A 144,179-nucleotide genomic window follows, 5' to 3' on the forward strand; every position below is an offset into this window, starting at 1 on the left:
AAAAAATCTTTTTAACCAAATAACTAAAACCGTTGATTTTCTTTTAAACATTGAATTTTGTCCAAATTTAAACTTCGAGTTTAGAAATAATATATGTAAAATACAAGTCACTGATTACACAAAATATAATCAATATAAATCTTTACATTTATTTTTTATTTTTTACTAAACTTTGATATTTTTAAAACACTGCAGCAGCTTTTGGCCGACGATCACTTCATTTGGCAAACCTTTGGGTAGAAACTCTGGTGTGAGATCAGGGGATGTCCATTTCCACCTTACGGACATACTGCACGACAACAAGAGGATTTGCGGACCAGGCGCCGAGCCTGCAGTGGGTTCTAGTTGGGCTGCGAGTACACTACAATGTACGACCGACTGCGGTTCAACCGGCACTGCTCTCGCGACTGAACAAGAGGATTTGAGTGTGCTCGACGGCGATGACTATGGTATGCAGTATCAGCAGTCACTGCAGGAGCAGGATCAGGAGCAGCTATAGAGGACTAGTCTGAAAATCAGACTATGCCGAAGGACCACAATCGCCCGCATGGCGGCCCTCGTTCATGAGTTCGTTCTGTGGATATGTGCGCCAGGTAATATTGTATCAAATAGATTTTTATCTAAAACTAAAAACGTCTAAAATTTGCTGTGGGGTTCTGGTATCAGAGCTTCTTCTCCCTCTCCATCCCCTCTCAGTGTGCCGCCGATTTACCCGGTGGTATTTCTCATATATAACTATGACCTATTGAAAAGTGATAACGTCACAACCATTGGCGCACGTACGGGAATGCCGTCGTATAATAGTATATAGTTTACTTTATGAAAAGCCCCTTTTAAAGTAGTGAAATTGCTGACAATTTTTTTTTTATACTTGTTGTAATTCAATTAAAAAATAATCCTCGGCCGGGCGGTTCGCGGGCTAGAAAGCTTGGTTGCAGACCGAGGTGTGCCCTGGACGAGATGGTGACTGTAGGAGGAACTTTAGACTTGACGGTCAGACTGGCAGAAAGGTTATTAGATGAGATTGCCGAGCTTGGTGGTGGCTGTTCTAAGAAGATCGACGTGGATTCAGAAATCTGGTGAAGTGCATATTATATATTAGGTAGGGGAAACTTCCGGTTATAATAGTAATTAACAATTTTGATTTTTTCTCGATTCTTCGACATTGTTAAATATTATGGTCTATAATAAGTTGTAACACTCTAGCTTAGTTCATAATAATGTATAGTGACTTATAACTTACTTATTTTGGTATTCAATATTGGTATACAAACTATCTATTTAAATTTGACAACATTGCTTGTCGCATTTCTTAGTAAACTGCCACGTTCTTTGCTGTTTACCCCCTTTAGTTTCATCGTCACTATAGGTAGTATTTAGAAATTACTTATTTACTATGATTTGGTTGAACTTTATAACCAAACTATGCACCAACTTATTACCTAATTTATTAAAATATATGTATTGAAAAGTATAAAATGAAAGAAATATGCACTAAAAGCAAAAGAACATGCATTTATATGCAGCATACAATTATAAAACTAGCTTTGTCTTAGCATAAAATAAAACGTATGTGTTTCTTATTCTACTATTTTCGTGATCGTGTAAAACAAATACCTATGCAAATGCTGCAAGTCCTCTGTCCTATTTATGAGGTAACCTTGTTTTACATTTTTAAAGATTTGACCGAGCTAAATATGTGTATAGGTACATATTATGTGATCGACACATATTTTAGAATACCTACCTAAGTATTAAAAAATTTAAAAAATCACAAATGTCAAATTTCTTTAGGTATACCAGGTGATCACATTCGGAATGCTATACACAGGTATTTATTACGTTATCATAATTACTAAAAATTATGTATTCAATTAATTAATATAATAAATACATTTAAATTATTTTCATATTGCGAATCGCAACTTGCGATCTGCACCCCTGTCCTCCCTCCCAAGTCCACTGTCCTATTTAGATTTTTGATCAGTAAAGATCAAATTTCGGACAGTTAGATAGTTTTAAGCACATCAGTGGGGTTGTAGAAGATTTCTTCGATTTTTAAAAAAAAGATCCGAAAAATTCTTTCCTGCGAAGATCCATTCGTTCATCTATACCGTAGACATAATATAGATTATTATTATCTATATTATGTCTATGTTCGAGCACAGAATAGATTACAACGGTTCGAGACTGTGACCCACGAACTACTACATGTAATAGGCAAATGTAACCTACATGTAGTAGTTCGTGCTGTGACCAGAGAAGAGTTGAATTTCACCGATTCAGTGCCGTGACTGTGGCCGACCGGCTAACGGCTGTAGATAATAATTATCTACGGCCATGGCCAGTGAGTATGATGTTGTTATCAAAAAATGATTTCAATTTTAAATAGATTTTGATAACGCTTAACATTATAAATATTAAATATTTTGTCTGTTGAGTGTTGAGCTTTTTGCCAATTAATAATTATTATAAATATTTCAACTTCCAGTTACAGCAATGCCATTTTATTCATCCTAACTATTTACGTCTTTATAGTTAGTTTTATACCGCGTTTGTCGTTTATTTCTTGTTGTCTTTATCAAATATGAAGTTCTTCAATAGCAGATATATATTTGGGTTGTATAATAGAACCCTGTGGCCGATTAAAAGCGTTCGACCATCACTTTCAAATCATCAGTTCTTAGTATGTCATTCATATTCTTCTTTGGCTACGACAACCAATGGAATTTCTAGTGAGCTGTTAAGAAATTCAGGAGTACGGTCGTATTTGAATAAACTTATATCCGAAGATTACTCGGAAAGCATGTCTAAACCTAACGTGTCTGCTTTAATATCTGCTATACGTTCTTTAAAAGTTGATTTACAATCACTTAATGAATTTGATACAGGTCAGCATAATATTATATATTTTTCATACAAAATATATCATGTATTCAAATTTTAAATATTTATGACTTATAGTATTGTGTTTGTTAATCAAGAAAAAGAAAAAGACAAAGAATTTGGCGAACAATTACAAAAAGAAAAAAAGTCTCACGAAGAGCAATTGACAAAACTAGAACTAGAAGTATGTGTTATAATACTTATTCAATTTGATACTTAAATCATTGATAGTATACCTACAATATTTATAATCGTAAAAAATGTATCAGCTTCTAAGTTCATTAGTACCCAATGAAGAATTTAATTGTGAAGATGTCATGTTGGAAATAACGGCTGGAGTAGGAGGTCAAGAAGCAATGATATTCACACAAGAACTTTTTGAAATGTACAATTCTTTTGCACAGTATAGAGGATGGAAAAGTGAAGTAGCTGACTATTGCCATACTGAAATGGGTAAATATTTAGATATACTCAGAAACAGGAATTGTATATTATTTTAATATATTATCTAATGTTTTTCATGTATGTGGTTCAATAGGAGGTATACGCCATGCATGTCTAATGCTGTCGGGCAATGATTGTTATAGTTTGCTGCAACATGAAGGTGGTGTACATCGAGTTCAACGTGTTCCAAAAACAGAAAAGTCTGGAAGAATTCATACTAGTACCGTGACAGTAGCCATATTACCTCAGCCAACCGAAGTAATTAATTATCAATAATTTAAAAATACCAAGACAGAATATTATGATTGACTTAAACATCACATTGACAATAACAGATTAACAGCATTCATATTACCTATATTAATGATTAATTTATTAAAAGCATTAATATGTACCTAAGTATACCAATGCTGAGTTGTATGATAAATGTATTGATTTAATGAACCTACCGTGGTACATTAAATCATGTTTTAGGGACCTCACTACTGATTCATTAAATTTTTGGTTATCGTCCATGCAACCCGACATAAGAATTATAACAACTATATTAAAAAATATTCTATTTGATAAATTAGTATACAGGTTTATGTATTTTAATATCAATATTAAATTTCTCATAATTATTTATTAAAAAATGATTTTTTATTTCAGTTAGATGTGGTGATTAATGACCGAGATTTAGTTATAGAAACTAAGCGAGCATCTGGTGCAGGAGGCCAACATGTTAACAAAACGGACAGTGCTATAAGAATGCACCATAAGCCAACAGGTAAAAATAAAATTCCAAGTAAAATGTTCAGTTCTCGTTATTTGACAATATTATCTCTTACAATATTTCTATATCATTATCAGGTGTTGTAGTCGAGTGTCAGACAGACAGATCACAAATTAAAAATAGAAAAATAGCATTACAAAAATTAAGAGCAATCATTTATAAAAGACAACTCGAACAACAACAATCATTGACTAGATCTGCTAGAAAACAACAAGTAAATTCTTCAAAACTTTATAGCTTAATTAACCAGTGATTATTATTTTTAATTTTAATTTCTATTCAATAATATATTAATTAATATTATGTTAAAATGTTATAAACAGGTTGGTTCTAGTGCAAGATCAGAAAAAATTAGAACATACAATTTTAATCAAGATCGAATCACCGATCATCGTCTGTCTAAAAGTTTTCATAACTTAGTTGGTTTTTTAGAAGGCAGAGAATATTTGGATAAGGTTGTCAATGAGTTACAAGAAAGGGCAAATAAAATACTCTTTGATGAATTTATTGAAAGTATTTCAAAACAAAATTAAAACTGTTCTTCAATTAATATAGAGTTGCAAGTTATTTGGTTAAGTTTGAAGTTAATTGTATATAATATGTTTGGTATAATATAAATATTAAAACAATTACAATATAGTTATTGATTTTTTCTGTTTGTAGTTTATATTATAATTTCAATCAATTATTTATTTATTTATTAAGATTCATAGATATTATGTCAACTAAAAATCAAATTAGCTAATACTTATTTCTTCATTGATATTTAATATATTTAATATTCTGAACAGAGCAAGGAATTTTTTGGTTTTACAATGATGTGTTTTTTAACATCAAAAATACAATTGTAATTTTAGCAAGACAACAATTACAATTTAAAATATTGTTATAGCTAATATTATAAACTTTGGTCAGTGAATTATAACTAAACTCTATCCCAAGTAAGAACAGTAAGCGGCAGCTACCATTTTTTGTAAGGAAGCAGTCAGCCATCACTCGTATATCACCAACCGAGTCTAATATCTGTGTATTAATCCATGCCCCTGTTTGTGTAATGTGCAGAAGTTGACCGCCGACCACCATTTTTATTTGGGATAGAGTATGTATGATTATTTGCTGTGTTATTTACAATCTTATAATTTCTACTTTTCTTCTTACTTATGTTTGTTTAAATTAAAATAGTAAACAGTCATTTATTTTAAGTATCTATTAGCTATACCCAAGGCTGGGTTTATAGTTTTATACTTTATACTCTGTTCAGCTAAAGAACGCTCCAATTCTCCACATCCCCACATAACACCCTGCCATTGAGATCGATTCCATTATGCAAGGTGTGGAATAGAAGAACATATTTTCGCTTAGAAACACGGTGTGTTCTCTCATTGAATAGAGTATAAGTTTTTTTTCTCCCATATGTCAAGAACTTTTCATAGGTAGTAGGTACTAAATAGTATCATTGTTATAGAATAAACCAAAATCGAACTACAGTCAGTATAGTAGTAATCATAATTGTTTTCATCCAATATTGTTTTAAGTGAATTACTTCATGCTAGGTAACCAACATAATTGGTTATTTTTTAAAACTGAGTTCATAATATTATTATGCTACACAAAGACTCAAAATATTATGCGCAATATATATATGTATATTTTTTTTTATTAAAGATTTAACCCTCAGCGACTAGGCCATTGGGTAAGATACATTTTTTTTTTTACAATTACATAATAATATAAAAGGTTTAATAATAGCAATATATATTAAGTTAACTGATAATGTATGGAGTATCGAGTAGATAATAATATTATGTATTCTAATTGGTAGAAAATATTAAACATTCTATATTTACCATCATCAAAATGTAATAATATCATAAAATTATAATAGCAAGATTTAACGTATATTAAATTGTAATAGACGCAATAGACAAAATATTGAACATCGAGGATAACTTCATGAACAATATTTGTCAATACAATATAAGTAGGTAAGAGAATTTAAATTTTTGATTTAGAATTAAAAAATTATAAAAACCTTATAAAATTAATCATAGAAAAAAAAATGATTGATATAGTTATTGGCGTAACTGCAGTTATTGTACCCTTGCCACACATTTTGTCGTAAATTTCATGTTCCTAAAAAGAAAAACATTAAAATTATATCAATCATTTCATTACAGTGCCCATCATTGACCATGGTTAGAACAAATTATTACATAAACTTATACCTAGTGTAATATAATATGACATTATTAGAGTGGTCCATTAAATGTAAGAGAGCCTTTATTTCAGTAAATGCCAAGGATTTTTGAAAATATTTCATTCCCAGAATTTTTTTATAAAAAATTATACTGATACTTATTTATTTTTTTAAAAGTTTTTTACTATTTCGAATGACAAAATGTATTTTTTTAAATTCCATATTCAAAAAAAGAATATTATTTGGAGTATTTCTATCAATAAGAATCAAATTTTGGACAAATAATTTATTCGTTTTAAGTATTTAAAGTTATGATAAGCGGATAGCTGTAGTGGCCTAACATTGATCGCGGTACCCCTGTAATGTGTACCACTACTACCACTCCCCTCCGCTCATCTAAACTTTAAGTACTCATAAGTTATAAGTTATAACGAATAAACGACTTGTTGAAAATTCGATTTTTATAAATCGAAATTCTCCAAAAAATATTCTGCTTTGGAAGAATGAATTAAAAACGAATGTTTACATTACAAATGATAAAAAATATGCATATTTTTTTAAATGTTAGTCTTAACAATTTTAAAGAGCATAAAACAAATATTTTCAAAAACATAAATCGTTTTTAACGTTGTCTTACGTTAAACGGATCACTAGAAAGCATTTTAAATTTTTATGAGTCCAAAAAGTTGTTTTTAATAAAATGGTTTTAAACAGTTTTAAACCGGTTTGATTCAAAAAGTATCTACATGGATTTTTTCAGTTGTTTGTGTACTGTAGTAGCGCAGTCTACCTATATGGCTATATTAACTACATACGTATGTATAAAATATGTATTATCACATACACATGGTACCTATAGGCTATAGGTACATGAAACGGTGAATTTTTAGTACATAAATTAATATTTATATTATTGGTGACAGTTATAATAATATTGGAATGTACAAAACTTACGTCTGGATGTGTCCTAATGCAAGCGGTTTTAGGTCTACGCCGTGGTAAACTATAAAACGCTTTGTGACAATTCAACGAATTATTGAACTCTTCATATTTAACTTCATCCGGTATTGTATCAAAATTTTCGGATTTCGTTGTTTCTGGACAACGACCATTGACGACTAGCAAGACAAGGTTGGTGTTCATTATTTTTCGCAATTCATAAGGCCTGTTAAGAACAAATATTATACAACATAAGCAGATGGGCATCTATAAAGGTATAGATATATAGATATATATTTAGATATAATATTATAATATGTAGGATTAGATATTTAAGAGTTAAGACGTGGGTTAAACATTTTAAATAATTTGTAATTAAAATTAAACGTAACTGTCTCCCTCTCTCCTGTAATATTTAATTTAATTTGTACCTATAATGTTTTCGTTACTAATCATCCATTGGGGTAAACACCTATAGTTATTTTTATTACCAGAGAATATTATATTTATTTACTAATTAAACAACAACTATAAATGATAGTTGTCTTGTTCTTATCATTGAAGTCAACTGATTTTTGCCAATCAGGCAACATTTGCTACAATAGATAGGTTCGAAGAGAGAGGGGGATCTAAATCTTCTATTATTTTAAGTATTAGGTCAATTTAACTTTTTTTAACAAAACTGAAGCTACCACACATTTGCTGAAGTATCTTTGAAACTTTATAAATTTTTATCGTGATTTTGTTTTAATTTTAAAGTTATTTTAGTGTGCTATCAACTAAGATGCACAATCAAATCAAAAATGTATAAATTATTTTTTAATTGAATTACAACAAGTATAAAAAAAATTGTCAACAATTAACATTTTTGATAGTTGTATGAGTTATAAAGTGATAAAATAAATAAAAGAGTTCCCTCCTTTAAAAGGGGCTTTTCATAAAGTAAACTATACTATTATGCGACAGCATTACCGTACGTGCGCCAATGGTTGTGACTTTATCACTTTTCAATAGGTTATAGTTATACGAGAAATACCACCAGGTAAATCGGCGGCACACTGAGAGGGGATGGGGAGGGAGAAGAAGCTCTAATATCAGAACCCCACAGCAAATTTTAAACATTTTCAGTTTTAGATAAAAATGTATTTGATATTATAATATTACCTGGCACACATAGATTTATGTTCAGCCTTATCTAGAATCTTCGAAGTTAGCGTGTACAAATTGACGGAACGATCACAAGATTTCGGTCGAGTTCGATTAATTCTGACGTATTTTAATGCTTTTTCACCTTCAATCTTAAAACTGGCTAATGTATCTGCAGTGTATATAGTCTCTTCGTCTTCTTGGTAGTCAGGAACTAAATACCACAATCAAAATTCCTTTAAGTGAACATAACAGCCATAATGTTTAAAGTGTAAAAATAACTATACTAACCGTCTTCGAATATGGCTTGAGCCTGAGACACCATCCATTGAAAATTGGAATGAGCAGCCAACCATAACACACGCCCTATTAGCCATCCAATTAGTTTTTTTAAATGATGTATTGGCTATAAAAAAAAAATGCATTAATTAAACTTTTTAAAAATCGAATATTATATTATACAAAAATACGTATTCTTTGTTTGTTTACTGACAGCTTTTACTGTATTACTGTATTAATGGAACCAGGGAGGTGCTAATGGAATTATTAATTAGTGTATACTAGAAGAAGTGTCCAACAATTCAAAATTAACATCTAGCATCCCGAAAAATCTAAGCTACAATAAGATTTTTCTAAAGTGTACATGGGCCACAATATACTTTGAGACACCGGAAAAATGGACACATGACAGTGGTGTAGCTAAATAGCCTATCTATAACGCCGCGTAATTGATAACATTATTTTTTATGACTATTCAATTAATGATTTGCTTTAAATCATCTTTATTGTTAAAAATTGCAGCTCATTAATTACAGAAAATGTAAATTAGTAAAGTTAGAGAAACATTACGGTAGAAAATTTACATTGAGAAGTTACCCTTAACTTTAAAATGCATGATATCTAAGGGATCCTTTATAATTGCAAAGAAAAGCGAACGGAAACTAAGAATTTTAGTATCGAGAAATTTTGGGAAAGTGGATTTTCAAAATTATAATAGTTAATTGACCACTTACAGTATACAAAAACGACGAACTATTTGAATCATCCTCATTTTCTCGCTTAAAACATACTCCTTGATAGTCGAATATTGTTATTTTTTTGTAAATGTTTTCTTCTACCATCATATTCATAATTGGTCCTTTGACGTTACCGAAGAACTTTCCAGTATCTAATGCATTTTCCGATGCAATAATATAACCATTATTATCAAGTATGTAACAATCTCGTTCTAAGGATTGACAGGTGTCCTTTGCCGGTGTACAGCCAGTTTCTGAGTAACACTATGATCATTGTTATAAAAAATTTGTTTTATTTAACCAGTCTACAATGGTTTAAAAATATCATCATACAATTTACCTGTTTTGTAATGTTCGAAAACAATTCTTGAAGAGCTGAGTGTCTGAATTGATAACCTACAACTGCAGCAGCCGCTTTTTTTTTATTTTCTTTACTTGTGACGAAAACCGCTTGACTTGCTGTTACCAATGTTGATTTAATGTTTTCTAAATTTTTAAAAAATATATATAATTGTTTGAAATATTTAATTATTAAAAAAAAAATGTATATATATATATTTGTCTATTAAAATTTCAAACTTTTAAATTAAATTTATTTCGGGTACCTGGTTAATAAATAAACGGAATTGTAATTATGTATGTTATTTGAATTCCATAAAATTAAAATATTTGAAAATAAGTCAACAATTTTTTGACAAAATACACACATGGGTTCCTACTTTTTTAATAACGGTTTTTATAATTGTACCCAATAAGTTTATTAAATATAATTCTTAAAGTGTAGCGATTACTTACCATTATCAAATGGTACAGAATATACATAGCTTTCATCGTTTACCATGTTGTATTCAACCGCCCTTCTATACCATACTTCTTCAATAGAGTAAACGTTTTCGTTAATGAAATGTCTATAAATTGAAGAAAATGTATGTAATATGCGATAACGTATAGCACGAATGCTAGATTATTGAATATTAAATTTTACGGTTTTTGTGTTTTAGGTTTGTCTTCATAATCCATCCATCGGGTGAGACCACTATGGGTAGCAACAAAAGCCAATGTCACACCAAATCTCTTTTCAAATTCAGTCCTAAAAACACATAAATAGCAATCGACTTTCATTAAATTTGTTCAACTGACCTATACAATTACTTTACCTTGGCAATAAACTCATCAAGACCGCTGCTGGACTTCATTAAGACAAAATAGTGCGATGTGTTAACGTGAAAAATATCAAAGTGAGTATATATAAAAAGCGCGTGAGTTGTGCAAATGTATTGTGATTTTTAATTTTGCTCAAAACTAACAAATAAGCCAATAATATAATAACATTTTTTCGGATACTATTTAGTAAAATTGCAAGTAAAATTGCTTTCATATATTTTGATAAAATCAAGACAATGAAGAATTCAGGAATATTTATTTTATGCGTATTGGGTATATATAATTTAACATTAAGACATAAATATTAAAACAAGCATATAGAAAGTTAGAAAATTACAAGATAGAGTAGCTTATGCTGAATTAAGAAACTCCAAAAAAACGTTATTGCACAAATATTTTTTTATAACTTTTAATTTTATTAACTATATATTGTGCAGTTTAATTCGTGAATTTAAAAATCAAGCTAAAATTACAAGTCTACAAAATAACTTACTTTTTTTTCTTTTCTGTATCATTTTTAGCTTCTGTAAAAATACCTTTAGTCATATTCGCGTCGTATATCAAACTAAGCATTAGATCTTTGTCACCTGAAAACAATAAACTTTAAGTACTTGTTACTGCAAGTCCATGCGTCATAATTCATGTTATTTATTGTAAGCCATGCTGTTTGGATAGTTTTATTTTGAAATTCTTTAGTTTACGAGTTATACATTGTTATATTTGCTTTATGTTTGTTGTATATTGCAAGCGAATAATATCAAAGCCAAAGTATAATGGAACACAAATACCAACACAATAAAAAAATGTGTACATTTTTTAAACCAAGGTGCAATGTATTATAATTTATAACTAACATGAATAATTTATATGAATTTCAAAAAAAAATTCTTATTTATAAACATTTGAAGAAGGTTGTCGGGGTATAATTTTATTGTATATAGATATATACAAATAGATAACTAATGGGTCCCAAAAAAAAGTACTTTATATTGTTCATGGACGATGGTCGATGAACAAAATTGAATCAAGAAATAATATAATTTATGCATGGTAAATATTACTTTACAAACACGATATTAATAGAATTTATAAATGTCATAGTAGTTATTATCTGTTTGTTATTTATTGTGAGAAATGAGGATTAAATATTTTTGGAAATTTAGTAATACCTAAACACGAGTAGGTATTATAATAAAACACACACTCTACGCCTACTTTTAAAATCATCAACCCCCATAACTTCATATTTGAATAAAAGTAAGGTATGTAAATAATGAATACATAATAATATACTATAGCCATAAAAAATACCTACATGTTAACATTAAAAAATATCCAATACTAAGAAAAAAAAATTAATTAAACAGATATTAAAATAAAATATAATAAGAAATTGGATTGTACAGTTTATTTAAAATTATTAAAAACCATATTATGTAAAACAAGCCAATGGTTACGTCATCTAGGCTTTTTCTTTAATAAAAAAAAATATGATAATTTATTACGATCCAATGATTTGTTTTTTTTATTAATGATCTAATGATAGTAACAAAAACAAATAGTTTATCTATTTTGCTATGAGAGAACCATTTTTTTTTGAAAATGTAAGTAAGTAAAATTTGTTTTCTTGTTATTAGTATATTTTTTGATTTATAATATTATAATGATTATTAATATTTTTTAAGTACAACTATTATACATTAAATAATACTTATATTATCAGATTAGACTATTAAACATTATTTATTAGTTATTATTCATTTAATATTTCTATGCATGAATATATTTTTTTCCATGTTAATTTAATGTACTTAGTATTTAATCTAAGCCCCCAAACTCCCCCCACCCCCCAAAAAAACCATCTAGATCCAACTTGTTATAAGAAATCACTCTCAAAATTGAAAGTTAAGCAGTTGCTTAGCAAAACTTGATGACAGACACAAACGAAAAAAAATTGGTTTAAAAAAACACAAATCATTGTAAAACCAATACTAAAAAATAATTTGATCGATTTGCTCAAAATCTAAAAATGTAACGTCGTTTTTAATATTTTCATGAGAACATTTCAATATTTTATAATATCACACAAAAATAAAGCGGTAAAACATGTTTGAGTTTGAGTGTCCAGAATTATAAAAATCAAACACACCGATTAATAAAATAAAATAAATGTTAAACTTCACAATTTTAAACTTGCACAAAACACTGCGATCAAGCTTGATCATGCAAAAATATTAACACTAAACTCACAATAACATTTGCAATCGAATTTTTCTTCGGGCAACGTTGCCCCTTTTGCTGCGAAAACAAATAATTACTAATCCTAGAGCTCGTTAAGAATATATTACATCATTATTTATAAATCTAATACATATAATATTTTAAGGTATTGTTATTAGTGTGTATACATGTTTAATGTTATATTTTAAGAAATAAGATAGGTATATATAGCTATAGGTAGCAGGTTATTTGAAGGTAGGTATACTTACAGTCGTATGATTCGCTGTAAAATCTTGGAGGTGGCCATTTATTCCAAGTATTATCGGTTTTGGTGATTCGCTTTAAAAAATGCCTAAGTTCATCTTCGGGGGTTTTAAATGACGTATCATCTCCATCATCATACGCATATCGACAATAAAGCCTGAAAATAAATAACAAATGCACCCCAATTTGAATGAATATAGTATTAAAATCCATACGATCTGCAATGCAAAAATATTTGTAGCCGAATAATTTGTGATTTCCCAGTAAAAAACTATAAACTAATAGTATGTACAATATGTACGGTGAAAAAATTCAATAACAAAACAATGACAACTTTAATTGAAATTTCTTAATAAAAAAAATTAGTTTAAATACACTGGTTAATGCAAACGAAATCGACCAGTGCTTATTTATACAAATATATTGAATGTATTTATATTTGTGTGTCAATTTTGTAGAGTGAAAATGAAATATTCAAATATATAATTTACCAATCTGGATGAATTCTCCACTCATCGTCTTTGAAATAGTCCAAAAGGGATGATCCTATATATTGTATACATCACATAATTAAATTAAATTTAATCGATTAGTTTATTTTTATCAAGAATTACTTGTTGTATTGATGTTCTGATATCTGTCTGGTATTTTGACTCTGTAACCGAAGTGCTTTTCTTGTAAAGCGACCACAACTGTAAAAGGCGTTCCTTCAACAATTGAATAATAATAATGTCTTTCTGCTGTTGTCGCTCGTCTCTTTTAAACATAAACAATACAATATATTATTAATTTTAATCAGTAATTTATGAATTCTACAAATTCAATCAAATTTGCTTATTTTTCTATGTATAGATGTATTAACTTTTTCGTAATTCATACTATAGTTGTTGTGATAACAATTTATTGTCATATTATTAATAAAAACAAATTGTATTCATTATTATTTATTAGTCAATAGTCTGAATAGTAATCAAGTATTATTATCAGTATTACATATATTATATTTAACTATATTTTGAATTTAGTCTAGATACAATTTTTTATAAATCACATAGTAACAAATTTAATATGTATAGATATGAGAGAACCAGATTAAATTGTGAACATATAAAATATATTTTCTTAGAAAAAAATTGTGATGTAAAATTTGATTAATTATTTTATTTATTAATAAATGATTTACCATGTTGTCGTAATGATACTTCACAGTAATTTCTCGATCACCAGTTGTTTGATTGATGATGTAATCACGAAGCTGTAAAATGCGCAAAAGACAAAACATTTAGTTTTGGATGCGTGAACACAATGCGATTTATATGGTTTTAAATAAAACATTCATTTTAGCGGAAAACATCGAATTGATTAGTTAAGCTAGTTCAACTGACATTCGTTTATACCCAGTGACCATGGTTTTGATGAACTGGAAAAATTACCAACATCATAATATTATATAAGACGGTACAATAATTTCAGAAGACGCCATTTATGTTTGTTTCGTCGACTATAGTTTAAGTACCTTTTCGAAATAACCATTTATAATATTGAACAATGATTCGAATCCTTGTAAGTAAATTTTATTCATCAATATATATTTTTTTTTAATAAAATAATAGATGGTGTATAAACTTAAGGTAACTATAAAATAAAATATATTATATAAACAATAATATGCTGAAAAACTTTGGGGGAGTTCTAAGTATAAGTTAAATTTTAACAACCTATGATATTATATTTTTGTATTAGTGTACTTAATTATTTATAATATATGCACCCACTATTGTTATTTTGGTGAAAAGATTCAATGTCAACAATTATATGTAGTGAATAGTGATTTATGATGTTATTTTATTATGAGTACACTAAAAGTATTTATTATGAATAATACTCATTAAGGCAATATTAGAATATAATAGAAGCTATTATTAGACATTATTAATTTTCAATTTTTGTTATTTTTCTATAAATGTCAATTAAAAAAAAATTGTTGGGTCAAAAAGTTAAAAAATTTAATGAAAGTTTTCTCATGAGATATTATACATCAATGATTTAAAATTTAACACAACCATGACAGTAACCCATTTGACACTTACTGTACAAAATCGTATTGCTATTTTTATCTTCATCGTGTTATTTATTAAATAGTGAAATTTAGTTATTATGATTTTAATTTTAAAGGGCATTTTAAGTTTTTATTTGAACCATTTTATGTAGGTACTTACACTATAGAAAAATTACAAATTTGGCTAAAATCGTTATTTCCAACAACTGATTTGGGTTAAAATATAATCAAATATAAATAAATAATTTATTGACAATAACTTTAATATAATAGGTATGCTAATCATATTTTTTTCGTAAATTAATAGGTGGTTTGTTTAGCTGTAGCTACTTTTTCTAGTATCGATTGCAAAACCGTTATTCAGAAGTCCGAGGGTCCAAGTAGTGTCATCGAAAACATTCTTTTGGCACAGAACGAAACAACAGCTCTTCTCGAGACTGACAATCCAGCAATTACCAATGATGAAAAGGTTGTTACACCACATAATAAGACTGCGGAATTTAAAAAAAACATCACGGCCTCCATCGTCAAGCAAAATGAATCAGCTGTTGTCGAACATAATCGTTTAAGAACTGATCGGAAACCCAAGATCCGTCAAGTCCCGGAAGACGTTCTAGTGACGTCTAGTTCCAACATGGTGGACGACATGAATGCCGATCAATCGTACTACCAAAGTCCTTTAATGATGTATCCGTTTCCTATGATGAACACATATTATCCCAGATACTTTCCGTATACGTACCCAGGATACCAGGGATATCCATTCTTTGGATAGCGATCATACACACAGCGGTAGATATACATTTGAATAACAAAATTAATATTTATAAACACCTATCATGTAAAGTTTATTCTTGTACTAACCGTAAGTATACTTCGGTCAAACACCCTTGCGATGTTGTCGGATTCGACAAGTTCCACTTCCGTCACATCAATGCTGTTGTAGTTTGGCTTCAGAATATCTCCAAACTAAAAATATTCATTTTTGTGAATTGAAATTTCGCTAACCTATATCTTATCTAATAAATATGTTTTATTTTGAAATGTATAAACGTATTTATCAGGTTATTCATATTTTATAAGCATTAAACAAAAAACTATAGATGTATACATAAAAATCAATAGGTAATTCGTATTATATCAGATATAAAGTGAACAAAAATTGTGTTATAAATATGATCAAGATTTCATAAGAATATAAGACTTGTGTGATTAACTGATACATATATTTTTTTAGAATTTATATACAATTTATACTCCGTATCCATTTTAGATAGTAAGTTTAACATGGATTTATTTTTATTTATCGATATAGACATTTGTTGAAAAGTAGAGAAAAATCGATCGCAGAGGTTTAAAAAATAAAATATACGATGGTGGAAAGGTGTTGCACGGTTAAAGTAATGTACCTGATAAGTGACACGGTCAAATGTTTGATAAACGTTTTTCTCCAAACTAAGTACAAGTTGGTACCAACTACAGGTGCTTTTAAAGCTTATAATTTTTAATATTTATCACATACTTATTCAATATAAGACTCGGAAAAATCGATAGGTGAAGAGGATCGGACAAATAAAAATCCAACGAAATCGATATAAGCCTGCTAAACAACTTCGACCGTGACAATCACTGCCAGCGGTAGTCATGACATTCATTTATGGGAACGAATTTATACAATTAATAGATCTTCAACTTCATGTATCTTTATTCTTTACGCATGGGCAATTGGATTGATAATATTTTTCTACATAATTTAAAGGTAGATGTATTAATTATATTGCGATGTCGAGAAGTGCTTGAAAAATGTTAGAGAAGTAGTGTCAGAAATGCCTGATTTTTTGTTGTCATGTTATATGGCCAGCGTCCATTGTCTTTTTTATTAAAAAAATAAATGAGGAACAGCGGAATAGAATTGTTAAATATTTTTATTTTTATTTTATTCTATCCTTTTTATTCTTTAACACAAATGTATACTTGTAATAACTACATATGCGTTCTATAAAATATTCAATAATACATCTAAATTATAATTTACTTACAACTGGTCTGAGATCTGGATGTGTGACAATGAAACCGTTGTTAGTAACGATAAATGCATAGTTATTGACACCCAACTGAAAAAACAAATAAATAGGTATAGTATAACTATTATTAATGTTATAAAGACACATTTCACTAACTATGTGAGGTGACATGGCTTCTCGTAAGTCTGCTTCGGGAACATCAGTTCCAACAACACCAAGTAAATGGGCCACTTTTGTCTGCAAACATGAAACTTGTTTACTTATAATATGTTGAAAAAATAATTTATTAATAATAAATGTGCGAAATTTAAAGTAAGTAACCTTTTTAAAAACCGCACACTAGCTATAGTTATATTTTTCAACAAAAAAATGAAATAATACTAACAACATAAAATTAAATTGGTCTACTCTATAATGCTTAAATTAAATCAATTTAAGGTTCTTGTTTATAATATTATCTACTACGTACTTAAAAATCAAATAACTATTGATTCTCTACGCGCTAGTCTTTGACTAAAATATAAAAAACGCCTTTTAAAAATTGAATTGGGTTTCAATCAGGCCAAGTATCTATTTGAAACCAAATATTAGTTCTAACTATTATTTCTAACTAGGTACCCAAATAAATATAATTAAAACGTATTAGGTCCCTATACCATCACCATTATTTAGATATTCTATCTAACAAAATATTAATGCTAAGCTTAGAACTCTAGGCGTTCTAAATTGTTACATTTAATCTATCCAATGCGATAGGTAGGTACCAATATTTGACGACAGTTAATTTTAATTACTAATAATACAATACCTATATAATATAGTTGATAATAGATACAGAATTGTCACATAGAAGAATAAGTTTCACAATATAAAGAAATAGTACTATTATAATAAAATATGATTACTATAAAAATATTAAGATTTTTCTAAGGATGACCAAAAAAATATCGCAGACTACCTGCTGAATTTTTAAATACCTCTCTTGTTTCCCAAACCCAGTAGTTATCATTTATTAGCCTTCTTACTGTGATATTCTGTTGGGAAATAATTATTAAACATGTTTAGTATGAGCTTTTTTTTAAAAGTTATATTAAATATTTTTTTTAACAATTTGCAAGTAAAAAATCTGTAAAAAATGCTTTAAAAAATACGCATACTGTATATAATAATATATATGTTTTTACTTTTTGGAGAGTAGATGTAACAAAACAGATAACCACTATAACCTATACACGTAAGAATATAATTTACTGCCTAATATAAAGTTTAAAATGTATACATTTTACTGGTTTTAATTCAATTCAAGGTCATTTTAATGAAACTAATATTGTATAAAAGATGTTATACATATTTCAACAAAAATAATAAATACCTATAATAGAAAAATTGAGATTAATTAACTTAATAATAGATAAATAGTTTATAATATTAAAAACCTAATATTCTTATTTTATTAGTTACTTATATATTTATTTATAAATAATATTATTATTAAATCAAAAGCCTAACACGCACTTATTTTTGAATCAACAATAATTAAAACTCGAGACTAGACCAATGTATGATCTACCAAAAAACGGTAATCTTCGATAAATCATGGCTTTTTTAACGGTTGCAAAAAATCGTTTGATTTACAGGTAACTAACAATAATTGTGTTAGATGTTCCAAATTTTATAATATTTAAATGATTTAATAACAACGTCGATTTTTTGTAGTCGAAAAGAGATGTCGACAAACACTATAATAACTTATAGATAGGGAGATACAAATATCCACATTCATCAGTGGTGAGGAATATAATACTCTCGTCACTCAAAAACCATGGATTATACACCGATCTGTAAATCATAGTGATAGGATATACAATAGAATAGTGCAAAATAGTTAAGATCACACATTGGACTCATCCCTGAAATTATTAGAAAACATAAAATATACATATTACACCCTTGTCAAGTATTTTAGGTGTTGATATTTTATCTATGTGTTCTGTAGACAAGTTATTTTTCTCAGTGCTTACTGCTTATAGTGCTTAAAATATCTAAAAATATTGTGTTTTACAGTATCCAGCTGCAGTATCATAAAAACTATGTTATTTAATCTAGTTAATTACTTAAGTAATGTAGTTCACTATAACAATATGACACTTTATGATGTGCCGTAGCCAGAACTTTTTCTTAAGGGTAACTGCATTTCATAAAAATCAATATTTTTTTTACTGTAGGCATCTACTTACTTTTTAAGTTATTAACAAAGAACAAGTTGTACAACTGATTTTTAAAAATTTCACGTTTAGACTTAAACCTTAAAGATTCCATCGTCAAAATCGTTCCAGTTTCAGTCCAAATTGAAAATAAAAGTTCGAAATTAGCAAACTTGTTCCTATGTAACAATTCAACGAAACGATACCAAAATCATTATCTCCCCATAGTATGCATAGCATTTGAAAATAAACATAAATTTTGATAAGTTTATTTAGATCATTTAATTCTTTTTTTGTAATAAATCGGTAGTTAGGTAGGTAATAATGATGAATTATTTTTATTGATAATTTGTCTTAACAATAAATAATAATTTAAGATAGTTCAGTATTTTATAGGAACACTTTGACTATTTACAATTACCCATAAAAAAAAGTTGAGGAAGAGAAGGAAAACATACGCTCCCAGTCTCCGTCTTACTACGGCACTGTGACTATGCATATATTTATGTATATATATAAATTATATATATTGTATAATATTTTAATGTGGTATGTGTTAAAATAATTTAAATTATGTGAGATAAATAATAATTCAATATTGCTTTGGAATACAAAATATTAATATTTTGAAAGTGTTCCAAAATAATGTACAGCTTTTATCCTTCTAAAATGCATTTGTAAACGAAATTAAATGAATCAATGGTTGCAATAGATGATTGTTGAATGTTGATGTGACTTCAAAAATTATTTTTCATAAACTTACCATTTCAGTTTTTTTGTCGAATGCCGGCATCGCCAGAGACGTTATTAAATTGTGTTTTTTTTGTCTATTCACGTTTAAATTTTGATTCAACTCCTAAAAACATTATACAATATAGTTTAGTTAAAAAAATATATAAGTATGTGCCTACTTTTTTTCTTCGATCTCGTTCTCGTTTCGCTCTATTCTTTGGATAGAAAAATTTGTCTTTTGTTCGTTTATAACTGATCGTATCATCATACTGTTGTTGACATTCTTCTTTTTCCCATAAATAATCAGTCATTTTTGGATCCTAGAAAAAAAATACCAATTTTTTATTTTTGAACTAGTAATTAAATGTAGAGTATGATTACAGTAACATCAGCGTATAACGGCGTCCAAATAACCGGATGATGGGATTGGTGCAACACCAAGGGTCTAGCCATTACCGGTAAATAGTGTACCACTTGTTCTCGAACTTCTTCCACCGTACTTAAATGAACAAAATACCCTAAATTAAAAAAGTTTGTCGTTCTTATTATCTATTTTCAATTGAATTATTAAAGTTTAATACCGCCCAATATAATTTTTCATCAATTCAACTCAGTTCAACTCAAAATGTCAGATAATCGATTTATAAAATATTTACCATGATTTGCACAAGCCATCCATTTCATATCTCTTATTTCTGGAACTTCTCGACCAATTAGATACGTAAATACTCTTACTGGCATACCCATTGTACCATTCTTCCAGTTATGTGATTTAAACAGTTCATAGAAGTTTTCTGGTACACCATCAGTGACCAACATGATCGCCTGGTTGCACATGGCACCCATATTTCGTTCACGGTACTAAAAATAAAATTGTATTTTTCATTTTACCAAATGTATGTTTCCTAAAATAATGATAAAATAAAATAATTGATTTATTGCAAATATTAAGTACCGTTTCAAGTGTCTCGAACGCCTTGGTTAACGCTTCACTAAAATCTGAGATATTATTTGGATCGGCAATATTTTCCACACCTAATTTTAGTTCTCTGATATTTGCAAGTGTAGCCTGAATACAAAATAAAATATCCTTATTATTAAGGTTTCATAACTAAAATAGCATGAAAGATTTTTTATCCGATATTAATAAATTATCATATAATAAGTTAATTAATATATAATTAAATAAGCTTAATTATCTTTATACTACTATAATATCCCAAGGGTGGTGACTTTGCGTGATGCATTGGCTGCTACCAGTCGCGGAAGCGACTGGGAGTAAGTAACCGCCACAGCTACTAGCTCCCGGATGGGTGACCACCCGGATTCATAGTAGTTAAACACCTTGCCACACATACTCGTGTTTGCTACCTATCGTAACAATCTTAAAAACAATCTACCATACCCCTACCACAGTTCATAACCCCTACAACAGCTAATGACCTTAGTCGCCGGGCTTAAGTTCAATAAAAAAAAAAAAAATATCCCAAGGTAAATTGTTTGATTTTTTTAATGTGTAAGTACTATACCTGCAGCATAATATGTGTAAATCAAATAATGAGAATAATATAATTAATGAATTATTATATAAGTTCAATATTTAATAGGTAATAATTTTGATTTAAAATTACAGTTGAAAATAAATTCTACTTAACTATTTTTTTTTTTTTTTTTTGATATTAAATAGTTAATGCATACTTGTACGAGTAAATTTTTGAAGCACGGCACGACTTCATTCGTTACATTACTAAATACAAGTACATTCACGTAGTCGTTCACTGATAATGTATCCAATAATGTATTTATCACGTGTCTGGCAATAATTTTACTTTGTCCCATCATTGACCCAGAATTATCGACTAATATAAGAATATCTTTAGGACTGGCAGCTGCTTCTACGTACCAAGGACGCATTCGACAGTCGTACAAATCTTCTGTATTATCTGGTTTATCTGGCCATTCCATTGCTACAAAAAATATTAGACGAGTTAAAATAATTATCAGTAATCATTGGGTTAAATTTGTGACTTGTGAGTATCTTTCAGCACCATAATTTAAATAATTTGTAAATTGAATATTTCAGATGGGTTTGTTAATTTTAAATTTGTTAGAAACTCTGTAGGTACTATTATTTTATATTCTTATTCGATAATGTTAAAATAAATTCAATAAATAAATGTAATCTAATATTTTATACCGTACTTGAGCCTACGGGCGTTTATTTAATAATAATAAATGTCCTAGTATCTGGATTCTGGGTGAGGTATTTTATTTCATACCTATACTATATTCGTATATACCTTCATGGTGTAATCGAAATTTTTCAAAGAGAGAATGCCATTCTGTTTATTTTTATACATTTATTTATTGAAAGAAATCGCGGGATTGTATTTATTTTAACATAATCGATGGAACAACCAATTTATAACATAACCTTAAGATATACCTAGAGTTAAGAACGAATGTTGCACTTACTAAACTCATCTGAATCAAATAAATGAATACCAGTGTAGGTACCTACATTTTTTTCATGAATCAAAATTCCCTAACACCCCTATTCCTAAATGGAATATTTCACTAACAGTGTTTTTCCAGAATAAAATAATTCTTGAATAATAACATTTTAATTCTGAACTGAAAGCTGAAAGTACCTAATGATTTGACAATGATGTGTGTGTTTTTTTCTCGATTTTTTTGTATTTTAATGTATACGATTTAAAGTTAAAAACAATTCTTTGATCAAAAACCAGATACGTTGTATAATAGTTAGTACTTTTAAAAAAAATAAAATTTTAAATTCTTAGAATTATTAAAAAAATTAGGAAAACAAAATTAAAGAAATGGAAATATTTACGCAAAACCTGTTTTTGATAAAATCAGTTATATTTTTTGTTTCAATTCTTTGATTAAAAAAATCTGTAGAAACTTGACATTTTTATCAAATATTCGTATTAACCTTTACTAGATATGACATCATTTTCAAAATATTTGGGGTTTTTTAGTGCTAATATAGGATTTTCGGTTTTTCTTATTAATGCTTATTTACCTGATCAAGTCGGTATATATTGTTAGCCATTTTAATGACCGATATGAACATTCATAAATGATATAACTATAGCGAAAATATATTGATAGAATGTAGGTACCTGGAAATTGCCTCATGAAACCAGTTGTACTTCCAAAATATTGCCATGACAATCTAGGATCTATTTCGTAGTTTTTTTTAAATGCTACATCCAGGTTTTCTGACCATTTGAGAGCCTTAATTACATCAGTTGCTAAATTGTAATGTAATAAATATTTAAAAATTATTAACTATGATTACATAAATAAAAATATTTTATTAACAGTTTTTAAATCAAGAACATTACTATATGTATAGGTACTTTGTTTAGACATTGACTTACCCCGGTCATAAACATAAGTTGGTATATGCACAGAACTATATGTAGCGTTTACAGGCGTATGGTAAAAGTGAGAATTTTCTTTCAAATCATTTAATAATATGTTCGTATGTGGAGTAGCTTTATTTGGTTTTGCATTTCGAACTTTATATTCATCACCCGGTGGTTCATCGTCATGGGCTGAAACTGCAACTTGTTCAACGCTTTCTAAAATTCTCTACGAAATAATATAATATAAATTATGCAAGAAATAGTTTATATTGTTTATTAATTATTGTGTATACATTGGCATATTGTATACTATAAGAATAATATTGTAAAATTAATTTACAAGACTTGGTTAGGTATCAAAAATATATACTGTTACTAACTTTTAAAGATTGTTGTTTTTTATCCATCATTGATTTAATAACACTCGAAATATTTGCTACCAAAATTTGTCCATTCCTTCCTTCTAATTTGGCTTCTTTGTTATATTTCTAAAAATAATAATAATTGCAAATTGATCAACTAGATATTTAAATAATATATATATTTTAAATAGTATAGGCACTATTTAAATGAATAAATAATTATTTTTGAAAATACAAACATTTATTGAGAAATTAAATTGTTAATACACATTTATTAAGTTGAATAAATGTAATAAAATATTTTTATTAATTTTAGGAAAAAACATCATTTGTTTAAAACTTGTTAGTGTGCTTGTTTATATCTAACTTAGCTTAACGAGTATCTTCAATTTAGATAATAGTTTATTTAGTTATAAATATGAATTACCTATATTAGTTGATTATAATCTATATATTATTATATGATTTAATCTATATTTATGAAACATTATTTAAATAAAATTTGTTATTTAAGTTGCACAACTAGTGTAATTAAGTATGTACCAATTTATTATTAAGCAATATGTGTATAATTTATCTATTTTGACCAATCGTACCGATAGTTTCCTAATGGATCAGGAGCGAAAAAACTCTGCGGCACTTGGCCACCTGTGGACCACTTCGTAACGAGTCTATTGATTAGATTTAAGTAAAATATTATACTGCATATGCTTTTAATAAGTATTCCATATACTGAATGTATAAGAATTAGCTTTTAAAGTATATCAAATAAGAATACGAATTTTACAAATGAATAGTTTAAGACGTTATAATTAGTAATAGTAATAATTTGAATAAAAAAAACTACTGCCTTATGTCTCATGTCTCGAGTATCTGTCCTCGTTAAATCAGGGCTTTACGACTGAATCAACTAGTACCGTATACTAGTAAGATACTAAAAACCCTTGAAAACCTTAACATCCAAATCGATCGAAACACATGTAATCCAAATGGTTTTTATTTACAACATACACAATATATAATATATATGTCTTAAACACTTGAATAAAACAAATTATAAAAATGTCATGTAATATGTCTTTTTTGTGGTGAATTCAATTTTGTAGTTAAAATTGTAATAATTATTATTAACAGACTTAGAATACCTCAATACCTATGTTTTAATTGTACATTAAAAAAAACTATTTTTGGTCTAGTCAACTATCAAAATGACCAGCCAAATACGTATACGTATTAATTATAATAATAGGTACAGTTAAGTCATAATATTTTATGATTTGAAATAATATTTAAGAGATACTCTATAAATTAAATACCTATGATGTTTTTCTTTTGGATTATTTGACAAAATTATTACTATATTCTTGACACACATAGTATTTAACTCATATTAACCCAATTAATAATGTTTCTTTAAATTTGTATCCCAGTGTTAGAACGACAAGATACATCAAACACTCAAAACTTGTAAAATTAATGAAAAATTCTAGTGCCAAGTGTTCCATTTCATCAGTTTCTTAAAATCCCTTTTGTATACGTTTTACATGTACTTACTATAGTAAAAGTATTTGACGAAGAACTTATTCATTACCGGAATGCTAAAATGTTTACCTAATTTAAATTTGTCATTACTTTATTTGAGAGATATTTGTTAGTTTATTTAAAGGGATGTTTTGAGTGACTTGTGTGCGTGACATAGTTTGATATTGGTGGGACAAATTCGGGGGCTTAAGTCCTTCGGGATGTTTTCAAGTCCGCTTCAGAATGTTTATTACGTCTACAACACTTTTAGTAATAATAATAGATTTACTGTCTATATTTAACATATTATACCACATTTATATGCCAATACAATATGCATGTTTAAAGTCAACAATTAGGGCAGTGAGTTGAAGGTTGAGTCTGCTTAATTTTGGTAATGGGTAAAAAATGTCATGTCCCCTACACTTTCAACCAAATATCCACCAATGGTGCGTGGTGATTAATTTAATCACAGCTACACATTGAAATAGATAGTTTACTGAGTTTCTAGTCTGAATGATATACGTAATATGAGTGGTGTACACTGTACAGTTATTTTTTTTTAATAATAATAATAATCCTTGTATGTGCGGTTGAGTGACTTTTGATACATTCTGTACATTAGTACATTAAAATATTTTATATTTTAAGGTTTTGAGTTACGTTTAATTATTCAAATGGCTGTTTTTAATATTAAAATGTCATAAATACGATATGCGTGATGTGTGACACTAATTAAATAAGTACAATATTTGTTTGTACCCTATATTATGACATCATATTTTTAATTAGGTACCTATTTGTTAATTTAACCTACTACAAAATTATGATATATTTATACTATATCAAAATTGTTTGATGTATGGCAATTAAGTCAATTATAAAACTGAAATTTTAAATTTATACAGTGGAACCTTGATAACTCGAACGTGTTTAAATTGAATTTTTGATAACTTGAAGGAATTATTGGCCCATTCTAAATTTCAATATCAGACAATTTTTCTGTCTCCAACTGATTCGAGTTATGGAGATTTCATTGCTGTAAGTATATCGTAACATCGTATTATTGGTAATTTTATAACATAAGAAACTATTTACAATCTTATAAACAATATCAACTCGGATTTTTATTTTAATAGAATGAAACATTTCCAAGCATAAAATATAAATATAAAAAAAAATTGTTTGTAGATACCTATGATAACTATACTTATCATAATCCTTATCACTTTTTAATTCACTTAATTTCAAACTATTTGAATATACAACATACAAGTAATATGGGTTACAAGTCATATTACCACAGACAATAATCACATATATAGTCTGTGATATTACTTAATATATACCTACAACTATATCTATATTTTTAATAAAAACAGTAAAAAAAATTTAATTGAGAAAAAACAATAAAAACAAAACACTCATTATTTACCATTTAACATGATTACACATATTTTGTATTAAATTAAAAACTTGTAAAAAGTTTACCAGTTGTATACCTAGCAAAATAATGATTTATGTAGCTACTATCAAGTATAAATATAATTAAATCATATACGTTATTATAATTGTTATATTACGATTGTGTCCTGAATTATAAATATATATATATATATACCTATCTAGCATGTATAATATGTATTATGCGTATCATATAGATATACGAGTACCTACATACATATACTTATTACTTACGCTTTGCAGTGATTTTCGGTTAGTTATGTATTCTCCACAGTTCCACAACTCAAAATATAATTTTTCAGCCCATGTTTGCAGTCTGCGGATAAATCATTTTTAAACGCAATCATGAGTTATAAGTACAATAAAAGTAAAAACAAATTATACAATAGGGAGGTACCTAAACAGACATACAGTATACATAAAATATACAATATGTAGGTATTGTCATAATAATTTTGATTTTTGATGGTGGCTAAAAAACACGACAGTTGTTAAAAACAAATTATTGTTTTCTAAGTCCATCGGGCAAATTAGGGTAAATTTAATTATTTAAGAAAATATTATAGTTGTATTTTAATTTATGACTATAATTAACTGTATACACTCTATACTGTATAACTCTATTTTTACAATTTCTTTCAAATTGAGATTTTGACTAATTGGATCAAAACACGTAACAAATAATAAAACATATCTATACATAATTAAATACTTTAAAAAAAAAACTTTCTTCGCCGGAAACTTATTGAGCAGTAATGGTTCTGAGAGGGGAGTTTGCCCTTCCCATATTTGGGCTTTTTTTACGTAAATATTATAAAAGTTTTAATATATAACAAGAATAAAACGTTATAATAACACTTGGACAAAGTTATAGGCAATATGATGAAAATATTTTTTGTGCTGAAGTATTAAGTTCACCCCCACCCCTCTATTGAAAGTTTTATCAACACTGCTACTGGACTTAGAGTGCACATAATATATAACATGGACTCGTTATTATTGTCAAAAAGGAAACCCATTTTGGATTTGTTATGCTTGAGGTTGATGAATATAAAATATTTTACGATGGAATAAAAATACATAAAATACATTATATGCGCCCGAATCCCCACGAACATATCTATAATAATTATATTATATTGATTTTATACGCCTGGGTTTGTATATTTGATGATGTATATTACGAGACATTGTAAATTGTTTTTAAAATGGTATACACCTATATTAAGCCAACAAAAAATTATCTTGGAGGTACCTAATAATAACTATTAACTAAGTAAGTATATTGCTGCATATGTAAGTAAAGTTACTATATAGTTTATATATTATCAACACGTGACCCCCCCCCCTATTTTTCAGATAGGTGGTCTTGCGATGTATGATTAAACTAACCCTTTCAATTAAAATATCATCACATATTCAATAACTATTCAACCACCATCCAAATTGCTCCTATGCACGACTGACATGTAATTAGTTAGATAATAGGTACCTATATATATATTTTGACCGGCTACAATATGTTATAAGTACGTGGGTGGTGGGTTTATCATATTATATAATATTCATTTTCCTATACCACATTGTGTCATATATTATTATTTATTACCTAAGTATAGGTACTTACAGAGCCGTTTTGACGGGTTCAGTATTGTCGTGTTGAAGGCATTCCCTGACCATACAACACCCGTATAGGAACAGGGCGATCAAGACTTTGGCGGATTTCATGTTATTGTCGCTCTACACTAACGATATAGGTACTATACTCTTCAAACGGACCGGTGCGACAATTTGAACAATAGGTATGATACAATATACAATAATTATATAATATAATAAACTTTTATAAATTACTGGTATAATGATAATAACGACGATAAAAATATTATTATATTGTTTCTACAATCGTAGAGAGGCCCAAAGATGTCGAGTAAACAATAACCTATATGTGTATCGTTAAACCGGACGAACACGAACGTACATAAATATTATTTAAGCGACAATAAAATAATGATATTGTATAATATATACTATATTATACTGTTATCGGGTTTGTTTTCAATAGCCGCAGTCTAATAAACCGCGATATCCGTCTCTCTCGGCCGCCGATGGAACACTAATGACACTATGCATCGCACCGTTGGCCGACCAGCCGCGGACCGATCGATACGGAGACCCCGAGGTGACTGAAATGCTCGGGGCGCATGGGTACAACGCAGGGACGGCCGCCGTGTAGCATTCGACTCGATCTCGGACGGCGTCGTGACGTCTGTCCGTGCACGATGATGAATGACGACCGATTGAGTTTTGTTATTTTTTCGAGGTTTTATTTGTTTTTATGATCGCAGACCGCAGTGGCGAAATTCAAATACCTACGTTATAATAATATAATCGATAAAAATATTAACAATAATATACCTAATTAGGTAGGTAGTGGACGACTAGTGCTGTTTATTTGTCAACGCTTCATCTCAAAGCTATCGGTGTCTCGTTGTGTGCATATAGGTACTTTTTTAATATTTTTATCCAGAGACAAAAAGTTGCCTAAACAAAATGAATTGGTCACGATAAAAAACGGTTGAAAAAGTATCAAATTTATGCACACCTATAAACATGTTACAGGCAATGCAGACTACAGTATAGGTTGGTTACATGTTTATACTATAAATATAGCCTATAGGTATAGGTGCTAACCTACACATGATTTATTTTATTTACTATAATAATAATTGTACACAACTTGTGTAGAGGCTCAAAAATAAAATACCCACGAGATTAAATTTATTAATAATATAATACGTTAATTACCTATTTTAAAATGTATAATTAATTTTTTTATCAAACATAAATATTAAATAATAAGTTAATGTTGTGTGTATGATTGTCACATCCTAACATAGACTACTTCAAAAAGGTGTGGTTAAAAATGTGTTGTGTTTTTTTAAATTTATATGCAAAGTAAACTTTAAAGAATTTTTATTGTTGAATACCAGAGCCGTTTAATAATTTTTTCATTCACTTTTACAAACGTTTTAAAATAGTTCTACAATAGTGGTTTAGAGAGTGAAAACTTTAACATTGAAATATTATAGATGGTACCTATATAAGACTAGTATTAACTAAAAACTATCAATAATCAATGCTTGTGGAGTAAACCTTAAAAAAGTTAGAAAAAATATTTTTAACTATACAATTTAAAAATAGGCATTTCGTTAATTCAAACCAAATATACCACCGAATTCTGTGGCCGAATAGGTGCGAATCGTCTGTATATATTAAGGCTGCTCGAGCAGAAAAATATATGTTAGTTAGGCATTTGCTAATACCTACCTGGCTACCTAGCTACTGCGAAGATTTAAAATCAAAAGTTATTAGAAGGAGCCTACCTACATACTTATAGGTATCTTTAACAAAATAAGGGCAATATGGAATATTAGAATATAAGTCTATGCAATTAAAATTTTTTTTTTATTATTGTGCATCAGCAACTTTGGCTATTAGGATTTTGTAGGGGGTTACGGTTGGTCAAGGAACACGTGTATGTGAGGCGAGGATTCGTCACTACAAACCCAGGTAGTCACCCATCTGGGAGCTAGAGACGCCGGACGATGCTGGACCGCAGTTCACATTAGTGACTGTAGCCAATCGTCAAGCCACACCAGGCCGTAAAATAATAATTATCCCAGGTATAATAATATCCATTAGGATTAGTTGGGCACAAATTAATATTTTGTGACAACAACTAAAAAGTAAAAATGTATTAAAACAAAATATTAAACAAAGAATGTGTACAAATTTGGAGCTAATTTGTGCAGTAGGTAGTTTCAAGTCGATATACCCCCTAAAAACTTACATTAATTTATATATAAACTTTGATAATATTTGTTAAAAAATATTTTATTTTTAAATAAATAGGATTCAATAAGATAATTCCTCTTCCACTTTGGGTACTCTTTATACAAATTCATCTTAGAGATAAAAAAAATCAAATATCTATGCTTCTACACTGCAGTAATCAGTGCAATCTGTAAATATAATTATTTTAATTTTACATTTAATATGAGTACCAAATATATTATAATATGAAGTACAGACTTTAAGAGATAATAAACAATATAACCTAATGAGTAATGACTAAGTACCTATAATTTTTACTCTAAACACTCGAATTAAATTATACAAAAGTACATAACTCGGATGACACTTTGCTGCAATGAGATTAAGAAATATTTCCAACACATTCATTTGTTCATTACATATTGTTTAATATAAGCATTTTACAAATAAAAATAGATAATCCAAGAAAAAGGCCATTATCACAATAACAAAAAACAAAATATGTTATTAATAATATCAATCACTTTATTGTTAGATTTGATACACATTTATCAACGAATGGAATGCAGAAAAGTAGTATTAGTTTTCAACAATTAACATATTGTCATGATGCTAAAAAATATCCTACTATAGCCAATAATGATTAATTATCAGCTAAATCTTAAAAATAAAAGTTAATATTATATAGGACAAGGAAAATAACAAAATGTATAGAAACAGCAGCTAAACATTATTGTATAATTGTCACATAATACGATTCTATATAAATTTTAAAGGACAACAGAAGAAAATTAAACAAAATTATTTTATTCAGGGTTTCATACCAATGTGGAAATGTGAGGTAAGCATGGCCGTTTTAAATTAAATTGTTATTGTTTATAATATCATATATTATTTACTTGTGTATTAAATAAAGAATTATTGGGAGGATATAGAAGACGTTTGATATATATCATATAATTTTTTTATACTCTTCCCTACTAGATATAAAAAAAAATGTACAAATACATTCAAAGCTCGTATTTAGAATAAACAAATTATTCTTTTACATAATTTGCCCCTAAAAATGTTCCATAACAACAATTAAAAATAACAACAGTGTATAAAATATAACAAAACATAAAATTGATGGCCATTAATTCATAATATGCAAGTAAATATACTTGTGATTAAAACTCGTTTTTTTGTGACAAATTACATTATTATTTATTATGATTATAGTTTTTAAGAAAAATGTTAAGAATTCTGTGATGTAATAATATCATTACAGTATACATAACAAATTAAGAGAGATAAAATATCAATTAACATGGTAACAATATAGGCTACAATTTCCATATAGGCAATATCATAGATACAAATAAATAATAGGATAATGATAATTAATAGGTAAATAGTTAACAGTAATAATTATAATATTATACTGTCACTTATTATAGTAACATCATAATATCAATATGTATTAAGGATATGGGGCAGTGGTTTTTAAACTACAATTCTGTAAATATTTATTATAATCATTAATCACTATTATAGTTTTTCACTTACTCTTAAAAAGATTTTTTTAAAATTAAATTTAACATACCATCTAGAATCATAAATAATTACGTTTGTTAATGGTAACAATATAATTTTATAAATAGCATTAGAAATACTCTAGATTATGTATTCATATACAATGTGCTCAACATTAAGTACTTTAAATGTGGACTCATAGTCAATCTAATATTAGTCTAAATGTTAAAACTTAACTGCCATATTGTGCTAGCATATAAATATTATAATTATTTAAATTTTTTTATTTAGACATTAGATAACTTCAAGTTATTTGTTCCAACTTTCATTTGAAAAATTAGGAACAACCATATGAAATTAAAATGTAACATATAATGCTTGTTTTTTAGGTTGGAAAGTAATACAGAACTGTAGATTTATCAATTAAATTATCATTTGTACACCACCTTGAAAAAATTTATGAATTTTATGAGGTTAAAATAATTACAATTTGATAAAAATGTATGTAACAAAATATAATACTACAATTTGCTGAGTAGAATGGTGTTAGATTTTCAATGTTAAATAATAAATAAAAATAAAAATAAAATTGGTACATTATTGTACCAATTACAGTTTCAAATAACTAATAAATTAATATAATATTTTAATACAAAGTTTAATTTTTGGTAGTTGCATTTTACACACTTCTATTGTTATAGTAAAATTTTTGACCTATTATCAGAAGAAGTGGCTTTACTAAGCCTCAGGGCCAGTTCAAAATCTGCCTTTTCTTGCTCTAAACGTGCTTTTTCTTCTTCCATTCTAAATTTTTTTTGGGCTTCCCATGCAAGTTGTTCATCACTAATATTAACTTTTTGGGATTCGTCTGAAGAAAATGCACCATCACCAAAAGGATCTGTTTCAAATCCTGTATCTGAGAAAGGATCAATTTTAAATGGATCTTCATATCTGTAGTCTTTGAATGGGTCTTCAGTAAATTCAAAACTATGTGATTGTGAAACTGCTTTGGGCTCTGTCTTGATACTCTGTGAAAACTAAGAATGGAACGAAAAAAAAAAATAAAAAAAAAAAAAAATGATAAAGAATTTAAATGAAAAAAAATAAAATCATATCTATTTCTAAAAATAAATAATAAATAATAGAAAAATAAATAAAAAGAAAAATAAAAGAAAAAACATTAGTATTAGTAAATAATTACAGCTAATTATAATATTAATTGGGATGGAGTAAGTTCATTAAATATCTTAAAGAATTCAGATGTGTACCTAACAAAATACTTTTCTATTTGGTTATTCACAGCTTTAAATATTATATCAAATTTAAAACACGAAATAATGTAAATCATAAAGTTTAAAGGTATTAATTATTAAATTTTTATTAGCTACTAGTGTAACAATAATCACTTTTGCATTATACCTTATGGATATATTATTTACCATTGTATTTTAAATTTATCAATACAAATTATATTATTCTGAACAACCAGGTTGTTAATATTTTTAAAAAGATTTCAAACTTGACTTTCCCCAAATGATTTTGTTCAATCTAATAAAATCATTATATAATTTTAAAGAAACTCAAAATTTATAAAATATACATACTACCTACCACAGATACTAAAAAAACATTCTACCAATATAATGAAGGCAGTTTAACAGTGGGTCTGGACAGTTAAAATAAGAAATGGTACTGGTTTTGTTATCACGTCACCATCCATAATAATAACTAATTAGTAATAGTATATAAGTGATAATGATTATAATTCATTTTTTTAACAAATATATCCAAAAATTATAAATATAAAATTTTTTATTATTATTATTATTATTATTATTATTTTTTTTTTTTTATTCATGGTACAGCATCAAATGCTAAGGTTATTAGCTTGCAACAAAAATTGGTAATTAGTACATAATAGAGTATAGTTATACAATTTATTATTATTATGCTAATAAAATTAAAATTAAAGATGGAAACTTTTGAACAATGATGAACAAAAATATATTGAGACCCAATGTGGGTTATTATTATAGTGTTTGATGTATCGAATTAATTACTGGTTTTTAAACAACCCATGTGATTAACTTTACCCATAGTACCTATAGTAATAGTATGTTTTTCTTGAATACTATAATATTATTAGATAATTAACACAATATTTTGATTATTATTCAATGGCTGAGCAATAAAATGATAACATTCCCAGTGGAGCGATAACAAACCTAAGTTCTAAGAAATTTATCTCTTAGAGATCAAGAAAGGAATTGAAAATATGTGTACCATGTGTTAATTGTTATAGCAAATTACCTTGGTGCTAAAATTTGCAAAATCGGCAAACTCTGAGCTCGATGAAGAACTGTTGTGAGATATTGGGGCATGATATGGTGCAGGCCTTGGTGGAGCAGGTCTTGGTGGTGGTTGTTTTCCCTTCTTAGGTGGAAGTGCGGGAGTAGGGCTTTCAGGTCGCTGTGGAGGTGGTGCTGAACTTGGTCTTGTTGGGGCATGTAATATGGCGAAAGGATCACAACCAAATTCATCTTTATTTTCATGTCTCTTTAAATTTAAAACAAGTATTAATTTAATGTAAAAAATAGTTACTTATTGAATTAATTAATTAGTTAGATTATATAAAGAATAAATAACTTACATCAGACAATTTAGATACATTTGTCTCACCCCCAAACGGATCTGTACTTTGACCTAAAAATAAATGTATCGTGATAAATAATATGACAGTAAATTAATACTTTATTGTACAACATACTAATTTAAATGTTATTTTGTGATAACAAGTAACTTACTTCTAGTTCTGGAATCATCAAATGAAGTGAATGGATCATTTGAATAAGTCCCCTATAGGATAATAAAAATAAGTCAAGAATTATATCATATTATAATTATATAATTGTATATACCGATTTATTGTTTGTGGAAAACGCATCATTATTTGTGAAGAAATCTGTAAACAATTTTTAAGTAGTTAAATAACTTTAAGATACAAAAAAAAAACTAAATTGTGTTGACTACCTGTTTTAAATGAGTTTTCTTCACGTGATCCACTTGCTCCGTTTGTAGGAGTAAAACCATTTACATTTTCAAAAGAATTTTTATTATCAACCTATATAGTTTGTAAAAAATAAGATAATAGGAAAAATTAATACAAACTATAGGTACAATATTATTTATAAATTGTAACTTACAATTTTCCCTAGAAGTCTACTACATTCAAGATCCCGAAATTCTAAATTAAATGTTAATAAAGAATCAGGGATGGCATAAACATTTCCTTCAGCCAACGCTTTTTCTGTAGACTCAATTGTATCTTCCATTTGACGCTTGTTCTCCTCCAATTGATTTACTTTATTCTTAAACTAATGAAACTTGTCACATTAAAATGTATTTAACATTTTTTCCATGATTAATTTTACCTGACTTATTTGTAGTTGTGAATTTTGCAACATGTTATTTAGCTCATCTAATCGTTTGCCCATTTCAGCCTGATCTTTTTCAAGTTTATGTTCTAGAGTTTTGAGCTCTTCAAGCTCTTGTTTTTTAGAAGAAAGATCGGCTTCTTGCACTTTTAATGTGAGTTCTTGCTCATCAGCTTGTCTGCGAAGATTGTCTACCTATTGAATAAAATGTAATAATATATTTTACTAAATTAGTATATATTATAGTTAATAAGAATAGAAAGTGGCTTCAAACTTCTTAACATTAATTAGACCAAATTTAATGAAAATGTGATTTATAATAGGTTACTTTCAGCTAATTTAAAAGGATTACAGAATGAGAAATTCAAATAGTGGTTTTGTTCCAGTTTGAATGTGTTTCACTGAGATGACAGATGTTAATGCTGAAATCTTCTTAACATAGAATTTTGTTTTGAATGTTGACCCACAAAAAATGAATTTATAGTAACATACATGGTGGTGGGAATCCCCATTAAATATTATGGTTGGTAGTTTTTTGTCATACAAATAAATGTTTAAAAAACTAAAAATATATCATTATATAACTTGTTTGCTCCATCCCAAATATAAATTGAAAAAAAAATGTAGGCACCACTTTTAAACAGGAACTGATTGGATCCGTAACTAAACTGATGATTAAAAAAAGGCATAATATATAATTTTGTAATTCATTTTAAATGGGTAATCATTATAAATAGGTTAAATTTGAAAATACAAGTTGTATCTAATTAGTAATTACATAAATCAACAATATTTAAAAATGGAAACACGATGTTGGCCACCATGATTTTACTTTCCAGTATTAATCATGGAAAAAATAGGAAACCACAATCTATCCTATATTTTGTTGTAAAGAATTTCTACGTAGTCTTGTTAAATTTTTGACTTTAAATGTATTAAAAAACATGCAGTTAAGTATACAAATAAGCTGGATGATTAAGCTAAGGTTTAGGATAAAATACCTGTACTTGTTCAGCCTTAATTTTCTGATTGATGTTGATTATTTCATATTCTACCAACAGAGTCTAAAATTGTGAAAATATGCACATGCAAGTTAAAAGGAGAAATAAAAATAATAAATTAATAAGCAGACAATCAGTAAAATCAGTGTTACATGACTAGAATGCAAGACAAATACAAAATGTTAAGAGTATGAGTTAGTAAAAACGCATCCTTTGTGTTAACCAAATAATACAAAATACCAATCAGTTATCTAATTTTCACTCATTATATTTGGTTTAATTTGAGTAAAATCTAGGTTACCTGGTTTCTCAAATCATTCAGTCGTTTTTGAGCTTCGCCTTTTTGATTTTCTAACTGTTTTAGAGTAGCAGATAAGGTGTCTAGTTCTCCCTAAAAATACATTGGTATTGAATAATAATGTTGTTAATACAAAGTAAAACAAAACTATATACTATTATATAACTTAATGACCAAAAAAAATATTATTTGAAGAGTACTCAAAATAATTAAATGAATAATTTTATTTCGGAATAAATACAAATTAATGAACATTTATAATATTTTAATAACATCTTTATGAGTGTATTAATAATTTTAAAATTTTTAAAATTTTTTTCAATTACCTCATCAGTTTTAAAAATATTCTTTAACAGTATTACTTATAAGTTTTTAAATCAAAAATCATATACGAGTACTATGATGCAAGCCATACAGCTGGCCATAACATGTGTGATCATCGGTTCAAACCTGGCGTTGTGCAAAAAATACTATTTTGTAGTCTCTCCCTTGCCTTTATTCCAATTGCTCTACCCAGCCCAGCCTGGTTCCACTCCACTAGGAGTGACATCCACACATGTGAAAATTCTCTTTTTAGAGAGGGGGGATAGTGTGCTAGACATACTCTACCCCTCCCATGTGAGAAGATATGACAAAAACCGATAAGGTGAATAAAAACCATATAAGAAAAAAAATCATTTACCTGTAAACTTTTGACTTCACCGGAACGTATTTTCAAATCAGCTTCTTTTTGAGCAATTTCTGTTTCCAGAATAAGTCTTTCTTTAACTAGTTCATCAATATCTTTTTGAATCATATCCAATTCTGGGTTTGAATACATTGGAGGCTTTTCTAAAATCTTATGAAAATATAATCATTATTCAAAATACGTTCAATTTTATTTGCACAATATAATTATATTTTAAAAATCCACTATACTGTATCTCAGTGGTTCTCAACCTTTTTTATCCTAACACTAAAATTTTTAATTTAACTTTTTAAGACCCTTAAATTAACAAAATATGAACAGCATTTTAAATTATATATACAAGTATATATAATACTCATAAAAATCAAGCAGAAATATTATAATAGTAATAACATTATGTGAATTATGCATTCACGGCCCATTATAAAAACTTCCGTGATCTCAATTTGATAGAGACCTAAGGTTAAAAAGTGAGAATTACTGATCTATTTCATATAAAAAAAATACTACACTACTCTGTGGGCAAAACTGTAACTGGCGTATAATTTTGCAATAGTCATCAGTAAGAAAATTTCCAAATAAACAATGTTATTTACTAGCTTTGGTTACTAGATTGAATTATAAAATTGTTTAGTTCAACAAATTAAATTACTTCAACTAAACATAACTATAAATCTAAAAAGATGTTAGTTTAAAATGTTATACTTACAAATAATTTCTACAACAATGTTTATTTTAATATTTTCAGACAATATAATATCTATTGATTTAAAATCAAAATGGAAGAATCTAAGGAAAAAAACAAAAAATATTCTAGAAGAAAATTGGAATAAAACTCGTGGAATAACTCAAGTAGGACCAAAACCAGGTTCTTATCTTGACTATCCGGGAAACGATATTATAAAAATAAACAAAAACAAACAACTATGGGATTTGTACTATAAGTGTTTAGAAGAGCTTCTTAAAAGTATTAACAAAAATAATATTTTCCAAGCAAAAGTAATAACTACATTTAGAAGCTCATCTTTAAGGTAATAGATTCAACGTATTTAATTCTTAATTAATGTAATAATTCACAGTATAATAACTATGTATGTTAATCGAGTAAACTTCAGAAATGACTGGACAAAACATGAACTGATGTCATATTTTGATTTTTCAGTTAGGGTATAGAAAAACCAGGGTGAGAAACAGTTATGAAAATAATTGAATTTTATGACAATTGTTAATATTTATTTTATATTGTATTGATTGTGGTACCAAATCAGTTGAACATTGATTAATCTTACATTATTGATATACAATTGCTATGGTTTTTCCCAAAATTATGTAGGTCACAACTAGGTTTTCATAAACAAATGTAAAATAAATATGACATTTTGTCACTAAACTAAACACATATATATTAAATATATTCAGTTCAGTGTATTTTGCCCGAGTACTGCAGTTCACGTCTTGCCGGGAACTTCCGAGGTTTGTCTGATTTTGACTATTGCCCATAACATATATAATAATAAATAATTTCCTTATTATCAATAGCTTAGAATGTGAACTATGCATTTCGCCTAATGATGTGTATCATAAAAATGTATGGTACTATTCATGGATAGGGAATTCAAATAATTTAAGCTTAATAGAAGAAAATGATTATTTTAAAGTTTCATCATTAGACTTGTCTTTAACAATAATTAATATGGATGAATCTAAAAGTGGTTTCTATCAATGTAAATTATCTAATAGTGAAGCAGGGCCTTACTTTATTGAACTTATTAATGATAATAAAGAGCTGATAATTGATGTAAGTAGATACAAAATAAATGTATTATTAAACAAAATAAATATTAATGTATAAGATAATTTTAGATGAACAATACTAACTTTTTAAACTATACAACAAGTGGAAAAATAACTATAGAAGATGTCAATTTGAAAATTTGGAATCAATGGACCCAGTGGTCATTATGTAGCAAATGTGATGTGATGGGTAAAAAAATTAAATTTGGTCATTGTATTGTATCATTAAAAGGTAAATAAAAGTTTAAGTTTTAATTGTTTTGCTTAATGTGCGTTACAATAATTTAAAAAAATACCTAGAAATATAAAACAAATCAGAATAAACAACACAGATTTTTTTAAATTATAGACAATATCATTAATGAAGGAAATATTAAATATAAAAAGAACAGAAAGAAAATACAAGTTTTACAAAGATTAATGTCTGCTTTTGATACTGGTTTACCATGTGAAAGCAGTCTATTAGATTTATATGGTTATTATGGTATTACAATAACGAATAAAGCAATAAGAGTAATGATTGAACATTGCCAAGTAATATAGTTATGTGATATAACAAGCATTTTTAATTTGTATTAATTTATTTTTTTAAGGTAAAATGTAATAATGATGATATATTTGAGATAAAAGATATGCAGGGAAACATAAAAGAAAAAGTTAATAATTCTGCTGGTATATATTCACCATTTCAAATAATACCGGAATTGCCACCAAAAGTAGAAACTTCAGTGATAATAACATTTTTAAACGAACAACTAACTATTACATGTCCTGGGTTAGGAATCAAATTAGTTTATTAGTTATATTTAAGACACAACAATATTAATTAGTTTTTTTTTTAACTTTTAATATATAAATAGAAATTTAAATTCAGATGCTCCATATGAATGGAAGGTAAATAACCAGATTATTGTATCATCTAATGAACGAATAGCGGTTGATATATTAAATAGACTAACCATCAAAAATACTACTGAAGAAGATGAAATGATATTTACGTAAACATAAATATTAGGGTGTTTGTTATCGCCTTGCCTTCGAGTCATATAAAAGTATCAACAAGTCATCGGGTTGACTGGCCCGTTGTACAATATTTTTTATGAATCAATGCAAAACTTTCAAATAAAAGTAAATGATAATAATAAATTGTTTACAATCATTAACAATAGCATAGTTGATAATTGTATTTAAATCTTAGGTTAGGTTTCTTAATTTTTTTTAATTGAATGCCAGTATTAAATATTGAGGGAAATAACTGAATAAAATTAATTTTTGACAATATTTTATGATAAACAAATAATTGTAAGATAGGTACCCACTTCAAATAATACATACCTATAATTAAACGAGAAGCAAACATACTAACTAACATGGTTAAATAGAAAAAAATAGAATTTAAAGTAGTATTTATCCTTTTTCCCATAAATAGATCCCATACTAGACTAACCCAAACATATGATATCTTTGAAATACAGTTAAAAAACTAAATTTCAGAATTTAAATTAGATAAAGACTAATGGAGTAAGATCGCTAGATGGTGAAGGGGAGATAAATTGAATACTCGATGACGGGGCAATAACAAACAATTAACAATATTGCTAAACATTAATTATGATATATAAATTATAAACTATAAGACTTTTCAATATTTAGGTGTTGGCAAGTTGATGACCTAGCTGGAATAGTGGAGATAAAATTAATTAAAGAACTAAACATTTCAAATCAAAAAGATATATATTTTTATGCGGTTTTTGTTGTCTTAGGAATTTTTGTATGGATTGGATTTAAAATGTTTTTTGATAGAGAAGCAGCATATTCTAAGTATTAATACAATTTATTTAACATGTTTTTTTATGAAAACAATAATTATTAATATTCTTACTTGAACAGCATTTGACGGAGTAACAGTTCTGTTGCTTGGAGGTACCATTTCAGGGGAAAGTGTATTAGGTGGATCAATCCCTTTGAGTTTACGTTCTACTAACCACATTGCAAGACTAAACTGCTCCATATCCAACTTCCCATGTTGGTTAATATCACAAAGACTCCTAGAATATTCATAATTAATAAATATAATCATAAACAATAATATATGACTTAATTTCTAAAAATTACCATATATGTGCTAATATTGATTGATGAATACCAGTTTTAAGAAATCTATCTTTGATTTCTGGTCCAGAGACAAAACCATCCATATCAACATCAGATTCCAAAAACATAGAATCGTAACGGGCTTTTTCTTCTACAGTAACTACCCATTTAGCTGGTAATGGCACTAAACCAATAGACGGAGTAATTGGTCTCTAAACATGGGTTTAAACAGAATATTAAAACCCATTTATTATATAAAATTCAGATAATAAGTTTAAGTTTTAAAACAATGTTTATGGGTACAAAAATTGATAATTCAAGGTAGAATGTGTAATCAATAACAGAATCTGTATTAAAAGTTTAATTATATATCAGTTTTAAATTATTTTTTGATTTTTCTTATTAAATTATATAGTTATTACATTATTATTGTAATGGACTAAAGTAAAAGTGAAACATAGCATTTATTAAAAATGTATAAAAATTATTGGAGAAACTAATTCTTCACAGTTCAAAATTATATGATAAACAATATTCAAAAAATATATCTCTAATATCTATGAAAATATAATGTGGTTGAATTTGTACAAGTAAATATAAGTACAGCATATTTTAAACAAATAGTTATGCAAATTAAATATCTTTTATTAATTAGGAAATTAAAAAACTTACTTTTGGTGGTTGTTTGACTAGATTTGAAGTAGCACCAGAAGAATGCACTGGCAAAACAGGTACAGGTGAGTTAGCCATGTTAGAACTTTTTCTTTTTGCTGGCGGTAATAGCTCGGTAGGTAAAACACTAGGAATAGCATATTTTTCTAATGCTTTATAAACTAAATGCATTGCCTAAAAAAAATGTTGAGTTTATTCAGATAAACTATAATAATATTAAATACTTTAATATACATACAACAGCAAATTCATGTTGATCTAACTTTCCATCTTTATCCATATCAGCCAGATCCCAAATTTTGCCCAAAGTATCTACTGATAGTTTGGAATCTATTAGCAATCCTTTAACCTAAAATGAAATAATAATAAAAACGTACTGTTAATATAAAATTTACGTTATTTACTTTATCTCCAGCAACTGTTCCATTGACTGGCCTCAATGATTCAAACAATTTATCATAGTTCATTCTTTCTGAAGCCTTCATTGACCAGTCATTTATATTAGTAACAGGAGTAACTAAACCTGCTGTTAGAATTTTGCTTGCTATTTGTTTTGATGCTTCGCCCTACAATATAAATAATTGAATCTAATATTGTTTTCATGCACCCAATAAAAAAAATTTGACTTATACCATATTAGGTGGTATAGTTTGTTGAGTGATGTTTAACATTGATATTTCTCGTCCAGCTTGTGCTAATGCTATTAGTTTAAGTGCCACAAAAAATCCTTGTTTAGTTAAAAAACCTTTGGCAGTTGGGTCCGATAAATCCCAAATCTTCAAAAAAGTCAAAAAAAAGTTGCAATATATATATTTTAACTTTATTACAGGTGGTACCTATAGGTACTTTCTTTCTTTGAAATGTATACAATAAACATAAAAAGAGTTTACTTACTTGACTAAGTATAATTTGTGATATACCAGACTTTTTAAGGAAATTTGCTGCATCCATTGCTCCAATATTTCCTTTATTTGTAGAATCCACCTAAAAACAAAAAACATAATTTAAATGATCCAATATGCAGATAATTATGAAAAACAACTAAGTAAAATATCAACAGCTACATTACAACAAAAAATAGTACTAATATAAAACTTATAAATATTAATTTGAAAGGATACCATTAAATACTCATGTTATATATAATTATGTAAATCTGTAACTGTATACTATACTTTAACTTCTTAGACATAAAATAAAAAATTGAATCAATTTCATTGTAGTAGGTTTTAATTTTAATCATGTTAGATGATCAATTTAAAAAATATATACATCCTGATTTCTCTTCTATTATTCAACATTTTAATTTATTTAGGAAATAAAAGTTAGAAAATAAAAATATAGGTATACTAAATCTTACACAATAATTCATGCTTTGATTATTTGAAAAATGTATATAACATAAATATAAAGAGTTGAATGCAACAATCAGTTGATTATCTAATCAAAATTATTCAGGACAATTGTAAAACATATTTTTAAATTAAATAGGTAAACCTAAATACAAAATGTTACCACAATTTTGTAATAATATAAATTATATATTATTGCATCTTTAATACTACATCAATGGATTTAGAAATAAGTTGTAAAAGTTGTTTCCTAGTTTTAAAAAATGGAATTTAAAGATTATTGCGATTAGGTCTCAATCTTTCATATTATTTTAAATTATAAATGATAAAAAAGTTAAATTTTAAATTAAAGTATTTACTCACCATATTATAAAGTGCTTCATAAATTGGGAAGTGACTTCCAGCTACCTGCAATTATTCATGAAATATATTTAACATTGAACATTAATAAAAATGGTTCAAAATATAACCTTGATGTTCAACAATCATAAGATATAAAATACAAATACATATTATAAATAAATTGATTTTAGGGTGGAGTCAAGTAAGTAGTAAACAATTCACCCTATTTAATAATACACTACATTATAAAATCACAATATAATTTAATTTAGAACAAAATATTTTAGTTTTAAAATTGATTAGGTAACAGCTATTTTGTTATTTTTAAACAGAGTATTTTGTTTTAATTTATTATTAATTATTTTTCTCACTTCATTAGGGGAAGGCAATGTAGCCATCCTGAACGATTTTTTGTTACTGCTTCAATACACTCAAAACGATGTTAAATCAATTGGTTGGAATATTAATAAAACAACGACGGCAACAGTAATACAACCGACTCGTCGGATCACTGTTCTCCGTGTGTGCCTGTAAAAATATAATAATTTATAACTGTCGACACAAATAATAATCGGACGTAATAACAAAACACAAATAAAATTGATTTTTTTCTAAAATTTTTATCAGAAAATAAATGAGTAAGTGACGTTTTATTACAGTGTTGCAACGGCTATGATGTGAAATTCAAATTAGGATTTTGAATTTCACATCCTTGTGGGGTACACGTTTTTTTACTTTCTTAACGACTATAATTTCTACTTTTTTTTCAATTCCAACAATAGTTCTAGAACAATTAAATTCATTAGAATTATTTTTGAAATTTGAAATTTACAAGTTGGGTAGAAAAAACTGTGTCTATCCTCCTTGGCATATTATTATCTACAATTTTAGGATCTCTTATCAATTTTTTCATATAAATGGCGTCGTGTTTTGTTTAGGTTCGAACACGGAACGGCAGACACGAGTGACAATCGTGAACCAAGTGATAGTGTATACATTTTCTAGTTTTCGACGTCGTCGTATGGTAGGCAATCCCGCTTGTCTTCGCGTTTAAGGTAAATATTAAAATATTATTTTGTTTTTAACTATATTGTGTATACTGTTGTTTTAATAAGTTGAATAGAATTTGTTTGAACATAATATGTATCAATATTATACAGAAACCAATCGGCATTAATGTTATACTTTCGCGTTCTAAATTTCTCGTGTCACATGGTCCAGATATTAGGTTAGGTATCTATCTTTTAAAATTGGAAATTTATATTGATTTAAAAACAATGATATTAGAACCAATGTTTTAATTTCATTTTCATTTTTTTGGTACAAACTAAGTACAATTATCTACTGTTAAGGTATGCGTATTTTTTCAAACTTAATTTTTCCATAGGTATAGACATACATATTTAGACTACATTTTAATAATTTTACATTATGGCATCTTACAAAAGTAATAATTTCTTATCAATAGAATGCATTAATATGACATTTAAAATGTATGCATACTAAAACCAAGGAACCAAATACTAGTTTACTAATTTATATCCTTCATCAAAATAAGGTATTACTTGGTAGTTTGGTACCTAATCCACTTTTTTTCAATGTAAAATGTAATTAGCATTCATTGTGATTTGTGGTTTTAAATAAAAATGAGAAAAAATACATTTGTGTCTGGTAATATCCTTGATAGAGTATTAATATTCATTATATTGGTTAGTAACATGATGAATGTAACACGTTACTTTATTTGTAACTCGTTAAGTAATTTTGTCAGGATCTTTTGTTGTGTAAAGAAAATACAATGGAAATTTCAGTTCTGGTATAGTTATCCCCAACTTATATCTCATATTTTCAATGTTTTAAAATAATAATATATACAAAAGTTACTTTAATTGTGTGATCAATGAAGATGAAATTTTAGTTATTTGTTTACATAATAATCAAATTCACATTGAGAATATAATTAATTACCTACACATGTGTATAATATTGAATATTCAATACAGCAGAAATTTTATGAATGAATAATATTATAATAATAACTAAACATAACAACCCCTGGAAGTAAAAAAATGTAGTACACTTAAGGTGGTGGATGAGTTAACCTGAGTTAATTTATGGATGACCTAACCAATGTTATTTAACATAACGTACAAATATATATTAACTTTGAAACTAAATCTGGCACTAAATTTTGACTTCACTATCGTTTTCAGTATACTTAAATACTTAACACAAAATTCAGAAAAAAAATTGTCTAGTGTAGTAGAAATACCAAAATGTTAACCAAATATTTTATGTTTCCTATAAGCAGGTTAGTTTGACTAGTGTTATTATGCATTAATACAATTCAAATATTTCAATAGTTTATAATTAACTGTTGTAAGTTCAGTATTTTAAAAAATGTTTTGGACATAATTTTTTAAGTTATACTTCTTATCTACATGTATTTCTACTAAAATTGTTTGTCGAATGACAAGATACTAGACATTAGAGGAATACATGTGAACTGTTTTTTTATTTTGTAATGTGATGGTAACATTTACTTTTAAGAATGAAATGTTAGTTAACTTCATAACAATTGAGTAACGAGTAAAGTAACTTACCCAACATTAATTGAATTATCTGATAAAAAATGTATAGGTACCTTATAGTTATTTTATGTCTGAAAAGTAAAACTTTTAGTTTCAGTTGTATTTATATTAATTGTCAGTGTAAAAATAATTTTTAAACAAATTTTTATTGAAGTAAAACTGAATATTCCTTATAACTTTGTCTAATAAATTATGTGGACCACTTAGTTTCTATGTGTCCATATTCACTACAAGTTAGTAATTAATTTGTAAAACAAATATCGTAAGAAAAAATATAGGTTCTATCAATAATACAGTACCTTTATTTTTAAACTAATACATTGATATTTGAACATTTTAGATAGACTTTTGTGGCTCTGTATATAGAATATGTAAAAGTCACTAAGTTATAGTATAAATTAAATATTGTTAATAACTGTCAAATAATTATTGTAAATAGTAGTACTTATTTAACTGAAAATTGGATTAAACCCATATCTTATTATTTTCTTTTAGATATTATATTCTTTTAAACTTGAAAAATGGCCAAGTCGAAGAATCATACCAATCACAATCAAAGTAAGATTTTAATTTTAAATGCTTATAACAATTATTAAATAACATTAATTTTTTTATTTATACAGATCGTAAGGACCATCGTAATGGTATTTACAGGCCAAAGAAATACAGACATGAATCGCGTCGTGGTGTAAGTGGCAAATTAAAATCAAAATTTTCTTAATATCATCAAATGTTTATAATTATATTATTTCTTCTAACAATTATGTTACTTAAACAGGTTTGTCAAAAGTTTTTAAGGAACCAGAAACATGCTTTAAAGGGAAATTTGTCCACTGCAGATCAAGCTGCCAGGGCTATCGAGAGGAGCGAAAAGAGGACAGCTTTGAGGACCAAGTTTGCTGAATTCAGAAAGAAGAAAGCTGCAACCAAAAAAGCATAATTCTGATTTTTAATACAATTGACATCAATGTTTCCTTTTCGTGTAATATAAACGATCATATTAAAATAATTAATACAATTTAGTGTCTTATTTGTTTTAAATTCTTCCTGTATTTATATAATTAATGAACAAACTTACCTAAGGCAAGGAAGTATTAAGTAAATTATGAGGCTATAATTTAGAAAAGTGATAATTAAAATATTTCATAAATATGTGTAATATTTATTTATATATTACATTTTTTTCAATTGAATAGTAGAGTATAAATGTATGTTTAGTATTAACATGTTGTAGTATCTCCCATACAGAAACTGATAATAAGATTTAAAAGTATTGAGTTATTAAATTTCTTATTTTAATAATTTTATAAACAAAAATTATATTTAATCAATATTGTATTTGATTTATGATTAAGAATTGAGAGTGCCAGACTTCATTAAATCTTGTTTGGTAAATTCTGCTGTAAGCCCATTATTATATGCTGCATATTTTAAAAATAATTTTTCTTTAACTTAAATCATATGTTGCAACCAACTAATATGATTTAAATTGTATATTTCTAAAATAAATTATTAGAAAACATAAGATTACTGACCTTATAGGCTATTTACTATTTATATATATGGCTACCTGGTTACATAATTAATCCCTAATAACTCAAAAATTCAACTAGAATATTAATAAAAGTATACTAAAAAAAATACTTGCTTTGAAATAAAGAATTAAAAATGTGTTATAAAAAAATTTAAAAATTATTCTTTTTGACATAACAAATGTTTTGTGTTATACGAATCACATAGTCTAGTTTATATAGTGAGCTAATGGACTCTTAAACATGATTAAGCAAACCATTAAATGAATCAATTTTTAATGTGACAGTAAAGTGAATTCTGTCATAATATACAAGTGAGCGATGTATGTGCATATTTGGCGAAGGCCTAAGATTGGTTTTCTGTTGTCATTGAAAGTAGGGCACATTTGCACATTAGTGCCCCAATACTCTATAATAGTGAACGGAAACATTCAGTCCAAAAAAGGTTTACCTGTTGTAACTACAGCATCGTTACATAAATAGTAATACCTATTACACAATAAACAATTAAAATCATGGTATGTTGTAAATAAATTTATTTAGTCATGTATTTATTATTTATTTTACAGTTGATCAGGTATCTTATTCTTATACAGTGCATTCATTTAGTTGGTATTGTAGAGTGAAGATTCTTCCAAATATCTCATCATGATGATTAAGAAATTATTTAGGTCGTTCATCAAGTACATTAACAACGGCATCATTTTTGTAATAACAGCAACAATACAACAGGCCATCTTCGTTGAAAAATAATTTACATTAATCGATTGTCTTTTAGTAATGATTGATTTTATGTCATAAGTAGAATCTATTTAAACATAATATAGGTAATTATTTAAAAAAATAATGTAACTTAAGTGCTTAACTACCTAGGTACCTATATATTATTATGTGTAAGTACACATGTGGAGTTGAAATTCATAAGTACAAAAATATTATAAAAATGTGCATCAAATAATAAATAACCATTATTCTATAAAAAGCTTGGAGTGCTGTTTTTAAAATTTACAACACCCGCCTTTATTTTAACAATGTTTCCAATTTAAAAGAATACTTCAATATAATATATATTTTTTGATGAATACGTGTAGGTACCTACTACCTACTCCCATATATATGTAGGTAGGTACTATTTCTACTACCTACCATTTTTCAAAAATTGTGTAAGTATTACAGGTATTTACTAAAATTTTTATAAAAAAGGCTGTTGACAAAAATGTTTCATTTTTTTTGGCGCATACGGATGATTCCCTCCATATTTATTAATACCTAGGTCTATCTAGTATAAATATATAATATATCAATATATAATATAATCGTGTGTAAAAATAAATATTAATAATATTCAGGCTCCACTTATATCTCTGTAAGGAGGTTAGATAGGTATATTGTTTAAAGTTGTTACTCATTAGTTATTTGTAACAAATACTTAAGAAAACACTACAGTATTAAGCTACAGTACTGCTAATAGATAGTATTTTTAATCTAAAATGAAACTATTTTCTTATTTCGTTGTAATTCAAAAACGAATAACCGTAAAAACTTGCAATTTACACCAAATGTTTATTTCGTTTTATAAGATTGATACAATTTTCAAAATATTTTGATTCGTTTTGAGCTCTTTACACACGTTTAAAACTTAAAAGTTTTTTATTTTTTTTCCATACTTACCAATATATATTAATAAAAATTGTTTGTTGGTTCAAAAAGCTTAAAAATGTAATACAAGGCTCATCAGTCATCAGCATTGTTACAATAGCAGTGAAAATATATTAAACACGCATAGGCTTGGTTTTTTTTGTAAGCATTTAAGTTCAAATTTTGATAACATTTGATTATTATTTTGTATGTACATTTAAGATTTAAGACTATTTCCATGTAAATCAGGGGTGTTCAAACCGCTGCCTGCTGTAGATTTTGATGCTGCCCTCTCTTCAATTTAAAAACCATGAATTAATTGTAGGTATATAAATATATAATATATTAACATTACGAGAACAAATTTATTTTAAGAATATAAAACATCAAATAAACTGTAAGGGCCGATGCACACGTCTGTGTTTGACCGTGGTTTACAAAAAGATGTATTGTTGTATTATAGAATATAATTTAATCATTAAATTTGAATGTATTGTTAATAAAAAAAAGTATGTGGCCCACAATCTGTACGATGTGGCCCAGTCTTCACAAAAGGTTGGACACCCCTGATGTAAATAGTTCATACTGTAACCAAAGAGTCTAAAAAATATAGGTATTGGTAAACACAGTTTTTTATAGACAATTGAAGGTCAAATTTGTACTAAATTGAATACCTATTCAAACAAAAATTAACAATTTTAGTTGTTTTGTTGTGATTTAAAAACATTATTCGTGGGATATAAAATATAATATGTGCTAAGTAAAATTATAGGCTGACAGATGTCTTTGCGTAGAACCGTTTTTCGTACATCGTATACAATGATTTTATGTCACTGAATTCAAATTTAGCACATCTATTACAGTGACAGTATAGACAGCTATAATGTACAACAGAGCGTTACCACTTACCTACGTACCCGCTTTTTTACGTGTGATTTTAGCACTCAGCTCACTAGGTACCGTCAATATACCTCGAATATGTAAATTGTCGTATGTGTATACTAAAGGCTTACTATTTTATTAATAGAGACATTTGTGAGTATATATAAATAGTTATTATGGGAATTAGGTCCTATTAATTAGTAACTATAATATTGCTAGTAGAAAATAGTAATACATATTTTAAATTTTTAAATGCCTTTTAAAATTTTTAAGCCATTATTATTTTCAAATTATATTTTATCCTTTGCATTATATTGAAAAACATATTATTACAATATATTTGTAGCTCTGTAGGTTATAATAACAGTATAAAATGCAAATGACTCAGATCCTAGGTGGGTACCTATACACCACGAATGAACTATGGAAGTATTTAACTATTTCAGGTGGGAACATATTTTAAGGACTGCATAATAGGTTTCAGTTAAAAATATCTCATATAACGAAGGTTTGACATATCGTGTGTTGGTGGTGTTGAGTATTACGTAGGTATATAATGCATGTTTAATACGTCAGCGTAAAAATGTCGTGAACACGTGCAGTTAACTATAATTTTAATGCATTTGGTTTGCAAAAAACTCGGGGATTTGTGGCCCTTTCTTTGATCTACATTTAGGTTGCATCAAAAGGTTTGAAAATGCATTGCTCTTTATGTATATATTTTTTATAGCTTTTTAAAAAAAATTCTATAATATTCGAGTTGTATAGCAGTAACTGGACAGTGATGGATATGAAATGTGAAAAATTGATTTTGTTAACAATGAAAACGAATAATGCACACCAGCAAAAATTACAATTTACAAAAATGAGAATTATTAACAAGGGAATATTTTATCAAGTAGCTATTTTAAGTAGGTATAACTAACTGTTGACTAATAAAGAGAATATTATAAATTGTTTTGTGTACACTTCGTAAAACATAATTAATCGAAAATAATTCATTGGTTTATTTATAAATACCTTAATATTACAACACGGAATTGTTTTTGATAATTAAAAGTATCCACTAATAGTTTTGGCTTTTTTAAACTTTAGATTAAATATCTAGTGTCTAAACTTTCAAGTAATATTATAAATTAATTTAATTTTACCTCTATCCAAAATAATCAACACACTTTGTACTGCCTAGACGTGTGGAGTAATATTCTGCCAACAATCAAGAAGTAGAAGCAGGTTGTATGCTATAGTATTACTGTATAGTCCATATTTTACTGCTCTCAATCCATCTTGCTAGTTATGATTAGAACATGCATACGTGAGGACATTTCTATTATTTTTACTTTTACTTTTTACGCATTATGAAAAGCTCTCATTAAGCCTTAAAATATAAAAAATACGAAAATGAAAAATTATTTAAAAAATGAAAAATAAATAGAAAAAAAATACAAAAAATACAAAAAAAAGGAAATCAAAGAAATGTGGCTGTCATATAGCTAGTATGCGGTCTACCGGTGAATTTATAAATATAGTATACGGTCTACTGGCAAAGGAAAAAAAATAAAAAGTTGTTTAAATTTGTTGACTTCGTTTTCAACTTAAAACTCTTTCTTCGCCCCTTTCCTCACGTATGCACAAATTCATCTCACTCTCACACTTACCACACACACATACGTAATTGGACACTTTATTTGATGTACAAACATTTTTACTAATTAAAAATTGGTGTTTTATTCTTCACTATTCACTATACTTATAATTAAATAAAAATCTTTTGCCAACATATTGAATGCGTGACTGCGTGAGTGCCAAAATAATATCAATATGTATTAAGCAGAATAGATTGTAGTGTCGTGCAATAAGTGACGTATCTATATAGTATATATGATGTACCTATCTGATATCTGAGTCCAAACTTTTATGAAACGTCGAAGCCTTGTAATAAAATTTCATAAAGTATAAGGTCATAAAGAAAATATAGATTAAGCATTAAGCCGTATCTAACAGAAGTACCAGTTTTGAAAATGTCATGCATGCAGTGGGGCTTACTATTTTATAAACACTTGTACAGTTTCACCCAAATCGTACCATACATTTCCCATTTTTATTTTACATAAATTGTTCATTAAACAAGTGGGTATACTAAAGTATAATTTTAAGTTGTTTGTTGTTTTGTATCTTATAATATTTTAATAGCATGAAAAATTACAAGATAACAAATAACAATTAAAAAATTCTCAATTTATTTTTGAAAGTTATATGTTTTGTATATAACAATACATTTTTCTGTTAGTTTGCAACAATTTTTTAATTTATTTTTTCATCACGGTGAGCATGAAAAGTGGAAATATCATTCAACCCGTTGGAAGTTTCAATTAACGATGTATTTTTAATACAATTTTGATGAAGCTAATGTTACATCAATAATCTCATAGAATAAAGCTCGATATTCTTCTTGAATCTCAGAAAATTATGTAGTTCGCTTTCTTCAGTAAATCGTTTTGGTGATTTTCGAATTCTAGTTTCATTTATTTATTTCAAACAATTCATTTGCCTTTATTTTTTATTCATTTCATACAATTTCAAAACTAGAATTCGTTTGTTCTTGAATTGATGATCCTATATTTTTAATTTTATTTTGGGCTTCTTAGAAGCTTAATGTTACTCTTTGCTACTCTGCATTTAAGAGTTTAAAAAAATACAGATAAAAAATAGACATCATTATGTTTGTGAGAAATAAAAAATCAAATTTAGTGATATTTTTAAGAAATCTCTTTCTAGCTCTAACTTCACCATTTTCATTCGAAAAAGTTTACAACAATTCAATTGTTATTGCATAAATTATATATATATACAGACGTACAATTTATTAAGAAACTATTCTCATCTATATTCATTCAACATTTTATTTTTATGTATTGAATTTGACAGAATGATATTTAGCAATATAACAAACTGTGTTAATGATTTATTTTTCTAACACATTTACCTAATCAAGTATTTTACCATAATAAAGAAAAAATTGTTTTTTTGTATTTTAATTTTAGTTTGCAAGAGTAATTTCTTGATGGGTGGTATATACCTTAGTTTCTATGAAATAAATACATTTAATTAAATGAATGTATTGATTTTACAATGATGTGTGTTTTCATATTTTTTGTTCAGACATTTTTTCTAGTAGAAAAAATGCACCGCTCATCAAAACTTCGAAGGAGATTTCTGGTAGAAAATTAGATTTATAGTTTGTACTTAGATATTTCTCAGCAATTTAAAAAATAATTGGGGGAAAATGGGAGCATAGAATAAAATTTTAGTAATTGATTGTTTGGTAACTGCGGTTACCAAATATTAGACCTTCTCCGCTCAGAATCGTTTTTTTATCAAGCAGAATGATTTATCATTGAATTCAAATTATATACGTCCTGCATTACAGAGACCTACCTACTCAATATAGAGGCAAACTCTACACCAACATACCTTTTTCTTATTAATTTAACTTGTAACTTCTACAAGTTGAAATGAAATAGAAGTAACTTATAACTTAAAACTTAACTTGACGAGTTACACATACTGGTTAACTTGCGCAGTCTCGAATAATCGATAATAACTTCTGTCTTCTATAGGTACTCAAAGGTAGATATTGTAGTATAATATAATATGATTTCCCAGCGTGACAGCATGGCAACGTTGCATAAAAATGGCTGCAACTTGATTTCGTACAATGTATATAATTTTTACCTGTAAGTTGTAACATCAGAACTCGTACCTACGGGCACAGCCGCGAGCCGCACAGAATGAAATGAAATGCATGACTGGTTTGTACACACAATGATTACTATGTCAAGATTATACAACAAGTGCTTCAATAGATTTTGATAGCAATTTGTAGCATTGTGATATTCATTGACTACACATTCGATGTACGCCGCTAGAAAAAATATATTTTCCGAATCTTCTAAAAGTGTTATCGTAGTGGCAATTAATTTAGCTCAAGTAAAACCCAAAATCGATTGCTATTTAAAGGTGAAAAGTTGGTTGATTGAAGTAATGGCATAACAATTTTAAGAAATTTTAACTTGTTGGAAACATTTTACTATGTTATCTAATTCGGAACATGTTTTTGGATATGTCATAAAGTTATGAGCTAAATACATGTTTTTCATAATAGATAATTACAATGATCAATTAATCAACCAACATTGATACGAAAATTCAGGTAAATGGTGTGAGAAAAAGCCGAAATAGAATATGTTTAGGTATAAATATAAATGTGCTGCTAGAGTTGTTGTTCCTATAATATTATTGTAACCATTAACCGGACACATGTTGTGTAACCAAACTAGTCACCACGGTTCAAGATAGTAGATATCTTAAATCATGATATTTACCACGGACTAAGATAATATCTTATGTAGTCCGACAGTCCGTGATATTTACTAATCACTAAATTCACGTGTCAGTTACGCGAGGCTAAAAGTAGCACGCGCCCTCGTTCTATCTCTCCGTAAAGCCGTCGGTGTTTTTATTTTGTTTTTGGTCGACACTGAGACACTTGACGATAGGCACTCAATCGTTTCCAAGATAATTTTTTTACGACTTGGATGTCTAATATAGCTCAACATTTTTGAAGTCGCTTGGACGCAGAATAGGTTTATTATTCGAATGACGTATGCGATTGTTTTTATAATCATAATTGCTGTTAAGGTACCTACTCGATAACACTAGTATAAGAGGCATGCTCGACACATCGATTTGTTTATTCATTATATATTATTATGCTTAGTATTTTATAATTCTTACCCTTTCTTTACCCCACAAATCACAATTCCCATTTCCCACCATCATCGTCCAACTATATGGCCGAAATGTACCTTTAGTACCTATGCTGCATGCAAATTGCTAACACATCCTTCTTCTACTTTTACTTTATTATATTAAACCTTGTAAAACTGAATAGTGTTTATGTGTTTTTTTCTCAATATTTTCTAATTTCTTATACTTTATTCTTTATACAATGTTCATTTGAATGTCTAGCTTCATAGATTCTTAAATACTTTCATTAATATTTTATTATAATAGGTATAGGTATAGGTATAGGTATGCAATTGCAATATTGGTCTAATGGCTAATGCCTGTGTGTAGATTGTAGATCATTAAAATAAATCAAAAAAATAAATCTAGGTGGGCACCTAAGCCATCTTGTGTCATAAGTCATAATGAAGGGATGTAAAATTTACCATGTTATACCTTAACGTTTGTAAGATGAACACAGTCCTGGCGGGTATCCTCTACAAGAATGACTGTAATACTACGCTTTAAAGTCCAACAGAGTTTGAACTCTGAATATTTTTTAAATTCCTAAACAACCCAAGACACCCCACAAAATGAAAATCTATTGCTTATTTCGAGCGTAATAGTTTTCGGCTAAAATTACCATTCCCTTTTCGCCCAGTTGTTTTATTAAAATTATTTATTACAACTGGGTGAAAAAATAATAAAATAAAACAATTTGCAATTGACAATTTTACTATTTTTATGATCTTCACTCTTCAATGTAAGTTTAATTTCGTTCATAGTTGGTTTTTTAGAAATAAAGATAGACCAGTATTATTCTTTGTTAATTGTTTAATGTAATATAATGTAAAACGTGGCCCAATCAGTTATGGTGATGTGTCCTATATAGATTGTATAAGAAATAGAGTATAGTAATGGCGGTACAGTATAGGGTAATGCCAATATGGAATACTTTAATGTTTCCATCTTATCTAATATATAATAATATAGGTATTATGGAAAATCAGTTAGGTATATGTATATTGTTTTATCATAATAATTATAAATTATTATTATAATAGGTATTATAAGATTATATATTTATTTTTATTCAACTTTTGTACTAGGACATTTTAACTTTCGACGTATTCATGAATGCATATTTTATTATTATAATTATTATTGTATACTTATATAGGTACCTATTATTAGACTAAATTCATTTTTATTCGATTAATGTAATACGTATTATAACAGTTTATTGCCAATTGTTTTATTTTTCCACACAGTAGTAGGTGATAATGTCAATAAAAAAAAATTACTGGCCAAAAAGGGAAGGGTACATTGTGGACGAAAAGGGGGCTTATTATTTATTTATTCGCCTTATTTAATTTAAACATTTATAGAAATTTCCCAAAATGTAAAATAATTGAATGAGGTACCTATTATATTTATCTACTTTAATATAAGTAATTAATTAAAGGTACACCTATAAAGCCCATATAGATATAACTACCTATTTATATATTACCTATATTATATGTATAATGTATATATGTATGCAGATATATATATGTATATTCGACTCATACATACCACAAAGGTCAAAGTTAAACTTGAATATCTGAGTGATAATGAGGGATGACATTCTTAAGTAATAAGTATATGCAAGTGCAAGTAGTGCAACTATCAGATCTTCGTTATACCTACACCCGTCAGTCGCCTACTCATTTATATAGTAGATCATAAAAAAATCCCGTTTATAATGATTTAAAACAATGGACTAGAGCATAACATTGTGTATAACATTTAACATGCGCAGATATATTAATAAATTTTCTAAAATTGTTTTTATTGATAATAGTCGTCCAATTATTGTTTCAATATCAGTATGTTATTTCAGCAAATTCTATTTTTGCACACATTGTTCATTTGTTATTGCGAACCATTTATTATCATCAAGTATTATAAATTCATAAGAATGCATAAAAAATAATGGCCAATTAGCGAAAAAATTATTTTGTTCCACACCATTATAACACTCGTGACATATTGTAATACTTATAAAAAACAAATTGATCGTATGCATTTAAAACTCATTATTTCGTTAAAAATTCATCATTTTAATTATTATATGTTTTCTTCTCATTAAGTTACTCGTTTATGACTATGGCCCAGTACTGAGGCTATTGAAAATACATTGTTCGCCTTTTAATGAGTAAAAATGGAATTAAATGTCTTTCTTTGTTGATGATCTATGACCATTATCAAATCGTACATCCGTATAGGAATTTATTGTATACAACACGCAATATGGGTACAGTTTACGAAGGAACTTTTATTATTCAAACATAACACTGTAATAAAAAAAAAATTTTAAAAAACATCCATGTATTATAGAATACGTATACTATACGGGATAATATACCTATTCAAATTTACCTACGTCTATAGAAATTTGTTTAACTTTGTAGGTGAAGGGATAAAAATTATTCACCAACTTCTATATATAATAGTTAGGTACAAATTATTTTATATAAAAATTAACATTATGTAAATAAATATGTCGAGTAAATATTGAACGATAGTAAACGACAGATATTAAAAGTGCGCCTAATTATTATACAAATAGGTTATATCTTATTAAACACTTTTAAAATTTAAATAAATATATTATACAAATTACCTAATATATTATAATATGTATTATGAATGTATTATGCATATTACGCATACTACGCTTTGTGGTTCAATGAAAAAAAAATTAATAATTAAAAACTACATTATTATAATAGTGATATGTACACGACAACGAACATTAAAAAATAGTTAAAAATGTAAAACAACTATATAGGTACTTATTGGTAAATAATAAATATTGTGTTATAATGGGACAAGACGCGCAAACTACGCATCTACTCAAAGTCCCAATTTGTCACTCATTTCTAAATCTAATGTAGGTAATTTACATAGTAATATAGGTATGTATATTAATATATTATATATATATATATTTACAGTTATATAGCGAGAATACTGATGTTTAAAAATTAACAAATAATTTTTCGTTTCAATAACAATTATGCTGTACAGTGTAAAAATATAAAGTGAGTATTTTATGTGAATAATAGCATTTCGGCGAAAATTACAAATTCAGAGATGGATTTTTACCATCGGCGACGACGTTTAAGAGTCTTCCAGCAGTAAAGTACCCGTTGTCTGTCGTCTCGTTGGACCAGGTTTCAGTTGTCGAATGCGATTTGTTATCGTTTTTTTGTCTGTCAAACAATCCGTTCTGGTGAACACAAAAAAAAAATCAATAAAATATAGAACGAACATTTTCCACATAGAATGTAGATCATATTATAATATTATATACAGATATAAAAAGTGTATATTAATTATCTATTTTTTCAAGGGAAGCATTTAAACTTTTAAAGGTTAACTACTTTTATTTGCAGGTAATGTCAATAGGTTCTTACACATAGATGTGCATGGTAAAAACTAAAATGTCATTGATGCAAACATAAATATTTTGGTAACCTTATATCGCTTTGGTATTATAAGCTGATACATAAGCTTTCTAATACATACGCTTCGGAAATAAATTGACCATACAATTAAAATTTTAAGTTAAATAATAATAATTTATGTACCTATATTCTAATTTAAATATTTTTCACACTCACAATGTAAGTGGAGATCACAATTCCAATTATTGAACCAGCCAACACGTCCCACCAATGATGTCTGTGATCTGTGATTCTAGTTAGAGAACAGAACATGGCCCAGAGCAGACACATCGCTTGTAAGACTGGCATTAACAGCAACGAACGCGATTTGCATTTGTTATGTAGATACCACTGCAAAAGCGACAACATAATAATATAATATATTATTGTACAGAGATCGTTAGAAACTTAGAACAATAAAACAATTAAAATATTATTTAACGAATACGAATAAACTGAGGACAAGGCGTAGGCTCAAGGTAAACATTTACATTCATAGATCATGTTATCTCCGTCTTACACAAGTTCAACATAGAAAATTTACGTTCAGAAATTCAGTAGAACCAATTTTGTGTTGTTACTTATTAGGCGTTAGCATTAATAATAAATGATTTGAGTATTTCAAGTATTTACTTTTTGACATAATATTATCATTTATCAAACCTAAAAGCAAGAACATTGTCTGCATTTTTATACCTATGTAGATTCTTACGATTCTTGAGTGAGCTATGAGTATAACAAATTTTAATATTTTAATTACTCATAACTTGCTGCTCAAAAATTTAAATACTTAAAAAACCGAGGTACATAGACAGATAATATTTTTACCCATAATTTTAATAATATATCAATTGGCTTTAACTAATTTATCTAATTGATCTCTAGATAATATTGAAACTAACGAGTAGGTAGTGACACTACGGTTCTTTTGAATTATGCTGAACTCAAATTTGCTGTGTTGTACGTTTGTAAGACGGAGACAACACATATTATTTTATTTGTACAAATATTATGCAATAATGAATGACATGTTTATTCAAATATACTATAAGTTATACAGAACCTAAATATGACATATCTATAACTACTAAACAAACAAAATGAGTAAACCAGCTAAAAAATGTGAATCATAACTAAATGTTAAAAAAGGTAGAAAGTATAGGCAACTGATCTGCTGTACAGTTGTGTAGGTGTCAACGCATGTCAAGTGTACTTCGTCATTGAGTAAGCCACTGTAATAGTGTAATGTCAGTGTTAATTTTGAATACAAATATACAATATTATAAATCATTAGATACGAAAAAATCATCTCAGCGAAGACAGGCTGTCAGCCTATATTATTAAGTAGAGGTTAACATAATATAATATTTATATTGCTATAGTTCTAGTAATTAATTTTACTATTAGTAATAGCAGGTACGGCAGATTAAATTAACTTTTGCCAAAGCATTACATATTTTGTTATTCTATCATACAAGTATATATTTTTAACTTTTGAATAATACCAATTTACCAGTTATAGCATTTACCGTTGAACGGTGTGAATAGGCTAGTGGTATCAATAGGCAATAACATAAAATTAGGTAAAGTAAATGTTTTTAAAATGTCACTGCATGTAATAAAAATAATTGCATACCTATAAATAATAATATGTAAAAGTGTCAAGTCATCACGAATAACATTTTTGCATTACGACAAAATAATTGAACCCGTAATTCTTCGTCTGAATATCTAATTTCGTCAAAATGTAAACTTTAAAGTTTAAATGTCTATAAAAAAAAAATCATGCATGCATATATAGAGTGATTCACCAAGCATGCTCACACCCTTTTTTGTCCTACTTAAGGAGTATCCTGTGGTGGTGATACAAGCTTCTGTCTTACAAATGAGAAACCTCTCTTTTACTGTTAATTAATTGGTGGATATTTTTTTTGAACATTTTGATGTACTACATTCAAAATTCGAATGAGTAGTTTCTTAGTTATTAAAATGTTTGTATAAAAGATAATAGTCCTTAAAACTGCTTTTGCACAAATGTAAAATAAACCTAAAATTGGATTTAGTATTTATTATACTTGGGCCATTTTTACAAATTATTTATATCGATTAATTAATATTAATGACTAGAAAAAAGGGGGCGAGCTTGCTTGGTGAGTCACCCTGTATATAATTCTTAGATTTTTTGGTTTAAGTATGAACTTTACCTACTTATGATGGACTTTATATTGATATACTTAAAACTTTTTGCCATTATTAACTAACGACGAACACATTACAATTTTCAAAATATTATGACAAATTTTAAGCTAAAATAATATTCAACTAACTTATACCACAAACTTATTCACACCATTCATAAGTCTATTGACTTGTAGGTTATAATAGTTGATAATAATAATAATTTAATACAACTTTTGTATTTGTCTTGAGTTTTGTGTACATTTGTGTAGGCAATGAAATAAAAATACAATAATATCTTAAGCAAAATGCAGACCGTCTCCGCTCAGATTCATTTTTCGTAGGTATCAGTGATATATCATTAAATTAAAATTTTACATCTATTACAGTAACCCACTTGACACTTGCGTCATACTGTAGAGCAGAGCAGTACCCACTGGTCACTTGTTCACCTTTTTAAATATAAATATAAATTACAATTTAAAATTATAAAATTGTGATTAGTTGACTGCTATGAGTACCATCATATATCTGGACCGTACATGGTTTGTGTATAGTGTTTGTACTTTGTACCCTAAGCTAATTATTTTAAAGTCATTCATTTTACACTCTTTGAATACCAATATTGGTACTCACCGTGTTTGACTCTCAAGCCTTGAGGGTACTCATTTTACCAAAGCAACTTACGAAATTACAAGAAATACCAAAAACCCATGGTTTACGTGGACATCCGTCAAAAAATACTATGGCGTACGTGACAAAACCAATGAGTTCTCATTCTGGTACTCATAGCGTCTGAGGACAGCTCTATTAAAATACTGTGAAGTCAACTTTTTTAACGTTTTATGAGTAGCGAAAAAATTAAGAACTATAGTCAATTATAATAATAATGGGGAGCCAAGACCTGCAAAGTAAGTCGTATAGTTTTAAGACAGAAACATGTTAAATTTTATACTTACAGCTAATGATATTGATCCGTAAACTGAAATGGAAGCATGGCCCGATGGAAATGACTTGCTGGCATCTCGTATGATATATGTGCTTTGATTTTCGTTCGTACACGTATAACGATCGATATACCTAAATATAGATATTATGTAAATGTTATTTTAAATACAATTAATCGAAATAAAATTATGTATAAGTATAATATTGATTATGTATATTTTAGCCGATAAAATGTTTGATATATGTTATATTAATTCAGTTAATATAGCGGTAGTGACGTATAGTGTAGTATAATGATTATAGTTAGATAATTACCTATTAGTGCAGTTTTCGGCTTCTCTAGGAAGACAAGTGTCTAAAAAATGTGGCCTTGGTTCACCAATCAGAAGTTTGCCGACGTCTGTTATAAAAAATACGAATATCAGTCCTAAGATATACTGCCGATACCACCGCAACGATTCTTTAAGCCATTCATACTGTTCAGAATCAAATTTGTTTTTTTCTTTCGTGAAGTATTCGGTCATCATTGCCTGTGTGCATATTTTATCGTATTTATCAATCTTAATAGTATATTTTATTATTATTTATTACGAATATGGCTATAACATGTGTGTTTTGTGACACCGAACAATGCATATCATTGTTAAGTTATTTTGACTTACGGCCAAGTATGGTATTATGAGCGTAACCAGTATAAGCACGTGAGACTCCACAGTATCGCCTCTGTATTTGTAGCTTATTTTGGGATCCCCGCAAAAAAAGCCGATGCTTTGCAAGTGTGGAATACTTCCGAATTCTACCAAACCCATTGCGATCAATACTAAAAACAAATGAAATTCAAAATGAATGTATTACGCCTGCAATGTTTAAAGAAATATACTAAATAACGTAAACAGTGTATCATTATGAAATATTATATCTATTTATCAATATAATTGATTTTACTCAATTTTATAATCTCCGATTCGTGGTGGTACCAGAAAAGAGGTACTCATTTGTTTTTAGAACATATTTAATTTTTTTTCTTAAGTAGAAGAGAATATAATAATTTAGATAATTCTAAAATCTAAACCAACTTGTATTGGCTCATATCAAGAGAGCCTAAATTCGATGAGTTATATAATTACAAAAGATTTTTATTAGACTTTTTTAGATTTTAAGAGGAGCGATGAATGTATTGATTTTACAATGATGTGTTTTTTTTTTTAATGTTTTTTGTGTCTGGATAAATAGGCAAGATAAGTAGTCGAAACAATGCTTCAATTTTCAACTTTGAAATTTCGAGTCAAAAAACTTAAACATTTAATACAAGGCTCCTCACACATTATTACAAAATAAGTTTGTAAATAGGTATTAAGGCAAGGTTTAGTTAATTTATACACACGACTTTTTCAAATGAATTTTTTCGACAAAAATGAATTTTACCTATTGTAGTACTAATGAATAATAGTAAAATTAATTAGATTACCCTCAACACAATAATATCATAAAATATACCTATATCTACTTAGTAATATTATAGGCTATAACAGACCGTTCTATCACAATCGTTTTTCGTATATACAACGAATTTATACTATTGAATTCAAATTTACACATCCATTAGTCACTATAGTTACTCTAGACGCCTAATGTACAGCATAGAGCTACCCACTTAACCTCTTTTTTACGTGTGATGTTAGTGCTTTTGTACTACACACATTGAAAAAATTGTCACTGGAAGAAATGTAATGAAGTAATATTGTTTACTTTTACTCGCAACCTACTAATTATGTATATAATTGGCAATTGCACATTTTATTTAGGATGTTTTGTGTCACTTATAGGTCCGAGGGAAGACTTAGAAAAAAGCACTTATATGTTATGAAATTATTCATATGGGTACCGTACAAATAGCGCTCACATATAGTCACATGTCACCGGTCACATGGATTGAATTTCAGTTGGTAATTAATAATATTATGAGCAAATGTCTTATAATAAAATAAATTATTATTTTATAATAGATAGGTACGTATAAGATATACTATTATGTAATGTACTAAAACAATGTAGTAATGTCTAATGTGCATGTTAACTGTTATGTAAGACTATTATTGTTTAAAAAACGAAAAATTTGAAGATTGATTAGAGAAATAATAATATTCATAAGTAAAGTATACATATACATTATAAAATATCTTTAGAAATATAATCTGACTGTTTTTAGTCTGTTTTATGTTTACAAAGATTTATAATTCAAATACAATTTAACACGTTACAGTGACCTACTCTATGGCGATGCAAACTCGACACCTAAATGTATAGTAGATCGACTTACCTACCTAGTTTTTAATATTATTTATAGTGGGTTAACAATTTTAATGCAGGTAATAATGCTAAACAGGATTTTAAAAATTGTATTAACATTAAGAGAACAATATTCTTGAATATAATATGCGTTAACATATAAAATTAACTAAAATATTATCTATTTTTACTACAAGTGTGAAGTGTTACAACTAATTTTAACACAGCTATAAATAATCATTATTAGCTGGAAAAAAATTTTATGTAGAATTGTAGACAATTGTAGTTCAGTTAGGTACGTTATTGTCTTGTTTCTAAGAGTATATATAGTTACAATTGAAATTTAATTGTGCAAGATTTGTTAATTGTTTTGATAAAATTGTATTACACGGTGATACAATACCACGCAAAAATTACCTACTTAAAATTTCCTTGATTATGAGTTATATTTATATAAATATAGATTAATAATCGTATTATTGACTCGAGAGTAGGAATAGTTAATACCTATAATAACATGACTAGGTACCTATAAGTGAATGTTTTGTTAGTAAGTTGTAACTCTTATTTATTTATAGTACTTTGTAAATTAGGATTCAATTTGATTCAATAAATCCAATGCCATGGCCAGGATTTTTTTTTGGGGGGGGCTTCAATATATTTTAATGACAAAAAAAGAGTTTATTTTTAATTCATCGTGAAAAACGAGTAGTTATCTGCAGACTTTTATTTATTTTTTTTATTGGTGGGACTTAAGCCCATTTTGCTTCTCATCTTGAATACAGTATTGAACAAAATGCTACCTATATAGTAAATAAGTACCTTTATTTATTATTAAAACACCCTACCATAAAAATAAGTTATTTATAATTAATAAATTATTAACCTCTTCATGCATATATGGGTACTTACTTATAATAATTTAAATCAATATCATGATTTTGTATTTTATGATTAATATTTTAATAATTGCTTAACTGTTTTTAAGGTACCTATAGGTATCTAGTTAGTTAAATATTTTTTACTTTCTTAACTGAATATTCAATTTCAACAGACTTAACTTGTAAACACATGCATTGTATAAAATAATATACCTACATACAAATAGTCTGAGCACTGTTGATTAACCAATGGTTAATGTTTTTTCAAAAGTCATATTCTGTAGAATTCGAGTTATAAATTCATAACGTATATATTATATAAATAAATCTAAAATGTTGTTTATTTGTATACCAACAAAATAATGAACTTTACACGTCTTATCATTATCACCTAGTAAAATAATACAATTTTCAGTTCATATTATTATGCATAGTGCACACGAGTATAATGAATTATTATTTATTATGCAATATTTGTTTTGAATAAATAATATTGTACTAAAATTAACAATACAATGGATTCGATGATAATACAACATTAAAGCATAAATATATCTACCTTTAATATAACTACCTTATATAACTACTCCGGTATCTGATGCATATTGCATACTAGTAATAATGTTATATGTTATGCTCACAATAATATCATTCAAACGTTTATACGAGTAGTTTTATATTTCTAATGGAATTTATCGTGATTTATTTCAATCAGTTAATTTTTAATGCAGCGTAGAGCCTCCATAATGTCCTTCTATACTACTTCTATCGCCAACACTTACAAAGTTAAGTAATTTGTAGGTAAATATAATAAATTGTAAATTACCTATAGTTCATGGTACAATATTTAATTCAATTAGCATATCCAAAGGCACCAGTTGCATACGGTGACCTTTAGGACATATATAAGAAAACACCACTCGTCATCGGCGCCTAATTCGTCTTCTAATGCTGACATATGAAAATCACCAATCAAAGTTGTAAATAATCAAACCATAAGAAGGTAAAAGCAAATTAACTTAAAACTAGAACCAAAAACTAATAATAAATATCCATACATATTAGGCATTAAAAAAACTAAGTTATTTTCAACTAATCCATTTTATCATACAAATCAACTTTTAAATCTACTATAAAACAAAAACATAATAACTATAATTGCTGAGACCCATCAAACTAGTCGACAAACTTACTATCTATCCTTAATAAATTCTAGGCTACAAAACAAATTATACAAATCACCCAGACTTTTCCCACAATGGAGTGGCCATTATATTTTACACAGGTAAAAAATTGTATTCGTGTAATCAATTTAATCGAAGCTTTTTGTAATCAGCTGCCATAAAATTACCTTTAAATTTTAAACTATATACCTACACCGGCGCTCCTGCAGACATTCTATCACTTCGTTAAATTCGATTGGTTTTTTTTCACTCAATTTAATCAGATGGAGATTTAAACGCCAAAAAAACCACAATGGGGCAACTACTAAATATTCAAAGAGGTAATTACTAATTTTATATCAAATAATAAAACAATAATTTCAAATACCATTACAAATGCCGCCGTATTTCTAAAAGTAAGCGGTCGGACATTAAAGAAATCTTCATACCTAAAATTCTTAACCATATATATTGTTACGCCGAAAAATTCATAGTTAACCTTTTAAACCCACGTTCAGATCACTCTCAAGAATTATTAACACTAAATATCCAATCTAAAAACATATACATCATGTTAAAAAATATTTCCTGACAATCAATTTGGTTTCCGAGAACACTTGACTATTTATCAGATTCATCCCCTTGTTGGTCTCATATATCGCTTAGTTTGCTTAAAAAAAATATATCACACAGCAGTTTTCTTAGAAGTTTTTCAATCATTCGATAGCGTCAGGTCTGTTACTCAAACTTCTACATCCTGCTCCCTTTATCCATATTTTCTTTTTTAAATCCTATAATCGGCATTTTGCAACCAGATTAGGTAACATAGTAGCAATATTGTTCACATATGTTATATTATATAAAATACAAGCTGGTATCCCTCAAGCAGTTATTTCCTCCCGGCAACTCTTCAATATATTTACTTACTATAAGGTGGCTGATTATGCGGACGATAAAATAATCATATTCATTCACAAAGACTCTGACTTTTTCGTCAGAAAATGAAAAAACTCACGTTCATAAAATGCAATAGCATACAAAATGCTAGGTTAAAATAAATATATCCACTTTACCTTAAGCTTAGTCTTTAAGTAATATACATTCCTCTTATAGTAAGAAAAAACAAACTATGAAATTCTAATAGATACCAAAAAAAAAATACCTATAGGCTTTAAAAGGGACAAAACGACTTACATGATGGGCTCGTGTGACATGTACCTACCCATGTCTAAATGCTAAATGTCTTAATTAATTAATTAACTAATCACATGTACTGATTACCTATGTATTACATTTAAGTATAGATAGAACATTTCTTAATAATAAAATAAAATATTTATGTTTGATAAATATTTAAATGTATGTTATGATAAATATTTTTAAGTTTAAAATTCAAATTTTTAACTTTACACATAATACACATAATACCATATTCAAATAATGATATAGAGAACAGTAAGTTATTTAACAAAACATAATTTGTTTTTGATAAGTGATAAATAATACATTTGACAAAATTAATTTGATATTTGGAAAAAATAGGGATTAGCATGCTTGGCGAATCACTGTATGTATTTTATACTTAGGGTTTACAATCACGTTATTCTGTTTTTATTATTAGTCAACTTCTGTTTATGTAGAAGAAATGTACCAATTTTTAAAGTATCATATTATAGAAATTTCAAAGATTAAAGATTGGGGATAAATTATACAATACAGTTCAGTTCTTTGACCTTTTACATCAATAATAAATTATTTTACACGCTACTTACAATAGTTAGTGTTTACAAATCTAAGTCCAATACATAACAATAGGTACATAATACATTACAACTATTTTTATTTTTTAAACTCCAAGTAGGTATTAACTCGAACGTAGTTTTAACCAAAATAAATAGTTTTTAAACAATATCACATTAGTTTTATAATGCAATGATTCAGTTACGTGGTGACCCAGGCACCCAGCGCCCCAACATCACATCACACCACTGTACTGAACGGGATTGGTCATAAATCATAATCAATAACCAACGATACGTATCGCCAATGTCTCATAATTTATTATAAATAAAGTTTAATTTTTTTCGTGCCCGTATATTACCTAATAATATTATGTATTATGTACATTGTAATAAAATCCCATCAGTCTTCAAATTAGGTAAATCCTTATTATTTATTTTTATAATGATATAATTTACTTTAACAGTATATTTTATATAGTTAATAAACCTAACATAAACAATTGGGGAATATTTTAATAAATGTAAGTTACAACATAATATTTTATACATGCATTGTGCCTTGCTAGTTAGTAGTTACCAATATGTGGAAAATAAAATAATAATTTCATTTTAACATACCATTTTAAAGCCTCTAAAATGTTGCCTTCCTAAAAAAAACCTGCACCCTCGCCCTTAGTACACAACTAGGACTGAACTAATAATTTGTAAATACCCTCTAAATATATAAATATTCTATACTAAAAAGACTGATTTAACAAAAAATCATATCTTTGCACTGTTTGTTCTCTCACTTAAACTATTTTTTTTTTTAATTGACTTAAACTCAAATAATAATAAATTATTAAGCCGATGAGTCGAATCGCCAATAACATTATGGTCTGTAATTTTTGTAATAGGTGATTTTGGTGGATTTTACTCTAAGATTAGTGATTACTCAAAACCGTAAAAACGATTTTAGGTGAATGCGTTTCATATAGGTATTATTATGTTGCACGTGGGTCTAAGACAGAATACAAATATTGCTCGAACATCCTCTAATCCTAAATAATAAATCAGTATACATCAAAATTCAAAATGTCTATACCTTCTCTTCAAGTTGATAAAATTAACAGTGTATATATTTTGAAACAAAATACTAAATTTCAACTAGTAGGGCGGACATGGTGTTTAAATTTACACCGGCATTATTAGTAGGTGGCTTTATGTATTTATTTCGTATATAAATTTTTAATATTTTCATAGCCGAATAAAATGTAAACAAATTTATATGTAAATCCTAATTAATTACGGTGCATATATGTATTACCTACATAAAATATAAATGTAAATTCAATGCATATAAAAAAAAGTCCGTACAATTTTTAAATATTTAATGTTGGGTGAAAGATTAGTTATTCTTTAAACTTTTATAAAATTAATTTTCAAATGTATTGAAATATTTTAATTTGGCTACCATCCTATTAATATTATTATACAAGTACAAGCATTGACATTTTATGCATTTTCATGGGTTTGTATATTATTTAATATTTACATATGTCGTAATTTTACATTAACCTAAATGTCCATAAAATAACCAGTATGTTTTGCATTTATAGAACTATAGAAGTACATTTTATACAAATGACAAATGAGTTGATTAATACCTAAGTAATAACATTTATTATTTATATGCTAAAGATTGTAGTGGGGGTTATAATCTTTTATCATTTAAGTATACTTAAACTCCTAATTTTAATAACTAATATAAATTATTACGTTTATATTGTCACGATTTTAATTCTAGAAACTAAATAAACACTTATCCATTTATATTATAATAATATAATACTTCCTACAATATGATAATATCAATATTTTTAAGATGACTCATATAGAATAAATAAATACATATTGTAAATCACGTGTCTACATACCAAATAAATTGGTTATTTTCTGATATCATATGATAGCCAGGTAGCATGTAGGTAAATTAAATGATTGATTATTGATTGCAATATAGTATAGATTATTGCCGTGTAACATTAAACAACCACGCATAAAATAGTTATCCAGGTACCTATGCATGATAACTTATGATAACCGAGTATACTAAGTATAGTAGGTATATATAGCTATTGCCTATTTATGAAAACTCATGATGCAGAATACCTACCGATGGTATTTCTATATTTTCATTAAAAATGTATAAGGGAGGCATTTTCAGTCCCCGATATTTGTGCTAAATTTAACTTTTAAATAGGGGAAAGTCAGGAGAAATGTATTCAGTACCTACAGCCAGCATAAATAGTAGCCAATATAGGTACCAAAATTCATTAATTATAAATTTATTTAGATATTACTTGTAAAGTCGTGTATTGTTTGGGCATTTGAGGTTAAAATTTGGATGATATTAGCCTCCCTGAGCTATTTTAATATTTCGCCACTGACGACGTATAATTATATCTTATACTCTAAGTCTAAACCGTCGAAGAAATGGTGTTAATGGAATTAATTTTGACCTTTTAATTAATAGGTGGAACAATTAAGTATTAACCTAGATATTTAAAATAATTGTTACCTATCTTTGCAGGGTTCATATTAATCATATTATACTGTTGTTTTATATTTCATAATATTATAAAACATATCTTACGTGAAGTATTGACGTATAGTCTCGCTTGTATTTTATATAAATTGAAATTTGATTGAAAAATATCAGAAAATGATTCACTAAAATATATTTTTAACACCCACTGTTAACTTAAAAATGACATAACGTCTGTCGTCTATTACTAGTTGCATAAATTTCGCAGTGCCAGTCGCCAGCGCCTACCTAGATTTTATTTTAATATTGTATTGTTATTAATTTTTTATTATCGAGAGACAACAAACGCGTGTATCGTTCGCTACGACAGTACGACACTGTAGATACAAGCCGGTTAGTTGGTAGCACTACATTAAATTAGGTTCCAGCTTCTTCGATGGAAAGTAATGCGAAAGTAGATATGGAATATTATATTTTACCAAAGGTAAACGTATATACACATAAAAAGTACAGTACATGCTATTTTACCATAATATAATTAATATAATACAATATAATATGTATTATTAATACTACTATGTATACCATATCAGACTAAACAGGCAACATATTAATTATTTTTGAATACTACTAAATACTTTTATTCTAAATACGATCATCATAATTACTTATAACTTACGTGCATACGTTTTGATTTTTACGGATATCAAACGTCGAAAGAGTTCTTTGCACAGCAACACTAATTGATTACGTTCCATGTGGTAGGTATAAGGATGATAATTTATGTAAAACGAGAAAAAACAAAAGAGAAAGGAGAAGACAAAAAAAGACGACTACTAAAGATGTACGATGTCACTTCACTCACTAGTTACTATATTATAGTTTAATTTAAAATACACTCGTTACACTGTTTTTTTTTTTTTTGTTTTTTGTTTATAGCAATTAATTGAAAACAAGCGGCGGCAAATGGCAAAGGGATAGAGAAAACGAATAACTAAGAATTAATAACCTGCGGTCGTCCAGGTAAGTTTAGAGTTATTAGGTAGGTATAATAGAGGTACCTACTACCTATACACGACCATACTATTATAATGCCGGCACAGTTTTCAAACACGACACAGGTCCGAGACTAACTGTTTATACGTGTCGAATACCGCCGCAGTTGATCTCCCCCGACTAACACTGAATTACGTGACTATATATAATATTATAATTTATACTACCTAGGCAGGTATATTATGTACATTACATTACGTTGCGAACGGAAAGTCATAATATCGTTGTATTACAGGTAGGTCACACCACTCAAACATAATATATTATATCATAATATCATATTACTATTATTATTATTATTATTATTATTATTATCGTCATCTGGTCGGGAGAGTCGGCGAGAGACATAAATTAACGTATTCGTGTCTAAAATTGAAAACAATGAGATAAATATAGGTACGTCGGTACGTATATTATCTAGGTACTGAACGGCTTAACCAAGGTCATTACCCAGCTGATGAGGCGTGGATGTATATTGTATATTTATTTTGTATATTAAAAATGTATGTACCTAATACACGCTGCCGCACTTACCGCAAATCACAATGAGGTGGAGTTGTATTATTTATTAAATCTCTGTAGTAGGTACCGAAAAATAACGTTCAGCATATTTCACTAAAACGTCATTAACATGGCAATATAAAACAGCCATCATATCACTATATGTTCAATTATTTTGGTTGCACAGATTATTGAATGTAAAACCCCGCCAAACCGCCGGCCGTGGCCGAGTGCAAAATAATATTGTTATGTACGGATGATAAATTACATTTTGCGGGTGAATCGCGTATGAACATAAAATCGACTAGGTTAGTGTAAAATATTGAAATGAAATGTGTTCCCGACGCACGATATCCGACGATCTGCGATGTGGAGACTGTTTTATCCTAGAGCAGGAGGGCTAGATTTGAATGATCTAAAAATGTACTAACTAGATGTAGTTAGGCATATGTACCTGGAAAAATATTAATTTTTATTTTAAATCTTAGATCTGTATGATTTTACATTGAAATTTATAGAAAGCTTAAACATTTAAGTTTATTATTAAATTTAAAAATTTGAAACGATTCTCTAATCTTCAAATCTTCTATCAATTTACAATATAGATACGTAGTAGGTGTAGGTACCTACACTCCTCTAATTTCTAGGCAAACATATTATTGATGGTCGTGAACTGTTCATTACATGACCACAGCGGGCACAAGAATACAATTTTAAATCAATTCTTCTAATTATCTATCAAGATTTTAATCTAAGTACGTTTATAAGTTATGAATATTACAACTTTTATTTTATCAATAAATTATGCGTTGAAAAATTCCAAAATCAATCAATAAACCCTTTTAATTAACAAATCTAAAAGTATGCAAGCATATTCACTAAAAATGTGTGGTATATAATTCGTTAAGTCAAGGAATACATTTATAGCTTACTTAGTAACAAATTTAATATGTCGAAAAAAAAAAATACACTGAAAATCAACTAGGTACCTCATTTTAAGCCATACATAATTATGTATATTTACGTCAACGTCATATTAATATGACGTATACTACACACTCAAATGATCGTAAAATGTCAATACTATATAAATATTAGCTTACACAAAAATTTGTATGTTGATACTAAAACTTATGAAAAAACGCAAGCAGGTAATTGTTAAATGCAGTGCAAAAAAAAATTTATTTTTCACGTATTTTATATATACTGCGCATATTATATTTGTCTGTTTTCTATTATTCAAGGTTGTTGTCAAAATTGTTTTTCAAAGGGCTTCTTAAATTGTCTTTCTATTATAATTAAAACAAATATTATACATTCACGCATATACTATAAATATATATATATAAAATGGCGAAAGAAATCGATAATGACGTAGTGTCGACCGATATGCCTTTGCCCTTTGCTAGATATCTACCTAACTTATATATACTTATAATATATATTATTTATAATATGCATTATTCATTAGAATTACTCCTAAAACAATTTCCTTTCGTCCTGAAACCATTGATTTTCATTATATTTAAATAAATAATTGTAAAATCTTAGTAAGTATTCACTAAGGTTATAATAGTATATTAATATGACTTAAAAGTTAAAAGTGTAATACCTATTATAAAAAACATGGGGTGTATTGATATATTACTCAAATTTATTTCTATTAAAATAAAATAAGTGAATAATGTAAAAAGTTTAAAAGTGATAAATTATACATATTTACAATTCTTATTTTCTTTTATTTTCTATTCTTTGTACCTATTTGTCACTTCTTGTTTTGTTCATTTTGTATATATACTCTAAAAATAAATATAAGTTTAACATATCAATATTATAATGGATTGTACAAAGTATAATATAACCTTATAACCTTATTTTAAACAATAAAAATTGGTGTAATAAAGATTTTAGATTGGGCAGATCATAAAATAATAAGAGTAAATATTTGTTAGTGTCTTATAAAGTAATACGAAATTAGATAATCTAAAATTCTTGTTCGACATAATATTAAATTTAATTAAACGAAGAAATATAGGTATATAAGTAATGACGGCTGTTCTTCGCAATTTGCATTTAAAAATAAATACTGTCAATAAACCGTAGTATAAAATATTCATAAGATTTCATAAGATCATTTAAATAAGCCATGCATAATAAGATACAAAGTGTGAAGTGAACATAGAAAATATGATTTTAAGTGTTTGGAATCAGATGACTAAATTTCAACTTCAAATTTATTGTTCAAACTTCAAATACATATACTATAATATGATAAACCTAAATAGGTATTAATGAATACAACTTACTACAATAATTAATGCCTAATGAGATAAAGCAGATAAAGATGTGAATTGAAGTAATGGTTTAAATTTTTAGCATATTTTTAAAAAATTAACAATCATTAAAGTATGAATATGACTTAACAATTTTATGTTTATAACTTTAAACATAAAATAAATATTAGAAAACCAACGATATGAATAATAATATGAATGTATAATATCTACTACAATAACGATAAACGAATAGTTATACATAGAAAATAGGAAACTGATTTGAATTATGTTTAACCTTGGCTTCTTAATGTCTTAAAGTTTAAGTAGTACGTCTAAGTAGTAATGTATGACGCTAAATATTATTAAACTGTACTTAAATACAATGAAATCGTTATGTTATTAATTATTATAATTTACCATAAATATGAATCATTGTTACAATAATATTTGTTGTTATTTTTAAATTAAGTTAAGTAAAAAAAGAACTTATTTTGACATAAAACAAGGCAGGTGACAAAAATTCTTAATAATGATAGGTAATCAATTCATGTTGTATTGTAAGAATTCAAAAAGTGATGAATCAATAACAATTCATCTATTATTATTGACAGTTTCAATAATATTACAAATTAACCACTACATAGTAACGAAAATATGATTTTTTTTTTTTTTTTTTTTTGAACTTAAGCTTCGGCAACTGAGGCCATTAGCTGTAGTAGGATTTGTATTGTAGTTTGTATTGTATATTTTTTGGAACGGTAGGGGGGAACACGTGTGTGTTTGTTTTTGGCAGAATTTCGAATGGGGCACCCGTAGGTTTCTGCCATGCCCCGGGGGTGGGGGATGGCAGCACTTGTTCTCCGGTCACCGCGACTTGTCCGGAGAAAAATGCCGCCCGGTAGCCGAGGATCGAACCGCGACCGGCTGCGTCGCAGCGGACGCGTCAGACCACTCGGTCACCTCATCCCCCAATATGATTTTTATTGCTTCTACACTTATCTCTATATAATATTATATAACTAAAAATTAATCTATTTGGGTTTAATTGTAATTTTAATACTTTCTTAATTATTAGGTATTATTTGATCTTAATTAAATATAGGTACAACTTTTGATTTTTCAGATGTATAATTTATTTTATTTGTTACCTATTCAAATATGTGTAACTTTGAAATTAAATTTTTAGTTATAATAATATAGGTACCTAAGCAATTTTTAATTTTTAGTTAGGATAATATATACTGGATTAAACTTACGCATACTGGTACTTAATAAGAAATAAGAAATCAATTAAAATATCTAGTATAACTGTAACAAATAATAAATGTTTTAACAATATTTTTTGAAAATGTCAAACAATGGTTTTTGTTATAATTGAGTGTTGAGGTTTCGTGTGATTTGTATAGGTAGCAAATATAGTAATAATATAATAAATATGGTTTTTGAATATTATTTTAATTTTGCAATTATAGATTATAAAAACTCATTTTTATATGTTTACAAAGAATTTTCCTTTTTTTTATCCACACATGTTACCGGGTTAGATATAGTCAATTTAATTCGCTATAAATTTAATTTATTGGACTGCAAAAAAAAAAAATAAGTATATTAATAAATAATAATACTAACACAGTGTTTAAACTCGATATGCCAAATAATAATGTATGTATTGTAAATATATATATGTATGCTACCTAACATACTTCAATCAAAAATTGTGTATAGGTATCATGTACATATACATATCATTACATGCATATTTTAATGTAATATTTTAGTATTATGTAATTATAAATTTTTATCACAATTTTTTTTGTAAATCGCCGGTAAAAAAAAATATGTGATTCAAAAAGGTTATACATCAAATACGACGTACGATATTGAGGTAAGTGTTGGCGTATACATCGATTGCGATGGTTACATCATCGCATATTCACATATTATTATACGTTTAGTATCTACAGTAGATTAAATAGAAATTTATTAAAACATTTAAAACGGAATACCCACTAACAAAAATCAGATAAGAATATAAGATCTAGGAATTACTTAAATTTTTTTATATTTTTCCTAATGATCAATACTTGTGTAGCACAGATATATTAAAGAAAATATTTTAAATAATATGTGGTATATATATTATATATATATATAAAGTATTGTTACGTTGGCATAACTATAATAATCGTCTACTAAAATAAAACATCGAAAATAATTGGTACCTATTTATAATATCTTGTGATATACTATGTGAATCGTGAATATTTTCGACTTATTTTGTATTGAACAAATTTTAAAATATACCTTTTTTGTTTGTACTTATTGTGTAAAATAAATAGTACCTTCCTATATATTATTATTATCATCTAATATCATATAATATAATATGCGAATCGTTAATACTTGTTATTTGTTCCGGGATTGCATTTATAACATGTTTGTTTTATCTTTATGATAAAGCAATATCATTGGTATAGGTGTACTCATTTAATTTGTGATAAATGTATTGGCTCAAAAATATGTGTACAATTTAGGTAGTCTAAAAATCGGTGTAATTGACGAACAATTAAAATCCCGATTATGATAAATGATAATACTATGATATTATACTTGTATGCTATTTGATATTGATAATAAAATATTTTATTCGTTCAGTGAAATAGGTATCGAATATCAAATACCTAGTAGTATCACTTAGTATACCAAATTAAAAATGGTAATGCACTTATTTACCTATGGGTAAAGTTCATATACCTATAAGGTATAGATTGTAGAGTATTTACAATGTAAAAAAATTATACTTAACTGGCATTTAATATACATATGGAAATTATTTTAGAACAGCTGAAAAAAAAAAATACTAAAAAAAACAACACTCGTCATTCTAATCAATTTTGGTGTTTTAGAAAAAAATTGTATTGCATAGTTTAAAGTTAGACATTGAAACAACATTTGTGTTCATTACCTAACTTACAAATAAAATTTTAAAATAATATTTTTTCTTGTTTCAAAACATTTGAACATTTATAAGTTATAGCTATAAGGCTATAAAAAAACTATTAACTAAATATACAATATATTACAAACATATTCATACAATTATTTTGTTCATTCAATTATTTTAAAATAATAAAGTATTATTAATTATAATAATATTAAAGATTATGTAAGAACCATTTTTTTATATTAAAACAAAAAAATTGACTAAAATAAATGACCGAAATGTATTTAAAAAAAAATCCACTCTGTGTATAAAATATTACGTAGATATCATCATTGTATGTCTACAATTTTTTTTTTATTATTAATGTGCAACGAGCGACCTACACGCAGGGATTTATGAACTCATGTTCATGGACCAACATTGACTTTTGCTATAGAGTCAATGTCAATGCCATGACGCCTCGTGCCCTCCAAGTTCATCACCCGCGAGTAATGTCACATGTTATATATACGACGTATGCGCATTATTTTAACTCGACTATATGTACAGTGGTAAACTGCTTCCATAGCCGCTATGTATTAGAGTAATAAATTCCGTCAATGACAAGAGGGTATATTAATTTTATTATGATTTCATTATTTCCAAATCAAATAACGACAGACGAGCAACGCCCACCACCACTAAAGTAAATGCTGTAAAAATGATAAAAGTATGATAGGTAATAAAACGACGATTCATGATTCTAGACACCTGTACGATAAACATTGTATACAGACACACTCACTATTTTGAATGGAAAATTTAATTTATAGTTGATAATAAATAATATTATAATAATTCCAAAAACAAATGTTCAAACCTATTGGTATTATTGTATAATAAATTAAATTGTAATTTAAAATTATATTTAATTACTTTAAACGATAAGCAATAACTAATAAGGATCTTATATTATATTAAATAATGTATAGCTATACAAAGTATAAAAGTAATATTATTAAAAAATAATTACTTTAAATCAAGTTTATAAATATCTACCGACTATATAATTCAGTAATTATACTAAGAAAAAGATAAAATAAGTAGATAGATAAACAAAATATATTTTTTAAGTATTTTAAATAAAATAGGACGAGTAATAATTATTGAAAAAGAAATTGCGTATTATAATAATTAATAATATAATCTTATTTTTAAAAACTATTAGGATGCAAATATTATGTACTACACAATAAACGCATTAATAATATATATTTTTAGATTTTTATGATCGTATATTATCATTATTACTAATCAATATAAACTATAGTAACTAATGATCATATTTTACGCATTGGCTACTACTTCTCGGACATAGTACACAATGCAAATCATATGTACAGATTTATCTGTTTTAATACTGACCAGTCTATTTTCTATACAACTTTGCCCTTTATACTATTAATATTAATGCTAAGAAACATCGTCAGAAATTCTTCGCAAATTCCATATCAAGATTCGAAAAATGGCATTAAATTCCCAGATCTTTTAGTAACTGATTCATAAATACTCGTAATATTACTTAGTAGTTACCAAGAATCTTTAATCCTCACCCAAATTAAGTTTAATGAATTTGTTTTATTTTGTAATGAATAATGACTTAAAAATAACGATATAATTGTAAATTGTAAATTATAATTCATACCTACAAATAAGGACTAGGCATGCCTTATTATTCCACTGATATAATTATTATGAACAATTCAGTTAATTTTCAACAAACTGTATTTTAATAGCATAATATGATTATGTTTACTAATTTATGTAAAAGCGAATACATTTTTTTTTATAACAGATCAATCATGAAGTAAAGAACTGCAGGTGTCAATATTTCTTAAGCTGTTGCGGTAGTTGCGATGGTACACTGATACCTACCTGGTTTTATAAATATGAAATAAACAATAGTAAGTTTACAATTGTTTTAATATTTTATAGGGTCAACAATATTCAGAGTAACACTTAAATGAGAACGATGTTTGGTTGTTTTGAACATATGAACTGTTTCTAATTAATTGCTTCGGATAAACTGTTAATATTGTTACTTACTAGTTATGCCATACAAAACAAATAGTTCACTCTTGGGATTTATTTTTATTTCGATAGTTTCCCATCTTCAAAATAAATTTGAGAACAATCTAAAAACAGAAAGCTTTAAAACTTTGGGCTAAATGCCAATGTAAATAAAAGATTACCATAGTAGTATCGAATGCCTACATATATTTCATGATCTGTCAAATTAACGGTAATATTTATAAGTCTATTCTTAAAATACTTGACTCATTAATCCTTTTGTTTATTTATACTAAAATTCCATTAAAATGTATTGAATCATTAACAGTATTGTTTAAAAATAATTTTAAACGTGATCAGCTTTATACAAAGCAGTAATATAAAATTAGAAATAAAATAAACAATATGAATACAATGATTTATGATCGAATACAAAAAATAACTCAGCGTTTTCGGTTGAATACACGTTTGCTGCTATCTGAAAAACCTATTTTTACAGGTTATCGTCAGTTTTTTTTATAACTTTAAGAAACTTTGGGAATTTGAAAAATTACTTCTTAAAAGAACTTGGCTATCATCAGTACCAATCTTAATTTTTAGATACAATTCTTGTGCTATAATTAGTGTTTTACACGAAATGTTTATAATAAATAAATCAAATCGTTGTAATTCAAACCAAAAATGCTATAAAAAAACTTTGATTTACGATTGTAGCAAATTTCCAATACTTGAGAATATTCAAAAGACAGATCTCAAATGTTCAAAATAAACAAAGAATTAAAAAAAAAATAATTATTTATCACTTTGCTAACACGGCTGGGAGACATAATGTATATGAATATATACATATATTATATAGTTATGTACCATGCGGGTATAACTTTTAACTATTATTAAATTAATTGCCATGACGATGTCATATAAAACTGAACCAAAAAAAAAAAAAATGGATTTAAAATGTTCAACTGTATCATTTGATTTTGATTTTTCATTATATTATCTAATATGTTTGCCAATAAACTTCATTGTCTTGTGCCAATATATTTTGGTAATAATTAATATTTGTTTAAATCAAAATTTTTTTTTTAAATGCCTATTATTACTGTATAATGATGGCTCTTTGTACTAATTTGTCAAAGAAAATAACATCTCATGATAGTTTATTACTATCCATTATCGTAAAATATATATTTACCAGTTAAAAGTTTTTTGTATTCCGCTAATTGGATTAATATTTTTGTATGAATTGTTTTGATTTCTGTTTATTGTTTTTCGATTCTGTAAATTCCACAGTAGAACAGAAAATAATACCAGCTTTAGTATGTTTATCGACTCTAAATATTTTTGTTAAATTTGAATACGAAAAATAAAAAAATAAAACCTTTGCTTTACAGTCGAATATTTAGTCTAATAACGATGTATTTATTATTTTACACATCTATTTATACGTAATTATTCTCTTCTTGACTCGAACAATCTAAGGGCAGGTAGGGTGGATAATTCAAATTTACATAATATTATGGACAATATTACTTCTATTGTGGCAATGTGGCTGGATTTTGATATTTATGGTCATGACCATACTCCAGTTATTTTTAGTCACCATTGTTGTCATTATATATTGTATTGTAATCGTATTGTCAAACGATGTCTACGTACATCTATATTATATATGTGTATAACTTGTGTGCGACAAAACGAGAAAAATGAAGCTGAACTAGACGAAAATCTCATTTCTATTGTTATGATTATTTTGAGTGCTGTTCATACGTATAAAAAAATATTACAATAGAATACAAAATAAATATTGTATAATCGTATATAATATTTGTGTGTGAATCAAAATGAAATAATTTTCATTTGCTATTATTGTAAAGGACTTAAAAATCACTTTATTATCGCATTAGATCTTCGGTTTAACAATACACGCCCAGACACTATTATAATATTATAATACATATCGAAATGTTCATTCTATAGTCCATAAATATTTGTTCACCCCTTGCCGCGATGCGTATACATTTTTCGATGCTCATAAATTAAGCAACAATATAGATACTAACTTATAAATAAAAACAAACACACGTCAAGTTGTTTTCCATGATAATTACCTATATATAGGTACTACCTAATGAATATTGTTAAAAACCAGTTAATTAAGTCTTAATTGCACGCAGCCGTGTTAAACATGTGATTTCAAATCTAGCATGGTCTATGTTGTCGTTTTTAGATAGGTATTTATCATACATGTCATAACACCTTTATGATAGAGGATATATACTATACCTACATACAGACACACCGGATAAATAACTCGATGATCGAGTAGTCGATTGGCTACAGGTTATAGGCTAAGATACGTAGAACAGTTACGAAAATTATCTATACTTTGATCTTGAATAGTTTTACATTGATGTACGGCTGCACCTTTTAACTATATTTGGAAAATTGAAATATCATAAATCATAATGAAAGCAATAATCCCAACAAATAATTAGTGATTTTTATATATTAATAATCATAAATACATTGATCTTTAATCTTTGATTACTACAATGTACGAATTAAAATTGACAGACGGTAGTTACCTATACCTATACCTGCTAATAATAGCTGTAATACGTACTCAAAATAAACTTTATTACAGTAATAATATCACATTTGTTTCGCAATCGTTTTTATCATTAGTTTGTCTACATAAATTTAATCCGCAGTTATTATGTCCATAAAACTAGGTATTGTATATACTAGCCAATTTGATTAAATAACAATCTTACCCATTTATATTTTATAGTAATATATAAAATTAATCATTATATTATTACTCATTGGACATTGAAATTGATGATTAGTGATGTATTAAATTATAATGTAATAATGTTTATGAGTCTCACCCCCTCAGGATCGTCTCAATGTGCATAGATCTATTGTTTTTCCTGTACAATAGGCCATGTCCATAACATATCCGGCCAATATGTACACATCATATATTAATATAATATTTTATAGCACTTTAACAGTAATTATTATTTCAATTCGACACTACCAATTACATGTCATAATATGTTGTTTTACACTATCATGACCCTTTGCTTTTCCGGGATAAGTTTTACCTTACTTCCTTTTCATACACATAAGCGACGTCACATGTACTACGTCATGAATATCCCTACCTATTAAAATCATTTAAAATGCAGGAAGTTCATTGTTGACGTAGTGCATTATCAACGTCACTATTAAAATGTTGCACTATTTAAATCAACGTCAAAAATCGTACACAGAGATCATTTCTTAATTAATCTTTATTGCACTTTGTAAAAAAAAAAAATAAAAAAAAAAAATAATAATAAAACAGTGTTGCAATATATTATTATAATCAAAAAACAATTTTTAAAATTCTTTCCTTACAAAAAACAATTAATACCTACGTATGTACAATTAATTTTAGGCGCCACACCAAATTTACAATGTTCTAACGTAAATAAATATTTATTTTTGTAATCTAAAAACCATAGCAGTTTAAACTGTTACATGAATGAAAAAATAAATAAAAAATATTACAAGTTAACTGAATATTTTATCTGAACCTGAATAATATTACCAAAACTAATTTTATTGTTGGGACATTGCCAATAGAAATAAATAAATAAATTACATCTTTTCTTTTTCTTTTTCTTCTTGTTTTTTTATTTTGCAAACGAAATCAATACAATCGCACATCGTCTTCCAACACTTCAAGGGTTGTTGCCCTTTCGTCTTTGGCCTATAAACTTATGAACGAATTCGAAACAAAAAGTTTATAGGTAGGTACAATAATATTGAAATCATTTTATTATTTAATAAATATATATACTACAATATGGTTGAAACACCGAATAATGTAGACATAAGTTAAATGAAATCATAGTGAGAATTTATTAAACCAATACCGTTTGAACAGCTCCCAAATTTTGTATACATTTGAATTTAATTTTTTTAATTAAAGCTTATAATATTGTGTATTAGAAATGAAATTTTTTGATATCGAAATTTAGTTTTTAAGTCATTTAAATTTAGTTTATATGAATTATGATTGTATACATTGATATTTTATATTTTAAATATTATTAATATTTTGATTTTTTAATTGTGTAACTTGTTTCTACCTATCAGAGCTCTAAACTTTAGATTTTAGAGACTAGAGTAATAATTTAAGAAATTGAGCATTATCCATTATTATAGAAATAAGTACGTATATATTTTAATATGTAGGTATACTCTTTTAGGTGTTAATATATAGTTTATTACGACAATGGTATACTGAAGTTGATAAATTGAAGGATAAACTGTAAACATTTTTATAATTTTTTATAATAGTATTTTTCTAAATAAAATTGATTATTTCAAAACAATTAATCCTAAATATGTAACACTGAACTACTAAAGTCACGCCCGTTTTAGCCTTTTAAAAACACTATTAATTATAATACACAGGTATACCTATTGCCATAATTTGTGAGGGGGGGGGGAATGAATTGTTAATAGTCACGCTCTACTCAGGTAAAATTATATAGACACGCGTGTTCAACAAAAAATTGTTGTGAGTTTTTACTTTTAAAACTTATCAACTTAGATTTAGGTACGTCAAAAAATAAAACCGATCAACTCAACAATACTCGTGCATCGTTCTCCTTTAGTTGGAAATAACTTATAAGTAATAAATATTATAGGTATACCTATTTAACTAATACCATGGTAAAATAAAAAGCACAAAACTTCCACCAAAGTGTTATATCAAACTAAATATAATATATTTTTAAAGTTTAGTAAACACAAAATAATTACTGTATATTGAACATTTATGTTAATATTAGTATACGATGTAAAAGTTTTAATTTGTGAGGTCGTAAAGCTTAGCATGTTTTCACGGCCATATCAACCTTGACAAAGAAAAATTAATCAATCGTTTATACTTTTAACACAAATCACAACAATTCAAATTTAAAAAGTGTTTTTAAATAATATAGAAACCATCAATAAGATTTCAAATTTATTAATTGGTAGTAAGTACATATGATGTGATTACATCCTAAGTTTTGAATTATATGCATGGACAACAATTGTAGACAATCCTAAAATTATTTGAATTTGAGAGTTTTTGGGGTTTTTAAAATGAAAATTTATGCGTAGCATATTCCATAAAGCATATTTTAAAACGTATTATTTTTGTCAAGCCTTATAATGTTAATTTATGTAATTTTTATAGTAAATTATGTTTCTGTTAACTTGTAAACTTAGTAGACTTTATTCGAGACAAATGCGCTTTTAAAATGTATATAGAAATAAGAACATCATATGTATAAAAAGACTGCCTACGCTATTTAGTAAGATATGTTATACTGAAAAAAATGCATAATTTTTATGTTTAAAGCCGAAGAATACGATAAATTTCTCTAGTTATAAAATATGATAATACACAACAAATAAGTTTTACTTACCTAGAATTAGTAGTGCGAAATCGAGAAACAATATCCAACGTTTTTGGTTGAACATTTTGATGGTTTAAGCTTTCAAAAATTTTAAATTTAGTGAAAACGTACTAAAAGAACACCTAAGAAGTATTTTAAATATAAAATAATTCACCGTCTAATTATTATTGTAGGTATTTTACAAGTTAAATGTTAACACCACGTGATAGCGTGAATCCAAAAGACACGAACCCGCTGGTCTGACGACGACGACAGTCCGATTCAATGGTTCCCCAGAGAATGGCACACGCTTGATGTTACGTAGTATACTACTTACTAGTTACTATACGTCTATACGACTATACTGGAGTAATACCATATACCGACAACCAACCGCGGCGCGAGTTCACATCACTATAATATCATACAATATCATTTTACTAAACGCAAATGTTCGTTTCGTTATCATGGTTTATTTTTATTGCAGCATTTTTTTTTTTCAACAAACATGTGTTTCTATCAAGTATGACAGCTATTATTATCTATACGTATATGACATATTGTTAATTATGAATAACAGCTAGCAATAAAAAATAATAACAATTAATTAATAATATTGTTGTTATTAAGATTTAATAGGTACTCTAATAATAATAATAACTGTTTATTTTTACAGCAAACATTTACACTGTTCAATTACACATTATGTTGTTGTACAACTATTGTTAAAATAAAATAATTTTATCTACAACAAAAATTTTCTAGAGGTACCTAATGAGTTGTAAATTTCAAGATGCAAAGGAGGCGAAACCCCTAGTGTGGCCGGCGCCTTGACTCCCTGGGGATTGGTGAGCGAAGTGAGCAGAGGACAAAACACCCAACTACATAGTTATGAAATAATTACAACTCGTGATATCGTTGTTTTATAGTTTAGTTTAGGTAAAATTTAAAATTAAATAATTTATGTTTGTTATTTAGTTACAACCTAAACAAAACACATGCAATTGAATGATGTAAGTAAGGGTGGAGATCTTCACCGTTCAGATTTAGAAGGTAGATTTTAGTGCATTGAATTATTATTGTTTAGAAATAATTTAATATCATAATACACAACACGCCACCATCATGTGATAAGGCAAGCGAAGAGAGTAGAATCCCTTACATCCCTATAGTTTATTTTTTACCTACTTTTATTATTTTACTAGAATAAGGTTTGCGTAGTGCATGTATAAATTATAAAACTGATGATTTACTGAATTACCAGATCTCCTTGTAGAATGAATTTGAAAATTATTTTCTGTATTAAATAACCTTATAACAAATTCTAAAGTATTTGTTTATAACTACAGTGCAATGTAGAGACAATATTTGAACAACTTCTGTGATAGTATGATAAGTGATAACACATGTGTAGCATGCACTTTACACATTATACATGATGAATCCATCATAATTAAATATCTAGTTTAACAATAAACTGTATAATTTATGTATACTGATCTAATAGGCTAACTGCAATGATGAACCGGACTAAAATAATAAGATCTGATCAATTTCCGACTAAAACTGCTACGAATTAAAACAAAAAAAAATATGGGTATTAAACAAAGTATATGGATTAGATAATAACATCTATTTACATAATAAAGGTAAAGTCCAAGTTAAATTATAATTTTAAAATCAAAATCATCTCTCGTTATTTCAAATCCACTATTATTATATTACTCACCTTAAAGCCAAATAACTGAGGTTTTAAATAAATCCAATTTTACAAAAATCACCTATTGTTATTAAAACAAATTTAATAAATACCAAAGTATAATTTTATTAAGTTAAAAAATGAAAATATTTCTCTTACATCTTAAATTATAATATAATTTAAAAAATAAAAGGTCAAAGAACGGATAATTTGATTGATTTTGTATTACAAGTTTATTAACCGCAAAAACCATTTATTACCTTTTTTTTACATTTGCGTATCGATGTCTGGTATACAATTTATAAAGGTAAAATGTTATATTTTATTGCATCAATAAAAGCTATTCAAAGGGCTTCAAAAAAAATTAATATTCCATGAATTAAATACATATATCTACCACTACACTTCAGTGATATTTTTTATATTTATATCTATTTAATATTTTATTCTGCATTGTAAAAATTATTTGTTATGATTTTTCGATCTAATATCAATACATTACAATCTATATGACTTATTCTGACAATTATTATTTGTATATTTAAATTTAAAAAATGTTTGGTACATTACGAGTAAATATTTTTTAATGAGGACATTATGTTTTTTTCAATAATAATATATTATATTAACTTATTATACTGTTACTTGATATTCTTCACCAAAGGATTTTACATGAATTCAATTTCACCTTTTTTTCCTTGTCGGATTTGTCGGTACCTACTAACTTAGAAGTCAGTCAATAGTCAATACGGACAATATGCCAATATCGACAGACAGCTTTTTAATATTATAAATTATAATACTATTAATACTCACCATGCATGAGAATAGATTTTGGCAAAAATAGGTAAACTTACTCTATTACAGACTATATAGTATTACTGTTATAAGAATAAATTACTAATAGAAATATAGAAATAAAAATACTAATGTAAATATATAGCAAAATATCATAAGAAATATAGGTTGAAGTTGAAACCAACTCCGCTCAAAATGATTTTTTCTATGCAATGATTTATCTTTGAATTCAAATTTAACACATCCATGGCAGTGACCTACTCAATAAAAAGGTTCACTTGACATATATTATACAACAAAGCTACTCTATTGGCCTGGTTTTTTTAAACTTAATTTTCCATACTCTCGGGCTTACTTTTTAACGGAAAATATTATCAAATGAATCGCGACATCTAGAACATAACTATAGAGTTAAAAGTTCATTTGTTTGGCACAAGATACATTTTTATAATGGTCTTATAAGAAAAATCTAAAATACCAATTAATAGGAGCCTTTGATAGATGAATTCGAATTTCGAGAGATATCGCCATGATATTATATCAAAAGTAAATATTCAACGAGATGGTTCATGGTTCACATTATTTTCCGCTGTCTTTTGATGCTTTGTCGAAAAACAATAAAACATATATTATAAGCCTGCACTCTGTACAATGTAGAAAGGCAGAACAAATTAAATTCTAAGTCAAAGCAAATTTCCAAACCAACAGTGATACTTTTTGTTCAGGTCTTATTTTATCATAGTTCTTTTTTATTTAACACATTGACTGTCACTTACCGCTATGGTAGCGGCGATGGTATATAATTATTAAGTCCTGTACGGGCATGACTGAAATTAGTAAAATTGCAGTCATAATAACAACAAAATACAAATTAACTCTTAAATAAGTACTGCGAAACAGCTATAATATAGTCATGTTCGTAATGGTGTTTTCAATTTTCATATTCACAGGTTCTACTGTCCTATAATTATGACTTCAAGATTTGTTAGGCACTCGTTATTAATATTTGATATATTTGGATCAATTATGAGATATGAAGCCGCGTCAAAATTACAGTTGATGTCACATTGTCACTACTGCTATAGTCGTGCTATACCAATATAAATTAGCAAATATTTGAAATATTGAAATGTATACTGCAGGAGGTGACACACCTCAGTGGCGTCGCCTCAATTTTAAAAACGGGAGCACATTTTTATCTTTATTTTTTATAATAATATTGAATGAATGCAAACAAAAGCATCGTTTCGCTTCAGGTATACATCATCGTCATCATCATATTATATTATGTACAATAAACGTACCCGTCCTACCCCATAAAAGGGAAACTTGTTGTTTACGTATTTCAGTGATTGATGATTATCGTTTGAGACGATAGATATAGAAATAATTTTTATTATTTCTTAATATTTTTAACTGGCGCCCCAACTTAACCTTGAACATACCGCATACGTCTGAAAAGTCTTTTTGTGTTACAGTGATACTTGTGTTCGTGCAGAAAATTCTAAATGATTAATAATATCATCATTATATTTTTTAAACATTTTACGGCGAGTGAGCTGCAAGATCGTCGGAGAATTTTCGTTTCCTTTTCGTCGCTTATTTGCATATTTAAACTCCTTGTATTGCCGTTTACTATTTGTTTTTCCCAAATATTAGATCCTAAGTAGGCTTAGCAGCTATGGTATTTACTATTTACGATGTGATTCCCTATTAATAAATAGAATTAGTTCACAAACGTAACTGTGGTGCTGTTTTCACACAGAAAGTATATACAAACCACCTGTTAAGTGTGAATACCTGCATCAGAATTTCATTTTGAAACATACATTATATAATTAGGAATCGGACGCAGGCCACTTAAAAATAAATTATTAACTTCCTCTGAAATGAAAGGAAATTGTTGATACTCGTACGCATTTGTTTATCTTTGTCGAATAATAATACCTATACCCAACACAAATAACAATAAAAATGATTTTTATAAGCTAAATAAAATCATTAGTCATGATAATATAACTATATTTTACCAAAGACATATGTTACCACGTGTAGTTTTATGTACCATTACAAGGTTTAATTATAAGACCCGTATGGTCATATTATGTAGGTAGATAATGTAATGATGGTGAGTAGGTGCAGGGGGTGAATTGAAGGGAACAATGGGAGAATTGTAACTTGTAAGTGAAAAATAATAGCGTTTGCGTTGGTTAAAATTTTGATGGGCATTCGAACAGAATGTGCAGTGGCACGTCACAAATTAATGTAGGGTTGTAGGGTAGTGAAGATGATAAAAGGAAACAACATATTTATACTGTTATTTATAAATTAAAATTTAAACCATTTATATTTATTTTTACATTTTACTATTAGTACCTATTATTTGATAATTAATCGAACTTTTGAGATAGGTATACAGTATGCAGTAGTAAATTAATTGGAGAGTTAGTAGCTGTATTAATTATTCATAGATTTGCATCTGAATTCATAAGATCCGTTATCATACGATTTCTTACTATATACAAAATATTTCATGTTACAATAATATGACTTTTTATGTATTTTTGCTTGATTTTGTATTTGTAAGAGTTAATGACAGGCATATCATTGCACATTTTTAGTGAAACACCAAAACCGTTATTTATCTATACAACTATTTGAATGGACATTTAATAAGTGATGTTAATTATAGAGCCATACATAGATATATCGTAGGTGGTAGGTAGTTATCTAAAATATTATTTGAATTGAATTTATATACATTTAATTTAAGTACCTAAACTAACAAATAAACTATAAATTATAAATAGGTTAATAATTAAGGATGTATCTATATATACTAAAACACTATAGGTACCTACATGTTTTCAAATGAACAATAGGTATTTGAGTTCAACTATTAACAAACAGTAGATAGCAATATAAAGAGAATTCAATATGAACAAATCACAAAAATTAAAACATTAAATATAAAAAATTGTTTGGTAACCATGCGACTCATTTGCTAAAAATCTAAAAAAAATTTTGATGGGTCATTATTTACACTTGTAACAGGTAGCCTAAATTTATCCGAATAATAACGATTATAGGTAAACACACACATTTGTATTTAATTGTTTTATTTCTATGTTTGAAAAAAATTGCAAGAAAAACTTACAAAGAACCTAGGATTAAATATCCAAGCACTAAATATATTAAAGTTTACAATTCTATTAGATTTTAACCACCAAATCATTTACAAATTTTTGTGGTTTTGATGAAATGTTTGTTGATTTTCATGCAATTATTAAAATGGCATTGGGCATTTTTTACTTCTGATTCATCAACTAGATACCAGAAGCTATTCTCGATGTAGAATATTGGAGCGAATTTTCTCCTCTAAAACGTGATAGCAAATACAAAAAAACTCACATCGTTGTAAAACCAATCCATTGCTTACTCCACTCAGAAGCTAAAAGTGATTAGTCATTGTTAAATAATACATAATTGGTATTATTAATAGGGAAAAAATTATAAGACCTTTAATAACTTTAAAAAAAAATGTTTTAATTTATTGGTTAAAAATGTTCATCAAAAATCAATATCGTAGTACTAGCAAGTTGAATTACCTATCTATCCATTTATGTCTGTGTTGTTGTACGAGGTCAATATTTAGTATTTTTGTTCAATGTGACATCAATTTAGTATATTATTTTTAGTCAAATATCTACGAGATGGCATATTATTTAGATAAGTTTAGATCCGTATTAAAGTTTTACTAATAAAATATTTTGGGATTTTAACTATATAATAGAAATAAAAAAAATTGTTCATTGTTAATTCTATGAAAATATAATTTGGTAATATCAACGTCACTGTTATTTAACAACCTGTAGAAAAAAAATCAAATATCTAAAGAACATGATACATGATAATAGTATAATAGCATAATAAATGGGATCATGGAAAATGATTTAATGAATTGTTAAACATAAAATTAAAATAACTAAAGATTATCTCAGTCGATGTTTAGATTAAAACATAATACATTTTTAACCTAAAAGTGCTGTCTTAAGAAGCACAAGTTTTAATAGTTTTAACTTCAAGAAGTCATCTGGATCACCAATTGACGGAATATCGTCTCTCTTTTTTGTGTCTGTTGGATCCGAATCAATTGGTGCTGATGTAACAAAAACTACCGCAAGTAGCAAGCAACACAAGATCTGCAACAAAAGTAAATTCATTTAGAACATTTAATAATATTATTATAATTGTTAATTGTGGACAATGACTATAAATAGGTAGGTATATGTGATTGAAATCAGGTTATTTAGATCATATATAGAATCAGCCTATACTAATTCAGACTAAAGCCGTGAACAAAAAGTTAGAAATAATTATTCTTTTATCCCATAAATCATAAATCATACACCTAAATTTGTGCTTTGTAAGACAGTTTATCATAATATAGGTAGGTACTATAAAGTGTATAAACAGCAACACTGCTAGTAATTCGTAAGTCAAATTATACATTAACCTTGCGGCTGCCGATGTACCTATATAACATATAAAGCTTATAATAAATTGAGTCAAATAAATAATTGGTCAATTAACATTTAATAGAGAAAAAATCATCTATAACTATAGAGACACTATAAGTGATTTGAGTTAGGCCTACTTAGTTACTTCGAAAGGTGCGATTGTTGAAGTAGATATAAGTAAAAGTAAAAGCGTTCAAATACATTTCATATAAATAGCGTTGCGAAATTTCAAATTTAACAATTCATGTCTAAAACGACTGTACCCGATAGGTAACATAATATTGCAATTGTATGTGAGATATAATTTATGTTAGCTACTGGTTTGATGGTTTAAATAGCTATCGATCACGAGATGACTTAATCTATTATGCACCATGATATAAAGTACTTGTGATATGTACTTGTAAATTATTATACCTATTTAGATCGTAAAATATTTTTTATGTCTATTTGTTCTTATGATTTGATCATTTATAGTTTTATATGCCATAACACGCGTGCTCATATGTCATAATCTGTACCTATATGGCTACCTACATATATATACTAATATACTATCTTTAATAAATGTATAATATAGAATAAAAAAATCAATAGATATTATACATTATTACAATGAATGGTGTATACATTTATAGATAGGTACTATTAACTCAAAATATTTTTTAGATAGTTCGTTTATGGCTATTTAGTTATTCGTGAATCACATTACTAAATAATACTTGTATTAGCTGCAGCTAGATTATAAGGAAATCGTTTTAGTTAATACGCTGATAAAACTAAAAATAATCGATGATATAATAAGCATTTACAGAATTACACCTATTTTATTACCGAACCTATACGCATCTGATAACCAATCAATAGTTTTTTATAGGTTACATTTTTAATTGAAAATCGAAAATGTCTGATGTACTGTTAGCTGACAGCGCAATTATAAATAGTGGACATTTTTTTTTAAATCTAGTTTTGTTTGTTCACCGTCATGAACTACTTGCCAGGGTCAATGAGTAAAAATTAAGCAATTCAAATATTTCTTATTTAACTTGTTTTCATAATAACACCTACTCTCTAAAACTGTCTTGGTAATATTTTTCGAGATCTGTTGAGTGAATAAGCTTCAACTATTCCAAAAGTTGTTGACAATGACATGTAATGCAATTCTTACCAATATAATACATACATGCAAGAAAGCAATAAAACATTAATATTACAATACTTTCAGTCAACCTTTTTAACGATTTTCGAATTTCTTCACAAGTAATTTTATTGACACGAAATAACCTATATTTCATACTAAATAAATACATGATTGATGACTATACCTAAGTTATTTTCAAAACAACCATTAATATATCAAATAAACAATAATTTTACTATAAAAAGTCTATAGTATTGCGTGGGTACTACATATTATGAGGACTACGACACCTAGGCCTGGGTAGGTACATCGTGTATGACATTATATTATACATTACCCATTGGTACTTATTATCGATTTCTGTCTTAGAGATAATGAAAATATTTTTACACCCTCATCAATTTTATATAACAAATAATGTTATATGTATATACTATTTGTAGTTTTTCAAATTATTCATTAATTGAAGCCTGAGGGTACGCTATATGTTACTTTTGTTTTAAAAAACGAACACTTTTTCGTGACTTACTTACAATTTTAAGTTGGTATAAAATTGGAAATTCAATGAAATATTATACTTTTGCAATGTTTTGAGCAATGAGTGGAAATCGCATGACAAATTTTTCATCCAATAATACTTTAAAAGTGCTTTTTAGTATCTAATATTACATACATAGTGCATACATTTTAGTCATACTTCTTGGATGATAAATATATGTTTCATAATAATTCCGTTACGAATTTAATAGTTTATTGTTTGATTAAAATCGAGTAGGTACATATTTGAATAATAATAAATTGGCAAGTCAAGAGTAATTATTGTCGTATAGACATCATTTACGTAGAAAAATAATCAGCACAGGTATTAAGTAATAAAAAAGAATAATCAATTATGTATAAATACGATCAAGTGGAATATTCCATATTATTTTTTTTTTTTTTGCAAATCTACATTTGTTTTTTATTTTATCTTATTATTGGCTACACAAATATTGATATTCCATATTAATATAATAAACACTCGAGTCATAAATAAATTCGAACAAAAAAAAATCCAGTGTTATCTTATATATTTTATTTAATGCATAATAATGTATCATTAATATTATTTATTATGTATTCGTTTATTTATTAAGTAAGCACCCGGAAAGCTCAAGTACAGTTATATTTAAAGCAGTATTAAATATAAAATAAATGACGTACTTATAGTGAAATTGATAATAGTATCTAATTTGTAACTCATATCAGATTCTGCGGTATTAAGTATTTTGATATAGGTACGTATAAATTAAATTAGGCAGCAATACGAAATATTATTATTATTTAAAAATAGGTTAAGAAAACATTTAAGCGATGGGTACCTATAGTAGAAACATCTAAAAACAAATCACACACTATGACAATGAGTTTACAATTGGGTTAGTTATTATTAAAAAATAAGAGTTAAAATGATACAGGAAAAGGGTTCTTGTGAAACCAGAGTTTTAAATAAAGTACTTATATTTAATGATTATCGTTTGTTTTGTATGGGTATCGTCTAAAGTTATTGAACTATTGAAGTATACGATAGGACATAATATAATATAGAACCATGTAATTTTAATTCTTTAATATTTTAAACTTACTATGTATAGTGTATACATATATATTTTTTAATATTAATACCAACAATTTGGCTACATAGCAAAAAATTATAAATTATTTATAACATAAATATGACGTTTAGAAAATAGAAATGATTTATTTGTATGGCTCTAATAATGAGTTGTAATTATAGTAATCACTACACAAAGCACATAATATGCATAGAATGTGTGTTGTAGTGCATGTAGTCATGTTAATCCATTTTACATACATACAAAATATGTTCTATACTTATAAAATAGTTTATTTTATTCAAATAACTAAAGTACCTACATATTTTAGATTCTGAGTAGAGCGATGAATGTATTGATTTAACAATAATGAGTGTTATAAGTTTTATTTTTTTAATCCGAAGAAGACGTTTTCGAATAGACAAATGCTCTGATCATCAAATTCGATAGAAAATTAGATCTAGATTAAAATTGAACTTTTTTGAGGTATACATTGAAAATTCCCAGGACTTTTTCAAATAATCAGGAAAAACAAAAAAAAATAAGAACATTTGAATTTTAATATTATTATTAAAATAATTGTTTGGTTATCTGGTTACTAAAACGTCGAACCCTCTCATAACCGTTTTGTTTATCTTATTCGATGATTTATCATTGAATTCAAATTTAACATACTAATATACTACCCATTACAGACTGTAGACTGTAGTGCCTACTCAATGACGAGGTATACTCGACTCTTACTTGAACAGCAGAGCGGTTACCTACTTTTCCCCTTTTTAAAATAAAAATACAAACAGCCTTTACACTATTTATTTTTCTAATTTTCATATTTAGTAAAAAAAATTAATAATTCATGCGGTAACGATTAGTTCAGAAGTACTTATACGTCTAAGATACTACCTACTTAAGACGTGGATACGATTGGTCCGATACTATCTATTATTAGATTATTGTTATTATACTTGTTGTACGTGTTATGGTTACATGCCTTAATTATACTCTTATTTACTCATTATTTTTACTACTTTTATAAGACGAAAGACAATGCCATACATAAATAAATAAAAGTTAGCCGACACAGGGGTTACATACCCTAATGGTTACAACACGTCATAATAAAGCTATGGATATTTATATAAGTCAATAAGTGTTAATTCAATACGAAACAAAATCTACTGTATACAAATTCTACAATGAATGATAAAATTAACCTTTTAAGTATAATTATTGTAAAAATGTTTTTAATTTTTCTTATTGTTTTCTTTTTTAGCAGTTTTTATATTTCCTATACCTAGGTACAAAATACAAATAATCATCATATTAAATTATTATTGAAAACGTTTGGAAATAAAACAATATTAGAATGAAAACAAAAACGAGCTTGGTTTGGTGTCATATTGTTTTGGACGACCTATTATTTCAAGACGAAAGTATAATATGTATTAAGAATCTTATTGTAAAAATGATTGATCAAATTTATATATTAATATATCACATAAGACGTATTGAAGTATCGGAGATTTTATCATAGTTGTGAACTCAATACTAAGTGGTTACATTATGTATGTATTATATTACATATATTACAAACTAAACTATTAAATTATACTGTGCGATACTATTTGTTTGTTCATATTATTATTTTTTAATCTGAACTTTAGTTGAAATTATTTAATAATGCATAATACTTACTATTGCTTTGAACGACATATCGGCGGATGGTGATCAATTCTTCGTATTTTCGGAAGAAATAAAACTTAACCTCTCCTCAGTCAGGTGGCTGGCGAAGAAAGACGTTACGATGAAATTACTACCACCGCTTATATAGGTTCTGAAGAAACTCATATGCGGTACATGTATAACATACTTATAACTTAAATACATAAAAAATATATGTATCCACTAGCGACAAGATGACCTTGCTGGGTTTAACCACTGGTAAACTCTCAAATCTTTCATCTGGCCTCTTTCTATATTACTCGTTTCGTGTACGCGCTGCAGATTGTTAATTCATTAGTAACTGCAAGTAAAACAAATTTAATTAGCACAGAAAAATGGCTAAGAAAATCAAGTAGCTGGTATGTGATAATAATATGTAAATAAAATGTAGTAAGATATTTTTTGCAATGACACAAAATTTGCATTCAACGAAATTTGCATTTATTTAATATATTATATATTTCAAAATATATTGCGATGTATTATTAATATATTTTTGAATGTTTTTATGGCTGAAAAATAATAATAATAGAGTGAAATTGAAATTAGTTGTTAAGCTAGTTAGTTGTATCAAACTTACCAGGTACATTACAATAATACAATGTATATGGCCACAATAATTATTAAATGAGACAACGTTTAATTTTTATTTTTAAATTAAATGTGCGGAGTCTATAACACGCCCAAGAGCTGCACAAGTTAAATATTGATAAATGATAGCAAACATCCGACGTTATGTAAACTAATTAAAAATATTGATGAGGAGAAATGTACATATGACGAGAAGACCGTGATTTGTTAAATATTATATTATTCTAAACACATTATCGAAACCATTAATGATGTGTTTCGTATTTTCGGTGTTGTAATAATTATAGGTACTTGGAATTTTAAATGGGAGATGATACGACCAGTTTTTTTTTGTTTTAATACATCAAACATATATTTTTTTTGAGGCTGGATTTTTCGAGTTTCGAGGAGTAGTATCCATTAAAGTGCTGTTGAGTTCAAACAAGTTTGTGAAATGTTGATTTTTGATAAATTTACGATAGGTATAAAATAGCAGCACTGTCAAAAATCAAGAACTGAATCCAGTACTTGCACTCTATGTATTTATATTTTTATTTGACTTATTAGCTTCGACGAGCTTTGCATTATTACAACTACTGTATATATTTACATTTGAACATATCCACATTGTATATAGGTATTATGTGTTTATGAGTACTTAAACTGCCTATATCATTTTGTTTCATTTACATATACGCCTCAACATCTAGGGTTATTGGCGTTTCTGAAATACATTACATTTTAAAGATTTGTACTACATACTTTTTAAGTATGATACCTTAAGGGACTCATGTTAATTTAATTACAATATGATTAATCTATGAATTTACTGTTTATGTTATATTTTATTCATCAGGTTCTTCTCTTGGAGTAATTGAAATGGACAAATGGTTATTCATTGGTATTAAGACTTAAGAGGCTACACTCTCCAAAAATATTTTCACTTTCGGTGGAATCCTCTTAACTATTTCATATACTAATGTCATTTTTTATAAATAATCAAAATATTACATGGAGATTTATTAAGATTAATTACCAATTTATTATTTTTTTATTGAACTTAAGCCCGGCGACTAAGGCCATAAGCTGCTGTGGGGGTTATGAACTATGATAGGGGTAAAGTTGGTACGGTAGGTTGTTTTTACGATTGTTACGGTTGATACGGTAGGTAGCAAACACGTGTGCGTGTGGCAAGGTTTTTAACTACTATGAACCCGGGTGGTCACCCATCCGGGAGCTAGTAGCTGTGGCCGTTACTTACTCCCAATCGAATTCCGCAACTGGCAGCAGCCTATGCACCACGCCAAGCCGCAATTAACAATTTTATTAACTTGTCAAACCCATTAATAATTTAATATAACGATTACAAAACAAATCATAATAGACTTTAATTTATTTTAAATTAACATACCTACAGGCTATTTGGATAGTGGCATACAATTAAAGCTTTTACATCGGGTATTATACTAACACCGAAAAAATAAAAAATGTCAAACAACTTTCAAATTTTTCCATACACAATACCGAAGTATTAACTAGCTATTTTTTTTTATCTCATTAGTCATTTCTACATAATATAATAATTATAATTTCAGAAATAATAACCTAATAAAATATACTGTAGACTGCAGAGAGAATTTAATTTTTATATTATAGGTACTTCTATGACATTATATAGTCCCAAAACAATCAAATTATATCATTATCTTTAAACATACATGTATATATTACGTACATAAATATAATAATCTATCTATGTTGTATCCATTATCAATCAAACCAGTAATACCTGTCCAATAAGTTTTAATAAAAAGTACTTTGTTATAATTATTATCACTAGGCAGTAGACACGTGGATATTTTAAGCTGAATATTGCAGACTATAAAAACTATAAATCAAAACAAATGGCCTAAACCTTCTAAATTTTAAAACTGGATTAATGGCCAAATATTGATAGTACGTTTATTAATATTTTTTTGGTATATTTATTCATTTTAATTTTTTGGAACTATAAATTAACTGTCTTTTAAATCAAAACAATATTATTTATACAATTATAAATTTACGTAATGTTTAAGCGAAACTGTAAGATCTCTAACTAATTATAAGTTTGTAGGTACATCGATATTATCTGTGAGAGGTGAAGCTCACCTAGTTTCAATTCTTTAAATGTCGATGATTATCTTTTAAATTCTGAGCGTATAACGAAAGAATGTATTGATTTTAGAATGATGTGTATGTGTGTAGACTGTCATCAACTTTCGGGGAAGTAAAAATGGTCTGATTTTCTGCTTCAGTATATTTTCTTATAGAAAAATGAATCTAGATGGTGATTTTAGAAGTGAAATTAGAAAATTCTAAGAAGTTTTCAAAAGCGTTAAGAAACAAAAAAAAATTGAAAGAAAAATGGGAATTTATCTTATTAACTCAAAAATTAATAACCGTAGACACTTTTAATTTTCACCATTTGCCATGTATGATAACATTCTCAGAATATTTTTACTCATTTTATGCTTGTGATAAAGTTTATTTATAATCATGAGTGATTTTCGATTTTTTCACAATTATTGTCGACAAATGGCTTTTTGCTAGATCAAAAAAATTGAAAATGTTTAAATGTAGTAGGTACAAGATTCCTCATAAGTTGTTAGTAGTGAAATTAAAAAAAAAGTTTCCAGTAAATCTGCAATCATTTTCTATGGTTGTTTGAAGTTAAAATTTAAATGATATTGGATAATTACTGGTAAACTAAAGAATTCCCGTGAATTAATTATTGGAATTCAAAAACGAATAATCGTAGACACAATATGCAATTTTCGCTGAATGTTTATTTTTACAATTTTTCATACACTTTATATTTTGACTGGTTTGAGTTATTTATAAACATTTTAAATTTTAAATTTGTCGAAGTTTTTTTTCTATAAATGTTATTTAATGTCGTTAAGTTTGAACAATTAATACAATGTTCCTCATATGTTGTTATAACAGAAGTTCAGAAATATTTGAGACACATAACTTTTTTTTATATGAGTATTTAAAGTTCAATTTTTGAAAAAAATTATCAAAAACTCTATAAAATGTACAAATTATTTTTTAGTTAAAAATGTATAAAGTCTTCAATTTGTGTAAGGATTTACAATTTTAACCAAAGTTTCTAACAAGTAGTTCATTCTGAATCCAAAAATCTTATAATTACATAAATGCTTCAGTTTTTAAATTGTACCTATAATTGAATAATTATTGAACAACTAATTAGGAATCGGTAGAAAAATAGAAGTATTAAATAATAAGGTAAGTATGGATACATAATTATTTTTATTTTTATCAAACATTAATATTTTGAATTAAACATGGATCAAAGAATAATTGTTAAACATTGTAATTTTTTTAGTACCTGAATCTTTGCTACAACATTTTTTTTAAGTGTAATAATATAATAACATTATTAAGGCTCGATGGGCTCAACATTAATAAATAGTACTGTGGAAAATTATAAATTGCAGATTGTTACATGTATATATAGTGCCAGACTTTAGAATAATGACACATTAATTTTTATGTTCGTTTGAAGATCAACTGTTAACGAAATTGAATATTCAAATGTACTTATATATTATAATGATTTCTACTAGAATGAAACGATTGTTGGTATATATTGATAAAATTTTAAAAAATAATCGTTGGAACTTAAAACATTCTGCTGTAACATTATCATTATCTATAAAATATGAAAGATTTAGATTAATATTACTTTAGTTTTAAGAATTTAAGATTTTAGAATTTTTTAAGTTTTTTTTCTTGGAATGTTGATTAAATTTTATTTTCTTGGTAATTTTTTGTCGTAAGTTATTGTTACAGTGATTCAAAAATATTGAAAATGCATGTGCATTGTGCAAACATTTTTTTAAAGAGTTTAGAGTTTGATCTTTTCTCTAACAAATTTAGTTATTATTATTGTGACTAAAAAAATATAAATTGTAGTAACTTGAAACTTTTTGCAGTTATGTATACAGAAATAATAATAATAAACAACATACTAATTTATGTATTACCTAAATATCAACTTAATTAATATGGGTGAAAATGTTAAGCCTAAACAATACTACTGGAATAATTATTTTCAGAGTTACAGCAAAAAAACTGAAAATTGCAAGCATTGTAGAGTATTTTTGTTTATTGGCTGTAACTTTGTCAATTTTGGACTTAGAAAGTTGCTAAAACTACAAAAATGCATTAAAAAGTTAGGAAAAAAATAATTAGAGGTTTAAGTAAGCCAGTTGCCATTTAAGAAAAAAAGTTGTTTTGGTATGCGCAAGTCAAATTAAGTTAAAAAAATTCAAAGGCCGTAAAAATATGTATTTTAATGCTGTGAAAACCCACTAGAGTAACTAGAGTAACCAACAAAATAGAATTCAAATTGCAGAGTTCTAAGCAAAGATATTGAGTGTTCTCAATTAGCGTTTACACGTTGCATACAGCTATTTTTTTAAATTTATACACAATGAATTCTTCAATATATTTAGGCTAAGCTATTTATACTACGATTCTATTTACTCTATTCTAAGGTACGTTGGCACGTCGGTATATTGACTTATACGTTAATAAAAATATACATGTATATTTTACAATGTATTTTATAATATTAAAGATGTTTTTTCCAAAAATTAAATAGAAAAATAAATGATTAATGGTAATGTAAATAAATTCTAAAATATTTTCATAGAAACAAAGCCTGACACACCGTTTCCGCTCAGAATCGCTTTTATAAGCATTAGCCAATGGTTTATCATTAAAATATTAAAATTGAACTCAGTGAAATGCTCAATGAAGAGCTACACCTACTCGAAAGCTACTATACAACAGTATGACTTCCTCGATTTTCTAAATATACATTTTCGACATATTACATTGTTACAGCTTCTTTCGTTTATTTTATTGTTGTTATGTAATAATTGTTTGTATATAAATAAAAATGTAAGTATTTATTTGCAATTTACTTGTTGTACTTGACACACTTGTAAACTGCAGTGTAATGTACGAATTGACGTTTGTTACAATTTTTTAACTTGTTGCTCATTAAGAAAATTGGCATGGATTTTTGTATTGTAATATTGAAATCGATAGTATCTGAAACTGTTTTATGTATTATTGTAATACGAATTATATTCTTAAAGATGTTTACCATCAACCTGTTAATATAATTATTAATTATTATAAAGCACGTTGACGGTGAAAGTGGTTAATCAAACTGCTTGTGATTCCGGACAAATAAAGGTAGGCACCATTAGTTAATATGTTCTTACAAACGTATGTCCTTGACACCAGAAAACGGTCATTCAAGTTCAAGTTATATGAGTTTGATGACAACGTAAGCACGTGGCTGAACTGTATCTTAAAAAGTTGTACAAAAAAAACGTCGTCATTCTTTATTATAACATTTAATTATAGACAGTTCTATATATTTCAGCATATTTGAATAAAGATTAAGGTATAAAATCTAACAAGCAATACAGGAGAAACCAAAATAATTTAAAAAATGTAATTCAAAAAAAGGGGGGGGTAAAGTACTAACCCCTCTGTTATACAGTTTGAGTCAAATGTACAGTGTCCAGTGTAACCTCGTCATTAAGTACCTAGGTACTCTGATGGATGTGTTATTTTTGAGTTCAATTACAAAGTATTGTATACTATGTACTAACAATTCAGAGCAAGAACTTTTTGGTTACCAAACAATTATTTTAATAATTTTACAGTTTTAACAAATTTTAGGATTTTCATTTTCATTTTATTCAATGTTTTAAAAAGGGCTAAGAATTTTCTATTTTCAACCCCAAAAAGTACCAACTAAATTAAATTTGCTACAAGAAACATCCATCAAAGTTGATAGTCAGAGAATTTTTTTGACTAAAAAAAGTGTCTTCATCATAGACACAAATAAAAACACACACACACACTGTTATTTAGTCAAAACATTATTTGTCTTACTCAGAATCTAAAATTGTAACAATAGAGAGTAAAAATCATTAAAAATATTAAATTTTAGGGAGCCAGACAGAATACGTCTGTTGGCCACGGATTGGGCATGCCTCATATAGCGTATGTTAATATGTATATGTTGTACACAATAATAGTTATAACTTACATCATAGACCACAGTTAACAGTTGCAATAACACTGCCGTATATTATTTTAAGACAATTACCTGTGTAATCTAAAGATAAAATATAAATTAATATAAGTAAGTCTGCCAAACAAAACTTGCATAACTTAATAAAACATTCCGAACGCCAACAAACAATAATTTTATATCCTTATTCAATTCGGGTATTTTGTTCAGACTGTTCGGAGACTCAAGTAATCATTATTTACGTTTCAAAAATAAATACTACTAGGGATTACTTATAATAATAATAATAATACGTTCATTCGCATACAATCATTAGCTTTTTTTACTACTCGTATTTTATCAGTTTACCTATAATGCATGTTGATAAAGAAAAATTAACTGCCCACAAATCCACAACCGCCGTGATTGACAAATGACCACAGATATATATTATAATACCTTTATTTTAATATTTTAGATTCTCAGTGGAGCAATTTCCAATGTCTATTTTTTTCATTTTATTTATATCTGTCATCACGTTTTGGGACAGTAAAAATGCTTCAAATTTTTACTTCAGCATTTTTTTCTAGAAGGAAATTTAATCTAGTTGATACTTTAGTGGGTCAAAAGTAAAATTCCCAGTAGTTTTTAAAAACTATTTATGGACATTTTCAATTATTTTAGTTTTTTTTTTTTTAAATGTCAATAAAAATAATTTTGTTGGGTCAAAATGTTTAAAAAATGAATATAAGTTTCTGAATAAGTTGCTATAATAGCAATTAAAAAAGTTAAAGATATATAGGAACGATTTTTTTTAAAAAGCATTTAAAGTTCATATTTCATCAAAACTCATCAAATTTAAAACAAAGTTTCTGATTAATAGCTCATACTGGAACCAAAAACTCTTATATGTATATAAATACAGCACATTTTACAGACATTATAAGTTCAAATTTGGACAATATTAAATATATAAAATTGTAAACAACGAATAATGATTTTAGTTATTTTATTTTAATTCGAAAATATTATTCGTGACTCGTGAGTACTTGAAACTTTTAGAGTAATATTTATTATATTCTATACACGCAATGTCATTTTCAAATGGAACTTTTTCGGCAAAAATGAATTTAATCTACTACAGTAATACTGATACATAATAGTATACAATAAATTAAGGTTTAACAGATTTATAATGTTTAATAACTCAGCAAAAAATATATTAACAAAAATGTACCTGTATTGATTAATAGTAGATAACTTGACAATTTCAAAACTTTTTTCAGAATCAAAATTCGACTTTCCTATAACTTCTGCAGTTTTATGCTGCTTTTGGGTTGATATTTTTATTGATGTCGAATACCCTTAAACAATAATGAGTAATGACATAAAATATACTTAGTAATATAGCCTGATAATCGTTCGTTTTTTTGTATACAATGATTTTATATCATTGAGTTTGAATTTTACTCGTCCATTTTAATGATTCTCTAGACACCTAATACTCAGAAGAGCACTATACCGACTTACCTGTTTTTTATTTTTTTGAAGTATTTAAAAAAATACAATAAACTAAATGGCTATCTTGAAAATTTAAAAAACTTAATAGTATAAAGAAAATTATGGTTATTTTTGAATTTTTGATATAACAAATTGAAACTTGTGCTATTCAATTATAATTTCCATAGCTACTTATTACTAAAAAAAAAAACACATTAAAGTATATTAATTTACCACAGAGATATTAAGGGTGATATGGAACTTCTGGAATATACTGTAGCACCTATATTATTATAATTTATGACAGGCATATTCATAAAAATGAGTAACAATAAAAAAAAATAACAATAATAACTCAGAAGACTTATTGCATTTAATTTAGTTCTTTACACATTTAAATAAAACAAAAATTACTTAAAATAGATGGGCAAGTGAACATCGATCTGCTGTGCATTAGGTGCCGAGTGGGTCACTATAATGGATGTGTTGAATTTGAATTCAATGATACTTTATTGTATACGATTTTAAGCGGAGACGGCCTGTCAGCATATAAATTATATGATATAACGATAGGATAATTTAATTCTGACCGAAAACATTGCATTTCTTATACTGTAATATAGCGTATAATGTATATATTTATCATATTATATTATTGTTACTAACAATTAACTTTTGAGTCAATACCACTTTACAGTAAAATAGTATTAATAGATTCATGGTAAAAATAAGAAGGTAGTTGCTACAAATTAATCTAAAAATTTTAAAAATATCAATGCATATGAAAAAGTAAAATTTATAATTTAAATTATAGTTTTATGTCCCAACTAATCAAGTTTTTTGAATTACAAAAAAATAACTTACATTGGTCTCCTCCGTTTAAATATCGAATTTCCTCCAGATTTGAACTTAAAAAATTTAAATGCTTATAAAAAAACTGTGTGCATATTTTTTAATATTTTTGGTTCCAGTATGAACTAGTTAAAAAGCCTAGTAGAAAAACCTTATTTTAAATGCTCAATCTTTAACTATAAAAATTGAACAGTTTTTAAATTGTCAACTACAAAATCATTTTGTAAAATGATATCTTCATGATATTGACGAATTTTATGAAAATTCAAATTTCAAATGCTAATTAATATCAAAATATTTTTAAAATTGTATCATGAAAAAATCGTTATAATATAAACATTTGGTAAAAACTTGAAGCATTTACTATATTGCAAACTGCGAACTAAAAAAAATATATTTATAGATTAATACTTCGATAACACAGCAACGCTATACCGGTCACAGAAGGTACAATATAATGTAGGTTATCTACAGCATCGTATCCCGATATTTACTTATTATGTAAAATCACTTACTTGCTGAATTTAATAGTTTTCACCTAAACTTAAAAAAATTTAATACCTAACACATAATACTGACGATGCCTCCAGGGGAGGCAATGCACACCATTTCAGATGTACACAAATCTGAAAATGTCTGAATCGAAATGTCTATGGATTACACCAATCAAATGATATACATTAAAGGTTACATCTAACGTTTTACCTTTTAGTTTTAATTCTAGGCAAATGGCAAAAATAATGTACATTACCTACACCGTATGTATTTTAGATGTTAATTTTTATAAATTGAAAAAAACACCATTCCGAAATTTTACATAATACTATAATAGATTCTCTAGATATTATATTAGATACATAATATGCTTAAATTTTAATTGCTTAAATGACTATCATTACAGACCACATGCACTACAGTATTATATATATACTATTATATTAGAGGTACCCATATCGTTCGAATAAATGTATATGTGATAAAAAATGTGTCAAAAAATGTGTGAAGCAATATTTTTTTTAAACGAAAAAAATAATGATTCGTTAAAATATGTATACATTTAATTTCTATGTAGCTTACAGCCTTTCACATTTCATAATTTTCGAATTAACAATAATAGTATGCGCTTATTAATTAAAGTTATTAAACTCGTACTAATTATGCGAACATTGAAAAAAAAGTTTACATTATACAAGAACGTAGTTGAAAAATATCGAAACCAATGAGGATCTTTGCAAGTAAATAGTTTTTCATTCGTGGTACCTGTTTGATAGAATATATTTGCAAGAATTAAGAACTTCGACCTTAATGTGATCACTTATAATCATACAAATAATGTAAAAATATATATTATATTATTATTGTTGGTAAATCTCAAATTTGTAAGTACGTTGCAGTAGGTACTTGAAAATATAATAAAATAATTTTTTATTAATTAAGAGTACCTATACTTACCTACGTGGCTACATAATATTTTAGATTAGTATTTACCTACTGTTTAAAAGTATATTACAAGATCTCCATACGACCATACTCATTTTTAATTACACGTTTTCTGTTAAGTCTAGTCATAAATATATTCATCTCCTCAATAATATTTTTCTGCCCGTATGTATCCACCAACCATTTTTGTCACTACAAAAACCCCTTAATTCTGTTTATGAGTGTAGAAATGTAAGACTTTCTTCTGACGTCAAATGCATTATAATATTTAAACAATTGCATAATCGGTAAATTTTGGTACTTGGCATAATTTTAGTAAAAATTTATTTTTTATTACGAATAATTTCTAGATAACTAATCTTGGCTATTAAAAAGAAATTGTAATTTTATTTAAATCAATCTTTAAATCTAAAATTCTATACAAATTATGATTCAAATATAGCATATTGCACATTTATACTAATAACTATTGAGTATAAATATTTTATCATACCTATAATACATTATTATATTATATAAAAATATAAAATATTAAGATTCACCGATATAATAAACATGTATGTATATTAAGTAGGTAAGTGCATATATAACATGTCTATATTATACATTTACGAGTACTTGACATTTATAATATGCAAAATATATCAATAGGTAAAAATTATCACAGACTAATAAGTTGAGGAAAAAAGTCCACAGAAGAAATGGAAAAAAAAAACTATATACAAGTAGTAGGTATACATGTTCTCATATACATTAGTATAAATGTATAATAGAGTCATATAAAGTTGTAAGTTGTATATAAATATTATATGAGTGTTTGATAACTACAAACTTAAAATATACCTCTGATTCTGATGTGTATACAAATGTCAACGACTACGACTAGGTATCAAACGTGTAAAAATTAAGTTTATGTGGTTAGGTATCACTCATTATAATATTTAGGTTGCCAGGATTATAATAGAATACTATAGGAAACGATAGATAAAATATTTTAAATTCCATACTTAATTATAATTACCGACTTCGTAAAGTATTTAATAGACTATTATTCTTAGTATTTGAAGTAGAATAACTCAGAAACTATTTATTCAAATTTCTGTAACATACTTCAATATTTTCATAAAACTTATGTGATTCACAATTTGTTTTAAAACATAGGTACATAGGTTATAATTTGAAAAATCAATGTTGGTATCACCAACAGAAAACTCCTTACATGTAGTGAGTATAATACGAGTAAGTATTATTAACTAATGCTGGCTTACATAAAAAGTGTATTAATTTAACGGTCCAATAAAATTTAATTGACCAATCAATTCGTTTAATGTTTAGTGATTGTTCATGTAACCCGGCATATGTGTATTATAATAAGTACCTATTCGAAAATATCGTCTTTTACTACTCAAAAAAAAATTAAAATTTGAATGTATGCAACATTTAAACATACAAATGGGATGGGCATGATTAAACAATTACTCTGCTGTTTATAGTGAAATCTACGGCAAATCCCCGCTAATCGTGTGTATATAAATTAAATATACCTACTGGCTAACATTATTTACTCAATGATATTATTATTATTTTTTTTTTTTTTGGTTTAATAATCTGTACAATTTTTTTATTATAAGCTGTAAACAAGTGATAGAAATATTAATTAAAATGACTGCGTCATTTTTGCATTTCACTTATTAATTTTTTTGAATCTTTTGTGTTGAACCTGGTTCATTAAAATGTTGTATTTTTTTAAAAAAGGTAACAACAAATTAGCTTAAACTCCATATTGTCATTTTAAATATAATCATGAATTAAGTCAAATAGGATATTAAATGTAAAAGGGTATTCGGTACTCAGTAGAGCTTCACAATAGTTAATAAAATACAAGCAAGTATTGAAATTTAAAAATAAATGTAACAATTAAAGTATAAAAATGTGATACATTTAAAATGTACATAAGTCTTTCTTTTATATCCATTTTAAACTGCGGTATGATCAAGTAGTTCTATAGTGTATTATATTGTGCATTTTTCAACATTGAATATGTGTGCTGACAATGACTTGTATTGTCTTATATTGTATAATATGATATTATGATGAACAAAATAGTTTTTTTTATCAGATTGGTATGAGAAAACTAGAGTCTCTTTTTAGGTACTAACATATTGACTAAGATAATAATTAAATAATATGATACATTGTATTCCATGGTTATCAAAATCTACTTTTGAATTTAAATTACTAGTACAAAGAATTTTTACTGTCAATCGTCTATCGTCTTTATAACAGAATGAGAATTCGTAATGTCTGCATATACATATGTCATATTATGTGCAAAAGAGCGAGTGTAACACCCGCTAGTTTTAAATAAAACTTATTTGAATAAGTTATAACAATTTATTGATTAAAAACTATGTTTACTTTTAATCAAATAATTTCAAGTATCTATTATTAGTACATAACATAACTTTATTTATAATATATACCTAAGTGGTGAAAATATGACCATTTATTTATTTTAAATAATGAAATAAATTATATTTACCAGTAACAGAATCAGTGAGAATTTTCTTATTATTAGTTATTAGTCATACAACTTGTGATGTATAATAAATACAAATAAAACTTATTTTATTTATGCTTCTTATTCAAAAGTGAAGGTATGATCTAAAAAATGTAAGTCGTGCCTCTTCTATAGATATTTTATGTTTAGTGCACTCTCTTTTATTTGAAAAAAATTATGCTGCTGAGTTGTGGAGCAAACTAAAGTGCAAATCAAAAAGATTAAATAAAAAACTTATCAAAAAAATAACCAAGTCAATATAGTCAACAAAAAAAGGTTGGCAAGTGAGTCTGATCTACATTAGGTATCATATGTAATAATGGATGTTTTAAATTTGAATAATTCAATGATATAAAATCATTCTATAACGATTCTGAGCGAAAATGGCCAGTCAATCTATATTACTAATAGAGAATTTTAAACAGCCAGAATTTTATTTCTTCAATGGGGGGGGGGGATTGTTATTCAATATAGGTGAAATATGTAAAAATATAAAGTAATAATTATTGTATTATGATAAATATAAATATACCGTATAAAAAAATAAAATAAATTTTGGTATAAATATAATATAGATATAATACAATTATAATTTATAATAATAATTTTCTTTTTGATTTTGTCAGTATATTCAACAAGTCTTTTGGTGAAACTGAAATTTCCTAATGAACGGATAAGAGAGTTAAACGGATAAGAGGATTAAACGGTCATTTCCGATTTAATTTTGAAGTAATGTTTTTACTCTTTTTAAAATTGAAAATACTCGCTCAATATCAGTTGTAGATACTGGGAGGGTTGCCAAGTATCATAACAAATGGTTTATATTTGGGTAAAAAGTCGAATCACACGAGTGTAAAATAGCCATAATAACTGTAGGGGTTTCTTCATTATTTTTCCACTTTTCACACCAAAGTAAATATTCAGTCGCTATATTTTTTTCAGTTATTATATCTTCAAAATTAATGCGAGAATTTTTAGTTTTTCGTCCGGACCCAGTAGACCCCCCTCCCTTCTGGCTACATCTCTGTTTAGTGTTTTCTAAGTATATTGTTTGATATTTTCGAATATAAAAGTAATTATTTTTACTATTATATATTAGAAGTACAGCAAATTGAAAACGTTTTTCCCCGAAAAAATGTATTTTAAAATGTCATAATCTGTAAAAAATATAATAATACGTCTTTGATAGTTTAAAATACGTACCAACGAATAATATTTTTAAATTACAATAAAATACCTAGCTAAAATCGTGACTCTTCGTTTAAATATTTAATATCAAATTTGAACTTAAAATAGCTATAAAAAACTGTGTTATATATTTTTTTAGATTTCTTAATTATAGAGTGAACTATTTATAAGACATCTTATTATTAAACATTCTCAATCCTTAGCTATGAAAATTAAACATGTTATTCATTTTTAACAACAAAATAATCTGTAATTTTTCGAGATTTTGATGAATTTTTTCAACATTTGTAGTTTAAATGCTTAAAAAAAATCAAGCATATATATCGCTAATACTTTTAAATTAATATTTAAAAAACTCATAAGGAAACTTGAATTCAATTTTCAAAATTTTCGACTCGACGAAAAAAATTGTTACCGATATTTATAGAAAAAACTAGTAAAATTGAAAATTGAAAATGTCTATAAACAACTTAAAAAAGGCAAAATATTTTTTAAATTGTATTGTAGAAAATAAGCATTTGATGAAAATGTCAAGCAACTATACAGTAAAAGTTTTTGAATTGCACCATAAAATAAAATCGATTTTGTCCGGTTTTGAGTAAAAATGTCTGTTTTCCTCAATTGTGTTGTTTTTCCGTACACTTTTGAAAATTACTAGGAATTTATTTTACTCCATATGAAATACTGACCAGATTTACTTTCCTACCAGAAAAGATGCTGAAGTAGAAAATCAAAGCATTTTTACTACCCCAAAAGGTGATGACAGACACAAAAAAAACCACACACATCATTGTAAAATCAATACACTCGCCGCTCCACTCAGAATCTAATAAAAGATACATTAATACATTATGTAACTTTATATTCAAACTATGTCAATAGTTGGTAAATTATATAAATAATAAATTATGTAACCATTATGTAAAGGACAATATAATGGGGAATTTGTGGTTGGTTAATTACCAACATTTTCAATATTTATTGTGCTCAATTGTACATTTCAGAAGATCTATCTTGTAAAAGTTTAAGTTTTTAAAATTTTTAAGAATCACGTAAGTAATAAAATTGAAATTTACTAATATTATTATTAAATCGTTAAATTATTTAAGTTATTTAATATTAGCCTTTTGACTTTTTGGTTAATTAATATAATTTATCATATTTTTCAATATATTATTGGAATTCAGTTCAAGATAAATAAACTGTGAATATATTTTTAACGATATAATATTATTTTAATAACTACGGGTTTTGTTACTTTTTTTTATTTCTATAATAAATAAATATCAAACATCTAAGTGTTCAACTTCCCCCCACCATCACCACAAATTGGATTTTTTTCACAATATAAAAACATGAAAATATTTTTATTAAACATACATATGTGAGTGTGTGTTTTTCAAAAGAACACCCCCCTTGAAATTTCTGTGTACACTATCTGTAAGCCATAGATTACACAAATAATAATTATATAGGTACCCACTTGTCACGGCTACAACATAATATTTGAATATTTTTCAATGTTATCGGACGCCTGTATTTTATAATAGGTAGACAACAAAGTACACACATAAAAAAATAAATTGAGTACAATAGCGCCTTGGAATAAGAACAATCAATACCGTAACCACAGAATTATTAAGAAATATTCTGTGCTAAAACGCCTAAACCTTATTTGCAGTCGATAGTATTTTAAGGAAAATAACATAGGCAATTTAACATGATGGTTAATAAGTGACTTTTCAATGTGTGCTAAGTAAACGAACATCAGTGGGTGTGATCCGTAACTGTAATCGCACAATATACCTGTACAATTCATAATTTTTTTTTATTGCCTACCTAATATCACTTTTAAAAAGCGATTTCGTTCTAAATCACACTGGTACACTACTGCAATATACACTCATTGCGGACACACACAACCGCACAAGACACAATACATTAGTACAATAGGATGTGTTGTGCGTGTAGTACCTACCTACAGGTTACAACCCATACTGTAATGTAATAAATGATTTTCTCGAAACACTCTTACACAAATAGATGCCAACCATTTCTCTGGGTATGATAATTTTTTATTACTGGATTTCTAATTTTCATCGGTATGCATTGACAAATGACAAACACGTTTTAAAGGAATCGTACAATCCATAATAATATACAGTCGTCTTCTCGTTCTCATATTACGCATGTTAAACCATCAGTCGAAATTTTGTACTTCGACACGAAATCGATGGGTAGTAATTCTGTCGACGCATATTAACCTTGGTTTTAGGTACAATTATAGGTAATTAATAAAACAAATGAAAACATTCATATTCTATATGAACGTGACTCGTAATTTATTTTTATATTCGCATTCACATTTGCAAAACGGAGACGTTTACACGCTTAAATAACATACTATATTTTAAGAAGACACCACACCTACATGGTCACATGTGTTGTATCCGTCTTACAAATATAAATTATCTTTAAAATAGAAAATTTGAGTCAGAAGAACCAATTTCGTGTAGTTAGCCCTAACATTATAATGAAAGAACATTAGAGGATATTGGATAAGGCAATTCGTAAAGTTTTTGTATTGGGATTTTAACTTTAAAGTGGATAAAACAATGCAAAATAATACAAGATTTTACAACTTTAAAATTGATATACCATTAAGGCTAGCAACACAAAATCGGGTTTTCTGAACTAACATTTGGTATGTTGTACCAGTACGGCTGTACCACTCGTACCTTTTCGAGACAGAGACAAATCCACAGTTATAAATGCTCGTGTGACGTCCTATTTACGCGCGTGCTTGACTTTGAATAATATGCGATTCGTTTTTAATATCGTTTGTTGTTATTATGTCGTGGCGTTGTCCGATGATAACGTATGCCGGCACGTACAGTGATTTAGGTAAGTGAAACAACCGTTGCAATAACGACGGCAAGCAGATATGTAATAAACTGGTAAGACAATAATAATAAATAATGATATTATAAGGAAGGCTGCAGCAGCAGCAGCTGCTGCTGATGAATAATTATTATTCGTAATTCAGTATCCGGCGCGGCATTATTCGTTTACAACCTCTTTGGCGGTTCGCATTTGGTCGGCGGCGGCGGCGGCGGCTACGGAGTACCGTCGTCGTCGTGTCGTGGTCGTCGGTCCCGCGAACGGGTCAGCCTGGCCATTTTGGATTCCCCGTCAACGCAACTACCGACTTCGCCCGGTGCGCGCGCGCCGCCGCTATACACACGCACACACAAATAAACACTCGCACACGCACGTTCACGCACACGCACCGAACAAACACACCGATTCACGGCGTCGACTATCGGAGTTTAAACGTACGTGCGTGCGCGCGGCGCGTGTGTTTGTGTGTGTGTGTGTGTGTGTGTGTGTGTATGTGTATGTGCCCGTGAGTGTGAGTGTGCGTACGGTTTCTTTTTCTCGGCACACGCGCGCGGGCATAATATTGTATACATATATCGACATAATATTATCGTACCGTTCCGCCGGCCGTCGAGTCGTTTGAACGAAAATAATATTAAAAAAAGAAATTCTTGAAAATTTCCGTTCGTGACCGTTTGTCGACGGCCGCGCGTCGTCACGCACACCGCCCCCGGGGTTGCCGCTGCCGATCCTTTTCGACGACCCGCTCTGGTGACGGGAAATCCGACGGGAAAAAAAATCCCGCGACTACAACGACAGCGATAATATTATTACGAATATTTTTCGCCGTACGATTTTCACGTCTCGACGTCTCGCACAACCGCGACTCGCGCGTGCGCTCTCTCTCTCGCTCCGTCCATCGCATCACACCGTCGTCGTCGTCGTCGTCGTCGCCGCCGCCGCCGCCGTCTTTACCCCGCCGCCCTGGTACGCCACTATCGTCGGGACAGCGATTACTTTTGGGCCACCGTCGCCGTATGCGGAACATGCTAGCGGCGTTTAGCTGAGCACACGGCCCGTCGTCGGAAAATGTTATAGCAGGTACGTTGGGAGGGTATTTGTTTGTTTTTTGGATTTTTGGCGGAAAAAAAATTTTCCTCGCGACAAGAAAACGTGCCCACCGTCCACGTCCCGCTGCCGCCCGCCGTCGACGTCGTCTCGTGTAGGAGGCGACTGGCGTCGGCGGCGGCGGCAGCGGTGGCATCGACGTCGGCGTTCCGTCGGTAGGTACGTCATTGCGCGTTTCCCTTGACGGCCAAACTGTAAACGAGGCGGCTTTCGATCCGCCGCCGCCGACAACCGTATTGAGGCCCCCGCACGTTTGATAATAAAAATAATGAATTACAATTATTGATGAACGTCGTCGTCGCCCTTATGCTGCTGATACTTATCATATCGTCGGCTTCTTGACCCGTCGCCGTCGTGCCGCGCCGAACACGTATTCTCACACTTTATGGACTTACATGCTTTTCGTTCAGCGTACTTTGTTGGTGCGCCGTTATTGTGTTAGACGGACTTTCCTCGGACTTTCGCCGTGCGATTCGCTTTTCCTGGGTAAATTATATTCTATACGCCTCCTAAGTCCTGACTGTTGTCTGCCTTTGCTGTAAACAAAACCCACTCGTCATATTATTACAATAACAATAAACACAATATTCATTATCACCAATAACCTAGAAAATCTTGTGCATTTGTATGTGCACTGTAAGTTTGTATAACGTAAGTAGTTTGTCGTTATTGTCACCGACCCATCGCCGTTCTCGCACTAGACTATCGTCGCGAGAGTGCTGTTTACTATTGGAAGATATGCTCTAATATTTGCTGTGTATTGCTTTTTGATTTTCTCGAACGCCCGTCACTGCCGATACCACCAGACACCGGCTGCGTGTTAAGTGCGATCGGAACAAGGTTTCGGACAGTTGCTAACAATCAAATCACCGTCAGGTTCATTAATCAAATGGCGCTGCCAAGTCGGGCGCGAGTTTATGCTGATGTAAATTCTCACAAACCCAGAGAATACTGGGACTATGAATCTTACACTGTTGAATGGGGGTAAGTCTTATGATCATATTTTGCATTTACGTGTTATGATATAACATAATGTTGCCCTTTTGAAAAGTTTTTACATGTTTTGATTTGAAACATTTCCCCAATAGTCAACCTCTTATTTAAATACTAATTTAGATAAGTAATTCAATAGAATATTCTTGACAATTGTATTGATCTCTAATAATTAGGTACCGGTTATTTTATACAATTCATACAAATAATTTAATTTAAATTTGTTTATACCATACTTCTTTAACTTGACAAAATTATTTTGAAATATGAAAATAACCTAAACTATTCTCCTTTATTCAATATTGTAGTTAATTATAAGAAAAATACCAAAATTGAAACAATTGATTCTTTATGTACCTACGTTATGTTATTTACTTAATTTGTTAGTTCCTAAATTCAAATTGTGTATTTTAATGTCATTGTCATTAGTTACCTACATGCTTATGAAATTAAATCAAACCTTTATTAAAATAATACAAGGACTGGAAATACAAGCATACTCCACTCATTAACACATAATATCATTTTTGTTTGTATCTGGTTCTTAACCAGGAGCTCAACACAGTTTTTTATTGTCTTATTGTTATGTTGTTGATTTGGTTAGGCCCCAATTTTAATTGTTCATAATTATATATAACTCGATTTTTTAAATATATTCAAACTTTTATTATTTTTAACCTGGTTTTATCATACTAGAAAGCCTGATACAACTATTAATACATGTGCCTTTTTGAAATTTGTAATTTGTAATTTTCTATTGTTTCAGGCAACAAGATGACTATCAATTGGTACGAAAACTTGGTAGAGGTAAATACAGTGAAGTATTCGAAGCAATTGATGTTACCAATAGTGAAAAATGTGTTGTGAAAATATTAAAGGTAATTTACTCTTTGATAATGAACTGAATTTTTTACAGTTTTCATCACTTTAAAATGTAATGTTTTTAACAGCCTGTAAAAAAAAAGAAAATCAAAAGAGAAATAAAAATTCTTGAAAATTTGAGGGGTGGTACCAATATTATATCGCTGCAAGCAGTGGTTAAAGACCCTGTATCCCGTACACCTGCTCTTATATTTGAGCATGTTAACAATATGGACTTTAAACAACTCTACCAGACGCTGAATGACTATGATATTAGATTTTATCTCTATGAGTTGCTCAAGGTACTTAAATTTATTTATTTAATAACCTCAAATAATGTAATTGACGATTTAATTTAATTTACTTTTCTGACAATGATTGTTGAGTTAAATACTCGGTGCTTAATATCTAAACACAGCACAGTTTGATAAAATTTAGCAACAAAATTTTTTAATTTTTGCAATAATTGTAAACCAATAAAATAATGAAATGTATTTATTGTAGGCATTGGATTATTGCCATAGTATGGGAATCATGCATCGTGATGTAAAGCCACACAATGTTATGATCGACCATGAAAACAGAAAATTGCGGTTAATCGATTGGGGTTTAGCAGAGTTTTATCATCCTGGTCAAGAATATAACGTCCGGGTTGCCTCCAGATATTTCAAGGGTCCAGAGTTACTTGCTGATTATCAGGTCTATATTTTTGGTTCTTAATTTTCAAGGTTATATTTTTATATCAAAATTCTAAATTTTTATTCTAGATGTATGATTACTCATTAGACATGTGGTCACTGGGCTGCATGTTGGCTAGCATGATATTCAGAAAGGAGCCATTCTTCCATGGACATGACAATTACGATCAACTCGTGCGTATTGCTAAGGTTCTAGGAACAGAAGAACTATTTGAATATTTAGACAAGTATCATGTTGAATTGGATCCAAGATTTTCTGATATTTTAGGAAGGTATGTATATAATTAATTGCTATTTTTAAATCGAGTTATTTAATAGTTATATTATTAAGTTAATTAAACTGGGTATTTTTCTTTATTTAAGGCATTCAAGAAAACGGTGGGAGCGTTTTGTGCATAGTGAAAATCAACACCTTGTAACACCAGAAGCTTTAGATTTCTTAGATAAACTTTTGCGTTATGATCATTTCGAACGGTTGACTGCTAGAGAAGCAATGGATCATCCATATTTTTGTAAGTACTTCACACAACAAACATGTACATTTTTAAAATGAGAATGATGATTATCAAGTAATTTGAAATTCTTAATTATTTGGAGATATGCAATTCTAAAGAAATTTATGAGTTAAGTGTCTTCGTTTAAATTAGAATAGTGATTTTGAATAAAGTTTTCAATCTGACTCGTTTAAAATATGTTGTATAAATCATTAACTAAGGACTTAATATTAATTAAATAATTACTTGTTTTTATTAGGTAATTCTTAAAATACCTAACCCTTTCACTTCTCTGTACTAGTAAGTTCTTGTATTTTGTTATATTACCATTTATCGGTAACCCTCTATCTTAAGTAAACCCTGGCTCACATTATTTTTAACTTAAAAAATTGGATTATATTATAGATCTCAAAATTTAAAAAATAAATTTATTTACTTATATTAAAAATTGAAAATATTTTATTTTATGTAGTTTAAATAGGTTGCATAGCATAAATAGTGTGTGAGTGAAAATGTTAATCTACAATTACTTTTACCAAATAAAATTAATAAGATTAATTCATATTTTATATAAAATGTGTGATAGCAAAAATCGGTTGTTCTGTGCATTTCCATGTGACACCCTGCCAAAGTGAAACTTGTGTCAATGGCAATGCAATGCTTGGAGACGCGTAGAAGAACTGTATTTTGTCAGGCTCCTGAGTGTCGTTTAGCTGGTTATAATATAGGTGCTTGGAATTATCACATCCGCGTTTTTATCAATGTTAGTGTGGTCAAGTGTAGGCAAGGCATCAAAATACCATTGACATTGGAAGTGTTAATTCCAATGGTGTATCACTCCATCAAATGTATTATTTTATTGTTATATTATATATCTATAAGTCATTACAATTAAAAAGAAATTCAGTAGTAACACTGAAGATAATATAACATGCAATCTCAAATAGCATAGCAATGTGTACAAATCTGAGGATAATAAATGCATAAATAATAATTGCATAACTATTATTTATATTTTTGGCTAGCTAAATACTTATGTTACCAACATGAAAATTAGATAATAGTTTTAAAATATAATAATTAATAAATAAATTTTGTTATTCCCTATGTCAATGGTCCTCAACCTGTGTATTTGGAAGGAGGCTTAGATTTGCTGCAAAATTATTGAAAATATAGTATGTTAAGAGGCCTTAGGCTTTTTATAAGATACCCAAGGGTGCCATGTGCAAAAAGATAAAGAAACAATGAACATAAGCCACTCTTCTGTGCTATAAGCCAAACCTGTTGATTGGTTAAAAATAACTTAATAAATCCAAAGAGCCAAGCATTTTTAAAGAACATTTGATTGAGAGATAACCAACGTCATCTTATAACCCTTTCACTATTTATGCTCTACAACTTGCGTGTACTACGTAAAATAAAAATGTTTTCTTTTGAAATCTACATGATCTAATTATTTAAATTAAAAATAATATGAGCAAGGATTTCCTAAAATTGTATGGTTAATGGTAAATGCTTATTTTATAAAATACAGGAACGTAATAGTACGTTGAGAGCAGTGAAAAGATTAGGTAAAAATTATATTTCAAATTGTGAATTTTGTGAATTAAAATAATACATTTTCATTTTTTACAACAAAATATTCAAAATATATACCACTTGTTCGAAACAATAATCAATATACAGGTCTACATAATCATACTAAACTCATATAGAATCCATTGTGTTATATTTTAATGTTCAGTGAGTAATAAATAATTATTTTTTTAAATGTATGTTATAGATCCAGTAGTAAAAGAGCAGTCTCGAATTAATTTGGGCACATCGTCTGTATCTCCAACACCAATTACAGGTACTTAATAATTATAAATTAAAATGATTTAAAAAAAATGTAGTATTCATTGAAACTGTTATTATTTAACTTTTTACCATTGATAACTTGTAAAATACATTTATCTGTCATGTTAGATATGAAATTGTTCAATATTTGTTGTATATTGAAATTTAAATATCATTTCAATTTGTACCAATAACTACTATAATTTATTATCATGTATTTATTAAATAAATTATCTATTTTGTAAATTATAATACAATAATGCTATAATTAAGTCTTACTTAGACTTCTTAAGTTTATTCAAGTAATAATTAAACATTTAAATTCACTAAATGTTTTACTAAAAATATTAATAAATATATTTTTTTCTTCAATTTTGGTCATTTTCCTCAATATTATGCAATATCATCGTATACTATAACATGAGTTAAACATTTAAACAATACTCAAAGTCCCATCAAAATGTATTTTTTATTATAAATGTATCAATTTTAGATTGTTAGGTATATCAAATTACTTTTCACACTGTTAAAATAAGTTATTTACAATGTATATTTATAATTGTAAGTTACTTATAGATTTGGTTATAATTTTGAAAAATGTGATATTTTTATAAATTGTATTAAATGATTAAACTAAGGTGTTCTGTACTTCAAGTATGTTGTATTTCACTTTAATACCTGTTATTTTAGACAAATAAATATTACATTTTTTTTCATAATATTTACAGTTTTTAAAATAATGGTTGAAGTCAAATTTATATGATATCAGCTTTTTATTTTAAATTTTAATTTGAAATATTAACATAAACCTAGTTATGTTCTGTGAAGATAAAAATTAACTTCGAGATTTTTTCTGTTTTGAATACTAACATAAATATGTATAATATCTATTTATGATTCAAAAAATGTTATCATTTGTATTTTATTAAGCAAATGTACAAATTTATGATTCTTATGTTTCTTCAACTAATGTTTTTTTTTTTTTTTAATTTAAATTACTAAATAAAAGTATTTTCCTAAAAAAAATTTGTTCGTGGATGTTATAATAATTTAAAATAACAGTTTGAGTTATAAAACAATGTTTGCATATTTTGCATGTAATAAGAATATTCCTTGTATTCAAAATTCTCTTTAGAAAACAATAACCAGATGTGTATTAGTTTTTTTTAAATGGTTAACCACAAATATAATTAATATTTGATAATTATCGGTGAAAGACAAATTAAATGGTTAAAAAAAAAAATGATAAAAATATCCTTACAGCTATTAAATTTAAACTTGTAGCTAGTATAAAGCGGACGCTACACCCGATATAGTAGTGTTGATTTTATATACGAGCATTTTACTATTTTAGTTATAAAATTCACACTTTTTTTTTAGCAGGTGGGAATGGAATAACTTCTCCAAATGCTGTTGGCGTTCTACAGTGAGTTCCTCGATGTGACAATGCTGCTTTTTTGCTTTGGACAAAGTTAATGAAAAAAAAACTTATAAAAAAATCAACACCTTTTTCTCAGGAATATCACACTCAAAAACAATTTTGTTTTTTATTTTTTACTTGTATTATTTCTATTAAAAAAAGGTTATTATTTAATGTTTAGGTCTTTTGTGTATAAAACAGTAATATTTTTCGTGCTGCAACTGTGCAAAAAATGTATTTGTTGTACATATTCCTACCCACCACATTCATTCAATTATGAAAAACTAAACTGACGGAAATTATTAATATTCTATTATTTTTTTTTTATCCATGGTGATAACAATTTGAAAATACTAGCCAATCAGCTCCTCCTGTTCTTCTATGTAATTTATTTATATGACACATTGTGTTTGTTGCCTTGTTACATTAAACAAATGATATATATATATATATAATACAAATATATATATTTTACAAAATGAATAATGTAAATAGATAGCTATGATTATAACAATAAATTACATTAAAAATTAAAATTAAAAATATCCCTTTCATTTGGTCAATAGTGTTTATTTAATTTTAATTTTTAGATTTAAAATGTTTAAATTATTTCTCATGTATTTTATGATTAGTTTTTGTATTAAAAAAGTATATATATATATATAATACTACCAAATGTTCACGGGTAATCAACAGGAATTTCTTTAACATTTAAATACTTTGATTAACATTTTTTTCCTAATTCACTGAGAATATGTTTTTGTTACAACCGATACTTAATGTGGCTTAATATATTAAATGCCACTCCTAAGTTTTTGTTTTTCATAATAAAATAAACCAAATATATGTTGTATAGATTAATATTTGTATATATCCGTGTTTTAATCCTCGTGATAACAGTTTCGTTGCTTACTCATTGTACATTAATTACTCTGTGCTTCCGATTTTAAACATGCCCAGTTAGTGTGTTGTATGTCTATAAGATCAAGATATCTATTTCAAAAATGTATTTATTAATTATTTGATCTCTTACTAAAAATATTTAAAATTCGTTAATTTTAAGATAGAGGTAGTGTGTTTGATGATGATTAAGACAAACTAATTAGTGTCTAGATGGCTAAGTGAATAATGTTCAGTTGACAAATTACCATCCTTTGTTGTTTTTCAAAAGTATTAAGATACTATTAATTAAGTAGAAATCAAATGGACCAGTAAACAGAATAATTTTATCAGCAAAATTGGTTATATTACACTTTTTGCTAATAGCATGATATTTCTATTATCTTTTTGGGTGTACTCAAGCATAGTCCATAAACCAGTATACTACATTTATACGAAAATTACGCAACTATAAAAATAATAATAATATAATAAGTTAATACAAAATACTAAAACAGGTGGTAGTTTGATATATTTATTCAAAAATTATAATCGAAAAACATCAGTCTTATGTATAATATACAATATACGTACTATTACTACATATATACAGAAATTACACATGATAAAAATGTAAGACATTTATTTTTATTATAATATATTATATTTTGTTATAGGTACAGGCCTCGCGCGCCGCACAGTAATTACTAATTCGGAGTAGGTTATATGACGTGTTCACATTTATATATATTTTTTTTTTCTTGGTGTGTTTATTTTTTTGTGCTTTTTTCCGCGATTCATATCTTGCGTGAGCTGAGCCCTTTGAAATCGCTACTTGAAGTGGAATAACTTTTCAATAAGATAGAAATTGTAATTAATGTTGCAAATACCCAGTTTATTGAAGCCCGAAAGAGAGCTGGTGGTTCAACGTTTGTAAGGTACAATTTTTATGCCCAATGGCCAATGGGGTTGTAAGCCGTATTATGAAAGTGTAACTGGTTTACTTATTGGAATTTGAAATAGATGCACAATTATAGTGCTCCAAACCATAAATAAATATTTATAAACAATGTTTACCTAAACTTTATAATATTGAAAAGTTTTCAAATCTATTTTACCAAAATTACCAAATAGAAAAATATTGAAGAGACTCGTATATTCAACCACCTACGTTGAGTTTAAGTATAACTAGCTGACCAATGACGGACAAGTTTTAAAATAATTTACTGATGTCTGATATATAGGTAGGTACTTTCATATACTAGAATCTTCTTTCCATTTTACAAATTTAAGAACATGTCACCTGTATGAACTTTTATAATCTTCAATTGACGAACGAGGAATGACTGTCTATAAATTATGTCGCATGAATGCATGATACATACTTAGATACTTGATAATTTTATTATTTGTTTATACCAAATAGTTATTAATTTATTACTTATAACTTAACTAACTAGAGCAAAGACTTAAAACTTTGGTGTACAAAAATATCAAAATCATCAAATATAGGTAGGTACATTTATACGTCGACACAAAATATATGAAGGTGTGATGTTTGATTAAACTCTAATTAATCACATCAATTGTAACGGCCTACACCAGGGGTCAGGAACCTGCGGCTCTTTGGAAAATTCCCACTAATATTAAGTAGACATGTTTTTTGTGTGTTATTGTATTTAATTAAATGAGAATATAATATTATATTTATTATAAACAATAATAATGATAATAATAATAATAATAATAATGAATTAATGAAACAAAGTTTTTCTATATTTTCTAAATTTAAGCAGTATCATTATGTTTTTAATGCCTACCAATTTTTCAATGAAATAATAACACTATCTTTATTCTAATATTTTATAGTCTATAGTATAGACTATACTAACAACTGCAACTAAAAAAATGGTTGTTCAGACCTGTGCGGCGCCCTGGACATCATGGTTTTGTAATTTTTCAAAAAAAAATGCCTCTTTCTTATGAAAAGGTTCCCGACCTCTGGCCTACACGGTTACACGTTAAATCGTAAAATCGTAAACAAGCGTTGATTATGTTGATCTATAGTCCTATAGACCAATGTTCTTGATCAGCGTTTCCCAAACTTTTCCTCCGCGGGACTCCTCCGGGCTTGTAGTATAGAAAAAATAATTGCGGACTACTTAATAAAAATAACCTAACAATAATAAATAATAATCGTGGACCACAGTTTGAGAAACTCTGTTCTAGACGAACAATAAATAGTTTGCTATTGTAAAATCACCACGTAAGTACTAAGTACCTAATATACTTACTAGTTACTTATACCCACGGTAGATTATATATATCATTATTATTATTATATATTATATTATAATCTACCGTGCTTATACCTATACGGCTATACGTAATACTAAACAAAAAATAAAAATAGACGTATTAAATGGTTAGATAAACTTTGTGTCTGGAACTCTCTCTGTCTTGTAATCTAAACAAGGCTGACAGCAATTCAGATGATGATCGTTTTTTATAATAAATAGTTGAAGGCAATATTTCAATTTTCAACAATAATGAATAAAATGACAATTTGTTTAAATTTCAGAAAAAAACCATAAAAGTGAACAGGTTAAAGTCGCGTGTGGATATATAGGTGTTCAGGTCTCAACGGCTATAATATTATGGTACATCTGAATATGCTACGCTCCTGGCTCCCTCATAGTGGTGTTCCCATTCCATTGTCCTAGACCGGAACTCTTGGACCATTTGTCCTTGGTATATCGTTGTCGCGGAAAATCGTCGTTTTCATCAAAACGCGAATAGTTGGATTTGCGATTTAAATACCCATTAATTAATATCGCTTAGCTGAAAATAACTATGGCCATGACTTTTGAGAAGTCTGCTTATAACTGGTTTCATCACAGATTCTTCGGATTCTCGGAACTGCGTCCATCCGATGTTGTTTTGACAATAGTCGAGATGCCTATTACACTACCCTATAAAATATAGTTTCTAAAAATTCGTAGCTTCGTATTATAACATCGGTTATTCGGTTGTCGTTTTGCAATAGCTGCGAGGTACAAAACATTATTTATTATTGTAACACTTTTATCATATCATAACTTATATTAAATAATCTATTCTGTGCTTGTATAGTGACATTTAGGATTTCGTAGCCGGTTACACCGTCCTATCACCGTGTTATGGCGCGTATTCTCGGGTATAAATGACAATTTATGCTGTTTTCCACGGGACAAATTATCTGTAGGTATATTTTGTAATAGAATACGAAACTATGAACTGCTCAACTACCAAATACCATTTAACAGAGCATAGAAATGTATCCAAGTCTGAATCGTTTTTATTTTCTTTCATAACATAAATTATAAATACAATTCAAGGTTTTTATTTTTAAATGTAGATTTTCTTGTCATTGATTTATTAAACAAATTGTAGGTTAGTCGGTTAGTGTTATTAAAAAAAAACAAAGGACACAGGATACATTTTTCCGTGACGCATTGTAAAATGTTGATCACTACTGTAAATACAGAGCAAGTGAAGTTGCGTCTCGCAAAACCTTAGGTACGTAATATGAAAATAAATGCAAAATAAATTATAATTAATTAATTTTATAATATTATTTTCTGTTGAGCACTGGGCAGTGGGCAGTCGTGATTTGGTAGTATAAAATGTAGTCATTTCTCACTCCACCGGCTGTATAACACTATAACCACAGAATAGATTAAATTAAATTAAATCTATTCTATGCTATAGTCTATAAGTTGTAATCGACGGCCGCCACGTGTCACTTGTCAAAACAGATTGTTAGCGGCTGTAACCCGAATCCTGTTTATATTGACTACGAAGTTCTACAAATACCTATCGAAAAATATTATTTACTGTTTAGATGACACAAAAACGGAAACGCAGAACAGGTACCTACTCACTACTCAAATATTTAGTTGCTGCATGCGTATTTTTGCATGGAATTTATCATATTGTTATTGTTTTATTTATTTTTATATATTTTATGCTATTAAACTATGTATAGGTAGTAGGTACCCACCTATTTAGTATTTTATAGTAAATTATTGTATATATTATCGGTGCTTTAACATTTGTTTGTCTTTTGTAATATTGATTATTATAATGTCGACAATTGTGTTATAATGCAACAAAGCAATTTCAAAGATCGAGTTACTCGTCTGTAAAAAAAAAACTAATGAAAGAAGTTGGTAATGGGAATAGTAAAAAAGCAAGGTAGTACCTACCTATAACTAAATATTAGCAATATAATTTATAAATATTGGTACTGAATTAATAAGTTCATCAATCATTATAGTTACAATAAGTTGTTAAAAAAACTTACTGAGGTAGTGGTGCAACTTGGGGAGGAGGAGGGGCTCAGCCCCCGACAATGATTTAGCTCCCCCTCCAAAAAAATCCCTTACTGATTTAGATATAAGCCCAAATGGGTTATTTTTGATGAATAGTATTGTCAGGTGAGCTGTAGCCCCCTCCCAGAATTGTAACCCTAGTTTTTTCTATGTATAACTAAGGATGTAACTGACAAATATTTTATTAGTTAGGTCATCCACATCAAGAGCAGAAGGAGACAGGAGTTGCAGGTGGATTACTTCCAGGACAGGACCATCATTTATGGTTTTTTTCAAAGATTATTGTAAGAAAAGATAAACAATGTTTTTCACTATTTATATGTTGGGGAGCTAAAATCACTAAGCAAAATGTTTACAATTTTTTTTATATTGATAAACGACCGATCTAGAAACGACACATTCGAATATAAGAAGAAAAGATCGAGCCTATTTTCTAAGTTTAATTGGTGATTATTTTATTGGACGAAGGCATGTAAATAAAACTAAACTATTTAAATATTATACTAAATAATAAAATAATTTATTTTTTGTTTTTGAGAGAGTTTTTAGTGTTTTTACTGAAGTGTTGAGTACATTTATGGCAACTAAGTGTAAAGGTGTAAAAAAATTGTTATTGATCCGTAGTGTAGGGCGGGAGGAAACATAATTCAACTAGCTAAAATATGTGACAAAGGAATTATAATTGGTTTTTTTTTTAAATACCGTTTTCGTGAAAATATTACATATAATTTTTTGTAGTAATCGATTTTGAATGGTGTATTATATTTTTTGTGTAGTTTGTAATCATTTTAATATTTTGCGTTTAAAGTATAGGTACCTACCCTGGCTACCTGCCTACCTATAATATTGCTGTCGAAAGGTCGAAAAAAATTAATTGGAAAGCATAATGCTAGTTTATGAATTATGATGTATTTAGTCAAATTAGTATGACTTATATGATAATAACTTTGTGTGATCGAGCTCGGCCATTTCCATTTTTTGGTTCCTTCAACAGTGTCGACTCGAACGATACTATTTATCAAAATATGGTTTTATTGTTCACCTAAATATTTGTTGGTAGAATAATGCTTATTATCACTATTTTCTAATGACAGATCGATGAAATAATCATATTTAAAAATATAAAAGTAGAGAATAGGTAAAATTGTCCAACCTATTTTTTCTAGTATCTTTTGAATAGGCACTTCGATACAAAAACATTTCTATGCGATGTAGTGATTGGAAATCCTCATACCAGCAAATATCATATTTATGTATTAGTATATAACCAGGCATTAGCAAGGTTTTTAAACTATGAATGAAGTTCAGTAAGTTCATTCACACCTCACATGCCATTGAACTATTTTATTTACCTATGTAAACTATAAAAAAAACAAATTGTGAGTATATATTTAATTTGGAATTTATATAGCTAATTCAGAATCTTATTCATATTGGAACAAATACAAGTTGAGGCAAAATAAAGTTTAAATTTATTAAAAATATTCAAACTTTAAAATCAGCCAATTGAAACTAAATATGAACTCGATATAATAATTATTAACAAACGATTATCATTAGTATATTATGATTATTATTTATTACTATACGACGCTGCAGTACCCCATTTCAGAGATTTCGGAATTACCAATTTAAATTATATTAAAATTAGTTTTCATCGTCTTTATGATAAGTTCACAGTTTAATTAAATGGTATTGATGTAAAATATATTTATTGAAATGGTTGAATTTCAATAATCTTTCAAAATGTCAAAATATCCACTAACAATTACGAGTTTATCTGTTCACAATAATTGTGAATATTAAATTTTACATGAACAATATTTTATATCGGGTATCATGGTCATTAATGATCTACTACATGCCCTCCTAGAGATTTCGATATTATCGAAGAAAGAGGAATTCAATGTTGAATTTTTAAATTAAAAATATTGTTTAAAGTATTTTTTTTTAATTACCCAGTCAAAGATCTATCAACTCGTTCTGACTTCGTATAAGTACATAGTTATATAGTATTATAGGCTAAAACACTACAACAGTTTATCAGGAAAAGGGGTTATATGCCCATCAATTTAGTTCATGAACCAATTAAGAAAATTACATCATTGTATATCATTCAAGAGACATTAAAAAATAAATTTTAGTGACGGTTTTAAGTATTAAGGTGTTTAGTGTAGGCAAAAATAAATTTTTCTGCAGAATGTTTAGAAAAACAAAAATTTTAATATTTTTCAAACTTTAACAAAAAAAAAAAAAAAAATAAGTTCAAGTTATACATACTGATTTAATATTAAGTTCAGGTTAATATCACTTTTGGCCAGGGCTAAATTAAGAGAAATGCGCAATAATTTTCACACTAGTAGGTGCGGTGCCTTAATTTTTCGTGGAGTCAAAGGAAAAATAGTATAACACTATAATGTATAGTAAACCATTAACTATTAGTTATTACTACTCATTAGTCGTTATGGACAGATTTCATAATTCATTTTTTTTAAAAAAAAAGTAACCTCATCGCGATAAAAATATTAAATAATGTCAAATACCTAACTGGAATGTTTTTTAAATACAAATATTTAAAGTAACGAGTAAAGTAATTTTTATTACTCTGAAAAGTATTTTACCCAACACTATTATAGGTATTAGTTGATAGCTAAAGGTACAAATGAACGTCCAAATAAAATTACTCGTGGTAAGGAAAAAATATGTAGTAGGGGTTGCAAAAAAAAGTTGCTAAGGGGCAGCAATAGATAGATGTGTAAAACCGTACCCGTTAGTGGATTAATGTATTATACTGTTATTCCTAATTTATTTTATACAATAGCAATATTATATTTACTAATATACATATTTCATTTGACATAAAGGTCAGATTTCATCAACAACGTAGCTTATTCAATTTGGTTTTGTTAATCGACACACATGGACCTGATTAACTAAACGGAATAGGTAATGGATATTACTAGGTATATCAGTGTTACTGATACAGTGATGATATTTGTAGACTTATAAGTTATAGTAGATTTACACTTTTAACCATACGAAAAATTGTCTTTTGAACTAATAATTGTTCAAACATGCACCGTTGTCTGTTTGAACACGTGTGTTACACACTTACACTGTTACACTGTTACAGTAACTGGCAACTGTCATTACAGGTACAGTAATAGGTAGCCTGCAGGTATAATAGATACATCAAAACCTTGGTCATCTGTTTTACGTTTTACCAACGAATATTTGACTTGGATTTTTTTTTTTTGACCAGTTGTATACAATTAGTATTTTAAAACTATTTAACTATCCGAGCAATTCAACCCGTCTGGCTCTTATATACTCATCATAGGTATCTAATCCGGTACCTACCGCATTAAAAGTAACCTCATGTTTTATAATATGAAAGGCACTTAAAAAAAAGTGTAAAAGTTGAAATACATTTTTGACTATACTATGAGGCTTATCAGCAACCGAGTAGGACCGATTGCACGTATAATACTGTAGTTGCAGAAACAGTTGGGACTTGGGAATCGTCAGTAGTCATCCATCACACACATAATAAGCGACGTACCTTAGTACCTATATATTACTCACATAACATTATTTGTGTCGTTATATTAGTTATAAAATTATATTTCGCGTCGGCGCGTCGCAGTATCGCGTGGACCGCATAGGTAATAAGCGACGGCACAAGCTCGGCCATCCGTATTATATAGTATTATATATTGTGGGTACTTCATACCGTGTGAAACACGATTTATTTTATGACCGCACTCTGCAATTGTATACCTGTACCTGTGTTTTCAGATTTGAAAAAAAAAAAACGAAATAATTTGGGAAAATAACGCGTAGGTACAAACACTACAGACGGCCGCGGCGGCCTTATATTTAATAATAATAATAATAATAATAATAATAATACTACAATAGAGACCCGCGTGTGGTACACGCGTTATTGTATCGACTAACCCCTCGTTTTTATCTCCCGAAATAAACAATTATTATTGTTTGTTACGTGCATACATCGTCGGCGACGGTGGCCGCCACGTGACCGTGGTCGTGCTTTTGACAGCCGTTCGTGCACACATGCACATCCCGCAACGTTATTACAACATTTTACATCAAGTTATATAACGTGATAATATTATCATCGGGCCCGACGCACATACCTACCCAAAATGGTTACGCACAACGCGAGCCCGCGGTGTGTATATTATATTGAGTTGTCGAAGTCTGTAGTTGTTGAGCATTGATGTGTTATCGTCTGTACGATGTGCTGCTGTATAGTGTACAGTCGTACGACACAATATGACTTATAACTAGGGCAAATGCATTTTCAATGCATTTGCATCTTTTTTTTGGGATATCTTACGCGATGCTTTCCGAGCTACAAATATGTTTCAAGTACTTCGCAATATAACCACAATAATTTTTTAGGACATTTTCGACCTATTTGTCGTATTATGACTAGAAAAATTGACCTCATTGAAATATAAGTACTACATATAGTAGTATAATAGTAAAAATTATTTTCATTTTGAACTATTTTAACTAATTTAACATCCGGTTTTCCGGTTTTTACTATCTTTATGTCACACCATCCAATTAGCCGATATTATTGCACACAACTAAACTTTTATCGGATTATTTTCTTATCGAGCTATAATATTACGATATATCGGTGGTGCGCGTGGCCGATTGTCATACGCTTTCAGTCGTGTTGCGTATTACGTCGAAGGTACTTACTGCAGGTGTATTTTACATGTTACATATTATTTTACGTATATTATTTAATTCGGATTTTATGTTTGTATAAACGAAAATTTTTTGAAACGTCATGTTTTGATATTTTTAGGGCATTTTTTTAGTTTTTAGGTCATAAATGCATTTTTTTGATATTTTTAGGGCATTTAAATCCGAGCCCTACTGTTATAAGTTATAACACTATAAAACTGTACATCTATAATAGTCTATAACAGAGGTATTCATACCTCGTGCATCGCTCCCAAAAACACCTTAAATTATTTGAAAAAAAGGTACAACGGGTAGTAAATACCTATAACTGGTACAAACGTGCGGTGGTGCTGAGACACCACACTGTGCGCGTTGTATTATTAAAATTATTAAAATATTTCACAGGATTATGCAGCAGTGCAGTGGGCACAGATGTAGGCGTTGCAGTGTAGTGTGTGCCTGTCAAAATCTAATCGACAGCGGTGCCCGCCCATACTCGCCGCGGGTGTGTTCTATATGCTCGAGCCGCACATCCCGCGACAATAATTATGTCGACAAATGACAACGATGGCCACTGCTCTTGAAGGAATCCTGCAGCAGTGGCGCGACTAGACCTCTAAAACGCGGGGTGCTAAATCTGTGAATGCATCACAGAGTTGTGGGGGGAGCAAAACCCCCCACACCCCCCCCTGCCACTAAACCTACAATACTCGATAAATCTTTAATGCAGCATTCCCGGCTGAATACAAACGGTTCAAATTAATTTTTGCGCATGGAATCATCTGAGTAGGTGCCCCGTAGGTTTAGGCGTTAGACNTTTTGCGCATGGAATCATCTGAGTAGGTGCCCCGTAGGTTTAGGCGTTAGACAAATATCGTAGAGTAGGTATGTACAAAACCGGGCGACGAATAATATTGTTGTCGTCTCTACTACGCACGGTAGACCTATGCTGTAGTATGGCCTCCCAGATATTTTACATATTTTTTCCAAGTTCCAATGATTATTTCATCGTTACTTGCATTATTACTGTAAACACAATCTTCGTAGTGCTCACATTATGAAATAATTACAAAAATAGTTGGTATTACTTATACTACTGTCTATCCGTATGATTGTGCCAAATACAATTACCTATATGCGGTATTTATATTCTATGTATTATATGAGTGTATAATGTTGGTATATATACTACCAATTTAGTTGAATTTCACTTGTAGCCGCTGAACGGCGCGTCTGCAATCCACCACAGGTTAGGACCTGACCACAGGTGGAGTGTTTATCTGATTAGTTGTAGCACATGGTAAACGGGAAACTGGCACGGTCCACAATAGTCAAGGTTTCCCAAACTTTTATGAAAAAAATGAATAAAATATCAGCGATTATTTTTAATTTAATTTTACCGACGATCGATGGAAAACACGAGTGACTGCGATGTAATTTTATGATTGTATGTGTACAGAGGATACAGCTGTAGCAGTCGAAAATTTTTCTTCGTACTGCCTTTTCCTATACTTGTGTGTGCGCGTTTTTATCAAATAAATCAAAAAAATCGTATAAAGCTGTCTTACAACAAGTCATCATTAAATGCACTCAAGTTTCAGAATTTTTATTCAAATTTGATAAAACACAAAGTACACAAAACACGGCAAAGAGCCGACAGAGGCTGCAAGAGGGCTCAAATGGCCGTAAAGTACAAAAAATGGCTCGAAAAAACGTCGGCCAGCGTGAAACATAACACAAGCGGTGAACACCGCGGGGACGGAAAAACGTCGGGCGTGTGAACTTGCATAATAGCTTTTCGGACGAAATGTCCAGCAACAAATAAGGGATTAATATACACGTCTTGACGAGCGTCCACTGGGTCGTGCACAGAGCTGGTTGGCCGGTGGCCAGTGGTTGCAGGACACTGGTTTGACAAGGGGGAGGGGAGGGGACACCTTATTATAGTTATACAATATTATGAGCTGTATTTGGGCTACATCACCATTAACGATAAGACCTTTAATCGCGGCGGGGCCTACAGCCACAGCAAAACATCAGGCCGACGAACCTCTTTGTACGGCCCCAAAACGAACGGCGTCGTCTCTGGGTATTGCCGCGCTGGCTATCGTCTGATCGTTTGCTGCACCGTCGCTGCACCTGCAACCGTCCGCAACCGTCGTTTCCGGATCCTCGAAACTCGTCGTCTCGCGGACAGCCAGTTTCGGCGAGCCATATCTATGAACTCGACCGCGCATTCATCGATCCGCCTGTGAACTCTACCGTACCGAACTGCGGCACGGCCATGTTCGGCATCGAAACCGCTCGACAACGGGGCGGCGAACGCGGGACGTCACGAGTTTCCGGCGCCGGTCGAACCTCTGGCGAAGCAGACGACACTAGAATTGTCCCGAGGGCTGCAGGCGGCATAACTACTACGTAATAGTTGTACTCGTGTGACTCGCCACTTCGATTGGGGTGCACACTGCTAGCGATTCAACTGCAGGATTCGTCGTGTCAGAGGACAGTGTGCGTGGTTCGCCGACACACTCGACTCCTCAGTCCTCGGAACCTGTCNCTAAAGCCCAGAATGATAATCATATCTTTAAATTTTCTATAACAGGTTATTCCCCCATATCCCCCCCCGTAAATACGCCACTGAACCTGTCTCCAGCGCTGCCGAATTGGGCATGGAATAATAAAATCCTGCCCCTCGACGAGCCCGAAAGACCACGCTTACATACGAAAGTCTACAGTCAATTTATACATACTATATAACTAAATAACACATCACTATTATATTATATACCTGCATTGTATGTAACTCGAAGGTTGTAAATGTGAATTTTAATTTTTCTAAAATAAAACTAATTTTAAAAACTATTTTGCAGTTGGAAAAAATCAAGAAACAAATAAAAAGTCATCTAGCCGCAATATTTAGTGTTATCTCCCTTGAATCGTGATCAATGATCATACACCGTACAACATACATAATGCGTCATATATTATAAACTATGTATAGTATAAAATATAAATAAATGTGTTATCGAGAGCACAGACATTTGAAATCTGGCACACATTACACGTATACCAAATCCATATTTTATAGGGCTCAAACACTATGATTTCTCAATACCTCCACAGCTAGATGTATGGAAACTAAAAAAATTGCAAAAATATGGAGCGAGAGGAGTTTTTTTCGTTTAGTTCTGCTCAGAAATCAAATGTGATAATATACTGTCACATTACAATCATAACAATATAGTTTGGTAATGTATATATTATGTAATTGAATCTTTTATACGTAAAAATTAACAACAGAGTAGACTAGTATTGAATTGTCTGGGAAATGGGAATAATCACTCATAAAACAAACGTGTTGAAGTTTCAATTGGAAGATATTTAAAAAATGTGTTAAATTCATATTTTCATTAGGTGTTTAGATTTTAGATTATACTGCAGTAACAGAAGTTATTGTTAAATGGCAAACACTTTACAGTATTTATGCCATAATATATTGATACCGTACAATAATGCGTGTAAAATATACGAAATATACGAGCTACAACATTTTATCTGCTATTCGTCGGGAGATTATGTCCAACGACCCATTAGACTGCGATAGTTATTTTTAGTGGTATTATAACTGTACACTATTTGTGTTTAGTGTTTTACAGTATCCAACAACGGATTAAGCTCCTGTCAAAACGCCAATGTTAATAATTTAATTGATTCATTTTCGTTATGACGAGCACCGCGATATCTAATAATAATTTAATACTATTATTATAGACGAATGAGGCCTGCAAAGTAATGCATCAAATAAAATGTTTTTAAGGGGATGATGCCCACACCCGCATGTGTTGTCTTGGTCTTACAAAAGTGCACACATTTTACTTTTTAAAAATTGGCCCATTATGAAATCTGAAGTTAAGATTAATGTCGGAAAGAATCTATATATCTTGATCATTTTGGAGACTTGCATTGCTATTTTTTTTCCTGTTTTCTATTAGTTTTTGAAGCACCGTGAACTATGGCCATTAGCATTTTCGGAGGACGGTTTTGTTTGTGTGGGGGGGGGAGGGTTAGTTTTGTGCAACACGTGCGCATACCGGGCGAGAATTATTCGTTTCTCTAAACTCGAGTGAGCACCCGTCCTGGAGCTAGCGACGCAGGCCGATGTTTGTACTCACACAAATGCGACTGCGGCCAACCGCCGTTCCACATTAGGCCCCTATTGATATTTTAATTTTGAAGCAAGCCATGATAGTTTTAAAATGTTTAGCAAATTTAAAGTTTTAAAATGCTCATAACTTGCTTTGTAATTAAAAATTAAAATATCAATAAAAGTCTCCCAGAGGTCATAGAATCTAAAGCCCAGAATGATAATCATATCTTTAAATTTTCTATAACAGGTTATGAATATTAATCGATTAACTAATTGTTATTGATTCACTCTAATTTTAAAAATAACATATTAAAATGGATAACTGTGAATGTAAAATTCGCATGTTGTAAGACGGCTAGAGAGTAGAGAGCACAAGTGGGTGTGCCGGATGTGGCGTTCTCTTAATAAATATTATTGAGTAGTTGATTATTTAAATATTTTTATGAGCAAATAACAATGTAATTAATGTCATTGAAAAATAGGTTACATGTGATGATTTGTTGTGATATTTGATTGGTGAAATACATAATCATATAAAACTGAACTCTCGTATTACCAGCTGAGTATGTGTTTTAAAATACACATCATAAATTCATAAATATTATACCTACTCATTTTTAAGTGTAATATTATTTAGGTACTTATACTTACTTACATATTTTTAGACATTACTTTAATAGACTCAATCGCGCTTAAGTGACTCATCAAATATAATTATTAAAAGTTCAAAAGCCAAATACTTTTTATTGACATTGCACGAGCGTCATGACTCGGGTTATTTTTTAAAACTATATAATTACGTTATAAAAATGTAAAATCGTAGATTTGAATGATTACTGTAGCTGGGGGTTGCATTAACTTATTTTTTTTCACAGTCCTATTATACGATCAAATCTGATGTTTGTTGAAAATTAATTGGTACCTAACTTTTGTTTTAATTAATTAGCGGGTTAGTCAGTTAAATTTGCTTAACCTTAACCCATACCTTACCCTGTAAGTACAAATGAACCAAACTTATCGACGGTTTTACTTCAAATATAACATTAAATATAGGTGATTTGTATGATATACACTGATCAACTATATATATAGTATTATAGTATATTACGTATACGCATTAGTATACACACCGCCGGGCACCGCTGAGACAAGACGAGGTGCTGCCGAAAACATCAAAATTCCGGGTGCACAGAGTAAGTAATTCTATTTGGGGCCCCGGACAAATCGAATCAGACCTTTAAGTAATTTCGGGATTGAACCGGAATAACTCTTTCCGACCCGTTCGTGTGTGCGTACGTATTGGATACTATATGTATATATATGGTTTGCGCTTTCCTTCTTGTTTACACACACACACACACACACACACACACACACACACACAGGCGCAGTTTGGGCGCGCAAGTATACACGTACATATATTATTATATATGGACGCGCGCAATCCAATTTCGTGCACTATACATCCTTCCCTCCTGCCGCCGCCGCCGCCGCCGCAGGATCCGAACACTAAATCGGCGCTGTGCACACACATATATTTTATACACTGCAATAGTTCCCCGCGGTCTCGGTACGTAATAATATAATAATATAATATATAGTGGTTGATGGAGCGGGTGTTAACGAGCGCGGCCGGTCGACGGCGAGGTCGTGAAGCTCGCGACGTGTCTCGAATCACAACGACGACTTTATATATATTATTATTATCGTGTGTATATATATATAGGTGGCATTGTATGTGTGTACTCCAGATGAATGTGCTAGTGTATTATATAATATACACGGGCACGTATGCAGCGGGGAGGGGGGGGGGTTCAAATGTTTTCGAAAAGTATCGGTTTTTTACGCGGGCGCGTACGATTTATTTGAACGTTCTTTTACTTCTCAATCCTCCCCCACACCCCTCGAAAGAAAAAAAAAACAATATTTTACCGTACGCCTGTACAATATATCATTATGTATTTGTACGAAACTCGGTCGATATCGATTAAAGCTCTCGTCGAAGTACACAATACATTGCCTGAATGTTTGACGAAGACTGTCACTATATGGCAGAACACTGCAATATTGCCGCGGAAGACGACACCACCATGACGTCGATTGTTTTGTTTTTGTTATATCATTATTAAATACGTGCATCGTGACGCGTTCAGAGATGGCAAACTGTGTATCGGCAAAAAGCGTTGACTTTATAGTTTTTCACAAATCTCTCCGGCGGAAAATTCAAAATTCCATAATTATTAAACACTATATATATATATTATTGCAATGGATACGAATTTGACGGGTGTTTTAAATAGGTTCGGCGGTTCGCATATGGTATGTTTATTACATTTTATTATATTATTATACTTCCTACACAATACATTATGATAACATATACATGTCGATTCCTCGGAAAAATCGTTTCATGAGGAATCACCGCCATGCATTCAGAAAGCGGTCCTTGACATGATTATAATATAGTAAGTAATTCATTACACAGGTATATACCTAGGATTTCTAATGATTATTCACTTTTGATGAGTATTACGTGAAAAATGTCAAACGGCTTATAGATGGAATAAAATCGTACTGATATGGATGAGTGATGGACGGTTATTATAGTTTAGTTATGACGAAAAAGTATAAGAAATGATTTAAAAATGAGCGTGGCTCGTTACGACATTTGATTGGACTTTTATAGTCATAAATATTCAATAGACAACATAATATATCATTATTGTACTTGACGTATACCAGTAAGCGATTTATTTATTGTATAGCGGCGCATACAACCACCGTGTAAAAAGCCACGCTGATTTAACGCATATTATGCCGATATGAACAATAACTATATTAATGAATTACTGGTGATTTATAATAGCCGTCTGGTGTCAAAATTGAAGATTAATGTGTAATTTTTGTGCCTTTTGGATCCGTTCGGATAATTTTATTTTTGATCGCTAGAAAACCAATTTCAAGATCGATGAAATATCAAAACGAAAACCGTTCGAACGCGTTCGTGAATGTATGTATTGTAAATACGATTTGTTATTAGGTCTTTAAAATACATAACAACTATTAAATTTTCGTAGACCTGTCACCACGAACTATATATGTTATTAATATTTGTCTGTAAATGTTACGCACTAACGCTGGAAATATATATATATATATATAAGCTTGCATAAACAAGACTCATCCCACTGTGTTTATATAGAACATATTATATTATATACATGTATGTATCACGTATATACCATATAATATATATATATATATTATTTTATACATATATCGAATGCATATTATACACACACAACAGTTGAACGTGACTATTATCCCTTCGCAGGGACTTTAACACGTTATTATGTAATTGGTTTTGCGTTGAGTACTAAAAGGGGGGAGGTGTTTGGGTTTTAACCAGGAAAACCGCTTAAGTTAAATTAAAAGTTCTCACTCCTCCTCCTCGTACATATTATATATATATATATATATATATATATATATGAATGCATTATGCAGGAGTGATTAAATTTGAATAATCTCCGGGTGACAATAAATTCAAAGTTAATGATATTGCAATCGAGTATTGCGCAATGCACGTATAAACACTATACTGTAGCCTGTAGGATAGTCAGGACAGATATCAATCAAAAACGAAAAACTTAACGGTAAACAATTATCGGATGTCGCCTATTTCACTGCACGTTTCCAGGTCTTGTCATCGTTGTAATATTATGCACAAATAGATAAATCATTGACATTTCAATAATAACTGATTTTATGAACATTTTACTATTTTATAAAATAAAACAAATTATTGTGTAGTGTATAGTTGTAACTTGTTATTGGTGTCTCGTAATTTGAACGAGAGACGATAAAATGCAGGACTCACACACGATGGGTGTAAATTTGACGCAACTGCATTTCCGATTCATAAAATCAAAATTTTGATTAGAATAAAAAATAAAAATACACCAAACCTTCAACAATGTGTCCCTCTTGATGCTTTATTTGATACATTTATGAAATTATTTATCATTCATTCCGTCTGTTCGTCCCTAAAACTAAAATTTATAATAACTACTTCTTTGCATGGAAAAATTCCGGAGCTCAGATATCTTATAATCAAAATGAAATGTGTCCCATACAAACTTTTGTGCTTCGTTTGCCAATGATGTAAGATTTTCTGGTTTTCGAAAAAAATGTAAACAATTGAATCAGATCTAATACGTAATATATTTCGGATATAGAGAATTGTAAGCGTTATGTAAACATAAAACCATTCTGGAACTACTTATGTAAGTTCCCAGAAGAAAACAAAAAATAAAGTTCCAGATTGTATGAAACATGATAATTAATAATGGAACATCAAGTCATCAACTAAAATCTCTGAAAGGGGTCAAGGTATATTTGCAGATTATTTGTCTAGTGCAGTCCGTATAAATAACTCATTGATGGTATACCATCAGTATTTTAAAAGTATTGAAGTTCTGTACATATAAATCCACTTCATTTTATTTTTAACAAATCACTGAATTTAGGTTATTTTCCGGGTTTTTGGAAAAAGTCGTATGTCATTGATATTATAGACATAATATTACTAATTATAGACCGCTTTCTAAGATGTCTATTATTCCCAAAATGTTTGAAGTTATAATAACCAAAGAAACGTCTTTCCTCTTATTTGTAAAAACCAACATCGTTTCAGGCCTAAGATGTTAATCCCCACTAATATTCTACTTTACCCAGTCCAAAATACTTAAAGTCTTAAACGATTATGTTCAGTTAGATTCATCTATACTGACTTTCAGAAAACTTTTGTATTGTTTTTAATCAAAATAAATATTTAGATTAAAACTCAATTATTATTATGTTATTATTGATTTATTGATTGTCTCTTTGTTACAGTTATTATTTAAACGTAGGCAGTCTTATTATTAATATTTTCAATTTTGTACCTGTTATTTCAATATTTATTCGTCATAAATTTACTTTAGTTACTGTTAACTGTATAAGTTACTTAGTTAAATAATTCTAATATTGCTAACTCATAGGGTTCTAACCCTAAGGTTCTCCAAAAAGGGTCATTACCAGTTTATTATTCATAAATATATTTAGTAGGTACCTATTTATTTATTTTGACGAATATTTATATTTATTTATTTTTTGTATCACATATCCGGCAAGTAATATCGTTCTTTTAACATTTCAGTTAAGCCGTGATGTCTTTTTAACGCGTCTATGAATTTCCAAATGACTGGCTTCGTACAATTTATCAGTGCTGAAAATGAATTATGTCACCCCTCTACGTTGTTGGTGCTGTAGGGTAGACCATTTTTAAAATGACTAAAACAGTTCCTGACTTCTATTGAAAATAATAGAGGAGGGCGTCTACACCTCTCCAATTCTAAATTTCAATCCGCTTTCCCCGAAAATATTTTATAATAGGATTTATACCTATATTGCTGATGAAATGTCTTCATGCAGAATTCGTGCATTTTCATTGAAATATTCGCATTCTAGAGTAATAATATGTACTTCAAACGAGTCAATTACAATTTTATCACATGCATAAAAGCAAGTGCTACTTATTTTCGTATTTGCATGTGACGCAAATGCAATACATCCTCAGTATATTTATTTGAATATCCATGATTTTGTACTCGTTTCCGAATTGCACTACCAAAGTGAAAAAACCGGCCAGGTATTTTCGTGTTTGGAAATTCAATTGAAATGGCGTCCATCGCCGCCTTCTTGAAAATCAGTTCACAGTTGCATATGATTAAGGATATAAATTGGTTCTACATGAAACATCATGTAATTATTATAGGCAGAACACACTTTATGGTGATATCGTGTGTTAGTTATATTATTTTTAATAAGGGTGACAAATTACAGTATTATGAAATGCGTATCATTTATGTGTGTGATGAACAACTAACGATACGAACGGATATAAAGATAAACGGGAAGGAATCGACATTTTCCAGTGCTACACTATTATGTAGATACTAGATACCCAATAATAACAACAACAAAAAATACTTCGAAATGACGTATGTGTCAAATTGGACGTTACCTATATACTCGGATAGTAGATATAAATTATAATAGTGTATACAATATACATTATATACTATTTCATTTTTATGCAATTCAACATTGTATACACATTTTACTTGGATACTTGTACTTCCGTTTCCTTGCAGGAAAAGTGTTTGATTAAAAAAAAATCTTAAATTTTACACTTGAAACGTTGGTGACGTTCTTTAAAACTAATGAGAATTGTAAATTGTAAATTGAGAACTGTAAGCTTTAATCCTTGAAGTATTTTATATTTTTATTTAAATCTTAATTTTGTACTCGAGTGTCGTAGTGACAGACAAATCTTTTTGTTTTAAAAGCTTAAGCTGAAAATATATCTTCTTCATCATGACCTTTAAAAATTTAAAATTATACGAATAAACATTTTTAAAATATTATACAATATAAGCCGTTTCAATAAACTTTAAAATCTTCAAATGAAATACAATTTTTCTTTTGCAAACATCAAAATTTAAAATCTATGAAAATAATAACTATAATATACACATTATACACAATATAACCCGATATAAGTAGATTTTAGAAAACAAAAAACTTATATCTAAGTTATTCACACTAATAAATCAAATAATGTTTATAATTTTGCTTTACACTTTCGTAGTATAAAACTGGCGATAATTAGTTTGGATTAATTAATTTGCATAAATATATAGCCTTTTATTTTTTCTTGTTATGATATTGTTGGTGATTGATGTAATCAATTGCTTTAAGTTGATTATACTGTTACGCCGTGTGCTTATTTAGCCCTCTTTTATGATAGTATGATACGATAAAATTTTATCACCGATATGACAATGGGTATATTATTTAAATTCAAATTGAAGTTACGGAGGGGCACGGGACTGCTTATATGTGTAAATCGCATGACAAACTGTTTAAGCCAAAGGGTTTATATAATTTATACATCTAATGTACACACGCTCGATTTTAAAATGTTTCAGCGTTAATATTCCTATTCGGCGTTTAATGTTTACTAACTTCTACATTGCAAAGTTTATAATTTACAGTGCGCTTTCAAGCTTATTTATAGATATTACATATCATGTCGTTATTAACTTATTGAAACGTGTTTTATTCATTTTACTGCACACATATAATTACATAATTACCCATGAATATAACAACATCAACACGATGACGTACACCTACTTTATGTTAATATACCAAATTCGAGTATCAATATTATAGGTGGTAGAAGAATTCTAGTTTGAACGGCTACATTACTTATGTCTAGAGCTGAAATATCAGTGTAAGCGCATATTTTTACTAAAGCATGATCAATTAATTAAGGCAAATGACAAATTATTTTCACTTGATTTGCAATAAATTAAGATATATTTTATTTTACATATATTTTTTAATGATCCGTAAAATTTCCGCTTTTGTTTTTACAAATTTCGTAAAATATTTCAAACTTCCTAATGCTAAAAAGTAAAATAACTATAGTCAATTTAAATAATAGAAATTGGTGGTTAAGTATTAAATTATACTTTGATACTATTACTCGTAACTAATAGTGCAGTGTGTAGTAAACCCTGGTGGTATAAGTCAGCTTTTAAATAACAATTTATTTATTGAAAGTACCGGCTGATAGTCCAGTGGTTAAATTATTGCATTAAACATTTTACCACAAAAACAGTAGCATAATAGGTATATAGTGACAATTAATAATACAAACAAATTTAACATTATATACTATTTACCATCGTTTTACTGCGCAATGATTTTAATAATCTATAATAAACATAACAATATAATATTTATTTATTTATTTAAAATAATAAATGCCACTCAACTTTTTTTGTAGTAAATATAACAATAGAAAAAATAAATACAATGCACAGCACATATTCCAAAGAAACTCGATTTTATAAACAATTATTAGAATCACAATAAATTGGTGGGGACATAGCTTTTCTCATGGTTGATCGGCCTCTATGTAGGTAATTGGTTTCTACCGTACAAGGATTCGGTGTATGGGTCCCGAGCTCTGGTATCTACTACCGAAATTCGGAATCCAACTATAAATAATAATGTGGGTGCATCGATCGACTCAGAAACTGTAAACCGTCCAAAGATGCACCACTGGCATATATAGTAGCATCTTCCTTAATGTGACCTCAGAGTGATGGTATATATTCTAAAACAGATATTCATGCATATGGTTCACGGTTTATTTTCGCATACACAATTCCAAGAAAACCGTTCTGTTCACGTTCAATATTATTTTAAGACCATCAAAGTTGCACTTACACCCGAACATCTGATATGCTGTCCCATATTTCCGACTATCCGACGCGCAGATAGAATTTTTCAAAACTATTTTATTGTTCGATCTCGACAAACAACAACAGTTTATCGGAATAATATATCACTATATATAGTTTTAAAAAGTCCATTAAAATTCGTAAAAATTATAATTATTCATCGCGGATAATCTATTATAATACGTTATTCAAAAATAATATATCCATTACAATCTATGAACTTCAAATATACCGACGAACTTGGTCTTAAAAAATACCAAACTACCTACACTCATAGAATAACCGCGTTGGTATCTTGTCGGGGTCGTTTTCCGTTCGAGCGGCCGTGCACTGGTCGGCAGCGGTGGGGTAAGTTTGTTTTAAGTACATAATATGTATATCTACATGAACTGTGTACAGGGTTTATCGGGTCGGCTTGACTTAGTTGTATATAAAGCATCGGTATGAGGTGCTATATATATCTAAATAATAAAGTGAGTTTATGTATATATATTATACATTCGATATAAGAGGGAAAACAACGCACTGGGAGTAGTTGGGGTGCAGTGGGGCTCCGCCGGCCGGTATATACTCGACTAAACCACCCCTTCCGGGGTCGCACCGTGTGTGTGTGTGTGTGTGTGTGTGTGTGTGTGTGTTCAACGGAATCGCCCTGTATACGCCGGTCAAACGAAAACGAGCGGAGCTTTCGCGGCGACGGAGTGCGGGCGGCCGAGCAGCTGCGCGGGGGGGGGAGGGTCTGCTACGCAGTATGGCGGGGAGAAAGGCGAGAGGGAGTGTTTGATCGCGCCGCCGCCGCCGCTACGGTGCGGGGCCTGGTCGATCGTCGGAAAACGGAAGTTAAAGGGGATCCCGGATGATGCGGGCGGCCGGGACCCCGGGAAAATCCGGGAGAGCGTTCGTCGTATATATACATATAATAAACA

General features: G+C 28.3%; 8 protein-coding genes and 1 long non-coding RNA gene across 20 annotated transcripts; 5 read left to right on the forward strand and 4 right to left on the reverse strand.

The window, feature by feature from the left end:
- Nucleotides 1-2,413: 2,413 nt before the first annotated feature.
- LOC111031949 (peptide chain release factor 1-like, mitochondrial) lies at nt 2,414-4,740 on the forward strand. The gene is made up of 7 exons (XM_022312092.1): nt 2,414-2,891; nt 2,985-3,070; nt 3,156-3,339; nt 3,425-3,588; nt 3,982-4,099; nt 4,183-4,319; nt 4,429-4,740. The coding sequence occupies exons 1-7, from the start codon at nt 2,588-2,590 to the stop codon at nt 4,636-4,638; spliced, it is 1,203 nt and encodes a 400-aa protein (XP_022167784.1). The 5' UTR covers nt 2,414-2,587; the 3' UTR covers nt 4,639-4,740.
- Nucleotides 4,741-5,503: 763 nt separating this feature from the next.
- On the reverse strand, nt 5,504-28,988 carry LOC111031929 (voltage-dependent calcium channel subunit alpha-2/delta-3). Of its 6 annotated transcripts, XM_022312051.1 has the most exons (30): nt 28,440-28,988; nt 27,047-27,128; nt 23,846-23,953; nt 23,478-23,691; nt 23,217-23,348; nt 21,769-22,037; nt 21,026-21,139; nt 20,727-20,931; nt 20,452-20,588; nt 20,250-20,390; nt 20,102-20,194; nt 18,112-18,168; nt 17,291-17,371; nt 17,150-17,224; nt 15,975-16,079; nt 14,235-14,306; nt 13,666-13,807; nt 13,543-13,597; nt 13,057-13,208; nt 12,818-12,865; nt 11,061-11,154; nt 10,561-10,593; nt 10,389-10,493; nt 10,199-10,311; nt 9,744-9,889; nt 9,401-9,667; nt 8,679-8,793; nt 8,406-8,601; nt 7,257-7,467; nt 5,504-6,238 (listed from the first exon to the last, which is right to left on the reverse strand). In XM_022312051.1, exons 1-30 carry the CDS (start codon nt 28,538-28,540, stop codon nt 6,128-6,130), a joined length of 3,774 nt encoding a protein of 1,257 aa, XP_022167743.1. In that variant the 5' UTR covers nt 28,541-28,988; the 3' UTR covers nt 5,504-6,127. The 6 variants fall into 6 exon arrangements, with proteins under 6 accessions (XP_022167743.1, XP_022167746.1, XP_022167745.1 ...); XM_022312054.1 differs by lacking the exon at nt 18,112-18,168; XM_022312053.1 differs by lacking the exon at nt 12,818-12,865.
- On the forward strand, nt 14,324-15,967 carry LOC111031931. Its single transcript, XM_022312057.1, has 2 exons — nt 14,324-14,614; nt 15,418-15,967. Exons 1-2 carry the CDS (start codon nt 14,600-14,602, stop codon nt 15,883-15,885), a joined length of 483 nt encoding a protein of 160 aa, XP_022167749.1. The 5' UTR covers nt 14,324-14,599; the 3' UTR covers nt 15,886-15,967.
- A 3,367-nt stretch (nt 28,989-32,355) lies between the features above and the next one.
- LOC111031923 (epidermal growth factor receptor substrate 15-like 1) lies at nt 32,356-44,451 on the reverse strand. Of its 3 annotated transcripts, none has more exons than XM_022312041.1 (20): nt 44,211-44,450; nt 43,861-43,905; nt 43,040-43,129; nt 42,778-42,921; nt 42,550-42,711; nt 42,384-42,494; nt 42,146-42,319; nt 41,495-41,685; nt 41,262-41,427; nt 37,580-37,735; nt 36,901-36,990; nt 36,600-36,662; nt 35,596-35,793; nt 35,368-35,538; nt 35,195-35,285; nt 35,083-35,126; nt 34,969-35,020; nt 34,815-34,867; nt 34,475-34,720; nt 32,356-33,201 (listed from the first exon to the last, which is right to left on the reverse strand). In XM_022312041.1, the coding sequence occupies exons 1-20, from the start codon at nt 44,235-44,237 to the stop codon at nt 32,860-32,862; spliced, it is 2,616 nt and encodes an 871-aa protein (XP_022167733.1). In that variant the 5' UTR covers nt 44,238-44,450; the 3' UTR covers nt 32,356-32,859. The 3 variants fall into 3 exon arrangements, with proteins under 3 accessions (XP_022167733.1, XP_022167734.1, XP_022167735.1); XM_022312043.1 differs by having other exon boundaries at nt 33,177-33,285; nt 44,211-44,451; XM_022312042.1 differs by lacking the exon at nt 36,600-36,662 and having other exon boundaries at nt 44,211-44,449.
- Nucleotides 38,320-41,255, forward strand: LOC111031925. The gene is made up of 6 exons (XM_022312045.1): nt 38,320-39,383; nt 39,449-39,611; nt 39,729-39,913; nt 39,973-40,154; nt 40,240-40,377; nt 41,033-41,255. Exons 1-6 carry the CDS (start codon nt 39,279-39,281, stop codon nt 41,205-41,207), a joined length of 948 nt encoding a protein of 315 aa, XP_022167737.1. The 5' UTR covers nt 38,320-39,278; the 3' UTR covers nt 41,208-41,255.
- A 311-nt stretch (nt 44,452-44,762) lies between the features above and the next one.
- On the forward strand, nt 44,763-47,448 carry LOC111031924 (60S ribosomal protein L29). The gene is made up of 4 exons (XM_022312044.1): nt 44,763-44,894; nt 46,926-46,988; nt 47,054-47,118; nt 47,209-47,448. The coding sequence occupies exons 2-4, from the start codon at nt 46,952-46,954 to the stop codon at nt 47,368-47,370; spliced, it is 264 nt and encodes an 87-aa protein (XP_022167736.1). The 5' UTR covers nt 44,763-44,894; nt 46,926-46,951; the 3' UTR covers nt 47,371-47,448.
- Nucleotides 47,298-54,674, reverse strand: LOC111031927. The gene is made up of 2 exons (XR_002604264.1): nt 54,051-54,674; nt 47,298-48,770 (listed from the first exon to the last, which is right to left on the reverse strand). It is a non-coding gene; the product is annotated as an uncharacterized LOC111031927 (long non-coding RNA).
- Nucleotides 54,675-57,615: 2,941 nt separating this feature from the next.
- LOC111031934 (putative phosphatidate phosphatase) lies at nt 57,616-85,192 on the reverse strand. 2 transcript variants are annotated; one of them, XM_022312062.1, is made up of 6 exons: nt 84,796-85,192; nt 62,553-62,710; nt 62,206-62,420; nt 61,902-62,022; nt 58,942-59,115; nt 57,616-58,547 (listed from the first exon to the last, which is right to left on the reverse strand). In XM_022312062.1, the coding sequence occupies exons 1-6, from the start codon at nt 84,848-84,850 to the stop codon at nt 58,398-58,400; spliced, it is 873 nt and encodes a 290-aa protein (XP_022167754.1). In that variant the 5' UTR covers nt 84,851-85,192; the 3' UTR covers nt 57,616-58,397. The 2 variants fall into 2 exon arrangements, with proteins under 2 accessions (XP_022167754.1, XP_022167753.1); XM_022312061.1 differs by lacking the exon at nt 84,796-85,192 and adding an exon at nt 71,172-71,607.
- Nucleotides 85,193-113,714: 28,522 nt separating this feature from the next.
- Nucleotides 113,715-120,945, forward strand: LOC111031928 (casein kinase II subunit alpha). 4 transcript variants are annotated; one of them, XM_022312048.1, is made up of 9 exons: nt 113,715-114,437; nt 115,271-115,448; nt 116,224-116,335; nt 116,408-116,620; nt 116,823-117,017; nt 117,086-117,288; nt 117,380-117,528; nt 119,294-119,362; nt 120,730-120,944. In XM_022312048.1, exons 2-9 carry the CDS (start codon nt 115,354-115,356, stop codon nt 120,777-120,779), a joined length of 1,086 nt encoding a protein of 361 aa, XP_022167740.1. In that variant the 5' UTR covers nt 113,715-114,437; nt 115,271-115,353; the 3' UTR covers nt 120,780-120,944. The 4 variants fall into 4 exon arrangements, with proteins under 4 accessions (XP_022167740.1, XP_022167738.1, XP_022167739.1 ...); XM_022312046.1 differs by lacking the exon at nt 113,715-114,437 and adding an exon at nt 114,651-114,950; XM_022312047.1 differs by lacking the exon at nt 113,715-114,437 and adding an exon at nt 114,662-114,950 and having other exon boundaries at nt 120,733-120,945.
- The last annotated feature ends 23,234 nt before the right edge of the window (nt 120,946-144,179 follow it).

The sequence above is a fragment of the Myzus persicae genome, unplaced genomic scaffold, assembly GCF_001856785.1.
Source record: "Myzus persicae strain clone G006 unplaced genomic scaffold, MPER_G0061.0, whole genome shotgun sequence".
Lineage (NCBI taxonomy): Eukaryota > Metazoa > Arthropoda > Insecta > Hemiptera > Aphididae > Myzus > Myzus persicae.

Excerpts from the sequence above, each read along its gene's own strand:
- LOC111031925 (XM_022312045.1), top strand. The coding sequence starts at position 39,279 with ATGGATGAATCTAAAAGTGGTTTCTATCAATGTAAATTATCTAATAGT. Across the intron at positions 39,612-39,728 it reads TTGTATTGTATCATTAAAAG|ACAATATCATTAATGAAGGA; the intron begins GTAAATAAAAGT and ends TTTAAATTATAG. Across the intron at positions 39,914-39,972 it reads TAATGATTGAACATTGCCAA|GTAAAATGTAATAATGATGA; the intron begins GTAATATAGTTA and ends TATTTTTTTAAG.
- LOC111031949 (XM_022312092.1), top strand. The coding sequence starts at position 2,588 with ATGAAGTTCTTCAATAGCAGATATATATTTGGGTTGTATAATAGAACC. Across the intron at positions 3,340-3,424 it reads CTATTGCCATACTGAAATGG|GAGGTATACGCCATGCATGT; the intron begins GTAAATATTTAG and ends GTGGTTCAATAG. Across the intron at positions 4,320-4,428 it reads GATCTGCTAGAAAACAACAA|GTTGGTTCTAGTGCAAGATC; the intron begins GTAAATTCTTCA and ends TGTTATAAACAG.
- LOC111031928 (XM_022312046.1), top strand. The coding sequence starts at position 114,860 with ATGCTTTTCGTTCAGCGTACTTTGTTGGTGCGCCGTTATTGTGTTAGA. Across the intron at positions 117,529-119,293 it reads AATGGATCATCCATATTTTT|ATCCAGTAGTAAAAGAGCAG; the intron begins GTAAGTACTTCA and ends TGTATGTTATAG. Across the intron at positions 119,363-120,729 it reads ATCTCCAACACCAATTACAG|CAGGTGGGAATGGAATAACT; the intron begins GTACTTAATAAT and ends CTTTTTTTTTAG.
- LOC111031934 (XM_022312061.1), bottom strand. The coding sequence starts at position 71,250 with ATGGAACGTAATCAATTAGTGTTGCTGTGCAAAGAACTCTTTCGACGT. Across the intron at positions 62,023-62,205 it reads GCCGAAAACTGCACTAATAG|GTATATCGATCGTTATACGT; the intron begins GTAATTATCTAA and ends ATCTATATTTAG. Across the intron at positions 58,548-58,941 it reads TTGTGATCTCCACTTACATT|AACGGATTGTTTGACAGACA; the intron begins GTGAGTGTGAAA and ends TGTGTTCACCAG.
- LOC111031923 (XM_022312041.1), bottom strand. The coding sequence starts at position 44,237 with ATGGCTACATTGCCTTCCCCTAATGAA. Across the intron at positions 42,320-42,383 it reads ATCAACATGAATTTGCTGTT|GCAATGCATTTAGTTTATAA; the intron begins GTATGTATATTA and ends CATTTTTTTTAG. Across the intron at positions 41,428-41,494 it reads TCAATATTAGCACATATATG|GAGTCTTTGTGATATTAACC; the intron begins GTAATTTTTAGA and ends TGAATATTCTAG.
- LOC111031924 (XM_022312044.1), top strand. The coding sequence starts at position 46,952 with ATGGCCAAGTCGAAGAATCATACCAATCACAATCAAA. Across the intron at positions 46,989-47,053 it reads TCATACCAATCACAATCAAA|ATCGTAAGGACCATCGTAAT; the intron begins GTAAGATTTTAA and ends TTATTTATACAG. Across the intron at positions 47,119-47,208 it reads GACATGAATCGCGTCGTGGT|GTTTGTCAAAAGTTTTTAAG; the intron begins GTAAGTGGCAAA and ends TTACTTAAACAG.
- LOC111031929 (XM_022312051.1), bottom strand. The coding sequence starts at position 28,540 with ATGAAATCCGCCAAAGTCTTGATCGCCCTGTTCCTATACGGGTGTTGT. Across the intron at positions 27,129-28,439 it reads GAACCCGTCAAAACGGCTCT|ACTGCAAACATGGGCTGAAA; the intron begins GTAAGTACCTAT and ends ATTTATCCGCAG. Across the intron at positions 20,932-21,025 it reads CGTTCGAGACACTTGAAACG|TACCGTGAACGAAATATGGG; the intron begins GTACTTAATATT and ends TTTTATTTTTAG.